We start from the raw sequence: 144,179 nt of genomic DNA on the forward strand, positions 1-144,179 counted from the left end.
CTCCCACTGTCACCTGTAGATCTCTCTCAAGACTCCCAGTAGACCACGTGGATTCTGGGTGTCCCACGTGACCCACCACCACTCTGAAACTCTCTCACTGTCACCTGTAGATCTCTCTCAAGACTCCCAGTAGACCACGTGGATTCTGGGTGTCCCACGTGACCCACCACCACTCTGAAACTCTCTCACTGTCACCTGTAGATCTCTCTCAAGACTCCCAGTAGACCACGTGGATTCTGGGTGTCCCACGTGACCCACCGCCACTCTGAAACTCTCCCAATGTCACCTGTAGATCTCTCTCAAGACTCCCAGTAGACCACGTGGATTCTGGGTGTCCCACGTGACCCACCACCACTCTGAAACTCTCCCACTGTCACCTGTAGATCTCTCTGAATACTCCCAGTAGACCACGTGGATTCTGGGTGTCCCACCTGACCCACCACCACTCTGAAACTCTCCCACTGTCACCTGTAGATCTCTCTGAATACTCCCAGTAGACCACGTGGATTCTGGGTGTCCCACCTGACCCACCACCACTCTGAAACTCTCCCACTGTCACCTGTAGATCTCTCTCAAGACTCCCAGTAGATCACGTGGATTCTGGGTGTCCCACTACCACCACTCTGAAATTGTCCTACTATCATCTGTAGATCTCTCTCAAGACTCCCAGTAGACCACGTGGATTCTGGGTGTCCCACCTGACCCACGGTCACTCTGAAACTCTCCCACTGTCATCTGTAGATCTCTCTCAAGACTCCCAGTAGACCACGTGGATTCTGGATGTCCCACCTGACCCACCACCACTCTGAAACTCTCCCACTGTCACCTGTAGATCTCTTCTCAAGACTCCCAGTAGACCACGTGGATTCTGGGTGACTCACCTGACCCACCACCACTCTGAAACTCTCCCACTGTCACCTGTAGATCTCTCTGAAGACTCCCAGTAGACCACGTGGATTCTGGGTGTTTCACCTGACCCACCACCACTCTGAAACTCTCCCACTGTCACCTGTAGATCTCTCTCAAGACTCCCAGCAGACCACGTGGATTCTGGATGTCCCACCTGACCCACCACCACTCTGAAACTCTCCCACTGTCACCTGTAGATCTCTCTGAAGACTCCCAGTAGACCACGTGGATTCTGGGTGTTTCACCTGACCCACCACCACTCTGAAACTCTCCCACTGTCACCTGTAGATCTCTCTGAAGACTCCCAGTAGACCACGTGGATTCTGGGTGTCCCACCTGACCCACCACCACTCTGAAACTCGCTCACTGTCACCTGTAGATCTCTCTCAAGACTCCCAGTAGACCACGTGGATTCTGGGTGTCCCACCTGACCCACCGCCACTCTGAAACTCTCCCCATGTCACCTGTAGATCTCTCTCAAGACTCCCAGTAGACCACGTGGAGTCTGGGTGTCCCACGTGACCCACCACCACTCTGAAACTCTCCCCATGTCACCTGTAGATCTCTCAAGACTCCCAGTAGACCACGTGGATTATGGGTGTCCCACGTGACCCACCACCACTCTGAAACTCTCTCACTGTCACCTGTAGATCTCTCTCAAGACTCTCAGTAGACCACGTGGATTCTGGGTGTCTCACCTGACCCACCACCACTCTGAAACTCTCCCACTGTCACCTGTAGATCTCTCTCAAGACTCCCAGTAGACCACGTGGATTCTGGGTGTCCCACGTGACCCACCACCACTCTGCAACTCTCCCACTGTCACCTGTAGATCTCTCTCAAGACTCCCAGTAGGCCACGTGGAGTCTGGGTGACTCACCACCACTCTGAAACTCTCCCACTGTCATGTGTAGATCTCTCTCAAGACTCCCAGTAGGCCACGTGGATTCTGGGTGTCCCACGTGACCCACCACCACTCTGCAACTCTCCCACTGTCACCTGTAGATCTCTCTCAAGACTCCCAGTAGACCACGTGGATTCTGGGTGTCCCACGTGACCCACCGCCACTCTGAAACTCTCTCACTGTCACCTGTAGATCTCTCTCAAGACTCCCAGTAGGCCACGTGGATTCTGGATGTCCCACGTGACCCACCACCACTCTGAAACTCTCCGACTCTCTCAGCTGTAGTTCTTCCTCTGCGTTCGTGTAAAAATCCACCCACTCATGAATATTCATGAGGAGGGTGGGCCTCGTGGAGTGATGTCATGCGCAGGACGGACACATTTTTCTGGGTGATTTCAGTAGGTAATGAGTATGGGTCTCTATGGGTCTCTATGAGTATGGGTCTCTATGAGTATGGGTCTTTATGAGTATGGGTCTCTATGGGTCTCTATGAGTATGGGTCTCTGTGGGTCTCTATGAGTATGGGTCTCTGTGGGTCTCTATGAGTATGGGTCTTCTTGGGTCTCTATGAGTATGGGTCTCTGTGGGTCTCTATGAGTATGGGTCTTCTTGGGTCTCTATGAGTATGGGTCTCTATGAGTATGGGTCTCTATGAGTATGGGTCTCTATGTGTATGGGTCTCTATGAGTATGGGTCTCTGTGGGTCTCTATGAGTATGGGTCTCTGTGGGTCTCTATGAGATTGGGTCTCTATGGGTCTCTATGAGTATGGGTCTTCTTGGGTCTCTATGAGTATGGGTCTCTATGAGTATGGGTCTCTATGAGTATGGGTCTCTATGGGTCTCTATGAGTATGGGTCTCTATGGGTCTCTATGAGTATGGGTCTTCTTGGGTCTCTATGAGTATGGGTCTCTATGTGTATGGGTCTCTATGAGTATGGGTCTCTATGGGTCTCTATGAGTATGGGTCTCTGTGGGTCTCTATGAGTATGGGTCTCTATGGGTCTCTATGAGTATGGGTCTTCTTGGGTCTCTATGAGTATGGGTCTCTGTGGGTCTCTATGAGTATGGGTCTCTATGGGTCTCTATGAGTATGGGTCTTCTTGGGTCTCTATGAGTATGGGTCTCTATGTGTATGGGTCTCTATGAGTATGGGTCTCTATGAGTATGGGTCTCTATTAGTATGGGTCTCTATGAGTATGGGTCTCTATGGGTCTCTATGAGTATGGGTCTCTGTTGGTCTCTATGAGCATGGGTCTCCTTGGGTCTCTATGAGTATGGGTCTCTATGTGTATGGGTCTCTGTGGGTCTCTATGAGTATGGGTCTCTATGTGTATGGGTCTCTATGCGTATGGGTCTCTGTGGGTCTCTAGGAGTATGGGTCTCTATGAGTATAGGGATAGTGGGAGAAGCTGCAGGGAGAGTGGGACGGGCTACAGGGAGAGTGGGGGGAGCTACAGGGATAGTGGGAGGAGCTACAGGGATAGTGAGAGGAGCTACATGGAAAGTGGGAGGGGCTACAGGGAGAGTGGGAGGAGCTACAGAGATGGTGGGAGGGGCTACAGGGAGAGTGGGGGGAGCTACAGGGATGGTGGGAGAAGCGAGAGGGAGAGAGTGGGGGGAGCTACAGGGATAGTGGGAGGAGCTACAGGGATAGTGGGAGGAGCTACAGGGATAGTGAGAGGAGCCATAGGGAGAGTGGGTGGCCTACATGGATTTTGGGATAAGCTACAGGGATGGTGAGAGGAGCTTCGGACCCGGTGGGAGGAGCTACGGAGATGATGGGAGGAGCTTCGGACGCGGTGGGAGGAGCTACGGGGATAATGGGAGGAGCTACAGGGATGGTTGGAGGAGCCACGTGGAGTGTGGGAAGAGCGACAGGGAGAGTAGGAGGAGCTACAGGACGAGTAGGAGGAGCTACGGTGATGAGTAGGAGGAGCTACGGTGACAAGTAGGAGCTGCTACGGTAACGAGTAGGAGGAGCTACGGTGAAGGTGGGCGGGGCCTCGTCAACCTCCTCCCCCAGCCCCTCCCCCCTTCCCGTGTTGCTTCTGAATCTCCATTAACTTGGTTGGGGCCTGGCGATCCCTCCTAGTCTGTCTCTCTCTGTGTCTCCCTGTGTCTCTCAGTGTCTCCCTGTGTCTCTCAGTGTCTCTCTGTGTCTCTCAGTGTCTCTCAGTGTCTCTGTGTGTCTCTCAGTGTCTCCCTGTGTCTCCCTGTGTCTCTCAGTGTCTCCCTGTGTCTCCCTGTGTCTCGCTGTGTCTCCCTGTGTCTCTGTGTGTCTCCCTGTGTCTCCCTGTGTCTCTGTGTGTCTCTGTGTGTCTCTCAGTGTCTCTCAGTGTCACCCTGTGTCTCTCAGTGTCTCTCTGTGTCTCTCAGTGTCTCTCAGTGTCTCTGTGTGTCTCTCAGTGTCTCTGTGTGTCTCTCAGTGTCTCCCTGTGTCTCCCTGTGTCTCTCAGTGTCTCCCTGTGTCTCCCTGTGTCTCCCTGTGTCTCTGTGTGTCTCCCTGTGTCTCCCTGTGTCTCTGTGTGTCTCTGTGTGTCTCTCAGTGTCTCTCAGTGTCACCCTGTGTCTCTCAGTGTCTCCCAGTGTCTCCCTGTGTCTCCGTGTGTCTCTCAGTGTCTCTCTCTGTCTCCCTGTGTCTCCCTGTGTCTCTCAGTGTCTCTCTGTCTCCCTGTTTCTCTCTTTGTGTCTCTGTGTGTCTCTGTGTGTCTCCCTGTGTCTCTCAGTGTCTCTCTGTCTCCCTGTGTCTCCCTGTGTCTCTGTGTGTCTCCCTGTGTCTCCCAGTGTCTCTCAGTGTCTCTTAGTGTCTCTCTCTGTCTCCCTGTGTCTCTCTTTGTGTCTCTCTGTGTGTGTCTCCCTGTGTCTCCCTGTGTCTCCCTGTGTCTCTGCGTGTCTCCCTGTGTCTCTGCGTGTCTCCCTGTGTCTCTGCGTGTCTCCCTGTGTCTCTGCGTGTCTCCCTGTGTCTCCCTGTGTCTCTGTGTGTATCTCTGTGTGTCCAAGTGGTCGTATCGCCTGCTGCTACTGTGGTTGATGTTGGTTGTTGTTGTTGATGTTGGTTGTTGTTGTTGTTGGTTGTTGTTGTTGTTGTTTGCGTGACTCTTAAACCATTCACCACCATCACCTCGTCACTTTCCCTGGTGAGGAGGAGGAGAGAGGTGGTGAGGAAGACGACAACGACGAGGTGAGGGGAGTGGTGGTGGTGGTGAGGGAGTGGTGGTGGTGGTGGTGAGGGAGTGGTGGTGGTGGTGGTGGTGAGGGAGTGGTGGTGGTGGTGGTGAGGGAGTGGTGGTGGTGGTGAGGGAGTGGTGGTGGTGGTGGTGAGGGAGTGGTGGTGGTGGTGAGGGAGTGGTGGTGGTGGTGAGGGAGTGGTGGTGGTGGTGGTGAGGGAGTGGTGGTGGTGGTGGTGAGGGAGTGGTGGTGGTGGTGAGGGAGTGGTGGTGGTGGTGGTGAGGGAGTGGTGGTGGTGGTGAGGGAGTGGTGGTGGTGGTGAGGGAGTGGTGGTGGTGAGGGAGTGGTGGTGGTGGTGAGGGAGTGGTGGTGGTGGTGAGGGAGTGGTGGTGGTGGGGGAGTGGTGGTGGTGGTGAGGGAGTGGTGGTGGTGGTGAGGGAGTGGTGGTGGTGGTGAGGGAGTGGTGGTGGTGGTGGTGAGGGAGTGGTGGTGGTGGTGAGGGAGTGGTGGTGGTGGTGAGGGAGTGGTGGTGGTGGTGGTGAGGGAGTGGTGGTGGTGGTGGTGAGGGAGTGGTGGTGGTGGTGGTGAGGGAGTGGTGGTGGTGAGGGAGTGGTGGTGGTGGTGGTGAGGGAGTGGTGGTGGTGGTGGTGAGGGAGTGGTGGTGAGGGAGTGGTGGTGAGGGAGTGGTGGTGAGGGAGTGGTGGTGGTGGTGGTGAGGGAGTGGTGGTGGTGAGGGAGTGGTGGTGGTGGTGAGGGAGTGGTGGTGGTGGTGAGGGAGTGGTGGTGGTGGTGAGGGAGTGGTGGTGAGGGAGTGGTGGTGGTGGTGGTGAGGGAGTGGTGGTGGTGGTGAGGGAGTGGTGGTGGTGGTGGTGAGGGAGTGGTGGTGGTGGTGAGGGAGTGGTGGTGGTGGTGGTGAGGGAGTGGTGGTGGTGGTGAGGGAGTGGTGGTGGTGGTGAGGGAGTGGTGGTGGTGGTGAGGGAGTGGTGGTGGTGGTGGTGAGGGAGTGGTGGTGGTGAGGGAGTGGTGGTGGTGGTGAGGGAGTGGTGGTGGTGGTGAGGGAGTGGTGGTGGTGGTGGTGAGGGAGTGGTGGTGGTGAGGGGGTGGTGGTGGTGGTGGTGAGGGAGTGGTGGTGGTGGTGGTGAGGGAGTGGTGGTGAGGGAGTGGTGGTGGTGGTGAGGGAGTGGTGGTGGTGGTGGTGAGGGAGTGGTGGTGGTGACGGAGTGGTGGTGGTGGTGAGGGAGTGGTGGTGGTGGTGACGGAGTGGTGGTGGTGGTGAGGGAGTGGTGGTGGTGGTGAGGGAGTGGTGGTGGTGGTGAGGGAGTGGTGGTGGTGGTGAGGGAGTGGTGGTGGTGGTGGTGAGGGAGTGGTGGTGGTGGTGAGGGAGTGGTGGTGGTGGTGAGGGAGTGGTGGTGGTGAGGGAGTGGTGGTGGTGGTGAGGGAGTGGTGGTGGTGGTGAGGGAGTGGTGGTGGTGGTGAGGGAGTGGTGGTGGTGGTGAGGGAGTGGTGGTGGTGGTGGTGAGGGAGTGGTGGTGGTGGTGAGGGAGTGGTGGTGGTGGTGGTGAGGGAGTGGTGGTGGTGGTGAGGGAGTGGTGGTGGTGGTGAGGGAGTGGTGGTGGTGGTGAGGGAGTGGTGGTGGTGGTGGTGAGGGAGTGGTGGTGGTGGTGAGGGAGTGGTGGTGGTGGTGGTGGGGGTGGTGGTGGTGGTGGTGAGGGAGTGGTGGTGGTGGTGGTGAGGGAGTGGTGGTGGTGAGGGAGTGGTGGTGGTGGTGAGGGAGTGGTGGTGGTGGTGAGGGAGTGGTGGTGAGGGAGTGGTGGTGGTGGTGGTGAGGGAGTGGTGGTGGTGGTGAGGGAGTGGTGGTGGTGGTGAGGGAGTGGTGGTGGTGGTGAGGGAGTGGTGGTGGTGGTGAGGGAGTGGTGGTGGTGAGGGAGTGGTGTTGGTGGTGAGGGAGTGGTGGTGGTGGTGAGGGAGTGGTGGTGGTGGTGAGGGAGTGGTGGTGGTGGTGGTGAGGGAGTGGTGGTGAGGGAGTGGTGGTGGTGGTGAGGGAGTGGTGGTGAGGGAGTGGTGGTGGTGGTGGTGAGGGAGTGGTGGTGGTGGTGAGGGAGTGGTGGTGGTGGTGGTGAGGGAGTGGTGGTGGTGGTGAGGGAGTGGTGGTGGTGGTGAGGGAGTGGTGGTGGTGAGGGAGTGGTGGTGGTGGTGAGGGAGTGGTGGTGGTGGTGAGGGAGTGGTGGTGGTGGTGAGGGAGTGGTGGTGGTGGTGGTGAGGGAGTGGTGGTGGTGGTGAGGGAGTGGTGGTGGTGGTGAGGGAGTGGTGGTGGTGGTGAGGGAGTGGTGGTGGTGGTGGTGAGGGAGTGGTGGTGGTGGTGAGGGAGTGGTGGTGAGGGAGTGGTGGTGGTGGTGAGGGAGTGGTGGTGGTGGTGAGGGAGTGGTGGTGAGGGAGTGGTGGTGGTGGTGAGGGAGTGGTGGTGGTGGTGGTGAGGGAGTGGTGGTGAGGGAGTGGTGGTGAGGGAGTGGTGGTGGTGGTGGTGAGGGAGTGGTGGTGGTGGTGGTGAGGGAGTGGTGGTGAGGGAGTGGTGGTGGTGGTGAGGGAGTGGTGGTGGTGGTGAGGGAGTGGTGGTGGTGGTGGTGAGGGAGTGGTGGTGGTGAGGGAGTGGTGGTGGTGAGGGAGTGGTGGTGGTGGTGAGGGAGTGGTGTTGGTGAGGGAGTGGTGGTGGTGGTGGTGAGGGAGTGGTGGTGGTGGTGGTGGAGGGAGTGGTGGTGAGTGGTGGTGGTGGTGGTGGTGAGGGAGTGGTGGTGGTGAGGGAGTGGTGGTGAGGGAGTGGTGGTGGTGGTGAGGGAGTGGTGGTGAGGGAGTGGTGGTGGTGGTGGTGAGGGAGTGGTGGTGGTGGTGAGGGAGTGGTGGTGAGGGAGTGGTGGTGGTGGTGAGGGAGTGGTGGTGGTGGTGAGGGAGTGGTGGTGAGGGAGTGGTGGTGGTGGTGAGGGAGTGGTGGTGGTGGTGGTGAGGGAGTGGTGGTGAGGGAGTGGTGGTGAGGGAGTGGTGGTGGTGGTGGTGAGGGAGTGGTGGTGGTGGTGGTGAGGGAGTGGTGGTGAGGAGTGGTGGTGGTGGTGAGGGAGTGGTGGTGGTGGTGAGGGAGTGGTGGTGGTGGTGGTGGTGAGGGAGTGGTGGTGGTGAGGGAGTGGTGGTGGTGAGGGAGTGGTGGTGGTGGTGAGGGAGTGGTGTTGGTGAGGGAGTGGTGGTGGTGGTGGTGAGGGAGTGGTGGTGGTGGTGGTGAGGGAGTGGTGGTGAGTGGTGGTGGTGGTGGTGGTGAGGGAGTGGTGGTGGTGAGGGAGTGGTGGTGAGGGAGTGGTGGTGGTGGTGAGGGAGTGGTGGTGAGGGAGTGGTGGTGGTGAGGGAGTCACTCTGTACTGTCCTGCTGGAGGCTACCTGGGGGAGCTTTGCATCTGTTGTGCTCGCTTACAGCACTTGCCCCTACAGTCTGTGAAGGCTACACGGGGGATCTTTGTGTGTGTGTGTCTGTGCGTGTGTCTGTGTGTGAGTGTGTCTGTGTGTGTCTCTGTGTGTGTGTAAGTGTGTGTGTAAGTGTGTGAGTGAGTGTGTGTGTGTCTGTGTGTGTGTCTGTGTGTGTGAGTGTATAGGTGAGTGAGTGTGTAAGTGAGTGAGTGTGTATGTGTGTGTGAGAGTGAGTGTGTGAGTGTGTGTGAGTGAGTGTGTCAGTGAGTGTTTGTGTAAGTGAGTGTGAGTGAGTGTGTAAGTAAATGTGTGAGTGAGTGAGTGTCTAAGTGAGTGTGTAAGTGAGTGTGTGAGTGTGTAAGTGAGTGTGTAAGTGAGTGTGTAGGTGAGTGTGTGAGTGTGTAAGTGAGTGTGTAAGTGAGTGTTTGTGTAAGTGTGTGTGTAAGTGAGTGTGTAAGTGTGTAAGTGAGTGTGTAAGTGAGTGTGTAAGTGTGTAGGTGAGTGTGTGAGTGTGTAAGTGAGTGTGTAAGTGTGTAGGTGAGTGTGTGAGTGTGTAAGTGAGTGTGTAAGTGAGTGAGTGTGTGAGTGTGTGTGAGTGAGTGTGTAAGTGTGTAAGTGAGTGTGTAAGTCTGTAAGTGAGTGAGTGTGTAAGTGAGTGTGTAAGTGTGTGTGTGTGTAAGTGAGTGTGTAAGTGTGTAAGTGTGTGTGTAAGTGAGTGTGTAAGTGTGTGTGTAAGTGTGTAAGTGAGTGTGTGAGTGTGTGTGTAAGTGAGTGTGTAAGTGTGTGTGTAAGTGAGTGTGTAAGTGTGTAAGTGAGTGAGTGTGTAAGTAAGTGAGTGTGTTAGTGAGTGTGTAAGTGAGTGTGTAAGTGTGTAAGTGAGTGTGTAAGTGTGTGAGTGAGTGTGTAAGTGTGTAAGTGAGTGTGTAAGTGTGTGAGTGAGTGTGTAAGTGAGTGCGTAAGTGAGTGTGTAAGTGTAAGTGAGTGTGTAAGTGTGTAAGTGAGTGTGTAAGTGTGTAAGTGAGTGTGTAAGTGTGTGAGTGAGTGTGTAAGTGTGTAAGTGAGTGTGTAAGTGTGTAAGTGAGTGTGTAAGTGAGTGTGTAAGTGTGTAAGTGAGTGTGTAAGTGTGTAAGTGAGTGTGTAAGTGAGTGTGTGAGTGAGTGTGTAAGTGAGTGTGTGAGTGAGTGTGTAAGTGTGTGAGTGAGTGTGTGAGTGAGTGTGTAAGTGTGTGTAAGTGAGTGTGTAAGTGTGTAAGTGAGTGAGTGTGTAAGTGAGTGAGTGTGTTAGTGAGTGTGTAAGTGAGTGTGTAAGTGTGTGAGTGAGTGTGTAAGTGTGTAAGTGAGTGTGTAAGTGAGTGTGTAAGTGAGTGAGTGTGTAAGTGAGTGTGTAAGTGTGTGAGTGAGTGTGTAAGTGTGTGTGTGTGTAAGTGTGTGTGTAAGTGAGTGTGTAAGTGAGTGAGTGTGTAAGTGAGTGAGTGTGTAAGTGAGTGTGTGAGTGAGTGTGTAAGTGTGTGAGTGAGTGTGTAAGTGTGTAAGTGAGTGTGTAAGTGAGTGTGTAAGTGAGTGAGTGTGTTAGTGAGTGTGTAAGTGTGTAAGTGAGTGTGTAAGTGAGTGTGTAAGTGAGTGTGTAAGTGAGTGAGTGTGTAAGTGAGTGTGTAAGTGTGTAAGTGTGTGAGTGAGTGTGTAAGTGAGTGTGTAAGTGTGTGAGTGAGTGTGTAAGTGTGTAAGTGAGTGTGTAAGTGTGTAAGTGAGTGTGTAAGTGTGTGAGTGAGTGTGTAAGTGAGTGTGTAAGTGTGTAAGTGAGTGTGTAAGTGTGTAAGTGAGTGTGTAAGTGAGTGTGTAAGTGTGTAAGTGAGTGTGTAAGTGAGTGTGTGAGTGTGTAAGTGAGTGTGTAAGTGTGTAAGTGAGTGTGTAAGTGAGTGTGTAAGTGAGTGTGTAAGTGTGTAAGTGAGTGTGTAAGTGTGTAAATGAGTGTGTAAGTGTGTAAGTGAGTGTGTAAGTGTGTAAGTGAGTGTGTAAGTGTGTGAGTGAGTGTGTAAGTGAGTGTGTAAGTGTGTAAGTGAGTGTGTAAGTGTGAGTGGTGATCGGGGCTCTCGCACAGCATCATCAGACGCCACCACTCCTGAGAGAGAGTAAAGGAGGCAGAGTCAGGAATGTTCAACGTGGCCATTCAACACACACACATACACACACTACACATACATACATTCACACACACATTACCACACATATACACACACTACACATGCATACATTCAACACACACACACATTAACACACACACACAGACACTACACATATGCATACAGACACACACATACACTCACACACATACACACAGACACTACACATACATACATTCAACACTCACACACACACATACACACACTACACATACATACACACACATACACACACTACACATACATACATTCACACACACATTAACACACACATACACACACACTACACATACACTACACATACATACATTCACACACACACATACACACATACACTACACATACATACACACATACACACACTACACATACATACATTCACACACACATTAACACACACATACACACACACTACACATGCATACATTCAACACACACACATTAACACACACACACAGACACTACACATATGCATACAGACACATACATACACTCACACACATACACACAGACACTACACATACATACATTCACACACACATTAACACACACATACACACACTACACATACATACATTCACACACACACACATACACACACTACACATACATACATTCACACACACATTACCACACATATACACACACTACACATGCATACATTCAACACACACACACATTAACACACACACACAGACACTACACATATGCATACAGACACATACATACACTCACACACATACACACAGACACTACACATACATACATTCACACACACATTAACACACACATACACACACTACACATACATACATTCACACACACACACATACACACACTACACATACATACATTCACACACACATTAACACACACATACACACACACTACACATGCATACATTCAACACACACACATTAACACACACACACAGACACTACACATATGCATACAGACACATACATACACTCAAACACATACACACAGACACTACACATACATACATTCAACACTCACACACACACATACACACACTACACATACATACATTCACACACACACATACAGACACTACACATACATACATTCAACACACACACACACATACACACACACACTACACATACATACACACATACACACACACTACACATACATACATTCACACAGACACACACACACATACACACTACACATACATACATTCAACACTCACACACACATACACACACTACACATACATATATTCACACACACACATTAACACATACACACACACTACACATACATACATTCACACAGACACACACACATACACACACTACACATACATACATTCAACACACACACATACACACACATACACACTACACATACATACATTCAACACACACACATGCACATACACTACACATACATACATTCAACGCTCACACACACACACATACAGACACTACACATACATACATTCACACAGACACACACACACAGATACACACACTACACATACATACATTCAACACACACATACAGACACTACACATACATACATTCAACACTCACATTAACACACACAGACACTACACATACACGCATACAGACACTACACATACATACATTCACACACACACATTAACACACACAGACACTACACATACACACATACAGACACTACACATACATACATTCAACACTCACACAGACACACACACATACATACACACTACACATACATACACACACACACATTAACACACACACAGACACTACACATACACTACACATACATACATTCACACAGACACACACATACATACACACACAACACACATACACATACACACACTACACATACATACACACATACACATACATACATTCAACACTCACACACACATACACACACACTACACATACATACACACATACACTACACATACATACATTCACACAGACACACACACACACATACACACTACACATACATACATTCAACACTCACACACACATACACACACTACACATACATATATTCACACAGACACACACATTAACACATACACACACACTACACATACATACATTCACACAGACACACACACATACACACACTACACATACATACATTCAACACACACACATACACACACATACACACTACACATACATACATTCAACACACACACATGCACATACACTACACATACATACATTCAACGCTCACACACACACACATACAGACACTACACATACATACATTCACACAGACACACACACACAGATACACACACTACACATACATACATTCAACACACACATACAGACACTACACATACATACATTCAACACTCACATTAACACACACAGACACTACACATACACGCATACAGACACTACACATACATACATTCACACACACACATTAACACACACAGACACTACACATACACACATACAGACACTACACATACATACATTCAACACTCACACAGACACACACACATACATACACACTACACATACATACACACACACACATTAACACACACACAGACACTACACAGACACTACACTACACATACATACATTCACACAGACACACACATACATACACACACAACACACATACACATACACACACACTACACATACATACACACATACACATACATACATTCTACACACACACACTACACATACATTCAACACTCACACACACACAGACACTACACATACATACATTCAACACACACACACAGACACATACACACAGACACTACACATACATTCACACAGACACACACACACATACACACTACACATACATACATTCAACACACACACATACACGCTACACATACATACATTCAACACTCACACACACATACATACACACACACTACACATACATACATTCACACACATACACACAGACACTACACATACACACACACATACAGACACACACATACACTCACACACACACATACACACAGACACTACACATACATACATTCAACACACACACAGACACTCACATTAACACACACAGACACACACATACACACAGACACACACAACACACATACACACACACTACACATACATACATTCAACACACACACAGACACTACACATACACTACACATACATACATTCAACACTCACTCACATTAACACACAGACACTCACACACATACACACAGACACTACACATACATACATTCACACAGACACTACACATACATACATTCAATACTCACACACACACACAGACACTACACATACATACATTCAACACTCACACACAGACACATACACACACAGACACTACACATACATACATTCAACACTCACACACAACACACATACACACACAGACACTACACATACATACATTCAACACTCACAACAACAACCGCCATTCGCCACTAAGTGGCGGTGACGTCACCACGACGCTTGTGCCAGGCTATGTGCACCGTGAGGCCACGTGGAGTGTCGAACGCCCGCTGGCAGGAGGTCACTGGGCAGACCCAGCAGGTGCCACGGGTCGACTGACTGAGATGACTGGCTGATGCACCACCTGTGCCCCCTACTGTGCCAACCTGCTGTGCTTTAGCCACCCGGCGCTCCGCTCGTTGTTGTGAGCGTCGCTCCTCCGCCCTCCGTTGTTGTTGGAGGGCGACTGCCTCCAACTGCCCAGTAGCATCCTTCACGAGCCTCCTCCACAGAGGCCGATCTTGACACCGCTGGCACCGGTCATCGGCAAGTCCACTCAGCTCCACGTCCTCCTGTACCACATCACTCCATCTCTTCTCTAGCCCGTGCCGCGCCCGCTTAGCCCCCTCGATCCGGCCAAACAAAAGCTGTTTCGGCATGCGGTGGCTGGGCATGCGGGCTACATGACCCAGCCATCGCAGCCTTGCCTGCCGGAGAAGCTCACCGATGGGACCTTGCCCATACACACATACAGACACACACACAGACACACACACGGACACACATACACACACACACAGACACACACACAGACACACACATACACACTCACACACACTAACATGCATACACACATACACACACTGCTGTGCCAGGCTAGGTGCATGAGGAGGAGGTCACGGGCACCCTGGTGATGATGGTGACGGTGACGACGATGATGATGATGATGGTGATGATGATGATGGTGACGGTGATGCGATGATGGTGGTGATGGTGATGATGGTGATGCGATGATGGTGATGGTGATGATGATGATGGTGATGATGATGATGACGATGATGACGGTGATGATGATGGTGACGGTGGTGATGGTGACGGTGATGGTGATGATGGTGATGATGATGACGATGATGTTGGTGATGATGATGATGTTGGTGATGATGATGATGACGATGATGTTGGTGATGATGATGATGTTGGTGATGATGATGATGGTGACGGTGGTGATGGTGACGACGATGATGATGATGACGATGGTGATGATGATGGTGACGGTGACGGTGATGGTGATGATGGTGATGATGACGATTATGATGGTGATGATGGTGATGATGATGACGATGATGATGGTGACGGTGACGGTGGTGATGATGGTGACGGTGATGATGATGATGGTGACGGTGACGATGATGATGGTGATGGTGATGATGGTGACGGTGATGATGGTGATGGTGATGATGGTGGTGATGATGATGGTGATGGTGACGGTGATGATGATGGTGACGATGATGACGGTGACGCTGATGATGGTGATGATGGTGACGATGATGACGGTGACGATGATGATGACGGTGGTGATGATGGTGATGATGGTGATGATGATGGTGATGATGGTGACGGTGATGGTGATGATGATGATGACGATGGTGACGGTGATGATGACGATGGTGATGATGATGATGACGGTGACGGTGATGACGGTGATGATGATGATGATTGTGATGAGGAGGGTGATGGTGATGACGATGATGGTGATGACGATGATGGTGATGACGATGATGGTGATGATGGTGATGGTGGTGACGATGATGATGGTGGTGATGGTGGTGACGATGATGATGGTGACGGTGATCGTGCTGTGTCTCCCCCCCTCCCCAGCCGTCTTTGTCTCTCCCAGGTGCCCCCCACTCAGCCCACGGAGCCTCCCAGCTCACCCCACTCCCCCACCCCCCACCCTCCCCATCCCTGTAGGGGTGAGTGTAGGGGTGAGTAGTTGAGTGTACGGGTGAGTGTAGGGGTGAGTGTAGGGGTGAGTAGTTGAGTGTACGGGTGAGTGTAGGGGTGAGTGTAGGGGTGAGTGGGTGAGTGTAGGGGTGAGTGTAGGGGTGAGTGTAGGGGTGAGTGTAGGGGTGAGTTGGGTGGATGAGTGTAGGGGTGGGTAGTTGAGTGGGTGAGTGTGTGATTGTAGGGGTGAGTGTGTGGGTGAGTGTAGGGGTGAGTGGGTGAGTGTAGGGGTGAGTGGGTGAGTGTAGGGGTGAGTGTGTAGGGGTGAGTGTGTGGGTGTAGGTGTGAGTGTAGGGGTGGGTGTAGGTGTGAGTTGGGTGGATGAGTGTAGGGGTGAGTGTGTGAGTGTAGGGGTGAGTAGTTGAGTGTAGGGGTGAGTTGGGTGGATGAGCTTAGGGGTGAGTGGGTGAGTGTAGGGGTGAGTAGTTGAGTGTAGGGGTGAGCGTATGGGGATGGTGAGTGGGTGAGCGAATGAGCGTAGGGGGGGGTGAGTGAGTGGGTGGGTGAGCGAGTGTAGGGGGGGTCAGGCGAGTCGTAGGAGGGGGTGGTGAGCGTGGTGAGCGTGGTGAGCGTGGTGAGCGTGGTGAGCGATGTCCGGGAGTCTCCGGGCCTTGGCGCTCTATGACTTTGAGGGTGAAAACCCCGGGGAGTTGTCCATCCGCGCCGGGGAGCAGCTCACCCTGAGCAGCGCTAACCAGGTGAGCGAGCGTGTGTGTGTGTGTCTGTGTACGTGTGTGTGCGTGTGTGTGTGTCTGTGTGTGTGTGTGTGTCTGTGTGTGTACGTGTGTGTGTGTCTGTGTGTGTGTGTGTCTGTGTGTGTGTGTGGGTGTGACTGTGTGTGTGTGTCACTGTGTGTGTGTGTCTGTGTGTGGTGTGTGTGTCTGTGTCTGTGTGTGTGTACGTGTGTGTGTCTGTGTGTGTGTGTGTATTTGTGTGTCTGTGTGTGTGTGCTTGTATGTGTGTGTGTGTGTCTGTGTGTGTGTGTATTTGTGTGTGTCTGTGTGTGTGTGCTTGTGTGTGTATTTGTGTGTGTCTGTGTGTGTGTGCTTGTGTGTGTCTGTGTGTGTGTGCTTGTGTGTGTCTGTGTGTGTGTGTGTGTGTATGTGCGTGTGTGTGTACGTGCGTGTGTATGTGTGCTTGTGTGTGTGTATGTGTGCTTGTGTGTGTGTGTCTGTGCTTGTGTGTGTGTGTGTCTGTGTGTGTGTGTCTGTGTGTGTGTGTATGTGCGTGTGTGCTTGTGTGTGTCTGTGTGTGTGTGTGTCTGTGTGTGTGTGTATGTGCGTGTGTGTGTGTGTCTGTGTGTGTGTGTGTATCTGTGTGTGTGTATATGTGCTTGTGTGTGTGTGTCTGTGTGTGTGTGTGTGTGCTTGTGTGTGTCTGTGTGTGTGTGCTTGTGTGTGCCGGGAAAGGTCCTGGCAAGGATTATTCAGCATCGCCTTGCCAGGCACGCTGAGGAGAGGCTTGCGGAGCCCCAATGCGGTTTCAGGAAAGGGCGGTCCTGCACAGACGCCATATTTTCTGTCCGTCTGCTACAGCAGAGGTGTAGGGAATTCCAACAAGACCTACATCTCTGCTTTATTGACCTGGTCAAGGCCTATGATACCATCAGTAGGCCTGGGCTCTGGGTCGTTCTTCGTGCTTTTGGAGTACCTGACCCTCTGCTCACGATCATTAAGGACCTTCATGATGGTGAGCGGGGGCCCGGGTAAAACTACGTGGCCGGGAGTCAGAGCCATTCCCTGTACACCTTGGGGTGCGACAGGGATGTCCTCTGGCTCCCACATTATTTAACATCTATTTTGACCACGTAGTTCGTGAAGCCTTCAATAACTGTACCGGGGGAATCTCCATATGGTACAGATATAATGGGAGGCTGATCGATGCCTGGGTGCGGTCAAGGGATGGCTCCCTATTGCTCAACCACATTATGTATGCTGATGATTTGGTAATAGCTGCTCAGTCAGAGGAGGAGTTGGAGACGCTGCTGCTGAGACTGGAGCGTGCCACTAAGAGGTGGGGCCTTACCATCAGCCCCACCAAAACTAAGCACCTGCCTGGGTATTTTGTACCATCGGACACTCCACCCCCACAACTCCCAATCGGTGATGGGGCAGTTGTGGAGAGAGTGGAGAGTTTCCCATACCTGGGCAGTGTGCTTATGACCGGCTCCAGTTTAACAGCAGAGGTCTCACTCCGAATCAGTCGAGCGGCAATATCTTTTCATCGGTTGCGTAACGCTGTGTGGTAGCTACCTGGTCTGTCGCTCCGCACTAAGCTTCAGGTCTTCTCGGCCACGGTCATTCCCTCCCTTCTCTACGCTTGCGAAACGTGGACCCCCCCTAATGGAACATCTTCGCCGGTTAGAAACATTTAGGCTGGCCTGCCTACGATCCATCCTGGGTTTAACCAGACTGGATTGTGTGAGGAGCTCACAAATCCTTGAAAGATCTGGGCAAGGTCCCATCGGTGAGCTCCTCCGGCGGGCAAGGCTGCGATGGCTGGATCATGTAGCCTGCATGCCCAGCCACCGCATGCCGAAACAGCTTTTGTTCGGCCGGATCGAGGGGGCAAAGCGGGCACGGCACGGGCTAGAGAAGAGATGGAGTGACGTGGTACAGGAGGACGTGGAGCTGGGTGGACTTGCCGATGACCGGTACCAGCGGTGTCAAGATCGGCCTCTGTGGAGGAGGCTCGTGAAGGACGCTACTGGGCAGTTGGAGGCAGTCGCCCTCCAACAACAACGGAGGGCGGAGGAGCGACGCTCACAACAACGAGCGGAGCGCCGGGTGGCTAAAGCACAGCAGGTTGGCACAGTAGGGGGCACAGGTGGTGCATCAGCCAGTCATCTCAGTCAGTCGACCCGTGGCACCTGGGTCTGCCCCGTGACCTCCTGCCAGCGGGCGTTCGACACTTCACGTGGCCTCAGGGCGCACATAGCCTGGCACAAGGGTCGTGGTGACGTCACCGCCACTTAGTGGCGAATGGCGGTTGTTGTTGTTGTTGTGTCTGTGTGTGTATGTGGGTTCGATTCCCGCTCACGGCCAACACCGGTGACGATTATCTGAACTGGTCCCGGGCCTCCCCTAGGTCGACTCGGCCTCGCATGAGTCACCTTGGTGTAGCGGTGTGTAAGAACTATCGCCAGCACTGGGGAGACAAAGGCGGCCGGGCGTGGTGCTGGCCACCCACCCAGCACCTCGTGTGCCGTTCCGGCCTTCATAGGTGCCGCTCGCTAACAGCACTTGCCCCTGCAGTCTGTTAAGGCTACACGGGGGATCTCTGTTTGTGTGGTGGTGGTGGTGGTGGTGGTGCAGGTGGATGGCTGGCTGGAGGGGACGAATCCCCAGGGCAAGAGAGGGCTATTTCCAGCGGCCTATGTGGAGATGGCACCACCACACGGAGCTCAGAGGCCCTCAGTGGTGGCTTCACACTACCAGAACATCCCCCACTCCACCGGTACTACACTACACTATACACTACGCTATACACTACACTATATACTACACTACACACTACACTATACAATATACACTACACTATACACTACACTACTATCCACTACACTATACACTGCACTATACACTACACTACACACTACACTATACACTACACTATACACTACACTATACACTACACTACTACACTATACACTACACTATCACTACACTATACACTACACTATACACTACACTACCCCTGGACCCTGACCAATCCGCCACACTATACACTACACTACCCCTGGACCCTGACCAATCCGCCACCCTCACCTCAGTCCGATTGACCCCGCCCCCCGTGACCCCGCCCCCCCGTGACCCCGCCTCCCCCCGTGACCCCGCCTCCCGTGACCCCGCCCCCCTTGGCCCCGCCCACCCCCATGACCCCGCCCCTTCCCCCCGTGGCCCCGCCCCCAGGTAACGGGGGTGGCTACACGGCCATGGAGCCCCAGGCGTTGAACCACCGCCGCCTTGGTGGTCACCACGGCGACGAGGAGGGAGGAGGAGGAGGACGAGGAGGAGGACGAGGAGGAGATGACGACTGGGACGACGACGAGTGGGACGACGATGACGCGGACGACGCCGCCAGTGAGTTGGGGGGGCGTCGACACACTACACTACACTATACACTACACTACTATACACTATACACTACACTACACTATACACTACACTATACACTATACACTACACTACACTATACACTACACTATACACTATACACTACACTATACACTACACTATACACTATACACTACACTATACACTACACTATACACTACACTATACACTATACACTACACCACTATACACTACACTATACACTATACACTACACTACTATTACACTATACACTATACTATACACTATACACTACACTATACACGTATACACTACACTATACACTATACACTACACTATACACTATACACTACACTACATCATACACTACTACACTACTATACACTATACACTATACTATACACTATACACTAATCACTAACACTATACACTACACATACATATACACATACACTACACACTATACACTACACTATACACTACACTATACACTACACTATACACTACACTATACACTACACTATACACTACACTAACACATACACTACACTACACTACACTACACTATACACTACACTACACACTACACTATACACTACACTACACTCTACACTACACTATACACTACACTACTATACACTACACTACACTATACACACACATACACTACACTATACACTATACACTACACGTATACACTACACTATACACATACACTACACTATACACTATACACTACTAGTACACTACACTATACACTACACCTATACACTACACTATACACTATACACTACACTATACACTACACTATACACTACACTATACACTACACATACACTATACACTACACTATACACGTACACTATACACGTACCCTACTATACACTATACACTACACTATACACTACACTATACACTATACACTACACTATACACTACACTATACACGTACACTATACACTACTAACTATACACTATACACTACACTATACACTACACTATACACTACACTATACACTATACACTACACTATACACTACACTATACACTACACTATACACTACACTATACACTACACTATATACACTATACACTACACCATACACTATACACTACACTATACACTACTAACTACACTATACACTACACTATACACTACACTATACACTACTACTCTATACTATACACTATACACTACACTATACACTACACTATACACTATACACTACACTATACACTACACTATACACTACACTATACACTACACTATACACTACACTATACACTACACTACACTATACACTACACTATACACTATACACTACACTATACACTACACATATACACTACTACACACACTATACACTACACTACTACACTACACTATACACTACACTACACTATACACTACACTATACACTACACTATACACTACACTATACATCTACACTACTATACACTATACACTACACTATACACTATACACTACACCATACACTATACACTACACTACTATACACTATACACTACACTATACACACTCTATACACTACACTACTATACACTTAACACTACACTATACACTATACACTACACCATACACTATACACTACACTACTATACACTATACACTACACTATACACTACACTATACACTATACACTACACTATACACTACACTATACACTACACTATACACTATACACTACACTATACACTACACTATACACTATACACTACACTATACACTATCTATACACTATACACTACACTATACACTACACTATACACTATACACTACACTATACCTACTATGCTACACTACATATACACTACACTACTATACACTACACTATACACTACACTATACACTATACACTACACTATACACTACACTATACACTACACTACTATACACTACACTATACACTACACTATACACTATACACTACACTATACACTACACTATACACTACACTATACACTATACACTACACTAATACACTACACTATACACTACACTACTATACACTACACTACACTATACACTACACTATACACTACACTATACACTACACTATACACTACACTACACTACTATACACTACACTATACACTACACTACTATACACTACACTATACACTATACACTACACTATACACTACAATATACACATACACTACACTATACACTACACTACTATACACTACACTATACACTATACCCTACACTATACACTATACACTACACTATACACTATACACTACACTATACACTACACTATACACTACACTATACACTACTACACTACACTATACACTACACTATACACTATACACTACACTATACACTACACTATACACTACACTATACACTACTACACTACACTATACACTACACTATACACTATACACTACACTAACACTACACCATACACTATTACACTACACTATACACTATACACTACACACTACTACACTTATAAACTATACACTACACTATACACACACTATACACTACACTATACACTACACTATACACTACTACACTACACCATACACTATACACTACACTATACACCTACACTATACACTACTACACTACACCATACACTATACACTACACTATACACTATACACTACACTATACACTACACTATACACTACACTAACACTACACTATACACTACACTATACACTACACTATACACTACACTATACACTACACTATACACTACACTACTACACTATACACTACACTATACACTACACTATACACTACTCTATACACAACACTATACACTACACTATACACTACACTATACACTACCTATACACTACACTATACACTATACACTACACTACTATACACTACACTATACACTACCTAACACTACACTACACACTACTACACTATACACTACACTATACACTACACTATACACTATACACTACACTATACACTACACTATACACTAACACTACACTACTATACACTACACTATACACTACACTATACACTACACTACACACTACTACACTATACACTACACTATACACTACACTATACACTACACTATACACTATACACTACACTACACTATACACTACACTATAGCACTATTCACTGACACTATACACTACACTATACACTACACTACACTAGACCAGACACTACCTAACACTACACATACTACACTACACCTAACCCCACAACACTACACTATACACTACATACACACCTACACTATACACTACACACACTATACACTATCCTACACTACACTACACTATACACTACACTATACACTACACTACACTAACTACACTATACACTACACACTACTACACTATACACACTACATATACACTACACTATACACTACACTATCAGCACACTACACTATACACTACACTATACACTACACTATACACTATACACTACACTATTACACTACACTATACACTACACTATACACTACACTATACACTACACATACACACTACACTATACACTACACTATACACTACACTACACTATACACTACACACACTATACACTACACTACACACTATACACTACACATACACTACACACACACTACACACACACTACACTATACACTACACTATACACTACACTAAATACACTATACACTAACACTATACACTACACACATACACTACACTATACACTACACTATACACTACACTATACACTATACACTACACTATACACTACACTATACACTATACACTACACTATACACTATACACTACACTATACACTACACTATACACTACACTATACACTACACTATACACTACACTACTATACACTATACACTACACTATACACTACACTATACACTACACTATACACTACACTATACACTACACTATACACTACACTATACACTACACTATACACTACACTATACACTACACTATACACTACACCATACACTACACCATACACTACACTATACACTACACCATACACTACACCATACACTACACTATACACTACACCATACACTACACTATACACTACTACACACTACACATACACTACACTATACACTACACTATACACTACACTATACACTACACTATACACTACACTATACACTACACTATACACTACACACTACACTACTATACACTACACTATACACTACACTATACACTACACTATACATTACTACACTATACACATCTATACACTACACTACACACTACACTATACACTACTACACTACACTATACACTACACTATTCACTATACACTACACTATACACTACACTACTATACACTACACTATACACTACACTATACACTACACTATACTATACACTACACTATACACTACACTATACACTACACACTACACTATACACTACACTATACACTACACTATACACTACACTATACACTATACACTACACTACTATACACTACTATACACTACACTATACACTACACTATACACTACACTACTATACACTACACTATACACTACACACTACACTATACACTACACTACTATACACTACACTATACACTACTATACACTACACTATACACTACACTATACACTACACTATACACTACTATACACTACACTATACACTACACTATACACTACACTATACACTACACTATACACTACACCATACACTACACTATACACTACACTATACACTACACTATACACTACACTATACACTACACTACACTATACACTACACTATACACTATACACTACACTATACACTACACTATACACTACACTATACACTACACTATACACTATACATTACACTATACACTACACTACTATACACTACACTATACACTACACTATACACTGCACTACACACTACACTACACACTACACTATACACTACACTATACACTACACTATACACTACTATACACTACACTACTATACACTACTACACTATACACTACACTATACACTACACTATACACTATACACTACACTACACACTACACTATACACTACACTATACACTACACTATACACTACACTACTATACACTACACTATACACTACACTATACACTACTATACACTATACACTACACTGTACACTACACATTACACTATACACTACTATACACTACACTACACTATACACTACTATACACTACACTATACACTACACTATACACTACAATACACTACACTATACACTACACTATACACTACACTATACACTACACTACTATACACTACTATACACTACACTACTATACACTACTACACTATACACTACACTACTATACACTACACTATACACTACACTATACACTACACTACTATACACTACACTACTATACACTACACTACTATACACTACTACACTATACACTACACTGCTATACACTACACTATACACTACACTATACACTACACTATACACTACGCTATACACTACGCTATACACTATGCTATACACTACACTATACACTATACTATACACTACACTACTATACACTACACTACTATACACTACACTATACACTACACTATTATACACTACACTATACACTACACTATGCACTACACTATGCACTACACTATGCACTACACTATACACTACACTATACACTACACTATACCATACTATACACTAATATACACTACACTATACCATACTATGCACTACACTATACACTACACTATACCATACTATACACTAATATACACTATAATACACTATACACTACACTACACACTACACTATACACTTCACTACCATACACTACACTATACACTACACTATACACTATACACTACTATACACTACACTATACACTACTATACACTACACTACTATGCACTGCACTACTATGCACTGCACTACTATACACTACACTATGCACTACACTATGCACTACACTATACACTACACTACTATGCACTACACTATACACTACACTATACCATACTATACACTACTATACACTACACTATACACTACACTACTATACACTACACTATACACTACACTATACCATACTATACACTAATATACAGGGTGTTTTAAAAATATGGAACCGATTTGAAATCGCTCTATCTCCGCAACCACGAACCGCCCATGAATGAAACTCTTACCACTTTAAGGGGGTAGGGAGACCGTGAGGGGGGTAGGGAGATCGTGAGGGGGGTAGGGATACTGTGAGGGGGGTAGGGAGACTGTGAGGGGGGTAGGGAAACTGTGAGGGGGGTAGGGAGACCGTGAGGGGGTAGGGAGATCGTGAGGGGGGTAGGGAGACCGTGAGGGGGGTAGGGAGATCGTGAGGGGGGTAGGGAAACCGTGAGGGGGTAGGGAGACCATGAGGGGGGTAGGGAGATCGTTAGGGGGTAGGGAGACCGTGAGGGGGGTAGGGAAACCGTGAGTTGGTAGGGAGATCGTGAGGGGGTAGGGAAACTGTGAGGGGGGTAGGGAGACCGTGAGGGGGTAGGGAGACCGTGAGGGGGGTAGGGAGATCGTGAGGGGGTATTGAGATCGTGAGGGGGGTAGGGAGATCGTGAGGGGGGTAGGGAGACCGTGAGGGGGGTAGGGAAACCGTGAGGGGGTAGGGAGACCATGAGGGGGGTAGGGAGATCGTTAGGGGGTAGGGAGACCGTGAGGGGGGTAGGGAAACCGTGAGTTGGTAGGGAGATCGTGAGGGGGTAGGGAAACTGTGAGGGGGGTAGGGAGACCGTGAGGGGGGTAGGGAGACCGTGAGGGGGGTAGGGAGACCGTGAGGGGGGTAGGGAGATCGTGAGGGGGTATTGAGATCGTGAGGGGGGTAGGGAGATCGTGAGGGGGGTAGGGAGACCGTGAGGGGGGTAGGGAGATCGTGAGGGGGTATTGAGATCGTGAGGGGGGTAGGGAGATCGTGAGGGGGGTAGGGAGACCGTGAGGGGGGTAGGGAGATCGTGAGGGGGTAGGGATACCGTGAGGGGGGTAGGGAGCCCGTGAGGGGGGTAGGGAATCCGTGAAGGGGGTAGGGAGATTGTGAGGGGGGTAGGGAGACCGTGAGGGGGGTAGGGAGATCGTGAGGGGGGTAGAGATACCGTGAGGGGTGTAGGGAAACCGCGAGGGGGTGTAGGGAAATTGTCGCCCATGACTGCCCGAATCCATCCTCTTTGGTTCTTTCGGTGGTCACGTTGGTCGACATGAGTGATGTTTAAGAATGCTTTTTATTACCGTACTCATAGTGGCAGAACCTCACGACGTAGGGGGTTGGGGGGGGGGGGCCCGTGGTGATGTACAGCCGACGTCGGTTGAGCGTGGACAGATCGGACCCAGGCCGGTAGACGACACGCTAAAAAGAACGTTTTAAAACGACTTCACGTAGGATCTAGTATTGTCACCGGTAGGACCTAAGTAACACCAGGTCTTTTTTGGAGAAGTGGGTTAAAATTGATTTGAGGATACAGCGACAGACAGACAGACAGACGGACGGAGCGAGTTATATGAAAGCATGGTCAAGTAAGAGATCACAACGTTTGCTATCGTCGCAACGGAAGGCGAAGACGTGCCGATACTCAAAGAACCAAATATTATCTTAATATACAGTCCCGTACAGCCGTACCGGGGAGAATCTCCTCAGGTGAAGACGTGCCGATACCCAGAGAACCAAATAGTGTCTTAATATACAGTCCCGTACAGCCGTACCGGGGGGAATCTCCTCAGGTGATAGACGTGCCGATACCAAAATAACCAAATAGTGTCTTAATATACAGTCCCGTACAGCCGTACCGGGGAGAATCTCCTCAAGTGATAGACGTTCCGATGCCCAGAGAACCAAATAGTGTCTTAATATACAGTCCCGTACAGCCGTACCGGGGGGAATCTCCTCAGTTGATAGATGTTCTGATACCCAGAGAACCAAATAGTGTCTTAATATACAGTCCCGTACAGCCGTACCGGGGAGAATCTCCTCAGGTGAAGACGTTCCGATACCCAGATAACCAAATAGTGTCTTAATATACAGCCCCGTACAGCCGTACCGGGGGGAATCTCCTCAGGTGAAGACGTTCCGATACCCAGATAACCAAATAGTGTCTTTATATACAGTCCCGTACAGCCGTACCGGGGGGAATCTCCTCAGTTGATAGACGTTCCGATGCCCAGAGAACCAAATAGTGTCTTAATATACAGTCCCGTACAGCCGTACCGGGAGGAATCTCCTCAGGTGAAGACGTTCCGATACCCAGAGAACCAAATAGTGTCTTAATATACAGTCCCGTACAGCCGTACCGGGGGAATCTCCTCAGGTGAAGACGTTCCGATACCCAGAGAACCAAATAGTGTCTTAATATGCAGTCCCGTACAGCCGTACCGGGGGAATCTCCTCAGGTGATAGACGTGCCGATGCCCAGAGAACCAAATAGTGTCTTAATATACAGTCCCGTACAGCCGTACCGGGGGGAATCTCCTCAGGTGATAGACGTTCCGATACCCAGAGAACCAAATAGTGTCTTAATATACAGTCCCGTACAGCCGTACCGGGGGGAATCTCCTCAGGTGAAGACGTTCCGATACCCAGAGAACCAAATAGTGTCTTAATATACAGTCCCGTACAGCCGTACCGGGTTGGAATCTCCTCAGGTGAAGACGTTCCGATACCCAGATAACCAAATAGTGTCTTAATATACAGTCCCGTACAGCCGTACCGGGAGGAATCTCCTCAGGTGAAGACGTTCCGATACCCAGAGAACCAAATAGTGTCTTAATATACAGTCCCGTACAGCCGTACCGGGGGAATCTCCTCAGGTGATAGACGTGCCGATGCCCAGAGAACCAAATAGTGTCTTAATATACAGTCCCGTACAGCCGTACCGGGGGGAATCTCCTCAGGTGATAGACGTTCCGATACCCAGAGAACCAAATAGTGTCTTAATATACAGTCCCGTACAGCCGTACCGGGAGGAATCTCCTCAGGTGAAGACGTGCCGATGCCCAGATAACCAAATAGTGTCTTAATATAGAGTCCCGTACAGCCGTACCGGGGAGAATCTCCTCAGGTGAAGACGTTCCGATACCCAGAGAACCAAAAAGTGCCTTAATATACAGTCCCGTACAGCCGTACCGGGAGGAATCTCCTCAGGTGAAGACGTTCCGATACCCAGATAACCAAATAGTGTCTTAATATACAGTCCCGTACAGCCGTACCGGGGGGAATCTCCTCAGGTGAAGACGTTCCGATACCCAGAGAACCAAATAGTGTCTTAATATACAGTCCCGTACAGCCGTACCGGGGGGAATCTCCTCAGGTGAAGACGTTCCGATACCCAGAGAACCAAATAGTGTCTTAATATACAGTCCCGTACAGCCGTACCGAGGAGAATCTCCTCAGGTGATTGACGTGCCGATACCCAGAGAACCAAAAAGTGCCTTAATATACAGTCCCGTACAGCCGTACCGGGAGGAATCTCCTCAGGTGAAGACGTGCCGATACCCAGAGAACCAAATAGTGTCTTAATATACAGTCCCGTACAGCCGTACCGGGAGGAATCTCCTCAGGTGATAGACGTGCCGATACCCAGAGAACCAAATAGTGTCTTAATATACAGTCCCGTACATCTGCACCGGGGAGAATCTCCTCAGGTGATAGACGTGCCGATGTCCAGAGAACCAAATAGTGTCTTAATATACAGTCCCATACAGCCGTACCGGGGAGAATCTCCTCAGGTGATAGACGTTCCGATGCCCAGATAACCAAATAGTGTCTTAATATACAGTCCCGTACAGCCGTACCGGGGGGAATCTCCTCAGGTGATAGACGTTCCGATACCCAGAGAACCAAATAGTGTCTTAATATACAGTCCCGTACAGCCGTACCGGGGAGAATCTCCTCAGGTGATGGACGTTCCGATACCCAGAGAACCAAATAGTGTCTTAATATACAGTCCCGTACAGCCGTTCCGGGGGGAATCTCCTCAGGTGAAGACGTGCCGATACTCAAAGAACCAAATAGTGTCTTAATATACGGTCCCGTACAGCCGTACCGGGGGGAATCTCCTCAGGTGATAGACGTGCCGATACCCAGAGAACCAAATAGTGTCTTAATATAGAGTCCCGTACAGCCGTACCGGGGGAATCTCCTCAGGTGCTAGACGTGCCGATACTTAAAGAACCAAAGTGTCTTAATATACAGTCCCGTACAGCCGTACCGGGAGAATCTCCTCAGGTGATAGACGTGCCGATACTCAAAGAACCAAAGTGTCTTAATATACAGTCCCGTACAGCCGTACCGGGGGGGAATCTCCTCAGGTGAGGACGTGCCGATGCCCAGAGAACCAAATAGTGTCTTAATATACAGTCCCGTACAGCCGTACCGGGGGGGAATCTCCTCAGGTGAGGACGTGCCGATGCCCAGAGAACCAAATATTATCTTAATATACAGTCCCGTACAGCCATACCGGGGGGAATCTCCTCAGGTGAAGACGTGCCGATACTCAAAGAAGCAAATAGTGTCTTAATATACAGTCCCGTACAGCCGTACCGGGAGGAATCTCCTCAGGTGATAGACGTTCCGATACCCAGAGAACCAAATAGTGTCTTAATATACAGTCCCGTACAGCCGTACCGGGGAGAATCTCCTCAGGTGATAGACGTGCCGATGCCCAGAGAATCAAATAGTGTCTTAATATACAGTCCCGTACAGCCGTACCGGGGAGAATTTCCTCAGGTGATAGACGTGCCGATACCGAAATAGCCAAATAGTGTCTTAATATACAGTCCCGTACAGCCGTACCGGGGGAATCTCCTCAGGTGATAGACGTTCTGATACCCAGAGAACCAAATAGTGTCTTAATATACAGTCCCGTACAGCCGTACCGGGGGGAATCTCCTCAGGTGAAGACGTTCCGATACCCAGAGAACCAAATAGTGTCTTAATATACAGTCCCGTACAGCCGTACCGGGAGGAATCTCCTCAGGTGAGGACGTGCCGATGTCCAGAGAACCAAATAGTGTCTTAATATGCAGTCCCATACAGCCGTACCGGGGTGAATCTCCTCAGGTGATAGACGTGCCGATACACAGATAACCAAATAGTGTGTTAATATACAGTCCCGTACAGCCGTACCGGGGAGAACCTCCTCAGGTGATAGACGTGCCGATACCCAGACAACCAAATAGTGTCTTAATATACAGTCCCGTGCAGCCATACCGGGGGGAATCTCCTCAGGTGATAGACGTGCCGATACCCAGAGAACCAAGTAGTGTCTTAATATACAGTCCCGTACAGCCGTACCGGGGGAATTTCCTCAGGTGATAGACGTGCCGATGCCCAGAGAACCAAATAGTGTCTTAATATACAGTCCCGTACAGCCGTACCGGGGGAATCTCCTCAGGTGATAGACGTTCCGATACCCAGAGAACCAAATAGTGTCTTAATATACAGTCCCGTACAGCCGTACCGGGAGGAATCTCCTCAGGGGAAGACGTGCCGATACTCAAAGAAGCAAATAGTGTCTTAATATACAGTCCCGTACAGCCGTACCGGGGGGAATCTCCTCAGGTGATAGACGTGCCGATGCCCAGAGAACCAAATAGTGTCTTAATATACAGTCCGGTGCAGCCGTACCGGGGGGAATCTCCTCAGGTGATAGACGTTCCGATACCCAGAGAACCAAATAGTGTCTTAATATACAGTCCCGTACAGCCGTACCGGGAGGAATCTCCTCAGGTGAGGACGTGCCGATGTCCAGAGAACCAAATAGTGTCTTAATATGCAGTCCCGTACAGCCGTACCGGGGAGAATCTCCTCAGGTGATAGACGTGCCGATACCGAAATAGCCAAATAGTGTCTTAATATACAGTCCCGTACAGCCGTACCGGGGGAATCTCCTCAGGTGATAGACGTTCTGATACCCAGAGAACCAAATAGTGTCTTAATATACAGTCCCGTACAGCCGTACCGGGGGGAATCCCCTCAGGTGAAGACGTTCCGATACCCAGAGAACCAAATAGTGTCTTAATATACAGTCCCGTACAGCCGTACCGGGAGGAATCTCCTCAGGTGAGGACGTGCCGATGTCCAGAAAACCAAATAGTGTCTTAATATGCAGTCCCGTACAGCCGTACCGGGGTGAATCTCCTCAGGTGATAGACGTGCCGATACACAGATAACCAAATAGTGTGTTAATATACAGTCCCGTACAGCCGTACCGGGGAGAACCTCCTCAGGTGATAGACGTGCCGATACCCAGACAACCAAATAGTGTCTTAACATACAGTCCAGTACAGCCGTACCGGGGGAATCTCCTCAGGTGATAGACGTTCCGATACCCAGAGAACCAAATAGTGTCTTAATATACAGTCCCGTACAGCCGTGCCGGGGGATCTCCTCAGGTGAAGACGTTCCGATACCCAGATAACCAATAGTGTCTTAATATACAGTCCCGTACAGCCGTACCGGGAGGAATCTCCTTCAGGTGAAGACGTTCCGATACCCAGATAACCAAATAGTGTCTTAATATACAGTCCCGTACAGCCGTACCGGGGGGAATCTCCTCAGGTGAAGACGTTCCGATACCCAGAGAACCAAATAGTGTCTTAATATACAGTCCCGTACAGCCGTACCGGGAGAATCTCCTCAGGTGAGGACGTGCCGATGTCCAGAGAACCAAATAGTGTCTTAATATGCAGTCCCGTACAACCGTACCGGGGTGAATCTCCTCAGGTGATAGACGTGACGATGCCCAGATAACCAAATAGTGTCTTAATATACAGTCCCGTACAGCCGTACCGGGGAGAACCTCCTCAGGTGATAGACGTGCCGATACCCAGACAACCAAATAGTGTCTTAACATACAGTCCAGTACAGCCGTACCGGGGGAATCTCCTCAGGTGATAGACGTTCCGATACCCAGAGAACCAAATAGTGTCTTAATATACAGTCCCGTACAGCCGTGCCGGGGGATCTCCTCAGGTGAAGACGTTCCGATACCCAGATAACCAATAGTGTCTTAATATACAGTCCCGTACAGCCGTACCGGGAGGAATCTCCTTCAGGTGAAGACGTTCCGATACCCAGATAACCAAATAGTGTCTTAATATACAGTCCCGTACAGCCGTACCGGGGGGAATCTCCTCAGGTGAAGACGTTCCGATACCCAGAGAACCAAATAGTGTCTTAATATACAGTCCCGTACAGCCGTACCGGGAGAATCTCCTCAGGTGAGGACGTGCCGATGTCCAGAGAACCAAATAGTGTCTTAATATGCAGTCCCGTACAACCGTACCGGGGTGAATCTCCTCAGGTGATAGACGTGACGATGCCCAGATAACCAAATAGTGTCTTAATATACAGTCCCGTACAGCCGTACCGGGGGAATCTCCTCAGGTGAGGACGTGCCGATGCCCAGAGAACCAAATAGTGTCTTAATATACAGTCCCGTGTAGCCGTACCGGGAGGAATCTCCTCATGTGATAGACGTGCCGATACCCAGATAACCAAATAGTGTCTTAATATACAGTCCCGTACAGCCGTACCGGGGGGAATCTCCTCAGGTGATAGACGTTCCGATACCCAGAGAACCAAATAGTGTCTTAATATACAGTCCCGTACAGCCGTACCGGGGAGAATCTCCTCAGGTGATAGACGTGCCGATGCCCAGATAACCAAATAGTGTCTTAATATACAGTCCCGTACAGCCGTACCGGGAGGAATCTCCTTAGGTGAAGATGTGCCGATACTCAAAGAAGCAAATAGTGTCTTAATATACAGTCCCGTACAGCCGTACCGGGGGAATCTCCTCAGGTGAGGACGTGCCGATACCCAGAGAACCAAATAGTGTCTTAATATACAGTCCCGTACAGCCGTACCGGGAGAATCTCCTCGGGTGAAGACGTGCCGATACCCAGAGAACCAAATAGTGTCTTAATATACAGTCCCGTGTAGCCGTACCGGGGGAATCCTCAGGTGATAGACGTTCCGATACCCAGAGAACCAAATAGTGTCTTAATATACAGTCCCGTACAGCCGTACCGGGGAGAATCTCCTCAGGTGATAGACGTGCCGATACCAAAATAACCAAATAGTGTCTTGATATACAGTCCCGTACAGCCGTACCGGGAGGATCTCCTCAGGTGATAGACGTTCCGATACCCAGAGAACCAAATAGTGTCTTAATATACAGTCCCATACAGCCGTACCGGGGAGAATCTCCTCAGGTGATAGACGTGCCGATACCAAAATAACCAAAAAGTGTCTTAATATACAGTCCCGTACAGCCGTACCGGGGGAATCTCCTCAGGTGATAGACGTGCCGATGCCCAGAGAACCAAATAGTGTCTTAATATACAGTCCCGTACAGCCGTACCGGGGGAATCTCCTCAGGTGATAGACGTGCCGATACTCAAAGAACCAAAGTGTCTTAATATACAGTCCCGTACAGCCGTACCGGGAGAATCTCCTCAGGTGAAGACGTGCCGATACTCAAAGAACCAAATATTATCTTAATATACAGTCCCGTACAGCCGTACCGGGAGGAATCTCCTCAGGTGATAGACGTGCCGATACCCAGAGAACCAAATAGTGTCTTAATATACAGTCCCATACAGCCGTACCGGGGGGAATCTCCTCAGGTGAAGACGTGCCTATACCCAGAGAACCAAATAGTGTCTTAATATACGGTCCCGTACAGCCGTACCGGGGGGAATCTCCTCAGGTGATAGACGTGCCGATACCCAGAGAACCAAATAGTGTCTTAATATAGAGTCCCGTACAGCCGTACCGGGGGAATCTCCTCAGGTGCTAGACGTGCCGATACTTAAAGAACCAAAGTGTCTTAATATACAGTCCCGTACAGCCGTACCGGGAGAATCTCCTCAGGTGATAGACGTGCCGATACTCAAAGAACCAAAGTGTCTTAATATACAGTCCCGTACAGCCGTACCGGGGGGGAATCTCCTCAGGTGAGGACGTGCCGATGCCCAGAGAACCAAATAGTGTCTTAATATACAGTCCCGTACAGCCGTACCGGGGGGGAATCTCCTCAGGTGAGGACGTGCCGATGCCCAGAGAACCAAATATTATCTTAATATACAGTCCCGTACAGCCATACCGGGGGGAATCTCCTCAGGTGAAGACGTGCCGATACTCAAAGAAGCAAATAGTGTCTTAATATACAGTCCCGTACAGCCGTACCGGGAGGAATCTCCTCAGGTGATAGACGTTCCGATACCCAGAGAACCAAATAGTGTCTTAATATACAGTCCCGTACAGCCGTACCGGGGAGAATCTCCTCAGGTGATAGACGTGCCGATGCCCAGAGAATCAAATAGTGTCTTAATATACAGTCCCGTACAGCCGTACCGGGGAGAATTTCCTCAGGTGATAGACGTGCCGATACCGAAATAGCCAAATAGTGTCTTAATATACAGTCCCGTACAGCCGTACCGGGGGAATCTCCTCAGGTGATAGACGTTCTGATACCCAGAGAACCAAATAGTGTCTTAATATACAGTCCCGTACAGCCGTACCGGGGGGAATCTCCTCAGGTGAAGACGTTCCGATACCCAGAGAACCAAATAGTGTCTTAATATACAGTCCCGTACAGCCGTACCGGGAGGAATCTCCTCAGGTGAGGACGTGCCGATGTCCAGAGAACCAAATAGTGTCTTAATATGCAGTCCCATACAGCCGTACCGGGGTGAATCTCCTCAGGTGATAGACGTGCCGATACACAGATAACCAAATAGTGTGTTAATATACAGTCCCGTACAGCCGTACCGGGGAGAACCTCCTCAGGTGATAGACGTGCCGATACCCAGACAACCAAATAGTGTCTTAATATACAGTCCCGTGCAGCCATACCGGGGGGAATCTCCTCAGGTGATAGACGTGCCGATACCCAGAGAACCAAGTAGTGTCTTAATATACAGTCCCGTACAGCCGTACCGGGGGAATTTCCTCAGGTGATAGACGTGCCGATGCCCAGAGAACCAAATAGTGTCTTAATATACAGTCCCGTACAGCCGTACCGGGGGAATCTCCTCAGGTGATAGACGTTCCGATACCCAGAGAACCAAATAGTGTCTTAATATACAGTCCCGTACAGCCGTACCGGGAGGAATCTCCTCAGGGGAAGACGTGCCGATACTCAAAGAAGCAAATAGTGTCTTAATATACAGTCCCGTACAGCCGTACCGGGGGGAATCTCCTCAGGTGATAGACGTGCCGATGCCCAGAGAACCAAATAGTGTCTTAATATACAGTCCCGTACAGCCGTACCGGGAGGAATCTCCTCAGGGGAAGACGTGCCGATACTCAAAGAAGCAAATAGTGTCTTAATATACAGTCCCGTACAGCCGTACCGGGGGGAATCTCCTCAGGTGAAGACGTTCCGATACCCAGAGAACCAAATAGTGTCTTAATATACAGTCCCGTACAGCCGTACCGGGAGGAATCTCCTCAGGTGAGGACGTGCCGATGTCCAGAGAACCAAATAGTGTCTTAATATGCAGTCCCGTACAGCCGTACCGGGGAGAATCTCCTCAGGTGATAGACGTGCCGATACCGAAATAGCCAAATAGTGTCTTAATATACAGTCCCGTACAGCCGTACCGGGGGAATCTCCTCAGGTGATAGACGTTCTGATACCCAGAGAACCAAATAGTGTCTTAATATACAGTCCCGTACAGCCGTACCGGGGGGAATCCCCTCAGGTGAAGACGTTCCGATACCCAGAGAACCAAATAGTGTCTTAATATACAGTCCCGTACAGCCGTACCGGGAGGAATCTCCTCAGGTGAGGACGTGCCGATGTCCAGAAAACCAAATAGTGTCTTAATATGCAGTCCCATACAGCCGTACCGGGGTGAATCTCCTCAGGTGATAGACGTGCCGATACACAGATAACCAAATAGTGTGTTAATATACAGTCCCGTACAGCCGTACCGGGGAGAACCTCCTCAGGTGATAGACGTGCCGATACCCAGACAACCAAATAGTGTCTTAACATACAGTCCAGTACAGCCGTACCGGGGGAATCTCCTCAGGTGATAGACGTTCCGATACCCAGAGAACCAAATAGTGTCTTAATATACAGTCCCGTACAGCCGTGCCGGGGGATCTCCTCAGGTGAAGACGTTCCGATACCCAGATAACCAATAGTGTCTTAATATACAGTCCCGTACAGCCGTACCGGGAGGAATCTCCTTCAGGTGAAGACGTTCCGATACCCAGATAACCAAATAGTGTCTTAATATACAGTCCCGTACAGCCGTACCGGGGGGAATCTCCTCAGGTGAAGACGTTCCGATACCCAGAGAACCAAATAGTGTCTTAATATACAGTCCCGTACAGCCGTACCGGGAGAATCTCCTCAGGTGAGGACGTGCCGATGTCCAGAGAACCAAATAGTGTCTTAATATGCAGTCCCGTACAACCGTACCGGGGTGAATCTCCTCAGGTGATAGACGTGACGATGCCCAGATAACCAAATAGTGTCTTAATATACAGTCCCGTACAGCCGTACCGGGGGAATCTCCTCAGGTGAGGACGTGCCGATGCCCAGAGAACCAAATAGTGTCTTAATATACAGTCCCGTGTAGCCGTACCGGGAGGAATCTCCTCATGTGATAGACGTGCCGATACCCAGATAACCAAATAGTGTCTTAATATACAGTCCCGTACAGCCGTACCGGGGGGAATCTCCTCAGGTGATAGACGTTCCGATACCCAGAGAACCAAATAGTGTCTTAATATACAGTCCCGTACAGCCGTACCGGGGAGAATCTCCTCAGGTGATAGACGTGCCGATGCCCAGATAACCAAATAGTGTCTTAATATACAGTCCCGTACAGCCGTACCGGGAGGAATCTCCTTAGGTGAAGACGTGCCGATACTCAAAGAAGCAAATAGTGTCTTAATATACAGTCCCGTACAGCCGTACCGGGGGAATCTCCTCAGGTGAGGACGTGCCGATACCCAGAGAACCAAATAGTGTCTTAATATACAGTCCCGTGTAGCCGTACCGGGGGAATCCTCAGGTGATAGACGTTCCGATACCCAGAGAACCAAATAGTGTCTTAATATACAGTCCCGTACAGCCGTACCGGGGAGAATCTCCTCAGGTGATAGACGTGCCGATACCAAAATAACCAAATAGTGTCTTGATATACAGTCCCGTACAGCCGTACCGGGAGGATCTCCTCAGGTGATAGACGTTCCGATACCCAGAGAACCAAATAGTGTCTTAATATACAGTCCCATACAGCCGTACCGGGGAGAATCTCCTCAGGTGATAGACGTGCCGATACCAAAATAACCAAAAAGTGTCTTAATATACAGTCCCGTACAGCCGTACCGGGGGAATCTCCTCAGGTGATAGACGTGCCGATGCCCAGAGAACCAAATAGTGTCTTAATATACAGTCCCGTACAGCCGTACCGGGGGAATCTCCTCAGGTGATAGACGTGCCGATACTCAAAGAACCAAAGTGTCTTAATATACAGTCCCGTACAGCCGTACCGGGAGAATCTCCTCAGGTGAAGACGTGCCGATACTCAAAGAACCAAATATTATCTTAATATACAGTCCCGTACAGCCGTACCGGGAGGAATCTCCTCAGGTGATAGACGTGCCGATACCCAGAGAACCAAATAGTGTCTTAATATACAGTCCCATACAGCCGTACCGGGGGGAATCTCCTCAGGTGAAGACGTGCCTATACCCAGAGAACCAAATAGTGTCTTAATATACGGTCCCGTACAGCCGTACCGGGGGGAATCTCCTCAGGTGATAGACGTGCCGATACCCAGAGAACCAAATAGTGTCTTAATATAGAGTCCCGTACAGCCGTACCGGGGGAATCTCCTCAGGTGCTAGACGTGCCGATACTTAAAGAACCAAAGTGTCTTAATATACAGTCCCGTACAGCCGTACCGGGAGAATCTCCTCAGGTGATAGACGTGCCGATACTCAAAGAACCAAAGTGTCTTAATATACAGTCCCGTACAGCCGTACCGGGGGGGAATCTCCTCAGGTGAGGACGTGCCGATGCCCAGAGAACCAAATAGTGTCTTAATATACAGTCCCGTACAGCCGTACCGGGGGGGAATCTCCTCAGGTGAGGACGTGCCGATGCCCAGAGAACCAAATAGTGTCTTAATATACAGTCCCGTACAGCCGTACCGGGGAGAATCTCCTCAGGTGATAGACGTGCCGATACCGAAATAGCCAAATAGTGTCTTAATATACAGTCCCGTACAGCCGTACCGGGGGAATCTCCTCAGGTGATAGACGTTCTGATACCCAGAGAACCAAATAGTGTCTTAATATACAGTCCCGTACAGCCGTACCGGGGGGAATCCCCTCAGGTGAAGACGTTCCGATACCCAGAGAACCAAATAGTGTCTTAATATACAGTCCCGTACAGCCGTACCGGGAGGAATCTCCTCAGGTGAGGACGTGCCGATGTCCAGAAAACCAAATAGTGTCTTAATATGCAGTCCCGTACAGCCGTACCGGGGTGAATCTCCTCAGGTGATAGACGTGCCGATACACAGATAACCAAATAGTGTGTTAATATACAGTCCCGTACAGCCGTACCGGGGAGAACCTCCTCAGGTGATAGACGTGCCGATACCCAGACAACCAAATAGTGTCTTAACATACAGTCCAGTACAGCCGTACCGGGGGAATCTCCTCAGGTGATAGACGTTCCGATACCCAGAGAACCAAATAGTGTCTTAATATACAGTCCCGTACAGCCGTGCCGGGGGATCTCCTCAGGTGAAGACGTTCCGATACCCAGATAACCAATAGTGTCTTAATATACAGTCCCGTACAGCCGTACCGGGAGGAATCTCCTTCAGGTGAAGACGTTCCGATACCCAGATAACCAAATAGTGTCTTAATATACAGTCCCGTACAGCCGTACCGGGGGGAATCTCCTCAGGTGAAGACGTTCCGATACCCAGAGAACCAAATAGTGTCTTAATATACAGTCCCGTACAGCCGTACCGGGAGAATCTCCTCAGGTGAGGACGTGCCGATGTCCAGAGAACCAAATAGTGTCTTAATATGCAGTCCCGTACAACCGTACCGGGGTGAATCTCCTCAGGTGATAGACGTGACGATGCCCAGATAACCAAATAGTGTCTTAATATACAGTCCCGTACAGCCGTACCGGGGAGAACCTCCTCAGGTGATAGACGTGCCGATACCCAGACAACCAAATAGTGTCTTAACATACAGTCCAGTACAGCCGTACCGGGGGAATCTCCTCAGGTGATAGACGTTCCGATACCCAGAGAACCAAATAGTGTCTTAATATACAGTCCCGTACAGCCGTGCCGGGGGATCTCCTCAGGTGAAGACGTTCCGATACCCAGATAACCAATAGTGTCTTAATATACAGTCCCGTACAGCCGTACCGGGAGGAATCTCCTTCAGGTGAAGACGTTCCGATACCCAGATAACCAAATAGTGTCTTAATATACAGTCCCGTACAGCCGTACCGGGGGGAATCTCCTCAGGTGAAGACGTTCCGATACCCAGAGAACCAAATAGTGTCTTAATATACAGTCCCGTACAGCCGTACCGGGAGAATCTCCTCAGGTGAGGACGTGCCGATGTCCAGAGAACCAAATAGTGTCTTAATATGCAGTCCCGTACAACCGTACCGGGGTGAATCTCCTCAGGTGATAGACGTGACGATGCCCAGATAACCAAATAGTGTCTTAATATACAGTCCCGTACAGCCGTACCGGGGGAATCTCCTCAGGTGAGGACGTGCCGATGCCCAGAGAACCAAATAGTGTCTTAATATACAGTCCCGTGTAGCCGTACCGGGAGGAATCTCCTCATGTGATAGACGTGCCGATACCCAGATAACCAAATAGTGTCTTAATATACAGTCCCGTACAGCCGTACCGGGGGGAATCTCCTCAGGTGATAGACGTTCCGATACCCAGAGAACCAAATAGTGTCTTAATATACAGTCCCGTACAGCCGTACCGGGGAGAATCTCCTCAGGTGATAGACGTGCCGATGCCCAGATAACCAAATAGTGTCTTAATATACAGTCCCGTACAGCCGTACCGGGAGGAATCTCCTTAGGTGAAGACGTGCCGATACTCAAAGAAGCAAATAGTGTCTTAATATACAGTCCCGTACAGCCGTACCGGGGGAATCTCCTCAGGTGAGGACGTGCCGATACCCAGAGAACCAAATAGTGTCTTAATATACAGTCCCGTACAGCCGTACCGGGAGAATCTCCTCGGGTGAAGACGTGCCGATACCCAGAGAACCAAATAGTGTCTTAATATACAGTCCCGTGTAGCCGTACCGGGGGAATCCTCAGGTGATAGACGTTCCGATACCCAGAGAACCAAATAGTGTCTTAATATACAGTCCCGTACAGCCGTACCGGGGAGAATCTCCTCAGGTGATAGACGTGCCGATACCAAAATAACCAAATAGTGTCTTGATATACAGTCCCGTACAGCCGTACCGGGAGGATCTCCTCAGGTGATAGACGTTCCGATACCCAGAGAACCAAATAGTGTCTTAATATACAGTCCCATACAGCCGTACCGGGGAGAATCTCCTCAGGTGATAGACGTGCCGATACCAAAATAACCAAAAAGTGTCTTAATATACAGTCCCGTACAGCCGTACCGGGGGAATCTCCTCAGGTGATAGACGTGCCGATGCCCAGAGAACCAAATAGTGTCTTAATATACAGTCCCGTACAGCCGTACCGGGGGAATCTCCTCAGGTGATAGACGTGCCGATACTCAAAGAACCAAAGTGTCTTAATATACAGTCCCGTACAGCCGTACCGGGAGAATCTCCTCAGGTGAAGACGTGCCGATACTCAAAGAACCAAATATTATCTTAATATACAGTCCCGTACAGCCGTACCGGGAGGAATCTCCTCAGGTGATAGACGTGCCGATACCCAGAGAACCAAATAGTGTCTTAATATACAGTCCCATACAGCCGTACCGGGGGGAATCTCCTCAGGTGAAGACGTGCCTATACCCAGAGAACCAAATAGTGTCTTAATATACGGTCCCGTACAGCCGTACCGGGGGGAATCTCCTCAGGTGATAGACGTGCCGATACCCAGAGAACCAAATAGTGTCTTAATATAGAGTCCCGTACAGCCGTACCGGGGGAATCTCCTCAGGTGCTAGACGTGCCGATACTTAAAGAACCAAAGTGTCTTAATATACAGTCCCGTACAGCCGTACCGGGAGAATCTCCTCAGGTGATAGACGTGCCGATACTCAAAGAACCAAAGTGTCTTAATATACAGTCCCGTACAGCCGTACCGGGGGGGAATCTCCTCAGGTGAGGACGTGCCGATGCCCAGAGAACCAAATAGTGTCTTAATATACAGTCCCGTACAGCCGTACCGGGGGGGAATCTCCTCAGGTGAGGACGTGCCGATGCCCAGAGAACCAAATATTATCTTAATATACAGTCCCGTACAGCCATACCGGGGGGAATCTCCTCAGGTGAAGACGTGCCGATACTCAAAGAAGCAAATAGTGTCTTAATATACAGTCCCGTACAGCCGTACCGGGAGGAATCTCCTCAGGTGATAGACGTTCCGATACCCAGAGAACCAAATAGTGTCTTAATATACAGTCCCGTACAGCCGTACCGGGGAGAATCTCCTCAGGTGATAGACGTGCCGATGCCCAGAGAATCAAATAGTGTCTTAATATACAGTCCCGTACAGCCGTACCGGGGAGAATTTCCTCAGGTGATAGACGTGCCGATACCGAAATAGCCAAATAGTGTCTTAATATACAGTCCCGTACAGCCGTACCGGGGGAATCTCCTCAGGTGATAGACGTTCTGATACCCAGAGAACCAAATAGTGTCTTAATATACAGTCCCGTACAGCCGTACCGGGGGGAATCTCCTCAGGTGAAGACGTTCCGATACCCAGAGAACCAAATAGTGTCTTAATATACAGTCCCGTACAGCCGTACCGGGAGGAATCTCCTCAGGTGAGGACGTGCCGATGTCCAGAGAACCAAATAGTGTCTTAATATGCAGTCCCATACAGCCGTACCGGGGTGAATCTCCTCAGGTGATAGACGTGCCGATACACAGATAACCAAATAGTGTGTTAATATACAGTCCCGTACAGCCGTACCGGGGAGAACCTCCTCAGGTGATAGACGTGCCGATACCCAGACAACCAAATAGTGTCTTAATATACAGTCCCGTGCAGCCATACCGGGGGGAATCTCCTCAGGTGATAGACGTGCCGATACCCAGAGAACCAAGTAGTGTCTTAATATACAGTCCCGTACAGCCGTACCGGGGGAATTTCCTCAGGTGATAGACGTGCCGATGCCCAGAGAACCAAATAGTGTCTTAATATACAGTCCCGTACAGCCGTACCGGGGGAATCTCCTCAGGTGATAGACGTTCCGATACCCAGAGAACCAAATAGTGTCTTAATATACAGTCCCGTACAGCCGTACCGGGAGGAATCTCCTCAGGGGAAGACGTGCCGATACTCAAAGAAGCAAATAGTGTCTTAATATACAGTCCCGTACAGCCGTACCGGGGGGAATCTCCTCAGGTGATAGACGTGCCGATGCCCAGAGAACCAAATAGTGTCTTAATATACAGTCCACTACAGCCGTACCGGGGGGAATCTCCTCAGGTGAAGACGTTCCGATACCCAGAGAACCAAATAGTGTCTTAATATACAGTCCCGTACAGCCGTACCGGGAGGAATCTCCTCAGGTGAGGACGTGCCGATGTCCAGAGAACCAAATAGTGTCTTAATATGCAGTCCCGTACAGCCGTACCGGGGAGAATCTCCTCAGGTGATAGACGTGCCGATACCGAAATAGCCAAATAGTGTCTTAATATACAGTCCCGTACAGCCGTACCGGGGGAATCTCCTCAGGTGATAGACGTTCTGATACCCAGAGAACCAAATAGTGTCTTAATATACAGTCCCGTACAGCCGTACCGGGGGGAATCCCCTCAGGTGAAGACGTTCCGATACCCAGAGAACCAAATAGTGTCTTAATATACAGTCCCGTACAGCCGTACCGGGAGGAATCTCCTCAGGTGAGGACGTGCCGATGTCCAGAAAACCAAATAGTGTCTTAATATGCAGTCCCGTACAGCCGTACCGGGGTGAATCTCCTCAGGTGATAGACGTGCCGATACACAGATAACCAAATAGTGTGTTAATATACAGTCCCGTACAGCCGTACCGGGGAGAACCTCCTCAGGTGATAGACGTGCCGATACCCAGACAACCAAATAGTGTCTTAACATACAGTCCAGTACAGCCGTACCGGGGGAATCTCCTCAGGTGATAGACGTTCCGATACCCAGAGAACCAAATAGTGTCTTAATATACAGTCCCGTACAGCCGTGCCGGGGGATCTCCTCAGGTGAAGACGTTCCGATACCCAGATAACCAATAGTGTCTTAATATACAGTCCCGTACAGCCGTACCGGGAGGAATCTCCTTCAGGTGAAGACGTTCCGATACCCAGATAACCAAATAGTGTCTTAATATACAGTCCCGTACAGCCGTACCGGGGGGAATCTCCTCAGGTGAAGACGTTCCGATACCCAGAGAACCAAATAGTGTCTTAATATACAGTCCCGTACAGCCGTACCGGGAGAATCTCCTCAGGTGAGGACGTGCCGATGTCCAGAGAACCAAATAGTGTCTTAATATGCAGTCCCGTACAACCGTACCGGGGTGAATCTCCTCAGGTGATAGACGTGACGATGCCCAGATAACCAAATAGTGTCTTAATATACAGTCCCGTACAGCCATACCGGGAGAATCTCCTCAGGTGATAGACGTGCCGATGCCCAGAGAACCAAATAGTGTCTTAATATACAGTCCCGTACAGCCGTACCGGGAGAATCTCCTCAGGTGAGGACGTGTCGATACCCATAGAACCAAATAGTGTCTTAATATACAGTCCCGTACAGCCGTACCGGGGGGAATCTCCTCAGGTGAAGACGTTCCGATACCCAGATAACCAAATAGTGTCTTAATATACAGTCCCGTACAGCCGTACCGGGAGGAATCTCCTCAGGTGATAGACGTGCCGATGCCCAGAGAACCAAATAGTGTCTTAATATACAGTCCCGTACAGCCGTACCGGGAGGAATCTCCTCAGGTGATAGACGTGCCGATGCCCAGATAACCAAATAGTGTCTTAATATACAGTCCCGTACAGAAGGACCGGGAGAATCTCCTCAGGTGATAGACGTGCGATATCCAGAGAACCAAATAGTGTCTTAATATACAGTCCCGTACAGCCGTACCGGGGGGAATCTCCTCAGGTGATAGACGTTCCGATACCCAGAGAACCAAATAGTGTCTTAATATACAGTCCCGTACAGCCGTACCGGGGGAATCTCCTCAGGTAATAGACGTGCCGATGCCCAGAGAACCAAATAGTGTCTTAATATACAGTCCCGTACAGCCGTACCGGGGGGATTCTCCTCAGGTGAAGACGTGCCGATACTCAAAGAAGCAAATAGTGTCTTAATATACAGTCCCGTACAGCCGTACCGGGAGGAATCTCCTCAGGTGAAGACGTGCCGATACCCAGAGAACCAAATAGTGTCTTAATATACAGTCCCGTACAGCCGTACCGGGGAGAATCTCCTCAGGTGATAGACGTGCCGATACCGAAATAGCCAAATAGTGTCTTAATATACAGTCCCGTACAGCCGTACCGGGGGAATCTCCTCAGGTGATAGACGTTCTGATACCCAGAGAACCAAATAGTGTCTTAATATACAGTCCCGTACAGCCGTACCGGGGGGAATCCCCTCAGGTGAAGACGTTCCGATACCCAGAGAACCAAATAGTGTCTTAATATACAGTCCCGTACAGCCGTACCGGGAGGAATCTCCTCAGGTGAGGACGTGCCGATGTCCAGAAAACCAAATAGTGTCTTAATATGCAGTCCCGTACAGCCGTACCGGGGTGAATCTCCTCAGGTGATAGACGTGCCGATACACAGATAACCAAATAGTGTGTTAATATACAGTCCCGTACAGCCGTACCGGGGAGAACCTCCTCAGGTGATAGACGTGCCGATACCCAGACAACCAAATAGTGTCTTAACATACAGTCCAGTACAGCCGTACCGGGGGAATCTCCTCAGGTGATAGACGTTCCGATACCCAGAGAACCAAATAGTGTCTTAATATACAGTCCCGTACAGCCGTGCCGGGGGATCTCCTCAGGTGAAGACGTTCCGATACCCAGATAACCAATAGTGTCTTAATATACAGTCCCGTACAGCCGTACCGGGAGGAATCTCCTTCAGGTGAAGACGTTCCGATACCCAGATAACCAAATAGTGTCTTAATATACAGTCCCGTACAGCCGTACCGGGGGGAATCTCCTCAGGTGAAGACGTTCCGATACCCAGAGAACCAAATAGTGTCTTAATATACAGTCCCGTACAGCCGTACCGGGAGAATCTCCTCAGGTGAGGACGTGCCGATGTCCAGAGAACCAAATAGTGTCTTAATATGCAGTCCCGTACAACCGTACCGGGGTGAATCTCCTCAGGTGATAGACGTGACGATGCCCAGATAACCAAATAGTGTCTTAATATACAGTCCCGTACAGCCATACCGGGAGAATCTCCTCAGGTGATAGACGTGCCGATGCCCAGAGAACCAAATAGTGTCTTAATATACAGTCCCGTACAGCCGTACCGGGAGAATCTCCTCAGGTGAGGACGTGTCGATACCCATAGAACCAAATAGTGTCTTAATATACAGTCCCGTACAGCCGTACCGGGGGGAATCTCCTCAGGTGAAGACGTTCCGATACCCAGATAACCAAATAGTGTCTTAATATACAGTCCCGTACAGCCGTACCGGGAGGAATCTCCTCAGGTGATAGACGTGCCGATGCCCAGAGAACCAAATAGTGTCTTAATATACAGTCCCGTACAGCCGTACCGGGAGGAATCTCCTCAGGTGATAGACGTGCCGATGCCCAGATAACCAAATAGTGTCTTAATATACAGTCCCGTACAGAAGGACCGGGAGAATCTCCTCAGGTGATAGACGTGCGATATCCAGAGAACCAAATAGTGTCTTAATATATAGTCCCGTACAGCCGTACCGGGGGGAATCTCCTCAGGTGATAGACGTTCCGATACCCAGAGAACCAAATAGTGTCTTAATATACAGTCCCGTACAGCCGTACCGGGGGAATCTCCTCAGGTAATAGACGTGCCGATGCCCAGAGAACCAAATAGTGTCTTAATATACAGTCCCGTACAGCCGTACCGGGGGGATTCTCCTCAGGTGAAGACGTGCCGATACTCAAAGAAGCAAATAGTGTCTTAATATACAGTCCCGTACAGCCGTACCGGGAGGAATCTCCTCAGGTGAAGACGTGCCGATACCCAGAGAACCAAATAGTGTCTTAATATACAGTCCCGTACAGCCGTACCGGGGAGAATCTCCTCAGGTGATAGACGTGCCGATACCAAAATAACCAAATAGTGTCTTAATATACAGTCCCGTACAGCCGTACCGGGGGAATCTCCTCAGGTGATAGACGTTCCGATACCCAGAGAACCAAATAGTGTCTTAATATACAGTCCCGTACAGCCGTACCGGGGAGAATCTCCTCAGGTGATAGACGTGCCGATACCAAAATAACCAAAAAGTGTCTTAATATACAGTCCCGTACAGCCGTACCGGGGGAATCTCCTCAGGTGAAGACGTGCCGATACTCAAAGAAGCAAATAGTGTCTTAATATACAGTCCCGTACAGCCGTACCGGGGGGGAATCTCCTCAGGTGAGGACGTGCCGATGCCCAGAGAACCAAATAGTGTCTTAATATACAGTCCCATACAGCCGTACCGGGGAGAATCTCCTCAGGTGAAGACGTGCCTATACCCAGAGAACCAAATAGTGTCTTAATATACAGTCCCGTACTGCCGTACCGGGGAGAATCTCCTCAGGTGATAGACGTGCCGATACCCAGAGAACCAAATAGTGTCTTAATATACAGTCCCGTACAGCCGTACCGGGGGGAATCTCCTCAGGTGATAGACGTGCCGATACCCAGATAACCAAATAGTGTCTTAATATACAGTCCCGTACAGCCGTACCGGGGAGAATCTCCTCAGGTGATAGACGTGCCGATACCCAGAGAACCAAATAGTGTCTTAATATACAGTCCCGTACAGCCGCACCGGGGGGAATCTCCTCAGGTGATAGACGTTCCGATACCCAGATAACCAAATAGTGTCTTAATATACAGTCCCGTACAGCCGTACCGGGGGAATTTCCTCAGGTGATAGACGTGCCGATGCCCAGAGAACCAAATAGTGTCTTAATATACAGTCCCGTACAGCCGTACCGGGGGAATCTCCTCAGGTGATAGACGTGCCGATACCCAGAGAACCAAATAGTGTCTTAATATACAGTCCCGTACAGCCGTACCGGGAGGAATCTCCTCAGGTGAAGACGTTCCGATACCCAGATAACCAAATAGTGTCTTAATATACAGTCCCGTACAGCCGTACCGGGGGAATCTCCTCAGGTGATAGACGTTCCGATACCCAGATAACCAAATAGTGTCTTAATATACAGTCCAGTACAGCCGTACCGGGGGGAATCTCCTCAGGTGATAGACGTTCCGATACCCAGATAACCAAATAGTGTCTTAATATACAGTCCAGTACAGCCGTACCGGGAGGAATCTCCTCAGGTGATAGACGTTCCGATACCCAAAGAACCAAAGTGTCTTAATATAGAGTCCCGTACAGTCCCGTACAGCCGTACCGGGGGGAATCACCTCAGGTGATAGACGTTCCGATACCCAGAGAACCAAATAGTGTCTTAATATACAGTCCCGTACAGCCGTACCGGGGGGAATCTCCTCAGGTGATAGACGTTCCGATACCCAGAGAACCAAATAGTGTCTTAATATACAGTCCCGTACAGCCGTACCGGGGAGAATCTCCTCAGGTGATAGACGTGCCGATGCCCAGAGAACCAAATAGTGTCTTAATATACAGTCCCGTACAGCCGTCCCGGGGGAATCTCCCCAGGTGATAGACGTGCCGATACCCAGAGAACCAAATAGTGTCTTAATATACAGTCCCGTACAGCCGTACCGGGGGGAATCTCCTCAGGTGATAGACGTGCCGATGCCCAAATAACCAAATAGTGTCTTAATATACAGTCCCGTACAGCCGTACCGGGGGAATCTCCTCAGGTGATAGACGTGCCGATACACAGAGAACCAAATAGTGTCTTAATATACAGTCCCGTACAGCCGTACCGGGGAGAATCTCCTCAGGTGATAGACGTGCCGATGCCCAGAGAACCAAATAGTCTCTTAATATACAGTCCTGTACAGCTGTACCGGGGGGAATCTCCTCAGGTGATAGACATGCCGATGCCCAGAGAACCAAATAGTGTCTTAATATACAGTCCCGTACAGCCGTACCGGGGGGAATCTCCTCAGGTGAAGACGTGCCGATACCCAGATAACCAAATAGTGTCTTAATTTACAGTCCCGTACAGCCGTACCGGGGGGAATCTCCTCAGGTGAAGATGTTCCGATACCCAGAGGACCAAATAGTGTCTTAATATACAGTCCCGTACAGCCGTACCGGGGAGAATCTCCTCAGGTGATAGACGTGCCGATACACAGATAACCAAATAGTGTCTTAATATACAGTCCCGTACAGCCGTACCGGGGAGAATCTCCTCAGGTGAAGACGTGCCGATACACAGATAACCAAATAGTGTCTTAATATACAGTCCCGTACAGTCGTACCGGGAGGAATCTCCTCAGGTGATAGACGTGCCGATACCCAGAGAACCAAATATTGTCTTAATATACAGTCCCGTACAGCCATACCGGGAGAATCTCCTCAGGTGATAGACGTGCCGATGCCCAGAGAACCAAATAGTGTCTTAATATACAGTCCCGTACAGCCGTACCGGGAGAATCTCCTCAGGTGAGGACGTGTCGATACCCAGATAACCAAATAGTGTCTTAATATACAGTCCCGTACAGCCGTACCGGGGGGAATCTCCTCAGGTGAAGACGTGTCGATACCCAGATAACCAAATAGTGTCTTAATATACAGTCCCGTACAGCCGTACCGGGAGAATCTCCTCAGGTGAGGACGTGTCGATACCCAGAGAACCAAATAGTGTCTTAATATACAGTCCCGTACAGCCGTACCGGGAGGAATCTCCTCAGGTGATAGACGTGCCGATACCCAGATAACCAAATAGTGTCTTAATATACAGTCCCGTACAGCCGTACCGGGGGGAATCTCCTCAGGTGAAGACGTGCCGATACCCAGATAACCAAATAGTGTCTTAATATACAGTCCCGTACAGCCGTACCGGGAGGAATCTCCTCAGGTGATAGACGTGCCGATGCCCAGAGAACCAAATAGTGTCTTAATATACAGTCCCGTACAGCCGTACCGGGAGGAATCTCCTCAGGTGATAGACGTGCCGATGCCCAGATAACCAAATAGTGTCTTAATATACAGTCCCGTACAGAAGGACCGGGAGAATCTCCTCAGGTGATAGACGTGCGATATCCAGAGAACCAAATAGTGTCTTAATATATAGTCCCGTACAGCCGTACCGGGGGGAATCTCCTCAGGTGATAGACGTTCCGATACCCAGAGAACCAAATAGTGTCTTAATATACAGTCCCGTACAGCCGTACCGGGGGAATCTCCTCAGGTGATAGACGTGCCGATGCCCAGAGAACCAAATAGTGTCTTAATATACAGTCCCGTACAGCCGTACCGGGAGGAATCTCCTCAGGTGAATACGTGCCGATACCCAGAGAACCAAATAGTGTCTTAATATACAGTCCCGTACAGCCGTACCGGGGAGAATCTCCTCAGGTGATAGACGTGCCGATACCAAAATAACCAAATAGTGTCTTAATATACAGTCCCGTACAGCCGTACCGGGGGAATCTCCTCAGGTGATAGACGTTCCGATACCCAGAGAACCAAATAGTGTCTTAATATACAGTCCCGTACAGCCGTACCGGGGAGAATCTCCTCAGGTGATAGACGTGCCGATACCAAAATAACCAATTAGTGTCTTAATATACAGTCCCGTAGAGCCGTACCGGGGGAATCTCCTCTGGTGATAGACGGGCCCATACCCAGATAACCAAATAGTGTCTTAATATACAGTCCAGTACAGCCGTACCGGGGAGAATCTCCTCAGGTGATAGACGTGCCGATGCCCAGAGAACCAAATAGTGTCTTAATATACAGTCCCGTACAGCCATACCGGGGGGAATCTCTTCAGGTGATAGACGTGCCGATGCCGAAATAAACAATTAGTGTCTTAATATACAGTCCCGTAGAGCCGTACCGGGGGAATCTCCTCTGGTGATAGACGGGCCCATACCCAGATAACCAAATAGTGTCTTAATATACAGTCCAGTACAGCCGTACCGGGGAGAATCTCCTCAGGTGATAGACGTTCCGATGCCCAGAGAACCAAATAGTGTCTTAATATACAGTCCCGTACAGCCGTACCGGGAGGAATCTCCTCAGGTGATAGACGTGCCGATGCACAGAGAACCAAATAGTGTCTTATTATACAGTCCCGTACAGCCGTACCGGGAGGAATCTCCTCAGGTGAAGACGTTCCGATACTCAAAGAAGCAAATAGTGTCTTAATATATTCCCGTACAGCCGTACCGGGAGGAATCTCCTCAGGTGATAGACGTGCCGATACCCAGAGAACCAAATAGTGTCTTAATATACAGTCCCGTACAGCTGTACCGGGGGGAATCTCCTCAGGCGATAGACGTTCCGATACCCAGAGAACCAAATATTGGCCTTAATATACAGTCCCGTACAGCCGTACCGGGGGAATCTCCTCAGGTGAAGACGTGCCGATGCCCAGAAAACCAAATAGTGTCTTAATATACAGTCCCGTACAGCCGTACCGGGGGAATCTCCTCAGGTGATAGACGTTCCGATACCCAGAGAACAAAATAGTGTCTTAATATACAGTCCCGTACAGCCGTACCGGGGGGAATCTCCTCAGGTGATAGACGTGCCTATACCCAGAGAACCAAATAGTGTCTTAATATACAGTCCCGTACAGCTGTACCGGGGAGAATCACCTCAGGTGAAGACGTTCCGATACCCAGAGAACCAAATAGTGTCTTAATATACAGTCCCGTAGAGCCGTACCGGGGAGAATCTCCTCAGGTGATAGACGTGCCGATGCCCAGTGAACCAAATAGTGTCTTAATATACAGTCCCGTAGAGCCGTACCGGGGAGAATCTCCTCAGGTGATAGACGTGCCGATGCCCAGTGAACCAAATAGTGTCTTAATATACAGTCCCGTACAGCCGTACCGGGAGGAATCTCCTCAGGTGATAGACGTGCCGATGCCCAGATAACCAAATAGTGTCTTAATATGCAGTCCCGTACAGCCGTACCGGGGGGAATCTCCTCAGGTGATAGACGTGCCGATGCCCAGAGAATCAAATAGTGTCTTAATATACAGTCCCGTACAGCCGTACCGGGGAGAATCTCCTCAGGTGATAGACGTGCCGATACCGAAATAGCCAAATAGTGTCTTAATATACAGTCCCGTACAGCCGTACCGGGAGGAATCTCCTCAGGTGATAGACGTGCCGATACTCAAAGAACCAATTAGTGTCTTAATATACAGTCCCGTACAGCCGTACCGGGGAGAATCTCCTCAGGTGATAGACTTGCCAATGCCCAGAGAACCAAATAGTGTCTTAATATACAGTCCCGTACAGCCGTACCGGGAGGAATCTCCTCAGGTGATAGACGTTCCGATACCCAGAGAACCAAATAGTGTCTTAATATACAGTCCCGTACAGCCATACCGGGGGGAATCTCCTCAGGTGATAGACGTGCCGATGCCGAAATAACCAATTAGTGTCTTAATATACAGTCCCGTAGAGCCGTACCGGGGGAATCTCCTCAGGTGATAGATGTGCCGATACCCAGGGAACCAAATAGTGTCTTAATATAGAGTCCCGTACAGCCGTACCGGGGGAATCTCCTCAGGTGATTGATGTTCTTATACCCAGATAACCAAATAGTGTCTTAATATACAGTCCAGTACAGCCGTACCGGGAGGAATCTCCTCAGGTGATAGACGTGCCGATGCCCAGAGAACCAAATAGTGTCTTAATATACAGTCCCGTACAGGTGTACCGGGAGAATCTCCTCAGGTGATAGACGTGCCGATGCCCAGAGAACCAAATAGTGTCTTAATATACAGTCCCGTACAGCCGTACCGGGGAGAATCTCCTCAGGCGATAGACGTGCCGATACCCAGAGAACCAAATAGTGTCTTAATATAGAGTCCCGTACAGCCGTACCGGGGGGATCTCTTCAGGTGATAGACGTGCCGATGCCCAGAGAACCAAATAGTGTCTTAATATACAGTCCCGTACAGCCGTACCGGGGAGAATCTCCTCAGGTGATAGACGTGCTGATACCGAAAGATACAAATAGTGTCTTAATATACAGTCCCGTACAGCCGTACCGGGGGGAATCTCCTCAGGTGATAGACGTTCCGATACCCAGAGAACCAAATATTGGCCTTAATATACAGTCCCGTACAGCCGTACCGGGAGGAATCTCCTCAGGTGAAGACGTGCCGATGCCCAGATAACCAAATAGTGTCTTAATATAGAGTCCCGTACAGCCGTACCGGGGAGAATCTCCTCAGGTGAAGACGTTCCGATACCCAGAGAACCAAATAGTGTCTTAATGTACAGTCCCGTACAGCCGTACCGGGAGGAATCTCCTCAGGTGATAGACGTGCCGAAACCCAGTGAACCAAATAGTGTCTTAATATACAGTCCCGTACAGCCGTACCGGGAGCAATCTCCTCAGGTGATAGACGTTCCGATACCCAGAGAACCAAATAGTGTCTTAATATACAGTCCCGTACAGCCGTACCGGGGGAATCTCCTCAGGTGATAGACGTGCCGATACCGAAATAGCCAAATAGTGTCTTAATATACAGTCCCGTACAGCCGTACCGGGAGAATCTCCTCAGGTGATAGACGTGCCGATACCCAGAGAACCAAATAGTGTCTTAATATACAGTCCCGTACAGCCGTACCGGGAGAATCTCCTCAGGTGAAGACGTGCCGATGCCCAGAGAACCAAATAGTGTCTTAATATACAGTCCCGTACAGCCGTACCGGGGGAATCTCCTCAGGTGATAGACGTTCCGATGCCCAGATAACCAAATAGTGTCTTAATATACAGTCCCGTACAGCCGTACCGGGGGGAATCTCCTCAGGTGATAGACGTGCCGATACCCATAGAACCAAATAGTGTCTTAATATACAGTCCCGTACAGCCGTACCGGGAGAATCTCCTCAGGTGATAGACGTGCCGATACCCATAGAACCAAATAGTGTCTTAATATACAGTCCCGTACAGCCGTACCGGGAGAATCTCCTCAGGTGATAGACGTGCCGATACCCGTAGAACCAAATAGTGTCTTAATATACAGTCCCGTACAGCCGTACCGGGGAGAATCTCCTCAGGTGAAGACGTGCCGATACCGAAATAGCCAAATAGTGTCTTAATATACAGTCCCGTACAGCCGTACCGGGAGAAATCTCCTCAGGTGATAGACGTTCCGATACCCAGAGAACCAAATAGTGTCTTAATATACGGTCCCGGACAGCCGTACCGGGGGGAATCTCCTCAGGTGATAGACGTTCCGATACCCAGAGAACCAAATAGTGTCTTAATATACAGTCACGTACAGCCGTACCAGGAGAATCTCCTCAGGTGAAGACGTTCCGATGCCCAGGGAACCAAATAGTGTCTTAATATAGAGTCCCGTACAGCCGTACCGGGGGGAATCTCCTCAGGTGATTGATGTTCTTATACCCAGAGAACCAAATAGTGTCTTAATATACAGTCCCGTACAGGTGTACCGGGGGGAATCTCCTCAGGTGATAGACGTTCCGATACCCAGAGAACCAAATAGTGTCTTAATATACAGTCCCGTACAGCCGCACCGGGAGGAATCTCCTCAGGTGATAGACGTGCCGATACGCAGAGAACCAAATAGTGTCTTAATATACAGTCCCATACAGCCGTACCGGGGGGAATCTCCTCAGGTGATAGACGTGCCGATACTCAAAGAACCAAATAGTGTCTTAATATACAGTCCCGTACAGCGGTACCGGGGAGAATCTCCTCAGGTGATAGACGTTCCGATACCCAGAGAACCAAATAGTGTCTTAATATACAGTCCCGTACAGCCGTGCCGGGGGATCTCCTCAGGTGAAGACGTTCCGATACCCAGAGAACCAAATAGTGTCTTAATATACAGTCCCGTACAGCCGTACCGGGAGGAATCTCCTCAGGTGATAGACGTTCCGATACCCAGAGAACCAAATAGTGTCTTAATATACAGTCCCGTACAGCCGTACCGGGGAGAATCTCCTCAGGTGATAGACGTGCCGATGCCCAGAGAATCAAATAGTGTCTTAATATACAGTCCCGTACAGCCGTACCGGGGAGAATCTCCTCAGGTGATAGACGTGCCGATACCGAAATAGCCAAATAGTGTCTTAATATACAGTCCCGTACAGCCGTACCGGGGGAATCTCCTCAGGTGATAGACGTTCTGATACCCAGAGAACCAAATAGTGTCTTAATATACAGTCCCGTACAGCCGTACCGGGAGGAATCTCCTCAGGTGATAGACATGCTGATACCCAGAGAACCAAATAGTGTCTTAATATACAGTCCCGTACAGCCGTACCAGGAGGAATCTCTTCAGGTGATAGACGTGCCGATGCCCAGAGAACCAAATAGTGTCTTAATATACAGTCCTGTACAGCCGTACCGGGGGAATCTCCTCAGGTGAAGACGTGCCTATACCCAGAGAACCAATTAGTGTCTTAATATACAGTCCCGTACAGCCGTACCAGGGGAATCTCCTCAGGTGAAGACGTTCCGATAACCAGAGAACCAAATAGTGTCTTAATATACAGTCCCGTACAGCCGTACCGGGGACAATCTCCTCAGGTGAAGACGTTCCGATAACCAGAGAACCAAATAGTGTTTTATTTTACAGTCCCGTACAGCCGTACCGGGGGAATCTCCTCAGGTGATAGACGTGCCGATACAGAGAACCAAATAGTGTCTTAATATACAGTCCCTTACAGCCGTACCGGGGAGAATCTCCTCAGGTGATAGATGTGCCGATACAGAGAACCAAATAGTGTCTTAATATACAGTCCCGTACAGCCGTACCGGGAGGAATCTCCTCAGGTGATAGACGTTCCGATGCTCAAAGAACCAAATAGTGTCTTAATATACAGTCCTGTGCAGCCGTACCGGGGGGAATCTCCTCAGGTGATAGACGTGCCGATACAGAGAACCAAATAGTGTCTTAATATACAGTCCCGTACAGCCGTACCGGGGAGAATCTCCTCAGGTGATAGACGTTCCGATACTCAAAGAACCAAATAGTGTCTTAATATACAGTCCCGTACAGCCGTACCGGGAGGAATCTCCTCTGGTGATAGACGTTCCGATACCGAAAGAGCCAAATAGTGTCTTAATATACAGTCCCGTACAGCCGTACCGGGAGGAATCTCCTCAGGTGATAGACGTTCCGATACCCAGAGAACCAAATAGTGTCTTAATATACAGTCCCGTATATCCGTACCGGGGGGAATCTCTTCAGGTGAAGACGTGCCGATACTCAAAGAACCAAATATTGTCTTAATATACAGTCCCGTACAGCCGTACCGGGGAGAATCTCCTCAGGTGATGGACGTTCCGATACCCAGAGAACCAAATAGTGTCTTAATATACAGTCCCGTACAGCCGTACCGGGGGAATCTCCTCAGGTGATAGACGTGCCGATGCCCAGAGAACCAAATAGTGTCTTAATATACTGTCCCGTACAGCCGTACCGGGGGGAATCTCCTCAGGTGATAGACGTTCCGATACCCAGAGAACCAAATAGTGTCTTAATATACAGTTCCGTACAGCCGTACCGGGGAGAATCTCCTCAGGTGATAGACGTGCCGATGCCCAGAGAATCAAATAGTGTCTTAATATACAGTCCCGTACAGCCGTACCGGGGAGAATCTCCTCAGGTGATAGACGTGCCGATACCGAAATAGCCAAATAGTGTCTTAATATACAGTCCCGTACAGCCGTACCGGGAGGAATCTCCTCAGGTGATAGACGTGCCGATACTCAAAGAACCAATTAGTGTCTTAATATACAGTCCCGTACAGCCGTACCGGGGAGAATCTCCTCAGGTGATAGACTTGCCAATGCCCAGAGAACCAAATAGTGTCTTAATATACAGTCCCGTACAGCCGTACCGGGAGGAATCTCCTCAGGTGATAGACGTTCCGATACCCAGAGAACCAAATAGTGTCTTAATATACAGTCCCGTACAGCCATACCGGGGGGAATCTCCTCAGGTGATAGACGTGCCGATGCCGAAATAACCAATTAGTGTCTTAATATACAGTCCCGTAGAGCCGTACCGGGGGAATCTCCTCAGGTGATAGATGTGCCGATACCCAGGGAACCAAATAGTGTCTTAATATAGAGTCCCGTACAGCCGTACCGGGGGAATCTCCTCAGGTGATTGATGTTCTTATACCCAGATAACCAAATAGTGTCTTAATATACAGTCCAGTACAGCCGTACCGGGAGGAATCTCCTCAGGTGATAGACGTGCCGATGCCCAGAGAACCAAATAGTGTCTTAATATACAGTCCCGTACAGCCGTACCGGAGGGAAATCTCCTCAGGTGATAGACGTTCCGATACCCAGATAACCAAATAGTGTCTTAATATACAGTCCCGTACAGCCATACCGGGGAGAATCTCCTCAGGTGATAGACGTGCCGATGCCCAGAGAACCAAATAGTGTCTTAATATACAGTCCCGTACAGCCGTACCGGGAGGAATCTCCTCAGGTGATAGACGTGCCGATGCCCAGAGAACCAAATAGTGTCTTAATATACAGTCCCGTGTAGCCGTACCGGGGAGAATCTCCTCAGGTGATAGACGTTCCGATACCCAGAGAACCAAATAGTGTCTTAATATACAGTCCCGTACAGCTGTACCGGGAGGAATCTCCTCAGGTGATAGACGTTCCGATACCCAGAGAACCAAATAGTGTCTTAATATACAGTCCCGTACAGCCGTACCGGGTCGAATCTCCTCAGGTGATAGACGTTCGATACCCAGAGAACCAAATAGTGTCTTAATATACAGTCCCGTACAGCCGTACCGGGGAGAATCTCCTCAGGTGATAGACGTTCCGATACCGAAACAACCAAATAGTGTCTTAATATACAGTCCCGTACAGCTGTATCGGGGAGAATCTCCTCAGGTGATAGACGTGCCGATGCACAGAGAACCAAATAGTGTCTTAATATACAGTCCCGTACAGCCATACCGGGAGGAATCTCCTCAGGTGAAGACGTTCCGATGCCCAGATAACCAAATAGTGTCTTAATATACTGTCCCGTACAGCCGTACCGGGGGGAATCTACTCAGGTGATAGACGTTCCGATACCCAGAAAACCAAATAGTGTCTTAATATACAGTCCCGTACAGCCGTACCGGGGGGAATCTCCTCAGGTGATAGACGTGCCGATGCCCAGAGAACCAAATAGTGTCTTAATATACAGTCCCGTACAGCCGTACCGGGGGAATCTCCTCAGGTGATAGACGTTACGATGCCCAGAGAACCAAATAGTGTCTTAATATACAGTCCCGTACAGCCGTACCGGGAGGAATCTCCTTAGGTGATAGACGTTCCGATACCCAGAGAACCAAATAGTGTCTTAATATACAGTCCCTTACAGCCGTACCGGGAGAATCTCCTCAGGTGATAGACGTGCCGATACCCAGAGAACCAAATAGTGTCTTAATATACAGTCCCGTACAGCCGTCCCGGGGGAATCTCCCCAGGTGATAGACGTGCCAATGCACAGAGAACCAAATAGTGTCTTAATATACAGTCCCGTACAGCCGTACCGGGAGGAATCTCCTCAGGTGATAGACGTGCCGATGCCCAGAGAACCAAATAGTGTCTTGATATACAGTCCCGTACAGCCATACTGGGAGAATCTCCTCAGGTGAAGACGTTCCGATACCCAGAGAACCAAAGTGTCTTAATATACAGTCCCGTACAGCCATACCGGGGGAATCTCCTCAGGTGATAGACGTGCCGATACCCAAAGAACCAAATAGTGTCTTAATATACAGTCCCGTACAGCCGTACCGGGGAGAATCTCCTCAGGTGATAGACGTGCCGATACCGAAACAACCAAATAGTGTCTTAATATACAGTCCCGTACAGCCGTACCGGGGGAATCTCCCCAGGTGATAGACGTGCCGATGCCCAGAGAACCAAATAGTGTCTTAATATACAGTCCCGTACAGCCGTCCCGGGAGGAATCTCCTCAGGTGATAGACGTGTCTATACCCAGAGAACCAAATAGTGTCTTAACATACAGTCCCGTACAGGTGTACCGGGTGGAATCTCCTCAGGTGATAGACGTGCCGATACCGAAACAACCAAATAGTGTCTTAATATACAGTCCCGTACAGCCGTACCGGGGGGAATCTCCTCAGACGATAGACGTGCCGATGCCCAGAGAACCAAATAGTGTCTTAATATACAGTCCCGTACAGCCGTACCGGGGAGAATCTCCTCAGGTGATAGACGTGCCGATAAACAGAGAACCAAATAGTGTCTTAATATACAGTCCCGTACAGCCGTACCGGGAGGCATCTCCTCAGGTGAAGACGTGCCAATGCACAGAGAACCAAATAGTGTCTTAATATACAGTCCCGTACAGCCGTACCGGGGAGAATCTCCTCAGGTGATAGACGTTCCGATACCCAGAGAACCAAATAGTGTCTTAATATACAGTCCCGTACAGCCGTCCCGGGGGAATCTCCCCAGGTGATAGACGTGCCAATGCACAGAGAACCAAATAGTGTCTTAATATACAGTCCTGTACAGCCGTACCGGGGAGAATCTCCTCAGGTGATAGACGTGCCGATGCCCAGAGAACCAAATAGTGTCTTAATATACAGTCCCGTACAGCCGTCCCGGGGGAATCTCCCCAGGTGATAGACGTGCCAATGCACAGAGAACCAAATAGTGTCTTAATATACAGTCCCGTACAGCCGTACCGGGAGGAATCTCCTCAGGTGATAGACGTGCCGATGCCCAGAGAACCAAATAGTGTCTTGATATACAGTCCCGTACAGCCATACTGGGAGAATCTCCTCAGGTGAAGACGTTCCGATACCCAGAGAACCAAAGTGTCTTAATATACAGTCCCGTACAGCCATACCGGGGGAATCTCCTCAGGTGATAGACGTGCCGATACCCAAAGAACCAAATAGTGTCTTAATATACAGTCCCGTACAGCCGTACCGGGGAGAATCTCCTCAGGTGATAGACGTGCCGATACCGAAACAACCAAATAGTGTCTTAATATACAGTCCCGTACAGCCGTACCGGGGGAATCTCCCCAGGTGATAGACGTGCCGATGCCCAGAGAACCAAATAGTGTCTTAATATACAGTCCCGTACAGCCGTCCCGGGAGGAATCTCCTCAGGTGATAGACGTGTCTATACCCAGAGAACCAAATAGTGTCTTAACATACAGTCCCGTACAGGTGTACCGGGTGGAATCTCCTCAGGTGATAGACGTGCCGATACCGAAACAACCAAATAGTGTCTTAATATACAGTCCCGTACAGCCGTACCGGGGGGAATCTCCTCAGACGATAGACGTGCCGATGCCCAGAGAACCAAATAGTGTCTTAATATACAGTCCCGTACAGCCGTACCGGGGAGAATCTCCTCAGGTGATAGACGTGCCGATAAACAGAGAACCAAATAGTGTCTTAATATACAGTCCCGTACAGCCGTACCGGGAGGCATCTCCTCAGGTGAAGACGTGCCAATGCACAGAGAACCAAATAGTGTCTTAATATACAGTCCCGTACAGCCGTACCGGGGAGAATCTCCTCAGGTGATAGACGTTCCGATACCCAGAGAACCAAATAGTGTCTTAATATACAGTCCCGTACAGCCGTCCCGGGGGAATCTCCCCAGGTGATAGACGTGCCAATGCACAGAGAACCAAATAGTGTCTTAATATACAGTCCTGTACAGCCGTACCGGGGAGAATCTCCTCAGGTGATAGACTTGCCAAAGCCCAGAGAACCAAATAGTGTCTTAATATGCAGTCCCGTACAACCGTACCGGGGGAATCTTCTCAGGTGATAGACGTGACGATGCCCAGAGAACCAAATAGTGTCTTAATATACAGTTCTGTACAGCCGTACCGGGGGAATCTTCTCAGGTGATAGACGTTCTGATACCCAGAGAACCAAATAGTGTCTTAATATACAGTCCCGTACAGCCGTACCGGGAGGAATCTCCTCAAGTGATAGACGTTCCGATACCCAGAGAACCAAATAGTGTCTTGATATACAGTCCCGTACAGCCGTACCAGGGGGAATCTCCTCAGGTGAGGATGTGCCGATACTCAAAGAAGCAAATAGTGTCTTAATATACAGTCCCGTACAGCCGTACCGGGGGAATCTCCTCAGGTGATAGACGTTCCGATGCCCAGAGAACCAAATAGTGTCTTAATATACAGTCCCGTACAGCCGTACCGGGGGGAATCTCCTCAGGTGATAGACGTTCTTATACCCAGAGAACCAAATAGTGTCTTAATATACAGTCCCGTACAGCCGTACCGGGGGAACCCTCAGGTGATAGACGTTCCGATACCCAGAGAACCAAATAGTGTCTTAATATACAGTCCCGTACAGCCGTACCGGGGGAACCCTCAGGTGATAGACGTTCCGATACCCAGAGAACCAAATAGTGTCTTAATATACAGTCCCGTACAGCCGTACCGGGAGGAATCTCCTCAGGTGAAGACGTGCCTCTACCCACAGAACCAAATAGTGTCTTAATATACAGTCCCGTACAGCCGTACCGGGGAGAATCTCCTCAGGTGATAGACGTGCCGATACCCAGTGAACCAAATAGTGTCTTAATATACAGTCCCGTACAGCCGTACCGGGGGAATCTCCTCAGGTGAAGACGTGCCGATGCCCAGAGAACCAAATAGTGTCTTAATATACTGTCCCGTACAGCCGTACCGGGGGAATCTCCTCAGGTGAAGACGTGCCTATACCCCTAGAACCAAATAGTGTCTTAATATACAGTCCCGTACAGCCGTACCGGGAGGAATCTCCTCAGGTGAGGACGTGCCGATGTCCAGAGAACCAAATAGTGTCTTAATATACAGTCCTGTACAGCCGTACCGGGGGGAATCTCCTCAGGTGATAGACGTTCCGATACCCAGAGAAACAAATAGTGTCTTAATATACAGTCCAGTACAGGCGTACCGGGGGGAATCTCCTCAGGTGATAGACGTTCCGATACCCAGAGAAACAAATAGTGTCTTAATATACAGTCCAGTACACCCGTACCGGGGGGAATCTCCTCAGGTGATAGACGTGCCGATACTCATTGAAGCAAATAGTGTCTTAATATACAGTCCCGTACAGCCGTACCGGGGAGAATCTCAGGTGATAGACGTGCCGATGCCCAGAGAACCAAATAGTGTCTTAATATACAGTCCCGTACAGCCGTACCGGGAGGAATCTCCTCAGGTGAAGACGTGCCGATACTCATTGAAGCAAATAGTGTCTTAATATACAGTCCCGTACAGCCGTACCGGGGAGAATCTCAGGTGATAGACGTGCCGATGCCCAGAGAACCAAATAGTGTCTTAATATACAGTCCCGTACAGCCGTACCGGGAGGAATCTCCTCAGGTGATAGACGTTCCGATACCCAGAGAACCAATTAGTGTCTTAATATACAGTCCCGTACAGCCGTACCGGGGGAATCTCCTCAGGTGATAGACGTGCCGATGCCCAGAGAACCAAATAGTGTCTTAATATACAGTCCCGTACAGCCGTGCCGGGGGGAATCTCCTCAGGTGATAGACGTGCCGATGCCCAGAGAACCAAATAGTGTCTTAATATACAGTCCCGTATAGCCATACCTGGGGAATTTCCTCAGGTGATAGACGTGCCCATACCCAGAGAACCAAATAGTGTCTTAATATACAGTCCCGTACAGCCGTACCGGGGAGAATCTCCTCAGGTGATAGACGTTCCGATACCCAGAGAACCAAATAGTCTCTTAATATACAGTCCCGTACAGCCGTACCGGGAGGAATCTCCTCAGGCGAAGACGTGCCGATGCCCAGAGAACCAAATAGTGTCTTAATATACAGTCCCGTACAGCCGTACCGGGAGGAATCTCCTCAGGTGAAGACGTGCCGATACCAAAATAACCAAATAGTGTCTTAATATACAGTCCCGTACAGCCGTCCCGGGGGAATCTCCCCAGGTGATAGACGTGCCAATGCACAGAGAACCAAATAGTGTCTTAATATACAGTCCTGTACAGCCGTACCGGGGAGAATCTCCTCAGGTGATAGACTTGCCAAAGCCCAGAGAACCAAATAGTGTCTTAATATGCAGTCCCGTACAACCGTACCGGGGGAATCTTCTCAGGTGATAGACGTGACGATGCCCAGAGAACCAAATAGTGTCTTAATATACAGTTCTGTACAGCCGTACCGGGGGAATCTTCTCAGGTGATAGACGTTCTGATACCCAGAGAACCAAATAGTGTCTTAATATACAGTCCCGTACAGCCGTACCGGGAGGAATCTCCTCAAGTGATAGACGTTCCGATACCCAGAGAACCAAATAGTGTCTTGATATACAGTCCCGTACAGCCGTACCAGGGGGAATCTCCTCAGGTGAGGATGTGCCGATACTCAAAGAAGCAAATAGTGTCTTAATATACAGTCCCGTACAGCCGTACCGGGGGAATCTCCTCAGGTGATAGACGTTCCGATGCCCAGAGAACCAAATAGTGTCTTAATATACAGTCCCGTACAGCCGTACCGGGGGGAATCTCCTCAGGTGATAGACGTTCTTATACCCAGAGAACCAAATAGTGTCTTAATATACAGTCCCGTACAGCCGTACCTGGGGAACCCTCAGGTGATAGACGTTCCGATACCCAGAGAACCAAATAGTGTCTTAATATACAGTCCCGTACAGCCGTACCGGGGGAACCCTCAGGTGATAGACGTTCCGATACCCAGAGAACCAAATAGTGTCTTAATATACAGTCCCGTACAGCCGTACCGGGAGGAATCTCCTCAGGTGAAGACGTGCCTCTACCCACAGAACCAAATAGTGTCTTAATATACAGTCCCGTACAGCCGTACCGGGGAGAATCTCCTCAGGTGAAGACGTGCCGATACTCAAAGAAGCAAATAGTGTCTTAATATACAGTCCCGTACAGCCGTACCGGGGAGAATCTCCTCAGGTGATAGACGTGCCGATGCCCAGTGAACCAAATAGTGTCTTAATATACAGTCCCGTACAGCCGTACCGGGAGAATCTCCTCAGGTGAAGACGTGCCGATACCCAGATAACCAAATAGTGTCTTAATATACAGTCCCGTACAGCCGTACCGGGGGAATCTCCTCAGGTGAAGATGTTCCGATGCCCAGAGAACCAAATAGTGTCTTAATATACAGTCCCGTACAGCCGTACCGGGGAGAATCTCCTCAGGTGATAGACGTGCCGATGCCCAGAGAATCAAATAGTGTCTTAATATGCAGTCCCGTACAGCCGTACCGGGGAGAATCTCCTCAGGTGATAGACGTGCCGATACCGAAATAGCCAAATAGTGTCTTAATATACAGTCCCGTACAGCCGTACCGGGGGAATCTCCTCAGGTGATAGACGTTCTGATACCCAGAGAACCAAATAGTGTCTTAATATACAGTCCCGTACAGCCGTACCGGGGGGAATCTCCTCAGGTGAAGACGTTCCGATACCCAGAGAACCAAATAGTGTCTTAATATACAGTCCAGTACAGCCGTACCGGGGAGAATCTCCTCAGGTGATAGACGTGCCGATACCCAGGGAACCAAATAGTGTCTTAATATAGAGTCCCGTACAGCCGTACCGGGGGGAATCTCCTCAGGTGATTGATGTTCTTATACCCAGAGAACCAAATAGTGTCTTAATATACAGTCCCGTACAGCCGTACCGGGAGGAATCTCCTCAGGTGATAGACGTGCCGATACGCAGAGAACCAAATAGTGTCTTAATATACAGTCCCGTACAGCCGTATCGGGGGAATCTCCTCAGGTGAAGACGTGCCGATACCCAGAGAACCAAATAGTGTCTTAATATACAGTCCAGTACAGCCGTATCGGGGGAATCTCCTCAGGTGAAGACGTGCCGATACCCAGAGAACCAAATAATGTCTTAATATACAGTCCAGTACAGGCGTACCGGGGGGAATCTCCTCAGGTGATAGACGTTCCGATACCCAGAGAACCAAATAGTGTCTTAATATACAGTCCCGTACAGCCGTACCGGGGGGAATCTCCTCAGGTGAAGACGTGCCGATACCCAGAGAACCAAATAGTGTCTTAATATACAGTCCCGTACAGCCGTATCGGGGGAATCTCCTCAGGTGAAGACGTGCCGATACCCAGAGAACCAAATAGTGTCTTAATATATAGTCCCGTACAGCCGTACCGGGGAGAATCTCCTCAGGTGATAGACGTGCCGATACCCAGAGAACCAAATAGTGTCTTAATATACAGTCCCGTACAGCCGTACCGGGAGGAATCTCCTCAGGTGATAGACGTGCCGATACCCAGAGAACCAAATAGTGTCTTAATATACAGTCCCGTACAGCCGTACCGGGGAGAATCTCCTCAGGTGATAGACGTGCCGATACCCAGAGAACCAAATAGTGTCTTAATATACAGTCCCGTACAGCCGTACTGGGAGGAATCTCCTCAGGTGAAGACGTGCCGATACCCAGAGAACCAAATAGTGTCTTAATACACAGTCCCGTACCTGGTGTACCGGAGGAATCTCCTCAGGTGAGGACGTGCCGATACTCAAAGAAGCAAATAGTGTCTTAATATACAGTCCCGTACAGCCGTACCGGGAGGAATCTCCTCAGGTGATAGACGTTCCGATACCCAGAGAAGCAAATAGTGTCTTAATATACAGTCCCGTACAGCCGTACCGGGGGGAATCTCCATCTGGTACGGATGCAGTGGGGGGAGGCTGATGGATGCCCGGCGTGCCGTCGAGGGACGGCTCCCTATCGGGTCTCCACCGTGTAGCCCTCCATCACTTCCCTCCCCTCACACCGCCTCGTCTCCCCCTCCCCCGCCCCGCCTTGTTCCCCCGCCAAGACGAGCGGGCCCTCCGCCCGCCGTTCCCCGGATCCTCGCCCCTCCCGGGCCCTCCCCGGGGTTCCGGCGGCGGTGTCGGCGGTGGTACCGCCCTCCCCCTCGGCCTCCGGGGACTCGCATCCTCGGCCTCTTCGGCCTCCTCCTTCACTCGCCCGGGCTGCTCCGGCCTCTCCCGCTCGGCCTCTGTGGGCGCGCCCGCCTCAGGCGGCGGCTCCTCCTCGGCCTCCGCCGGAACCGCTGCCGCGGCCGCGGCCTCCTCCTCCTCGTCCTCCTCCTCCTCGGTCCGCCGCCCCGGCACCGTCGGCAAGAGCTTCAACCGCTTCTCGACGTTCGTCAAGTCGGGCGGCGAGGCCTTCGTCCTGGGCCAGGCGTGCGCTCCCGTCCGCGCCGGCGAGCGCGTCCGCGTCGAGCTCCTGGACCCGCCCCTCCTGCCGCCCGCCCCGGCGTCGTCTCCGCCCCCCGCCGCCTCCGCCTCCGCCGCCTCCACCGCCTCCTCCGCCGCCTCCGCCGCCTCCGCCGCCTCCTCCGCCGCCTCCACCGCCTCCTCCTCCTCCCCTCACCCTCCGCCTCAGCAGCCTCCGGCGCCCTCGCCCGGCGCCATCCGCGTGCGCTGGGCGCCGAGCGCGTCGCCCTACGGCTGCGCGGTGGAGCAGCCGAAGCGCGAGACCAAGTTCAAGGGCATGAAGAGCTTCACGTCGTACCGGCTGTCGCCCTCGTGGGCGGGGGCGGCGGCCGTGGGCCGCCGCTACAAGCACTTCGACTGGCTGCACGCGCGTCTCCTGCACAAGTACCCCGTGATCTCGGTGCCGCAGCTGCCCGAGAAGCAGGCGACGGGGCGCTTCGACGGCGGCTTCATCGAGAAGCGCCAGCGGGGCCTGGCGCTGTGGCTGGGCCACACGGCCGGGCACCCGGTGCTCGCCGGCTGCGACGCCCTTCGGCACTTCCTGACCAGCGCCGACGAGCGCGAGTGGAAGGCCGGCAAGCGGCGGGCGGAGCGCGACGAGCTGGTGGGAGCGAACTTCTTCCTCACGCTCGAGGTGCCGCCGGTGACGCTGGAGCTGGTGCAGGTGGAGGCGCAGGTGGGTGGTGGTGGGGTGGGGAGGGTGGGGGGGGGTGGTGGTGGGGGTGGGGGGGGGTGGGTGGGGGTGGGGTGGGGGGTGGTGGTGGGGGTGGTGGTGTTGGTGGTAGGGGTGGTAGGGGTGGTGGTGGTGGTGGTAGGGGGGGTGGTGGTGGTGGTGCTGGTGGTGGTGGGGGGGGTGGTGGTGGTGGTGGTGGTAGGGGGGGTGGTGGTGTGGGTGGTGGTGGTGGTGGTGTGGGTGGTGGTGGTGGTGTTGGTGGTGGTGGTGGTGGTGTTGGTGGTGGTGGTGGTGGTGGTAGGGGGGTGGTGGTGTGGGTGGTGGTGGTGGTGGCGGTGTTGGCGGTGTTGGCGGTGTTGGTGGTGGTGGTGACGCCGTTGAGAACCAACCGTTATCATTCCACAACTGGAATGATAACAATTGTGTCGTTATCGTTATGATCCTCATTGTTAATAGCGTATAATCAACATCATCATGATTATACGCTGCCACCCACCACTTCCCCCCCCCCCCACCGCTACCCCACGTGGCCCAGGTGGATGCCTTCAAGGTCTTCCTGCGGCGCATGGAGGAGAGTGTCTCTCAGCTCGCCTCCACCGCCATGGAGCTGTGCCGAAAGCACGCGGGAGGATTCCGTCGCGAGTTCCACAAAGCTGGCAACGCCTTCCGTGCCCTCAGCCTCGCCTTCGACAGCGACCCTGACCGGTAGGCCACTCTAACTAGTTCATAACTAACTAGTTCGTAACTAACTAGTATAACTAACTAGTATATAACTAACTAGTATATGACCACCGTAACGAGTTCCTCAAACAAAAACCGGCAAACGCCTTCCGTGCCCCTCGGCCTCGCCTTCGACGGCGACCCTGACCGGTAGGCCACTCTAACTACTTCATAACTAACTAGTTTATAACTAACTAGTTTAACTAACTAGTATGTGACCACCGTAACGAGTTCCACAAACAAAACCGGCAAACGCCTTCTGTGCCCCTCGGCCTCGCCTTGGACGGCGACCCTTACCGGTAGGCCACTCTAACTACTTCAGAACTAACTAGTTCGTAACTAACTAGTATAACTAACTAGTATAACGAACTAGTATATGACCACCGTAACGAGTTCCACAAACAAAGCTGGCAAACGCCTTCCGTGCCCTCAGGAGATTGAATCTCTACCCTCGGGGCTCCTCCAGAAACAACAAAAAGCCGCTTCGTGTGGCCACGTGGAATGTTCGAACTCTCACTGCGGAGGAGAGGCTGCCACTCCTCTGTCGGGAGCTGGACCGGTACCGCCTGGATCTCTGCGGCATTCAGGAGGTCCGGTGGACCGGTTCTGGCTCCTGCCACCATGAGGGGTGGACAGTCCTCTACTCGGGGCAGCAGACTGCCAAACAACGGGGTGTGGCTCTTCTTCTGAACAAAACAATGAAGGGGGCGTGGGAGCGTGGCGGTGAGGTGTGGGAAGCTGTAAGCCCCAGGCTACTTTGGGCTCGCCTTCCCATCAACCGGAGGCGAGGAATGGTGGTCGTGGTTACTTATGCCCCCACCGAAGACGAACATCCGTGGAGGGATGCAGGCAACGCCGATGAATCAGATGCCTTCTAAGACCTCCTGTCACAGGTGCTGGCTAAAGTGGCCCCTCGGGATAGAGTCATCATGTTGGGTGACTTTAATGCCCGAGTGGGTCATGATGCTGGCACCTGGTCTGGAGTGATTGGAAGGCATGGGCCAGATCAGCTCAATAACAACGGTAGGAGGCTGCTAGATTTTTGTGCAGCCCATGGGCTTGTAATTACCAACACACTGTTCCGGCATCGGCGCATCCTCACAACATCATGGATGCATGCCGGGTCCAAGCAAGAACATCTGCTGGAATACATAGTGATGGACCAGCGGATGCGAGCCCATGTCCTTGACACCAGGACCTACCGTGGAGCTGATCTGCCCTCTGACCATCGACTAGTCATCTGAAAGATGCGCCTGCCATTCTTCCACTCCGGTGGTGAGTGTACCCCCAGGACCCCATTCCCACCGCAAGGTGGCCTGGTCTCAGCTATCTGATGACAGTTGCAAGCGAGAATTTCTTCGTTGCTTGCGGCTGGGGTTGGCATCGTCCCCGACTCCTCCTGATGTCGAGGGTAAATGGGCGAGGTTTAGGACTGTGACTCATGCAGCTTCATTGGCTGCTTTGGATACGCGGTCCAGACCTCCCCAGAGACGCTGGGTGACAGAGGAGGTGTTCAGGATGGTTGAGAAAAAGCGACAGGCCCACTGCCATCGGCTACAGAATCCCACGTCAGAAAATGAGGAGGCTTACCGCAGCCTTCACTCGGAGGTTCGGAGAGCCGTGAGGCGCTGCAAGGATGGGTGGTGGTCGCGGGTTGCTGAGGAGATGGAGTCTGCCTCAATGGCCCGCGATCACAAATCCCTATTTAACTTAATCAAAAAGTAACCTGCAGCGCCACACCTATTACCGTCATTAGGGGAAAGAACGGTGATCCAATCTCTGACCCCCAGGAACAGGTTTGCAGATTTGCTGAGCATTTTTGTGAGGTCCTGGGGGAGGGGGAATCCCTCAGCCTGGAAAACATCATGGGACAAAGTGGGGATGACCCTGCTGAGGCTGCGGTGCCTCAAATATTGGAGGAGGGAGTCACCCCCTGTGAGTGGCTGGCTGAGGTGTCATCTGTTGAGGAAGTACTGAAGGCAATCCGGAGTCTGAGACCAGGAAAGGCACCGGTAGGCCACTCTCGCTAGTGATGATCTCCCAAGCGAAATTCTAAGGGAGGGTGGTGTTTGTGCTCAGACTGCCCTCTATGACATCATAACAACAGTCTGGGCCACTGGACGGGTTCCGCAGGATTGGAAGGATGCCCTGGTGGTCCCCCTTTTTAAGAAGGGGGACCGCACTGACTGTAACAACTACAGGGGCATCTCACTCCTCAGTATGCCGGGAAAGGTCCTGGCAAGGATTATTCAACATCGCCTTGCTAGGCACACTGAGGAGAGGCTTGCGGAGCCCCAATGCGGTTTCAGGAAAAGGTGGTCCTGCACAGATGCCATATTTTCTGTCCGTCTGCTACAGCAGAGGTGTAGAGAATTCCAGCAAGACCTACGTCTCTGCTTCATTGACCTGGTCAAGGCCTATGATACCATCAGTAGGCCTGGGCTCTGGGTTGTTCTTCGTGCTTTCGGAGTACCTGACCCTCTGCTCACGATCATTAAGGAACTTCATGATGGTGAGCTGGCCCGGGTAAAACTACGTGGCCGGAAGTCAGAGCCATTCCCTGTAAACCTTGGGGTGCGACAGGGATGTCCTCTGGCTCCAACATTATTTAACATCTATTTTGACCGCGTAGTTCGTGAAGCCTTCAGTAGCTTTACCGGAGGAATTTCCATCTGGTACAGGTACAATGGGAGGCTGATCGATGCCCGGGTGCGGTCAAGGGATGGCTCCCTATCGCTCAACCACGTTATGTATGCCGATGATTTGGTAATTGCCGCTTACTCAGAGGAGGAGTTGGAGGCGCTGCTGCTGAGACTGGAGCGTGCCACTAAGAGGTGGGCCTTACCATCAGCCCCACCAAAACTAAGCACCTGCCTGGGTATTTTGTACCATCGGACACTCCACCCCCACAACTCCCAATCGGTGATGGTGCAGTTGTGGAGAGAGTGGAGAGTTTCCCATACCTGGGCAGTGTGCTTATGACCGGCTCCAGTTTAACAGCAGAGGTCTCACTCCGAATCAGTCGAGCGGCAATATATTTTCATCGGTTGCGTAACGCTGTGTGGAAGCTACCTGATCTGTCGCTCCGCACGAAGCTTTGGGTCTTCTCTGCCACAGTCATTCCCTCCCTTCTCTACGCTTGCAAAACATGGACCCCCCTAATGGAACATCTTCGCCGGTTGGAAACATTTAAGCTGGCCTGCCTATGATCAATCCTGAGTTTAACAAGGCTGGATTGTGTGAGCAGCTCACAAATCCTTGAAAGATCTGGGCAAGGTCCCATCGGTAAGCTCCTCCGGCAGGCAAGGCTGCGTTGGCTGGGTCATGTAGCCCACATGCCCAGCCACCACATGCCTAAACAGCTTTTGTTCGGCCGGATCGAGGGGGCTAAACGGGCGTGGCACGGGCTAGAGAAGAGATGGAGTGATGTGGTACAGGAGGACGTGGAGCTGAGTGGACTTGCCGATGACTGGTACCAGCGGTGTCAAGATCGGCCTCTGTGGAGGAGGCTCGTGAAGGACGCTACTGGGCAGTTGGAGGCAGTCGCCCTCCAACAACAACGGAGGGCGGAGGAGCGACGCTCACAACAACGAGGGAGCGCCGGGCGGCTAAAGCACAGCAGGTTGGCACAGTAGGGGGCACAGGTGGTGCATCAGCCAGTCATCTCAGTCAGTCGACCCGTGGCACCTGGGTCTGCCCCGTGACCTCCTGCCAGCGGGCGTTCGACACTTCACGTGGCCTCAGGGTGCACATGGCCTGGCACAAGCGTCGTGGTGACGTCACCACCACTTAGTGGCGAATGGCGGTTGTTGTTGTCGTGTGTCTGTGTGTGTGTGTGTCTGTGTGTGTGTCTGTGTGTGTGTCTGTGTGTATGTGTGTCTCTGTGTGTGTCTGTGTGTCTCTGTGTCTTTGTGTTTGTCTCACTGTGTGTGTCTCTGTGTGTGTCTCTGTGTCTGTATGTGTGTCTGTGTGTCTCCTAGGGGTACCGATCCACTGAACTACGCTCTAAGTCACACGGGAGACACCTACGTAGCTATAGGGGATCTGAGTGTGTCTCACTGTGTGTGTGTGTCTCTGTGTGTGTCTCTGTGTGTCTCTGTGTGTCTCTGTGTGTCTCTGTGTTTGTTTGTGTGTGTCTCCTAGGGGTACCGATCCACTGAACTACGCTCTAAGTCACACGGGAGACACCTACGTAGCTATAGGGGATCTGTGTGTGTCTCACTGTGTGTGTGTCTCTGTGTGTGTCTCTGTGTGTGTCTCTGTGTCTCTGTGTGTCTCTGTGTGTGTTTGTGTGTGTCTCCTAGGGGTACCGATCCACTGAACTATGCTCTAAGTCACACGGGAGACACCTACGTAGCTGTAGGGGATCTGAGTGTGTCTCACTGTGTGTGTGTCTCTGTGTGTGTCTCTGTGTGTGTCTCTGTGTCTCTGTGTGTATCTGTGTGTGTCTCCTAGGGGTACCGATCCACTGAACTACGCTCTAAGTCACACGGGAGACACCTACGTAGCTATAGGGGATCTGAGTGTGTCTCACTGTGTGTGTGTCTCTGTGTGTGTCTCTGTGTGTGTCTCTGTGTCTCTGTGTGTGTCTGTGTGTCTCCTAGGTGTACCGATCCACTGAACTACGCTCTAAGTCACACGGGAGACACCTACGTAGCTATAGGGGATCTGTGTGTGTCTCACTGTGTGTGTGTCTCTGTGTGTGTCTCTGTGTGTCTCTGTGTCTCTGTGTGTCTCTATGTGTCTCTCTGTGTGTCTCCTAGGGGTACCGATCCACTGAACTACGCTCTAAGTCACACGGGAGACACCTACGTCGCTATAGGGGATCTGAGTGTGTCTCACTGTGTGTGTGTCTCTGTGTGTGTCTCTGTGTCTGTGTCTTTGTGTGTCTCTCTGTGCGTCTCCTAGGGGTACCGATCCACTGAACTACGCTCTAAGTCACACGGGAGACACTTACGTAGCTATAGGGGATCTGTGTGTGTCTCACTGTGTGTGTGTCTCTGTGTGTGTCTCTGTGTGTCTCTGTGTCTCTGTGTGTCTCTGGTGTGTTTGTGTGTGTCTCCTAGGGGTACCGATCCACTGAACTACGCTCTAAGTCACACGGGAGACATGTACGTCGCTATAGGGGATCTGAGTGTGTCTCACTGTGTGTGTGTCTCTGTGTGTGTCTCTGTGTCTGTGTCTCTGTGTGTCTCTCTGTGTGTCTCCTAGGGGTACCGATCCACTGAACTACGCTCTAAGTCACACGGGAGACACCTACGTAGCTATAGGGGATCTGAGTGTGTCTCACTGTGTGTGTGTCTCTGTGTGTGTCTCTGTGTGTGTGTCTGTGCGTCTCCTAGGGGTACCGATCCACTGAACTACGCTCTAAGTCACACGGGAGACATGTACGTCGCTATAGGGGATCTGAGTGTGTCTCACTGTGTGTGTGTCTCTCTGTGTGTCTCTGTGTGTCTGTGTCTCTGTGTGTCTCTGTGTGTGTCTCCTAGGGGTACCGATCCACTGAACTACGCTCTAAGTCACACGGGAGACACCTACGTAGCTATAGGGGATCTGTTCTCGGAGCAGCCGGCCTACGATCTGCAGCCCATGCTGGATGTGCTTGGCCTCTACCAGGGCCTGCTGGCCAACTTCCCGGACATCATCCACGTGATGAAGGGTACGGGAGACACGGGGGGGAGAGAGAGACACGGGGAGAGATAGAGAGACACGGAGAGAGAGAGAGAGACATGGGGAGAGAGAGAGAGACACGGAGAGAGAGAGAGAGACACGGGGAGAGAGAGAGAGAGACACGGGGGGGAGAGACACGGGGGGAGAGACACGGGGGGGAGAGAGACACGGGGAGAGAGAGACGCGGGGGGGGAGACACGGGGAGAGAGACACGGGGGGAGAGAGACACGGGGGGAGAGACATGGGGGAGAGACACGGGGGGAGATACACGGGGGGGGAGACACGGGGGGAGAGAGACACGGGGGGGGAGACACGGGGGGAGAGACACGGGGGGGAGAGACACGGGGGGGTGGAGACACGGGGGGGAGAGACACGGGGAGAGAGACACGGGGGGGGGGGAGACACGGGGGGAGAGACACGGGGGGGGGGAGACACGGGGGGAGAGACACGGGGGAGAAACACGGGGGGAGAGACACGGGGGGGAGAGACACGAGGGGAGAGACACGGGGAGAGAGAGACACGGGGGGAGAGACACGGGGGGAGAGAGACACGGGGGGAGAGACACGGGGGAGACACGGGGGGGGTGGAGACACGGGGGGGAGACACGGGGGGAGAGACACGGGGGAGAGAGACACGGGGGGAGAGACACGGGGGAGACACGGGGGGAGAGACACGGGGGGAGAGACACGGGGGGAGAGAGACACGGGGGGAGAGACACGGGGGGAGAGAGACACGGGGGGAGAGAGACACGGGGGGAGAGAGACACGGGGGGGGAGAGACACGGGGGGAGAGAGACACGGGGGGAGAGACACGGGTGGTGGGTGTTAGTCTCCGCTTCCAACCCCCCGTCATGATCACCCTTTCCTCTCCCCACCACCCACCGACCCACCACCCACCCACCACCATCCACCCACTCACCCATCACCACCATGCACACACTCACCCACCACCACCCACCACCATCACCACCCACCACCACCCATCACCATCACCACCCACCACCACCCATCACCATCACCACCACCCACCACCACCCACCACCACCCATCACCATCACCACCACCCACCACCACCACCCACCACCACCGACCCACCTACCACCACCATGCACACACTCACCCACCACCCATCACCATCACTACCACCACCCACCACCACCCATCACCATCACCACCCATCCACCACCCACCACCACCCACCACCCACCACCCACCACCACCACCACCATGCACACACTCACCCACCACCCACCACCACCCACCCATCACCACCACCACCACCCACCACCGACCCACCACCACCCACCCACCACCACCCACCAATGACCCACCCACCACCACCACCCACCCACCACCACCCACCCACCACCACCACCACCACCCATCACCACCACCACCATCACCCACCACCACCACCCACCACCCACCATCACCACCCATCACCACCACCCATCACCACCACCATCACCATTAACACCACCACCACCACCCACCACCACCAAACACCACCCACCCACCCACCACCACCCATCACCACCACCACCACCACCATGCACACACTCATCCATCACCACCACCACCACCATGCACACACTCATCCATCACCATTACCACCACCACCCACCACCACCACCCATCACCACCACCACCATGCACACACTCATCCATCACCACCACCACCACCATGCACACACTCATCCATCACCATCATCACCACCACCACCACCACCACCCACCACCACCCACCCACCCACCACCACCCACCACCACCCATCACCATCACCACCACCCACCACCACCCACCACCACCCATCACCATCACCACCACCCACCACCCACCACCACCGACCCACCTACCACCACCATGCACACACTCACCCACCACCCATCACCATCACTACCACCACCCACCACCACCACCACCCATCACCACCACCATTACCACCACCACCACCACCCACCACCACCCACCATCACCCACCCACCCACCACCACCCATCACCACCACCATGCACACACTCATCCATCACCACCACCACCATGCACACACTCATCCATCACCACCACCACCACCACCATGCACACACTCATCCATCACCACCACCACCACCATGCACACACTCACCCACCACCCACCACCACCCACCCTTCACCACCACCACCACCCATCACCACCACCCACCACCACCACCCACCCACCCACCACCACCCATCACCACCACCATGCACACACTCATCCATCACCACCACCACCACCATGCACACACTCATCCATCACCACCACCACCACCATGCACACACTCATCCACCACCACCACCACCACCATGCACACACTCATCCATCACCACCACCACCACCACCATGCACACACTCATCCATCACCACCACCACCACCACCATGCACACACTCACCCATCACCACCACCACCACCACCATGCACACACTCATCCATCACCACCACCACCACCATGCACACACTCATCCATCACCACCACCACCACCACCATGCACACACTCACCCACCACCCACCACCACCCACCCTTCACCACCACCACCACCCATCACCACCACCCACCACCACCCACCACCACCCACCCACCCACCACCACCCATCACCACCACCATGCACACACTCATCCATCACCACCACCACCACCACCATGCACACACTCATCCATCACCACCACCACCACCACCATGCACACACTCACCCACCACCCACCACCACCCACCCTTCACCACCACCACCACCCATCACCACCACCCACCACCACCACCCACCCACCCACCACCACCCATCACCACCACCATGCACACACTCATCCACCACCACCACCACCCCCCGCCCGTCCCTTCACAGGAGCCCTCACCAAAGTGCGTGAGTCGCAGCGTCTGTGCGACGAGGGCAAGCTGGAGCCGAGCGAGGTGAGCGAGGTTCGCCACCGCTGCAACATCATCGCCTACGCCACGCTGGCCGAGGTGAACCACCTGCACGAGGCTCGCCTCCGGGACGTCAGGCGCATGGTGCGAGCCTACCTGCAGCAGCAGATTTCCTTCTACCAGCGTGTTGGGCGCAAGCTGGAAGACACCCTGCGCATGTACGACGCGGAGTGACGGGGGCACGCCGGTGGGTGGGTGGGTGGTGGTGGTGGTGGTGGTGGTGGAGGTGGTGGTGGTGGTGGAGATGGAGGACATTGAGCATCCATCACACCGAGTGAGCAGAAGTGGTGGTGGAGGAGGTGGAGATGGAGGAGGAGGAGGTGGGGATGGAGGAGGAGGTGGAGGAGGAGGTGGAGGAGGAGGAGGAGGTGGAGGAGGAGGTGGAGGAGGAGGTGGAGGAGGAGGTGGAGGAGGAGGTGGAGGTGGAGGAGGTGGGGATGGAGGACACTGAGCATCCATCACACCGAGTGAGCAGAGGTGGAGGAGGTGGAGATGGAGGAGGAGGTGGATGGTGGTGGTGGTATAGGTGGAGATGGAGGTGGTGGTGGTGGTGGTGGTGGAGGTGGATGGTGGTGGTGGTGGTGGAGATGGAGGACACTGAGCATCCATCACACCGAGTGAGCAGAGGTGGTGGTGGAGGAGGTGGAGGAGGAGGTGGTGGAGATGGAGGTGGAGGAGGTGGGGATGGAGGACACTGAGCATCCATCACACCGAGTGAGCAGAGGTGGAGGAGGTGGAGATGGAGGTGGTGGAGATGGAGGTGGAGGTGGTGGATGGTGGTGGAGATGGAGGACATTGAGCATCCATGACACCGAGTGAGCAGAGGTGGAGGAGGTGGAGATGGAGGAGGTGGATGGTGGTGGAGATGGAGGACACTGAACATCCATCACACCAAGTGAGCAGAGGTGGAGGAGGTGGAGATGGAGGAGGTGGAGATGGAGGAGGTGGATGGTGGTGGAGATGGAGGACACTGAACATCCATCACACCGAGTGAGCAGAGATGGAGGACGTGGAGGAGGAGGTGGAGGAGGAGGTGGAGATGGAGGTGGTGGAGATGGAGGTGGAGGTGGTGGATGGTGGTGGAGATGGAGAACACTGAACATCCATCTCACCGAGTGAGCAGAGGTGGAGGAGATGGAGGAGGAGATGGAGGAGGAGATGGAGGAGGAGGTGGAGGAGGAGGTGGAGGAGGAGGTGGTGGAGATGTGTGGAATGGGTTGGATGGAGGTGGAGATGGAGGACACTGAACATCCATCACCCTGAGTGAGCAGAGGTGGTGGAGGTGGAGATTGAGGAGGTGGAGATGGAGGAGGTGGTGGGGGAGGAGGTGGAGATGGAGGTGGTGGAGATGGAGGTGGTGGATGGTGGTGGAGATGGAGGACATTGAGCATCCATCACACCGAGTGAGCAGAGGTGGAGGAGGTGGAGGAGGAGATGGAGGAGGTGGAGATGGAGGAGGTGGAGATGGAGGTGGTAGATGATGGTGGAGTTGGAGGTGGAGGTGGTGGATGGTGGTGGAGATGGAGGAGGAGGTGGAGGAGGTGGAGATGGAGATGGAGGAGGAGGTGGTGGATGGTGGTGGAGATGGAGGACACTGAACACCCATCACACCGAGTGAGCAGAGGTGGTGGAGATGGAGGTGAAGGAGGACACCCTGGACATCTACGGAACTGAGAGGTGATGGAGGTGGAGGTGGTGGAGGAGGTGGATGCCCTGAACATTTACAGCACTGAGTGAGAGATGTTGATGGAGGAGGAGGTTGAGGAGTTGGTGGAGGAGGTGGAGGAGTTGGTGGAGGAGTTGGTGGAGTTGATGGTGGAGGTGGAGGAGTTGGTGATGGAGGTGGAGGTGGTGGTGGTGGAGGTGGTGGTGGAGGTGTGGGGGTGGTGGTGGTGGAGAGGGTGAGTGAGTGACTGACTAATCTCTTCACACGAGTGACAGCATCACACCTCCTGGACCTCCTCAAGACCTCCGACACCTCCTGGACCTCCTCAAGATCTCCTTAAGACCCCCTCAAGACCTCTTGGCAAGATCCTCCTCCGTCTAAGGTGCTGCTCAGAGGCCTACTCGGGAGGACCCGATCTCCGATCTCGTTCTCCTTCTCAAGATCCTCTCTCTCACCGTTGATCTCCGAACATCTGCAGGAACCAGTTCGTGATCCACAGGGAGTCCTCTGGGAGCCTCAGTTGGGACCGAGTGATCTCCTAAGATGGATCTCAGTCTCCTTTAAGATCCTCTCTCTCGCCGTTGATCTCCGAACATCTCCAGGAACCAGTTTGTGATCCACAGGGAGTCCTCTGGGAGCCTCAGTTGAGACCGAGAGATCTTCTAAGATGGATCTCAGTCTCCTTTAAGATCCTCTCTCTCGCCGTTGATCTCCGGACATCTGCAGGAACCAGTTCGTGATCCACAGGGAGTCCTCTGGGAGCCTCAGTTGAGACCGAGAGATCTCCTAAGATGGATCTCAGTCTCCTTTAAGATCCTCTCTCTCGCCGTTGATCTCCGAACATCTGCAGGAACCAGTTCGTGATCCACAGGGAGTCCTCTGGGAGCCTCAGTTGAGACCGAGTGATCTCCTAAGATGGATCTCAGTCTCCTTCTCAAGATCCTCTCTCTTGCCGTTGATCTCCGAACATCTCCAGGAACCAGTTCGTGATCCACAGGGAGTCCTCTGGGAGCCTCAGTTGAGACCGAGTGATCTCCTAAGATGGATCTCAGTCTCCTTTAAGATCCTCTCTCTCGCCGTTGATCTCCGAACATCTCCAGGAATCAGTTCGTGATCCACAGGGAGTCCTCTGGGAGCCTCAGTTGAGACCGAGTGATCTCCTAAGATGGATCTCAGTCTCCTTTAAGATCCTCTCTCTCGCCGTTGATCTCCGAACATCTCCAGGAACCAGTTTGTGATCCACAGGGAGTCCTCTGGGAGCCTCAGTTGAGACCGAGAGATCTCCTAAGATGGATCTCAGTCTCCTTTAAGATCCTCTCTCTCGCCGTTGATCTCCGAACATCTGCAGGAACCAGTTTGTGATCCACCGGGAGTCCTCTGGGAGCCTCAGTTGGAACCGAGTGATCTTCCTCCTCCTTCTAAGATGGATCTCAGTCTCCTTTAAGATCCTCTCTCTCGCCGTTGATCTCCGAACATCTGCAGGAACCAGTTCGTGATCCACAGGGAGTCCTCTGGGAGCCTCAGTTGAGACCGAGTGATCTCCTAAGATGGATCTCAGTCTCCTGCTCAAGATCCTCTCTCTCGCCGTTGATCTGCAGACATCTGCAGGAACCAGTTCAAGATCCTTTCTCTCTTGCCCACACTCCCCCCCCTCCTCGGTGATGGGGGACAACGTCTCTGAGATTGTTGTGATAATCTGTGATGGGACTTTGGTGGTGGTGGTGGTGGTGATGATGATGATGGTGGTGATGGTGGTGGTGGTGATGATGGTGGTGATGGTAAAGGTGGTGATGGTGGTGATGATGGTGATAGTGAAGGTGGTGATGGTGGTGGTGATGAAGGTGATGTTGGTGGTGGTAGTGGTGGTGATGGTGGTGATGGTGAAGGTGGTGATGATGGTCATGGTGGTGATGGTGGTGATGGTGAAGGTGGTGATGATGGTGAAGGTGGTGATGATGGTGGTGGTGGTGGTCACGGTGGTGGTGGTGATGATGGTCATTGGGGTGAAGGTGGTGATGATGATGGTGGTGGTGGTCACGGTGGGATCTTTATGGTATTTTTGATGGGATCTTGGGAGGGTCTTGATGGGGGGTGGGGGAGGGTCTTGATGGTTTATTTTTGGTATCTTAACGGGAGTTTTGACGGTATGTTGATATCCTGATGGGATTTTGATGGTATGTTGATGGTATATTGACGGTATGTTGATATCCTGATGGTATGTTGATGGTATATTGATGGTATGTTGATGGTATGTTGATATCCTGATGGGATTTTGATGGTATGTTGATGGTATGTTGATATCCTGATGGTATGTTGATGGTATGTTGATGGTATGTTGATATCCTGATGGGATTTTGATGGTATGTTGATGGTGTATTGATGGTATGTTGATGGTATATTGATGGTATGTTGATGGTATGTTGATATCCTGATGGGATTTTGATGGTATGTTGATGGTATATTGATGGTATGTTGATGGTATATTGATGGTATGTTGATGGTATGTTGATGGTATGTTGGCATTCTCTCAAACCTCCACAACTCACATGGAGACAGCTACATCATCATCAGCTACATCATCATCAGCTACATCATCATCATCAGCTACATCATCATCGGCTACATCATCAGCATCATCATCATCAGCTACATCATCATCAGCTACATCATCATCAGCTACATCATCATCAGCTACATCATCATCATCAGCTACATCATCGGCTACATCATCATCATCAGCTACATCATCATCAGCTACATCATCATCATCAGCTACATCATCATCAGCAGCTACATCATCATCAGCAGCTACATCATCATCAGCAGCTACATCATCATCAGCAGCTACATCATCATCAGCAGCTACATCATCAGCTACATCATCATCAGCTACATCATCATCTGCAGCTACATCATCATCAGCAGCTACATCATCATCATCAGCTACATCATCATCATCAGCTACATCATCATCATCAGCTACATCATCATCAGCTACATCATCATCAGCAGCTACATCATCATCAGCAGCTACATCATCAGCTACATCATCATCATCAGCTACATCATCATCAGCTACATCATCATCAGCAGCTACATCATCATCAGCTACATCATCATCATCAGCTACATCATCATCAGCTACATCATCATCATCAGCTACATGATCATCATCAGCTACATCATCATCAGCTACATCATCATCAGCTACATCATCATCATCAGCTACATCATCATCATCAGCTACATCATCATCAGCTACATCATCATCATCAGCTACATCATCATCATCAGCTACATCATCATCATCAGCTACATCATCATCATCAGCTACATCATTATCATCAGCTACATCATCAGCTACATCATCATCATCATCAGCTACATCATCATCAGCTACATCATCATCAGTATCTTCAATAGCAGCAGCATCATCAGCTACATCATCATCAGCTACATCATCATCATCAGCTACATCATCAGCTACATCATCATCATCATCAGCTACATCATCATCAGCATCATCATCATCAGCTACATCATCATCATCAGCATCATCATTAGCAGCAGTATCATCATCAGCATCATCATTGCAGTATCATCATTAGTAACAGCTTCATCAGCTTCATCAGCAGTAACAGCATCATCAGCAGTAACAGCATCATCATCAGCTGCAGTAACAGCATCACCAGCATCATAATCAGCAGTAACAGCTTCATCATCATCAGCAGTAACAGCATCATCATCATCAGCAGTAACAGCTTCATCATCATCATCAGCAGTAACAGCTTCATCATCATCAGCATCATCAGCAGTAACAGCTTCATCATCATCAGCATCATCAGCAGTAACAGCTTCATCATCATCAGCATCATCAGCAGCAGCAGTAACAGCTTCATCAGCAGTAACAGCTTCATCATCAGTAGTAACAGCATCATCAGCTACATCATCATCATCAGCTACATCATCATCAGCTGCATAATCATCATCAGCAGTAACAGCTTCTTCATCATCAGCAGTATCAGCATCAGCAGTAACAGCATCATCAGCAGTAACAGCTTCATCATCATCAGCAGTAACAGCATCATCAGCAGTAACAGCTTCATCATCATCAGCAGTAACAGCATCATCAGCAGCAGCAGTAACAGCTTCATCATCAGCAGCAGTAACAGCATCATCATCAGCATCATCAGCAGTAACAGCATCATCATCAGCAGTAACAGCATCATCATCAGCAGTAACAGCTTCATCATCATCAGCATCATCAGCAGTAACAGCATCATCATCATCAGCATCATCAGCAGCAGCAGTAACAGCTTCATCAGCAGTAACAGCTTCATCATCATCAGCAGTAACAGCTTCATCATCAGCAGCAGTATCAGCATCAGCAGTAACAGCATCATCAGCAGTAACAGCTTCATCATCATCAGCATCATCAGCAGTAACAGCTTCATCATCATCAGCAGTAACAGCTTCATCAGCAGTAACATCATCATCAGCAGTAACAGCATCATCATCAGTAGTAACAGCATCATCATCAGCTACATCATCAGCTACATCATCATCAGCTACATCATCATCAGCTGCATCATCATCAGCAGTAACAGCTTCTTCATCATCAGCAGTATCAGCATCAGCAGTAACAGCATCATCAGCAGTAACAGCTTCATCATCATCAGCATCATCAGCAGTAACAGCTTCATCAGCAGTAACAGCATCATCAGCAGCAGCAGTAACAGCTTCATCATCATCAGCAGTAACAGCATCATCAGCAGTAACAGCTTCATCATCATCAGCATCATCAGCAGTAACAGCTTCATCAGCAGTAACAGCATCATCAGCAGCAGCAGTAACAGCTTCATCATCATCAGCAGTAACAGCATCATCAGCAGTAACATCAGCATCATCATCAGCAGTAACAGCATCATCAGCAGTAACAGCATCATCATCATCAGCAGTAACAGCATCATCAGCAGTAACAGCTTCATCATCATCATCAGCATCATCAGCAGTAACATAATCATCATCAGCATCATCATCAGCAGTAACAGCATCATCAGCAGTAACAGCTTCATCATCAGCAGCAGTAACAGCATCATCAGCAGCAGTATCAGCATCATCAGCAGTAACAGCTTCATCATCATCAGCAGTAACAGCATCATCATCATCAGCTTCATCATCATCAGCAGTAACAGCTTCATCATCAGCAGCAGTAACAGCATCATCAGCAGTAACAGCATCATCAGCAGTAACAGCATCATCAGCAGTAACAGCTTCATCATCATCAGCATCATCATCAGCAGTGAATCAAAGAGAGGACGAATCCACGTGGGTTATCTTGTACAGGCAGTGGTGGGGGGCAGTGGTGGGGGGCAGTGGTGGGGGGCAGTGGTGGGGGGCAGTGGGAATGTGGTCCACCACCACCATCACCACCACCTGTGATGTACACACAGACAAAGCTCCCCCAGGTAGCCTCCAGCAGGGCTGTAGGGGCAAGTGCAATGTTAGTAGCGAGTTAGCAGCACCGCCTATGATGTACAGAGTTAAACAGAGACACACACAGTTACACATGGAGACACAGAGAGACACAGAGAGAGACAGAGACACACAGAGACATACAGAGACATACAGAGACACACAGAGACATACAGAGACACACAGAGACATACAGACACACAGAGAGACACAGAGACACACAGAGACACAGAGACATACAGAGAGACACAGTGACACACACAGAGAGACAAGAGACAGAGACACACACAGACATACAGAGACATACAGAGACACACAGAGACACACAGAGACATACAGACACACAGAGAGACACAGACACACAGAGACATACAGAGAGACACAGTGACACACAGAGAGAGACAAGAGACAGAGACACACACAGACATACAGAGACATACAGAGACATACAGAGACACACAGAGACATACAGAGACACACAGAGACATACAGACACACAGAGAGACACAGAGACACACAGAGACATACAGAGAGACACAGTGACACACAGAGAGAGACAAGAGACACAGAGACACACACAGACATACAGAGACACACAGAGAGACAGAGACACAGAGACATACAGAGACAAGAGATACAGAGAGACACAGAGACACACAGAGAGACAAGAGACAGAGACACAGAGAGACACAGTGAGACACAGATTTACACACCGAGACACACAGAGAGACACACAGAGAGAGACACACAGAGAGACACAGAGACACACAGAGACACACAGAGAGACACAGAGACACACAGAGTTACACACCGAGACACCGAGACACACAGAGACACACAGAGACACACAGAGAGACACAGAGAGACACAGAGACACACAGACACATGGAGACACAGTTACATAGAGGAACCTTTACTGACATCACTGAGACTAAACTACAGCTGTGTGTACAGCAGGTGACACTACTACAGCTAACACTACTACAGCTGTAGTGACACTACTACAGCTGTAGTTAACACTACTACAGCTGTAGTTAACACTACTACAGCAGTTGACACTACTACAGCTGTAGTGACACTACTACAGCTGTAGTGACACTACTACAGCAGTAGTGACACTACTACAGCTGTAGTGACACTACTACAGCTGTAGTTAACACTACTACAGCTGTAGTGACACTACTACAGCAGGTGACACTAATACAGCTGTAGTTAACACTACTACAGCTGTAGTGACACTACTACAGCTGTAGTGACACTACTACAGCAGGTGACACTACTACAGATGTAGTGACACTACTACAGCTGTTGTAGTGACACTACTACAGCTGTAGTGACACTACTACAGCTGTAGTGACACTACTACAGCAGGTGACACTAATACAGCTGTAGTTAACACTACTACAGCAGGTGACACTACTACAGCTGTAGTGACACTACTACAGCAGGTGACACTACTACAGCTGTAGTGACACTACTACAGCTGTAGTGAACACTACTACAGCTGTAGTGACACTACTACAGCTGTAGTGAACACTACTACAACAGGTGACACTACTACAGCTGTAGTGAACACTACTACAGCTGTAGTGACACTACTACAGCTGTAGTAGTGACACTACTACAGCTGTAGTGACACTACTACAGCTGTAGTTAACACTACTACAGCTGTAGTAGTGACACTACTACAGCTGTAGTTAACACTACTACAGCTGTAGTGACACTACTACAGCTGTAGTGACACTACTACAGCTGTAGTTAACACTACTACAGCAGGTGACACTACTACAGCTGTAGTGAACACGACTACAGCTGTAGTGACACTACTACAGCAGGTGACACTACTACAGCTGTAGTGACACTACTACAGCAGGTGACACTACTACAGCTGTAGTAGTGACACTACTACAGCTGTAGTGACACTACTACAGCTGTAGTAGTGACACTACTACAGCAGGTGACACTACTACAGCTGTAGTGACACTACTACAGCTGTAGTGTCACTACTACAGCTGTAGTGACACTAATACAGCTGTAGTTAACACTACTACAGCTGTATTAGTGTCACTACTACAGCTGTAGTGACACTAATACAGCTGTAGTTAACACTACTACAGCTGTATTAGTGTCACTACTACAGCTGTAGTGACACTACTACAGCAGGTGACACTAATACAGCTGTAGTTAACACTACTACAGCAGGTGACACTACTACAGCTGTAGTTAACACTACTACAGCTGTAGTGACACTACTACAGCTGTAGTGACACTACTACAGCAGGTGACACTACTACAGCTGTAGTGACACTACTACAGCAGGTGACACTATTACAGCTGTAGTGACACTACTACAGCTGTAGTGACACTACTACAGCTGTAGTGAACACTACTACAGCTGTAGTGACACTACTACAGCTGTAGTAGTGACACTACTACAGCAGGTGACACTACTACAGCTGTAGTGACACTACTACAGCTGTAGTAGTGTCACTACTACAGCTGTAGTGACACTAATACAGCTGTAGTTAACACTACTACAGCTGTATTAGTGTCACTACTACAGCTGTAGTGACACTAATACAGCTGTAGTTAACACTACTACAGCTGTATTAGTGTCACTACTACAGCTGTAGTGACACTACTACAGCAGGTGACACTAATACAGCTGTAGTTAACACTACTACAGCTGTAGTGAACACTACTACAGCTGTAGTGACACTACTACAACAGGTGACACTACTACAGCTGTAGTGAACACTATTACAGCTGTAGTGAACACTACTACAGCTGTAGTGACACTACTACAGCTGTAGTTAACACTACTACAGCTGTAGTGAACACTACTACAGCTGTAGTGACACTACTACAACAGGTGACACTACTACAGCTGTAGTGAACACTACTACAGCTGTAGTGAACACTACTACAGCTGTAGTGACACTACTACAGCTGTAGTTAACACTACTACAGCTGTAGTGACACTACTACAGCTGTAGTAGTGACACTACTACAGCTGTAGTGAACACTACTACAGCTGTAGTGACACTACTACAGCTGTAGTAGTGACACTACTACAGCTGTAGTGACACTACTAAAGCTGTAGTAGTGACACTGCTACAGCTGTAGTGACACTACTACAGCTGTAGTGACACTACTACAGCAGGTGACACTACTACAGCTGTAGTGACACTACTACAGATGTAGTTAACACTACTACAGCTGTAGTAAACACTACTACAGCTGTAGTGACACTACTACAGCAGGTGACACTACTACAGCTGTAGTGAACACTACTACAGCTGTAGTGACACTACTACAGCTGTAGTAGTGACACTACTACAGCAGGTGACACTACTACAGCTGTAGTGACACTACTACAGCTGTAGTGACACTACTACAGCAGGTGACACTATTACAGCTGTAGTGACACTACTACAGCAGGTGACACTACTACAGCTGTAGTGACACTACTACAGCTGTAGTGACACTACTACAGCAGGTGACACTATTACAGCTGTAGTGACACTACTACAGCTGTAGTGACACTACTACAGCTGTAGTGAACACTACTACAGCTGTAGTGACACTACTACAGCTGTAGTAGTGACACTACTACAGCAGGTGACACTACTACAGCTGTAGTGACACTACTACAGCTGTAGTGTCACTACTACAGCTGTAGTGACACTAATACAGCTGTAGTTAACACTACTACAGCTGTAGTGACACTACTACAGCAGGTGACACTAATACAGCTGTAGTTAACACTACTACAGCAGGTGACACTACTACAGCTGTAGTGACACTACTACAGCAGGTGACACTACTACAGCAGGTGACACTACTACAGCTGTAGTGACACTACTACAGCTGTAGTGAACACTACTACAGCTGTAGTGACACTACTACAACAGGTGACACTACTACAGATGTAGTTAACACTACTACAGCTGTAGTGAACACTACTACAGCTGTAGTGACACTACTACAACAGGTGACACTACTACAGCTGTAGTGAACACTACTACAGCTGTAGTGAACACTACTACAGCTGTAGTGACACTACTACAGCTGTAGTTAACACTACTACAGCTGTAGTGAACACTACTACAGCTGTAGTGACACTACTACAACAGGTGACACTACTACAGCTGTAGTGAACACTACTACAGCTGTAGTGAACACTACTACAGCTGTAGTGACACTACTACAGCTGTAGTGAACACTACTACAGCTGTAGTAGTGACACTACTACAGCAGGTGACACTACTACAGCAGGTGACACTACTACAGCTGTAGTGAACACTACTACAGCTGTAGTGAACACTACTACAGCTGTAGTGACACTACTACAGCTGTAGTTAACACTACTACAGCTGTAGTGAACACTACTACAGCTGTAGTGAACACTACTACAGCTGTAGTGAACACTACTACAGCTGTAGTGACACTACTACAACAGGTGACACTACTACAGCTGTAGTGAACACTACTACAGCTGTAGTGACACTACTACAACAGGTGACACTACTACAGATGTAGTTAACACTACTACAGCTGTAGTGAACACTACTACAGCTGTAGTGACACTACTACAACAGGTGACACTACTACAGCTGTAGTGAACACTACTACAGCTGTAGTGAACACTACTACAGCTGTAGTGACACTACTACAGCTGTAGTTAACACTACTACAGCTGTAGTGAACACTACTACAGCTGTAGTGACACTACTACAACAGGTGACACTACTACAGCTGTAGTGAACACTACTACAGCTGTAGTGAACACTACTACAGCTGTAGTGACACTACTACAGCTGTAGTTAACACTACTACAGCTGTAGTGACACTACTACAGCTGTAGTAGTGACACTACTACAGCTGTAGTGAACACTACTACAGCTGTAGTGACACTACTACAGCTGTAGTGACACTACTAAAGCTGTAGTAGTGACACTACTACAGCTGTAGTGACACTACTACAGCAGGTGACACTACTACAGCTGTAGTGACACTACTACAGCTGTAGTTAACACTACTACAGCTGTAGTGACACTACTACAGCTGTAGTGACACTACTACAGCTGTAGTGACACTACTACAGCTGTAGTGACACTACTACAGCTGGTGACACTACTACAGCAGGTGACACTACTACAGCTGTAGTGACACTACTACAGCTGTAGTGACACTACTACAGCTGTAGTTAACACTACTACAGCTGTAGTGACACTACTACAGCTGTAGTGACACTACTACAGCTGTAGTAGTGACACTACTACAGCTGTAGTAGTGACACTACTACAGCTGTAGTGACACTACTACAGCTGTAGTGAACACTACTACAGCTGTAGTAGTGACACTACTACAGCAGGTGACACTACTACAGCAGGTGACACTACTACAGCTGTAGTGTCACTACTACAGCAGGTGACACTACTACAGCAGGTGACACTACTACAGCTGTAGTGACACTACTACAGCTGTAGTGACACTACTACAGCAGGTGACACTACTACAGCAGGTGACACTAATACAGCTGTAGTGAACACTATTACAGCTGTAGTGAACACTACTACAGCTGTAGTGACACTACTACAGCTGTAGTGACACTACTACAGCAGGTGACACTATTACAACTGTAGTGACACTACTACAGCAGGTGACACTACTACAGCAGGTGACACTACTACAGCTGTAGTGACACTACTACAGCTGTAGTAAACACTACTACAGCTGTAGTAGCGACACTACTACAGCTGTTGTAGTGACACTACAACAGCTGTAGTGACACTACTACAGCTGTAGTGACACTACTACAGCAGGTGACACTACTACAGCTGTAGTAGTGACACTACTACAGCAGGTGACACTACTACAGCTGTAGTGAACACTACTACAGCTGTAGTGACACTACTACAGCAGGTGACACTACTACAGCTGTAGTGACACTACTACAGCAGGTGACACTACTACAGATGTAGTGAACACTACTACAGCTGTAGTGACACTACTACAACAGGTGACACTACTACAGCTGTAGTGAACACTACTACAGCTGTAGTGACACTACTACAGCTGTAGTGAACACTACTACAACAGGTGACACTACTACAGCTGTAGTGACACTACTACAGCTGTAGTGACACTACTACAGCTGTAGTTAACACTACTACAGCAGGTGACACTACTACAGCTGTAGTGACACTACTACAGCTGTAGTTAACACTACTACAGCTGTAGTGACACTACTACAGCTGTAGTGTCACTACTACAGCTGTAGTTAACACTACTACAGCTGTAGTTAACACTACTACAGCTGTAGTGACACTACTACAGCAGGTGACACTACTACAGCTGTAGTGACACTACTACAGCAGGTGACACTACTACAGATGTAGTTAACACTACTACAGCTGTAGTGAACACTGCTACAGCTGTAGTGACACTACTACAGCTGTAGTGACACTACTACAACAGGTGACACTACTACAGCTGTAGTGAACACTACTACAGCTGTAGTGACACTACTACAGCTGTAGTGAACACTACTACAACAGGTGACACTACTACAGCTGTAGTGAACACTACTACAGCTGTAGTGACACTACTACAGCTGTAGTTAACACTACTACAGCTGTAGTAGTGACACTACTACAGCTGTAGTAGTGACACTACTACAGCTGTAGTGAACACTACTACAGCTGTAGTGAACACTACTACAGCTGTAGTGAACACTACTACAGATGTAGTTAACACTACTACAGCTGTAGTTAACACTACTACAGCTGTAGTGAACACTACTACAACAGGTGACACTACTACAGCTGTAGTGACACTACTACAGCAGGTGACACTACTACAGCAGGTGACACTACTACAGCTGTAGTAACACTACTACAGCTGTAGTAGTGACACTACTACAGCAGGTGACACTACTACAGCTGTAGTTAACACTACTACAGCTGTAGTGACACTACTACAGCTGTAGTGAACACTACTACAGCTGTAGTGAACACTACTACAGCAGGTGACACTACTACAGATGTAGTGACACTACTACAGCTGTAGTGACACTACTACAGCTGTAGTGACACTACTACAGATGTAGTGACACTACTACAGCTGTAGTAGTGACACTACTACAGCTGTAGTGACACTACTACAGCTGTAGTGACACTACTACAGCAAGTGACACTACTACAGCAGGTGACACTACTACAGCTGTAGTGACACTACTACAGCTGTAGTGACACTACTACAGCAGGTGACACTACTACAGCTGTAGTAGTGACACTACTACAGCTGTAGTAGTTAACACTACTACAGCTGTAGTGAACACTACTACAGCTGTAGTAGTGACACTACTACAGCTGTAGTTAACACTACTACAGCTGTAGTGACACTACTACAGCTGTAGTGACACTACTACAGCTGTAGTGACACTACTACAGCTGGTGACACTACTACAGCTGTAGTGACACTACTACAGCTGTAGTGAACACTACTACAGCTGTAGTAGTGACACTACTACAGCTGTAGTGACACTACTACAGCTGTAGTAGTGTCACTACAGCTGTAATAGTGACACTACTACAGCAGGTGACACTACTACAGCTGTAGTGACACTACTACAGCTGTAGTGAACACTACTACAGCTGTAGTAGTGACACTACTACAGCTGTAGTGACACTATTACAGCAGGTGACACTACTACAGCTGTAGTGACACTACTACAGCTGTAGTGAACACTACTACAGCAGGTGACACTACTACAGATGTAGTTAACACTACTACAGCTGTAGTTAACACTACTACAGCTGTAGTGACACTACTACAGCTGTAGTGACACTACTACAGCTGTAGTGACACTACTACAGCTGTAGTGACACTGCTACAGCTGTAGTGAACACTACTACAGCTGTAGTGACACTACTACAGCTGTAGTGACACTACTACAGCAGGTGACACTACTACAGCTGTAGTGACACTACTACAGCAGGTGACACTACTACAGCTGTAGTGACACTACTACAACAGGTGACACTACTACAGCTGTAGTGACACTACTACAGCAGGTGACACTACTACAGCTGTAGTAGTGAACACTACTACAGCTGTAGTGACACTATTACAGCTGTAGTGACACTACTACAGCTGTAATAGTGACACTACTACAGCTGTAGTGACACTACTACAACAGGTGACACTACTACAGCTGTAGTGACACTACTACAGCAGGTGACACTACTACAGCAGGTGACACTACTACAGTTGTAGTGACACTACTACAGCTGTAGTGACACTACTACAGCTGTAGTGACACTACTACAGCAGGTGACACTACTACAGCTGTAGTGACACTACTACAGCTGTAGTGACACTACTACAGCTGTAGTGACACTACTACAGCTGTAGTGACACTACTACAGCAGGTGACACTACTACAGCAGGTGACACTACTACAGCTGTAGTGACACTACTACAGCTGTAGTGACACTACTACAGCTGTAGTGACACTACTACAGCAGGTGACACTACTACAGATGTAGTGACACTACTACAGCTGTAGTGACACTACTACAGCTGTAGTGACACTACTACAGCTGTAGTGACACTACTACAGCTGTAGTGACACTACTACAGCAGGTGACACTACTACAGCTGTAGTGAACACTACTACAGCTGTAGTGACACTACTACAGCTGTAGTGACACTACTACAGCTGTAGTGACACTACTACAGCTGTAGTGAACACTATTACAGCTGTAGTGAACACTACTACAGCAGGTGACACTACTACAGCTGTAGTAGTTAACACTACTACAGCTGTAGTAGTGACACTACTACAGCTGTAGTGACACTATTACAGCTGTAGTGACACTACTACAGCAGGTGACACTACTACAGCAGGTGACACTACTACAGCTGTAGTGACACTACTACAGCAGGTGACACTACTACAGCAGGTGACACTACTACAGCTGTAGTGACACTACTACAGCTGTAGTGAACACTACTACAGCTGTAGTGAACACTACTACAGCTGTAGTGAACACTACTACAGCAGGTTTCACTACTACAGCTGTAGTGAACACGACTACAGCTGTAGTGTCACTACTACAGCTGTAGTTAACACTACTACAGCTGTAGTGAACACTACTACAGCTGTAGTGACACTACTACAGCTGTAGTAAACACTACTACAGCTGTAGTAGTGACACTACTACAGCAGGTGACACTACTACAGCTGTAGTGACACTACTACAGCTGTAGTGAACACTATTACAGCTGTAGTGAACACTACTACAGCAGGTGACACTACTACAGCTGTAGTAGTTAACACTACTACAGCTGTTGTAGTGACACTACTACAGCTGTAGTGACACTATTACAGCTGTAGTGACACTACTACAGCAGGTGACACTACTACAGCTGTAGTGAACACTACTACAGCTGTAGTGACACTACTACAGCAGGTGACACTACTACAGCTGTAGTGACACTACTACAGCAGGTGACACTACTACAGCAGGTGACACTACTACAGCTGTAGTGACACTACTACAGCTGTAGTGAACACTACTACAGCTGTAGTGAACACTACTACAGCTGTAGTGAACACTACTACAGCAGGTTTCACTACTACAGCTGTAGTGAACACGACTACAGCTGTAGTGTCACTACTACAGCTGTAGTTAACACTACTACAGCTGTAGTGAACACTACTACAGCTGTAGTGACACTACTACAGCTGTAGTAAACACTACTACAGCTGTAGTAGTGACACTACTACAGCAGGTGACACTACTACAGCTGTAGTGACACTACTACAGCTGTAGTGAACACTATTACAGCTGTAGTGAACACTACTACAGCAGGTGACACTACTACAGCTGTAGTAGTTAACACTACTACAGCTGTTGTAGTGACACTACTACAGCTGTAGTGACACTATTACAGCTGTAGTGACACTACTACAGCTGTAATAGTGACACTACTACAGCAGGTGACACTACAACAGCTGTAGTGACACTACTACAGCTGTAATAGTGACACTACTACAGCAGGTGACACTACAACAGCTGTAGTGACACTACTACAGCAGGTGACACTACACCAGCTGTGTGTACAGCTGGTGGTGATGATGTTAGTGATGATGATTGTGATGATGGTGGTGGTGATGGTGATGATGGTGGTGATGGTGGTGATGGTGGTGATGGTGGTGATGGTGATGATGATGGTGATGATGATGATGATGTTGGTGATGATGGTGGTGATGATGATGGTGGTGATGATGTTGATGGTGGTGATGATGATGGTGATGATGTTGATGACTTATATGCAACTTGTATTTTTGTACGTTTTGTAACCAATAAAATGCTGTAAACTCCACTGTCTGGTGTCGAAACTTGGAGACCCATAGACTCCACTCATAGAGACCCATAGACTCCACTCATAGAGACCCATAGACTCCACTCACTCACAGAGACCCATAGACTCCACTCATAGAGACCCATAGACTCCACTCACTCACAGAGACCCATAGACTCCACTCACTCATAGAGACCCATAGACTCCACTCATAGAGACACATAGACTCCACTCATAGAGACCCATAGACTCCACTCACTCATAGAGACCCATAGACTCCACTCACTCATAGCGACACATAGACTCCACTCATAGAGACCCATAGACTCCACTTATAGAGACCTATAGACTCCACTCATAGAGACCCATAGACTCCACTCAGTCATAGAGACCCATAGACACCACTCAGTCATAGAGACCCATAGACTCCACTCATAGAGACCCATAGACTCCACTCATAGAGACCCATAGACTCCACTCATAGAGACCCATAGACTCCACTCACTCACAGAGACCCATAGACTTCACTCGTAGAGACCCATAGACTCCACTCACTCACAGAGACCCATAGACTCCACTCCACTCACAGAGACCCATAGACTCCACTCACAGACCCATAGACTCCACTCACTCACAGAGACCCATAGACTCCACTCCACTCACAGAGACCCATAGACTCCACTCACAGAGACCCATAGACTCCACTCACAGAGACCCATAGACTCCACTCACAGAGACCCATAGACTCCACTCCACTCACAGAGACCCATAGACTCCACTCACAGAGACCCTTAGACTCCACTCACAGAGACCCATAGACTCCACTCATAGAGACCCATAGACTTCACTCACTCACAGAGACCCATAGACTCCACTCACTCATAGAGACCCATAGACTCCACTCACTCACAGAGACCCATAGACTCCACTCCACTCACAGAGACCCATAGACTCCACTCCACTCACAGAGACCCATAGACTCCACTCCACTCACAGAGACCCATAGACTCCACTCCACTCACAGAGACCCATAGACTCCACTCCACTCACAGAGACCCATAGACTCCACTCAATCACAGAGACCCATAGACTCCACTCACTCACAGAGACCCATAGACTCCACTCATAGAAACCCATAGACTCCACTCATAGAGACCCATAGACTTCACTCACTCACAGAGACCCATAGACTCCACTCACTCACAGAGACCCATAGACTCCACTCACTCACAGAGACCCATAGACTCCACTCATAGAGACCCATAGACTCCACTCACAGAGACCCATAGACTCCACTCACTCACAGAGACCCATAGACTCCACTCATAGAGACCCATAGACTTCACTCACAGAGACCCATAGACTCCACTCACAGAGACCCATAGACTCCACTCACAGAGACCCATAGACTCCACTCACTCACAGAGACCCATAGACTCCACTCATAGAGACCCATAGACTTCACTCACAGAGACCCATAGACTCCACTCACTCACAGAGACCCATAGACTCCACTCATAGAGACCCATAGACTTCACTCACTCATAGAGACCCATAGACTTCACTCACCCATAGAGACCCATAGACTCCACTCATAGAGACCCATAGACTCCACTCACAGAGATCCATAGACTCCACTCATAGAGACCCATAGACTCCACTCACTCACAGAGACCCATAGACTCCACTCCACTCACAGAGACCCATAGACTCCACTCACAGAGACCCATAGACTCCACTCCACTCACAGAGACCCATAGACGCCACTCACTCATAGAGACTCATAGACTTCACTCACAAAGACCCATAGACTCCACTCCCTCACAGAGACCCATAGACTTCACTCGTAGAAACCCATAGACTCCACTCCACTCACAGAGACCCATAGACTCCACTCCACTCACAGAGACCCATAGACTCCACTCCACTCACAGAGACCCATAGACTCCACTCCACTCACAGAGACCCATAGACCCACTCATAGAGACCCATAGACTTCACTCATTCACAGAGACCCATAGACTCCACTCACTCACAGAGACCCATAGACTCCACTCACAGAGACCCATAGACTCCACTCCACTCACAGAGACCCATAGACTCCACTCACTCACAGAGACCCATAGACTTCACTCGTAGAGACCCATAGACTCCACTCACTCACAGAGACCCATAGACTCCACTCCACTCACAGAGACCCATAGACTCCACTCACAGACCCATAGACTCCACTCCACTCACAGAGACCCATAGACTCCACTCACAGAGACCCATAGACTCCACTCACAGAGACCCATAGACTCCACTCACAGAGACCCATAGACTCCACTCCACTCACAGAGACCCATAGACTCCACTCACAGAGACCCTTAGACTCCACTCACAGAGACCCATAGACTCCTCATAGAGACCCATAGACTTCACTCACTCACAGAGACCCATAGACTCCACTCACTCATAGAGACCCATAGACTCCACTCACTCACAGAGACCCATAGACTCCACTCCACTCACAGAGACCCATAGACTCCACTCCACTCACAGAGACCCATAGACTCCACTCCACTCACAGAGACCCATAGACTCCACTCCACTCACAGAGACCCATAGACTCCACTCCACTCACAGAGACCCATAGACTCCACTCCACTCACAGAGACCCATAGACTCCACTCAATCACAGAGACCCATAGACTCCACTCACAGAGACCCATAGACTCCGCTCACAGAGACCCATAGACTTCACTCACTCACAGAGACCCATAGACTCCACTCACAGAGACCCATAGACTCCACTCCACTCACAGAGACCCATAGACTCCACTCCACTCACAGAGACCCATAGACTCCACTCAATCACAGAGACCCATAGACTCCACTCCACTCACAGAGACCCATAGACTCCGCTCACAGAGACCCATAGACTTCACTCACTCACAGAGACCCATATACTCCACTCACAGAGACCCATAGACTCCACTCCACTCACAGAGACCCATAGACTCCACTCAATCACAGAGACCCATAGACTCCACTCCACTCACAGAGACCCATAGACTCCACTCATAGAGACCCATAGACTTCACTCACTCACAGAGACCCATAGACTCCACTCACTCACAGAGACCCATAGACTCCACTCCACTCACAGAGACCCATAGACTCCACTCCACTCACAGAGACCCATAGACTCCACTCCACTCACAGAGACCCATAGACTCCGCTCACAGAGACCCATAGACTTCACTCACTCACAGAGACCCATAGACTCCACTCATAGAGACCCATAGACTTCACTCACTCACAGAGACCCATATACTCCACTCACAGAGACCCATAGACTCCACTCCACTCACAGAGACCCATAGACTCCACTCCACTCACAGAGACCCATAGACTCCGCTCACAGAGACCCATAGACTTCACTCACTCACAGAGACCCATAGACTCCACTCACAGAGACCCATAGACTTCACTCACTCACAGAGACCCATATACTCCACTCACAGAGACCCATAGACTCCACTCCACTCACAGAGACCCATAGACTCCACTCCACTCACAGAGACCCATAGACTCCACTCATAGAGACCCATAGACTTCACTCACTCACAGAGACCCATAGACTCCACTCACTCACAGAGACCCATAGACTCCACTCCACTCACAGAGACCCATAGACTCCACTCCACTCACAGAGACCCATAGACTCCACTCCACTCACAGAGACCCATAGACTCCGCTCACAGAGACCCATAGACTTCACTCACTCACAGAGACCCATATACTCCACTCACAGAGACCCATAGACTCCACTCCACTCACAGAGACCCATAGACTCCACTCCACTCACAGAGACCCATAGACTCCACTCCACTCACAGAGACCCATAGACTCCACTCATAGAGACCCATAGACTTCACTCACTCACAGAGACCCATATACTCCACTCACAGAGACCCATAGACTCCACTCCACTCACAGAGACCCATAGACTCCACTCCACTCACAGAGACCCATAGACTCCACTCCACTCACAGAGACCCATAGACTCCACTCAATCACAGAGACCCATAGACTCCACTCACTCACAGAGACCCATAGACTCCACTCATAGAAACCCATAGACTCCACTCATAGAGACCCATAGACTTCACTCACTCACAGAGACCCATAGACTCCACTCACTCACAGAGACCCATAGACTCCACTCACTCACAGAGACCCATAGACTCCACTCATAGAGACCCATAGACTCCACTCACAGAGACCCATAGACTCCACTCACTCACAGAGACCCATAGACTCCACTCATAGAGACCCATAGACTTCACTCACAGAGACCCATAGACTCCACTCACAGAGACCCATAGACTCCACTCACAGAGACCCATAGACTCCACTCACTCACAGAGACCCATAGACTCCACTCATAGAGACCCATAGACTTCACTCACAGAGACCCATAGACTCCACTCACTCACAGAGACCCATAGACTCCACTCCACTCACAGAGACCCATAGACTCCACTCCACTCACAGAGACCCATAGACTCCACTCCACTCACAGAGACCCATAGACTCCGCTCACAGAGACCCATAGACTTCACTCACTCACAGAGACCCATAGACTCCACTCATAGAGACCCATAGACTTCACTCACTCACAGAGACCCATATACTCCACTCACAGAGACCCATAGACTCCACTCCACTCACAGAGACCCATAGACTCCACTCCACTCACAGAGACCCATAGACTCCGCTCACAGAGACCCATAGACTTCACTCACTCACAGAGACCCATAGACTCCACTCACAGAGACCCATAGACTTCACTCACTCACAGAGACCCATATACTCCACTCACAGAGACCCATAGACTCCACTCCACTCACAGAGACCCATAGACTCCACTCCACTCACAGAGACCCATAGACTCCACTCATAGAGACCCATAGACTTCACTCACTCACAGAGACCCATAGACTCCACTCACTCACAGAGACCCATAGACTCCACTCCACTCACAGAGACCCATAGACTCCACTCCACTCACAGAGACCCATAGACTCCACTCCACTCACAGAGACCCATAGACTCCGCTCACAGAGACCCATAGACTTCACTCACTCACAGAGACCCATAGACTCCACTCACTCATAGAGACCCATAGACTCCACTCACTCACAGAGACCCATAGACTCCACTCCACTCACAGAGACCCATAGACTCCACTCCACTCACAGAGACCCATAGACTCCACTCATAGAGACCCATAGACTTCACTCACTCACAGAGACCCATATACTCCACTCACAGAGACCCATAGACTCCACTCCACTCACAGAGACCCATAGACTCCACTCCACTCACAGAGACCCATAGACTCCACTCCACTCACAGAGACCCATAGACTCCACTCCACTCACAGAGACCCATAGACTCCACTCAATCACAGAGACCCATAGACTCCACTCACTCACAGAGACCCATAGACTCCACTCATAGAAACCCATAGACTCCACTCATAGAGACCCATAGACTTCACTCACTCACAGAGACCCATAGACTCCACTCACTCACAGAGACCCATAGACTCCACTCACTCACAGAGACCCATAGACTCCACTCATAGAGACCCATAGACTCCACTCACAGAGACCCATAGACTCCACTCACTCACAGAGACCCATAGACTCCACTCATAGAGACCCATAGACTTCACTCACAGAGACCCATAGACTCCACTCACAGAGACCCATAGACTCCACTCACAGAGACCCATAGACTCCACTCACTCACAGAGACCCATAGACTCCACTCATAGAGACCCATAGACTTCACTCACAGAGACCCATAGACTCCACTCACTCACAGAGACCCATAGACTCCACTCATAGAGACCCATAGACTTCACTCACTCATAGAGACCCATAGACTTCACTCACCCATAGAGACCCATAGACTCCACTCATAGAGACCCATAGACTCCACTCACAGAGATCCATAGACTCCACTCATAGAGACCCATAGACTCCACTCACTCACAGAGACCCATAGACTCCACTCCACTCACAGAGACCCATAGACTCCACTCACAGAGACCCATAGACTCCACTCCACTCACAGAGACCCATAGACGCCACTCACTCATAGAGACTCATAGACTTCACTCACAAAGACCCATAGACTCCACTCCCTCACAGAGACCCATAGACTTCACTCGTAGAAACCCATAGACTCCACTCCACTCACAGAGACCCATAGACTCCACTCCACTCACAGAGACCCATAGACTCCACTCCACTCACAGAGACCCATAGACTCCACTCCACTCACAGAGACCCATAGACCCACTCATAGAGACCCATAGACTTCACTCATTCACAGAGACCCATAGACTCCACTCACTCACAGAGACCCATAGACTCCACTCACAGAGACCCATAGACTCCACTCCACTCACAGAGACCCATAGACTCCACTCACTCACAGAGACCCATAGACTTCACTCGTAGAGACCCATAGACTCCACTCACTCACAGAGACCCATAGACTCCACTCCACTCACAGAGACCCATAGACTCCACTCACAGACCCATAGACTCCACTCACTCACAGAGACCCATAGACTCCACTCCACTCACAGAGACCCATAGACTCCACTCACAGAGACCCATAGACTCCACTCACAGAGACCCATAGACTCCACTCACAGAGACCCATAGACTCCACTCCACTCACAGAGACCCATAGACTCCACTCACAGAGACCCTTAGACTCCACTCACAGAGACCCATAGACTCCTCATAGAGACCCATAGACTTCACTCACTCACAGAGACCCATAGACTCCACTCACTCATAGAGACCCATAGACTCCACTCACTCACAGAGACCCATAGACTCCACTCCACTCACAGAGACCCATAGACTCCACTCCACTCACAGAGACCCATAGACTCCACTCCACTCACAGAGACCCATAGACTCCACTCCACTCACAGAGACCCATAGACTCCACTCCACTCACAGAGACCCATAGACTCCACTCCACTCACAGAGACCCATAGACTCCACTCAATCACAGAGACCCATAGACTCCACTCACAGAGACCCATAGACTCCGCTCACAGAGACCCATAGACTTCACTCACTCACAGAGACCCATAGACTCCACTCACAGAGACCCATAGACTCCACTCCACTCACAGAGACCCATAGACTCCACTCCACTCACAGAGACCCATAGACTCCACTCCACTCACAGAGACCCATAGACTCCGCTCACAGAGACCCATAGACTTCACTCACTCACAGAGACCCATAGACTCCGCTCACAGAGACCCATAGACTTCACTCACTCACAGAGACCCATATACTCCACTCACAGAGACCCATAGACTCCACTCCACTCACAGAGACCCATAGACTCCACTCAATCACAGAGACCCATAGACTCCACTCCACTCACAGAGACCCATAGACTCCACTCATAGAGACCCATAGACTTCACTCACTCACAGAGACCCATAGACTCCACTCACTCACAGAGACCCATAGACTCCACTCCACTCACAGAGACCCATAGACTCCACTCCACTCACAGAGACCCATAGACTCCACTCCACTCACAGAGACCCATAGACTCCGCTCACAGAGACCCATAGACTTCACTCACTCACAGAGACCCATAGACTCCACTCATAGAGACCCATAGACTTCACTCACTCACAGAGACCCATATACTCCACTCACAGAGACCCATAGACTCCACTCCACTCACAGAGACCCATAGACTCCACTCCACTCACAGAGACCCATAGACTCCGCTCACAGAGACCCATAGACTTCACTCACTCACAGAGACCCATAGACTCCACTCACAGAGACCCATAGACTTCACTCACTCACAGAGACCCATATACTCCACTCACAGAGACCCATAGACTCCACTCCACTCACAGAGACCCATAGACTCCACTCCACTCACAGAGACCCATAGACTCCACTCATAGAGACCCATAGACTTCACTCACTCACAGAGACCCATAGACTCCACTCACTCACAGAGACCCATAGACTCCACTCCACTCACAGAGACCCATAGACTCCACTCCACTCACAGAGACCCATAGACTCCACTCCACTCACAGAGACCCATAGACTCCGCTCACAGAGACCCATAGACTTCACTCACTCACAGAGACCCATATACTCCACTCACAGAGACCCATAGACTCCACTCCACTCACAGAGACCCATAGACTCCACTCCACTCACAGAGACCCATAGACTCCACTCCACTCACAGAGACCCATAGACTCCACTCATAGAGACCCATAGACTTCACTCACTCACAGAGACCCATATACTCCACTCACAGAGACCCATAGACTCCACTCCACTCACAGAGACCCATAGACTCCACTCGTAGAGACCCTTGGCTTGACCACAGCTGCAGCTGTGGGTGATCACGATCTAGTTTTCTCCAATATCACCAAAGTGCTCTACAAACCTATCGGTTATCATCAGAGATTTGTCCACGAGGCCATGCAGTATTTACAAACACAGACGCAACTGCAATTGAGGGGATGGTTTCAAATTTGAGCGACACCCTGCAGTATAACTAAAGGGGTTTTACCCGCGTGTGTGAGGTCCACAACCACCACTCCCTGAAACACCCTGCAGTATAACTAAAGGGGTTTTACCCGCATGTGTTTGAGGTTCACCATCGCTCCCTGAAACACCCTGCAGTATAACTAAAGGGGTTTTACCCGCGTGTGTTTGAGGTCCACCATCACCCCCTGAAGCACCCTGCAGTATAACTAAAGGGGTTTTACCCGCATGTGTTTGAGGTTCACCATCACACCCTGAAACACCCTGCAGTATAACTAAAGGGGTTTTACCCGCGTGTGTTTGAGGTCCACCATCACCCCCTGAAACACCCTGCAGTATAACTAAAGGGGTTTTACCCGCGTGTGTTTGAGGTTCACCATCACACCCTGAAACACCCTGCAGTATAACTAAAGGGGTTTTACCCGCATGTGTTTGAGGTTCACCATCACTCCCTGAATCACCCTGCAGTATAACTAAAGGGGTTTTACCCGCATGTGTTTGAGGTCCACCACCATCACCCCCTGAAACACCCTGCAGTATAACTAAAGGGGTTTTACCCGCATGTGTTTGAGGTCCACCACCATCACCCCCTGAAACACCCTGCAGTATAACTAAAGGGGTTTTACCCGCATGTGTTTGAGGTTCACCATCGCTCCCTGAAGCACCCTGCAGTATAACTAAAGGGGTTTTACCCGCGTGTGTTTGAGGTCCATCATCACCCCCTGAAGCACCCTGCAGTATAACTAAAGGGGTTTTACCCGCATGTGTTTGAGGTCCACCACCACCACCACTCCCTGAAACACCCTGCAGTATAACTAAAGGGGTTTTACCCGCGTGTGTTTGAGGTTCACCATCACACCCTGAAACACCCTGCAGTATAACTAAAGGGGTTTTACCCGCATGTGTTTGAGGTTCACCATCACTCCCTGAATCACCCTGCAGTATAACTAAAGGGGTTTTACCCGCATGTGTTTGAGGTCCACCACCATCACCCCCTGAAACACCCTGCAGTATAACTAAAGGGGTTTTACCCGCATGTGTTTGAGGTCCACCACCATCACCCCCTGAAACACCCTGCAGTATAACTAAAGGGGTTTTACCCGCATGTGTTTGAGGTTCACCATCGCTCCCTGAAACACCCTGCAGTATAACTAAAGGGGTTTTACCCGCATGTGTTTGAGGTCCACCACCACCACCACTCCCTGAAACACCCTGCAGTATAACTAAAGGGGTTTTACCCGCATGTGTTTGAGGTCCATCATCACTCCCTGAAACACCCTGCAGTATAACTAAAGGGGTTTTACCCGCATGTGTTTGAGGATCACCATCACTCCCTGAAGCACCCTGCAGTATAACTAAAGGGGTTTTACCCGCATGTGTTTGAGGTCCACCACCATCACCACCCCCTGAAACACCCTGCAGTATAACTAAAGGGGTTTTACCCGCATGTGTTTGAGGTCCATCACCACTCCCTGAAACACCCTGCAGTATAACTAAAGGGGTTTTATCCGCGTGTGTTTGAGGTCCATCATCACCCCCTGAAACACCCTGCAGTTTAACTAAAGGGGTTTTACCCGCATGTCTTTGAGGTCCACCACCACCACTCCCTGAAACACCCTGCAGTATAACTAAAGGGGTTTTACCGGCGTGTGTCTGAGGTCCACCATCACTCCCTGAACCACCCTGCAGTATAACTAAAGGGGTTTTACCCGCATGTGTTTGAGGTCCACCACCACCACCACCCCCTGAAACACCCTGCAGTATAACTAAAGGGGTTTTACCCGCATGTGTTTGAGGTTCACCATCACCACCTGAAACACCCTGCAGTATAACTAAAGGGGTTTTACCCGCATGTGTCTGAGGTCCACCATCACTCCCTGAAGCACCCTGCAGTATAATTAAAGGGGTTTTATTAACCCAGCCCTCCCACCTAACCACGCCCCCTTTCTGGCTCCTCCCCCCTCCTTAACCTATATATATAAACCCGAACGTCCCAGTCCAGTTCAGTTTATTTATTTTGGGTATAGCCCCGTGAGCCATTCGGCTCTTGAATCGGGGTGAAACCTCAACAAACACAAACACAAAAACACGAACATGAAAAACATCTTAGAGTGACTGCGTGTTACATTTTTATTTAAAGCTTTCGTGACTGCAGTAATTCATATTCTCAGCTCTTTCGGTAAAGTCACCACCACGTTGAAGGGAAACAATAAAATAATAACATATATAAGTCACGTTGAAGGGAAGCAATAAAATAATGAAATATATATAAAATAATAAAAATTCTCACGACGTTTCGACCATAACACAAACGGTCATCATCAGGTGTGGGGGAGGAGTCTATGCGTGGGGGAGGAGTCTAACTGGTGTGGGATGTAGTCTCACTGGTGGGGGAGGAGTCTACGGGTGGGGGAGGAGTCTACGGGTGGGGGAGAAGTCTACGGGTGGGGGAGGAGTCTACGCGTGGAGGAGGAGTCTACGCGTGGGGGAGGAGTCTCACTGGTGGGGGAGGAGGAGTCTACTGGTGGGGGAGGAGTCTACACGTGGGGGAGGAGTCTACACGTGGGGGAGGAGTCTACGGGTGGGGGAGGAGTCTCACTGGTGGGGGAGGAGTCTACGTGTGGGGGAGGAGTCTAACTGGTGTGGGATGTAGTCTCACTGGTGGGGGAGGAGTCTACGGGTGGGGGAGAAGTCTACGGGTGGGGGAGGAGTCTACGTGTGGGGGAGGAGTCTACGCGTGGAGGAGGAGTCTACGCGTGGGGGAGGAGTCTCACTGGTGGGGGAGGAGTCTACGGGTGGGGGAGGAGTCTACACGTGGGGGAGGAGTCTACGTGTGGGGGAGAAGTCTACGGGTAGGGGAGGAGTCTAACTGGTGTGGGAGTAGTCTCACTGGTGGGGGAGGAGTCTACGGGTGGGGGAGGAGTCTATGGGTGGGGGAGGAGTCTACTGGTGGGGGAGGAGTCTACGTGTGGGGGAGGAGTCTAACTGGTGTGAGAGTAGTCTCACTGGTGGGGAAGGAGTCTACGGGTGGGGGAGGAGTCTACACGTGGGGGAGGAGTCTACGTGTGGGGGAGAAGTCTACGGGTGGGGGAGGAGTCTACTGGTGGGGGAGGAGTCTACGTGTGGGGGAGGAGTCTACGCGTGGGGGAGGAGTCTAACTGGTGTGGGAGTAGTCTCACTGGTGGGGGAGGAGTCTACGGGTGGGGGAGGAGTCTACACGTGGGGGAGGAGTCTACGTGTGGGGGAGGAGTCTACGCGTGGGGGAGGAGTCTAACTGGTGTGGGAGTAGTCTCACTGGTGGGGGAGGAGGAGTCTACTGGTGGGGGAGGAGTCTAAGGGTGGGGGAGGAGTCTACTGGTGGAGGCGGAGTCAACGTAGACTCCTCCCCCACACCTGATGACGACCGTTTGTGTTACGGTCGAAATGTCGTGAGAATTTTTATTGTTTTTATATACTTTATTATTTTATTGTTTCCCTTCAACGTGGTGGTGACTTTACCGAAAGAGCTAAGAATATGACTGCGTGTTGACTGTGCAAAACATAAAATCCATGGTGAAAAAATAACAGCAAAAAATATTCCTGAATTTAAAAAAATCAAGCACCTCGTTACACCACCACAGCTGCGTGCAAAAAACAAAAATATCTCCAGTGGGATGCAAAGTCAAACAACAACAACAACACCAACAACAACAACTTAAATTTAGAGTTGATATTGCGCTTGACACAGATATTCTGCGTTGACTGGTTCCACCTGAAGACGGACGCTTGTGTTGCCCGCCGAAACGTCGTGCTTTAACGTAGTTTCAGTTTTACCCGCGTGGCTTTAACCGGTTAAAAACCAAGGAGTGTGAACTCCCCGTTCACCCCCTGCAGGAAGGAAAGCCTTCAAATCGAGCGTTGACGTCACCACGCCGGAAGCGCGCGGCCACGTCACAAAGCCCGGAAGCGCGCGGCGACATCACCACGCCGGAAGCGCGAGTTGACGTCACCACGCAGGAAGCGCGCGTCGACGTCACAAAGCCCGGAAGCGCGCGGCGACATCACCACGCCAGAAGCGCGAGTTGACGTCACCACGCCGGAAGCGCGCGTCGACGTCACAAAACGCCGGAAGCGCGGCGACGTCACCACGCCGGAAGCGTGAGTTGACGTCACCACACCGGAAGCGCGCGGCGACGTCACCATGCCGGAAGCGCGAGGTGACGTCACCACGCCGGAAGCGCGCGTTGACGTCACCACACCAGAAGCGCGCGGTGACGTCACCACGCCGGAAGCGCGCGTTCGACGTCACCACGCCCGGCGCGCGCGTCGACGTCACCACGCCCTCTACACACGCGTCGACGTCACCACGCCGGAAGCGCGCCGACGTCACTTCCTCCTCCTTCACCACCACCACCACCACACCAGCAGGTCGCCATTTCACCGCCTCGCTCGCCCCTCGTGGCCATCTCCTCCTCCACCTCCTCCTCCTTCACCTCCTCTCCGCCGCAGCCATGCGGATCGAGACTTGCTACTTCTGCTCGGCGCCCGTCTACCCGGGACACGGCATCCAGTTCGTGCGTAACGACTGCAAGGTGAGGAGCAGGGGGAGGGAGACACGTGGGGACGCGATCCTTAGGGTTCTGGTAACACGAGGTCTCTCAGCTGTTCACTCACACACACGCAGTGTTCACTCACACACACACTCACACACGCAGTGTTCACTCACACACACACGGTGTTCACTCACACACACTCACGGTGTTCACTCACTCACACACACACGGTGTTCACACACACACACACAGTGTTCACTCACACACACACAGTGTTCACTCACTCACACACACACGGTGTTCACACACACACACACAGTGTTCACACACACACACACAGTGTTCACTCACACACACACTCACACACGCAGTGTTCACTCACACTCACACGCAGTGTTCACTCACTCACTCACACGGGGTGTTCACACACACACACTCACACGGGGTGTTCACACACTCATACGGGGTGTTCACACACACACACTCACACACACACACGGTGTTCACTCACACACACACACGCAGTGTTCACACACACACACGGTGTTCACACACACCACACAGTGTTCACACACTCACACACACACACACGGTGTTCACACACACACACGGTGTTCACACACACACACGGTGTTCACACACACACACACACGGTGTTCACACACACACTGTGTTCACACACTCACACACGGTGTTCACACACACACTCACACACGGTGTTCACACACACACACACACGGTGTTCACACACACACGGTGTTCACACACACACGGTGTTCACACACACACGGTGTTCACACACACACGGTGTTCACACACACACGGTGTTCACACACACACGGTGTTCACACACACACGGTGTTCACACACACACGGTGTTCACACACACACGGTGTTCACACACACACACGGTGTTCACACACACACACGGTGTTCACACACACACACGGTGTTCACACTCACACACACACACGGTGTTCACACTCACACACACACGGTGTTCACACTCACACACACACGGTGTTCACACACACACACGGTGTTCACACACACACACGGTGTTCACACACACACACGGTGTTCACACACACTCACACGGTGTTCACACACACTCACACGGTGTTCACACACACTCACACGGTGTTCACACACACACGGTGTTCACACACACACGGTGTTCACACACACACGGTGTTCACACACACACGGTGTTCACACACACACGGTGTTCACACACACACGGTGTTCACACACACACGGTGTTCACACACACACGGTGTTCACACACACACACACTCACACACACACACACTCACACACACACACACTCACACACACACACACTCACACACACACACACTCACACACACACACGGTGTTCACACACACGGTGTTCACACACACGGTGTTCACACACACGGTGTTCACACACACGGTGTTCACACACACGGTGTTCACACACACACGGTGTTCACACACACACTCACACACAGTGTTCGCACACACGGTGTTCACACACACGGTGTTCACACACACACACGGTGTTCACACACACACACGGTGTTCACACACACACACAGTGTTCACACACACACACAGTGTTCACACACACACACAGTGTTCACACACACACACAGTGTTCACACACACACACAGTGTTCACACACACACACACGGTGTTCACACACACACACACGGTGTTCACACACACACACGGTGTTCACACACACACACGGTGTTCACACACACACACGGTGTTCACACACACACACGGTGTTCACACACACACACGGTGTTCACACACACACACGGTGTTCACACACACACGGTGTTCACACACACACACGGTGTTCACACACACACACACGGTGTTCACACACACACACACGGTGTTCACACACACTCACACACGGTGTTCACACACACACATGGTGTTCACTCACACACACGGTGTTCACACACACACACGGTGTTCACACTCACACACGGTGTTCACACACACACACGGTGTTCACACACACACACACGGTGTTCACACACACACACACGGTGTTCACACACACACACACGGTGTTCACACACACACTCACGGTGTTCACACACACACACAGGGTGTTCACACACACACGGTGTTCACACACACACGGTGTTCACACACACACGGTGTTCACACACACACGGTGTTCACACACACACGGTGTTCACACACACACACACAAGGTGTTCACTCACACACACACACAGTGTTCACACACACAGTGTTCACACACACACAGTGTTCACACACACACAGTGTTCACACACACACAGTGTTCACACACACACAAGGTGTTCACGCACACACACACGGTGTTCACACACACACACGGTGTTCACACACACACACGGTGTTCACACACACACAGTGTTCACACACACACACGGTGTTCACACACACACACGGTGTTCACACACACACACGGTGTTCACACACACACACTGTGTTCACACACACACACACGGTGTTCACACACACACACACACACGGTGTTCACACACACACACAGTGTTCACACACACACACGGTGTTCACACACACACGGTGTTCACACACACAGTGTTCACACACACAGTGTTCACACACACACACACGGTGTTCACACACACACACACGGTGTTCACTCACACACACGGTGTTCACACACACACTCACACGGTGTTCACACACACACACACGGTGTTCACACACACACGCACACGGTGTTCACACACACACACACGGTGTTCACACACACACACTCACACGGTGTTCACACACACACACAAGGTGTTCACACACACACACGGTGTTCACACACACACTCACACGGTGTTCACACACACACTCACACGGTGTTCACACACACTCACACGGTGTTCACACACACTCACACGGTGTTCACACACACTCACACGGTGTTCACACACACTCACACGGTGTTCACACACACACACACACGGTGTTCACACACACACACACGGTGTTCACACACACACACACACGTGTTCACACACACACACACACGGTGTTCACACACACGGTGTTCACACACACACGGTGTTCACACACACACGGTGTTCACACACACACACGGTGTTCACACACACACACGGTGTTCACACACACACACGGTGTTCACACACACACGGTGTTCACACACACACACACGGTGTTCACACACACGGTGTTCACACACACACACGGTGTTCACACACACACGGTGTTCACACACACACACGGTGTTCACACACACACTCACACACGGTGTTCACACACACACAGTGTTCACACACACGGTGTTCACACACACACACGGTGTTCACACACACACACTCACACACGGTGTTCACACACACACAGTGTTCACACACAGTGTTCACACACACACACGGTGTTCACTCACACACACACACAAGGTGTTCACACACACACACACACGGTGTTCACACACACACACGGTGTTCACACACACACACACGGTGTTCACACACACACACAGTGTTCACACACACACGGTGTTCACACACACACACGGTGTTCACTCACACACACACACACGGTGTTCACTCACACACACACACACGGTGTTCACACACACACACACGGTGTTCACACACACACACACGGTGTTCACACACACACGGTGTTCACACACACACACACGGTGTTCACACACACACACACGGTGTTCACACACACACACACGGTGTTCACACACACACACACGGTGTTCACACACACACACACGGTGTTCACTCACACACACACGGTGTTCACACACACACAAGGTGTTCACACACACACACTCACACACGGTGTTCACACACACACAGTGTTCACACACACGGTGTTCACTCACACACACACACGGTGTTCACACACACACGGTGTTCACACACACACACTGTTCACACACACACACGGTGTTCACACACACACTCACGGTGTTCACACTCACACGGTGTTCAAAGAGATCCCCCCCATATAGCCTTAACAGACTGTAGGGGCAAGTGGTGTTAGCGAGCACCTATGAAAGGCCGGAACGGTACACGAGGGGGTGGGTGGCCAGCACCACGCCCGACCGCCTTTGTCTCCCAAGTGGCAATGTTTACACACCGCACCAGGTACTCATTTGAGGCTGAGTCGACCTAGGGGAGGCCCGGGACCGGTTAAAATAATCGTCACTGGTGGTGTTGGCCGTGAGCGGGAATCGAACCCGGGTCGCCAGGTTCATAGCGCAGCGTAGCGCTAACCGCTACACTATCACTCCCCACACACACACACACTACCACACACACACACTACCACACACACACACTCACACGGTGTTCACACACACACACACGGTGTTCACACACACACACGGTGTTCACTCACACACTCACACGGTGTTCACTCACACACACACACAGTGTTCACACACACACACACGGTGTTCACACACACACACTCACACACGGTGTTCACACACACACACAGTGTTCACACACAGTGTTCACACACACACACACACGGTGTTCACTCACACACACACACACACGGTGTTCACACACACACAAGGTGTTCACACACACACACTCACACACGGTGTTCACACACACACACACACAGTGTTCACACACAGTGTTCACACACACACACGGTGTTCACACACACACACACACGGTGTTCACACACACACACGGTGTTCACACACACACACACACGGTGTTCACACACACACACGGTGTTCACACACACACACACGGTGTTCACACACACACGGTGTTCACTGACACACACACACACAGTGTTCGCACACACGGTGTTCACACACACACACGGTGTTCACACACACACACAGTGTTCACACACACACACAGTGTTCACACACACACACAGTGTTCACACACACACACACGGTGTTCACACACACACACGGTGTTCACACACACACACGGTGTTCACACACACACACGGTGTTCACACACACACACGGTGTTCACACACACACACGGTGTTCACACACACACACGGTGTTCACACACACACACGGTGTTCACACACACACACGGTGTTCACACACACACACACGGTGTTCACACACACACACACGGTGTTCACACACACTCACACACGGTGTTCACACACACACATGGTGTTCACTCACACACACGGTGTTCACACACACACACGGTGTTCACACTCACACACGGTGTTCACACACACACACGGTGTTCACACACACACACACGGTGTTCACACACACACACACGGTGTTCACACACACACACACGGTGTTCACACACACACTCACGGTGTTCACACACACACACAGGGTGTTCACACACACACAGGGTGTTCACACACACACGGTGTTCACACACACACGGTGTTCACACACACACGGTGTTCACACACACACGGTGTTCACACACACACGGTGTTCACACACACACGGTGTTCACACACACACACACAAAGTGTTCACTCACACACACACACAGTGTTCACACACACAGTGTTCACACACACACAGTGTTCACACACACACAGTGTTCACACACACACAGTGTTCACACACACACAAGGTGTTCACGCACACACACACGGTGTTCACACACACACACGGTGTTCACACACACACACGGTGTTCACACACACACAGTGTTCACACACACACACGGTGTTCACACACACACACGGTGTTCACACACACACACGGTGTTCACACACACACACTGTGTTCACACACACACACACGGTGTTCACACACACACACACACACGGTGTTCACACACACACACAGTGTTCACACACACACACGGTGTTCACACACACACGGTGTTCACACACACAGTGTTCACACACACAGTGTTCACACACACACACACGGTGTTCACACACACACACACGGTGTTCACTCACACACACGGTGTTCACACACACACTCACACGGTGTTCACACACACACACACGGTGTTCACACACACACGCACACGGTGTTCACACACACACACACGGTGTTCACACACACACACTCACACGGTGTTCACACACACACACAAGGTGTTCACACACACACACGGTGTTCACACACACACTCACACGGTGTTCACACACACACTCACACGGTGTTCACACACACTCACACGGTGTTCACACACACTCACACGGTGTTCACACACACTCACACGGTGTTCACACACACTCACACGGTGTTCACACACACACACACACGGTGTTCACACACACACACACGGTGTTCACACACACACACACACGGTGTTCACACACACACACACACGGTGTTCACACACACGGTGTTCACACACACTCACACACGGTGTTCACACACACACGGTGTTCACACACACACACGGTGTTCACACACACACACACGGTGTTCACACACACACACGGTGTTCACACACACACGGTGTTCACACACACACACACGGTGTTCACACACACGGTGTTCACACACACACACGGTGTTCACACACACACGGTGTTCACACACACACACGGTGTTCACACACACACTCACACACGGTGTTCACACACACACAGTGTTCACACACACGGTGTTCACACACACACACGGTGTTCACACACACACACTCACACACGGTGTTCACACACACACACACAGTGTTCACACACAGTGTTCACACACACACACGGTGTTCACTCACACACACACACAAGGTGTTCACACACACACACACACGGTGTTCACACACACACACGGTGTTCACACACACACACACGGTGTTCACACACACACGGTGTTCACACACACACACAGTGTTCACTCACACACACACACACGGTGTTCACTCACACACACACACACGGTGTTCACACACACACACACGGTGTTCACACACACACACACGGTGTTCACACACACACGGTGTTCACACACACACACACACGGTGTTCACACACACACACACGGTGTTCACACACACACACACGGTGTTCACACACACACACACGGTGTTCACACACACACACACGGTGTTCACTCACACACACACGGTGTTCACACACACACAAGGTGTTCACACACACACACTCACACACGGTGTTCACACACACACAGTGTTCACACACACGGTGTTCACTCACACACACACACGGTGTTCACACACACACGGTGTTCACACACACACACTGTTCACACACACACACGGTGTTCACACACACACTCACGGTGTTCACACTCACACGGTGTTCAAAGAGATCCCCCCCATATAGCCTTAACAGACTGTAGGGGCAAGTGGTGTTAGCGAGCACCTATGAAAGGCCGGAACGGTACACGAGGGGGTGGGTGGCCAGCACCACGCCCGACCGCCTTTGTCTCCCAAGTGGCAATGTTTACACACCGCACCAGGTACTCATTTGAGGCTGAGTCGACCTAGGGGAGGCCCGGGACCGGTTAAAATAATCGTCACTGGTGGTGTTGGCCGTGAGCGGGAATCGAACCCGGGTCGCCAGGTTCATAGCGCAGCGTAGCGCTAACCGCTACACTATCACTCCCCACACACACACACACTACCACACACACACACTACCACACACACACACTCACACGGTGTTCACACACACACACACGGTGTTCACACACACACACGGTGTTCACTCACACACTCACACGGTGTTCACTCACACACACACACAGTGTTCACACACACACACACGGTGTTCACACACACACACTCACACACGGTGTTCACACACACACACAGTGTTCACACACAGTGTTCACACACACACACACACGGTGTTCACTCACACACACACACACACACGGTGTTCACACACACACAAGGTGTTCACACACACACACTCACACACGGTGTTCACACACACACACACACAGTGTTCACACACAGTGTTCACACACACACACGGTGTTCACACACACACACACACGGTGTTCACACACACACACGGTGTTCACACACACACACACACGGTGTTCACACACACACACGGTGTTCACACACACACACACGGTGTTCACACACACACGGTGTTCACTGACACACACACACACGGTGTTCACACACACACACTCACACACACACTCACTCACACGGTGTTCACTCACACACACACACGGTGTTCACACACACGGTGTTCACACACACACTCACACACACACGGTGTTCACACACACACACACTCGCACACACACACTCACGGTGTTCACACTCACACGGTGTTCACACACTCACACACACACGGTGTTCACACACACACACAGTGTTCACACACACACACACAGTGTTCACACACACACACTCACACACGGTGTTCACACACACACACTCACACACAGTGTTCACACACACACACAGTGTTCACACACACACACACAGTGTTCACACACACACACTCACACACGGTGTTCACACACACACACTCACACACGGTGTTCACACACACACACGGTGTTCACTCGGTTCACTCGCTCCCACGCGGTGTTGAGGTTGCGTGTTGCTGGTTGCGTGTTGCTGGTTGCGTGAAGGTGTTCAGGTTGTGTACTAGTTGCTAGTTGCGTGTTGCTGGTTGCTGGTTGCGTGTTGCTAGTTGCTGGTTGCGTGTTGCTGGTTGCTAGTTGCTGGTTGCGTGTTGCTAGTTGCGTGTTGCTGGTTGCGTGTTGCTGGTTGCGTGTTGCTGGTTGCGTGTTGCTGGTTGCGTGTTGCTAGTTGCTGGTTGCGTGTTGCTGGTTGCGTGTTGCTGGTTGCGTGTTGCTAGTTGCGTGTTGCTGGTTGCGTGTTGCTGGTTGCTAGTTGCTGGTTGCGTGTTGCTGGTTGCGTGTTGCTGGTTGCTAGTTGCGTGTTGCTGGTTGCGTGTTGCTGATTGCGTGTTGCTGGTTGCGTGTTGCTAGTTGCGTGTTGCTGGTTGCGTGTTGCTGGTTGCGTGTTGCTAGTTGCGTGTTGCTAGTTGCGTGTTACTGGTTGCTGGTTGCGTGTTGCTGGTTGCTAGTTGCGTGTTGCTAGTTGCGTGTTGCTAGTTGCGTGTTGCTGGTTGCGTGTTGCTGGTTGCTGGTTGCTGGTTGCTAGTTGCGTGTTGCTGGTTGCGTGTTGCTGGTTGCTAGTTGCGTGTTGCTGGTTGCGTGTTGCTAGTTGCGTGTTGCTAGTTGCGTGTTGCGTGTTGCTGGTTGCTAGTTGCGTGTTGCTGGTTGCGTGTTGCTGGTTGCGTGTTGCTGGTTGCTAGTTGCGTGTTGCTGGTTGCGTGTTGCTGGTTGCTGGTTGCGTGTTGCTGGTTGCGTGTTGCTGGTTGCGTGTTGCTAGTTGCGTGTTGCTGGTTGCGTGTTGCTGGTTGCGTGTTGCTGGTTGCGTGTTGCTGGTTGCGTGTTGCTAGTTGCGTGTTGCTGGTTGCGTGTTGCTGGTTGCGTGTTGCTGGTTGCGTGTTGCTGGTTGCGTGTTGCTAGTTGCTGGTTGCGTGTTGCTGGTTGCGTGTTGCTGGTTGCGTGTTGCTGGTTGCGTGTTGCTGGTTGCGTGTTGCTGGTTGCGTGTTGCTGGTTGCGTGTTGCTGGTTGCGTGTTGCTAGTTGCGTGTTGCTGGTTGCGTGTTGCTGGTTGCGTGTTGCTGGTTGCGTGTTGCTGGTTGCGTGTTGCTGGTTGCGTGAAGGTGTTCAGGTTGTGTACTAGTTGTTGTGTACTAGTTGCTGGTTGCGTGTTGCTGGTTGCGTGAAGGTGTTCAGGTTGTGTACTAGTTGTTGTGTACTAGTTGCTAGTTGCTGGTTACATGTTGCTGGTTGCGTGAAGGTGTTCAGGTTGTGTACTAGTTGCTAGTTGTTGTGTACTAGTTGTTGTGTACTAGTTGTTGTGTACTAGTTGTTGTGTACTGGTTGCTGGTTGCGTGAAGGTGTTCAGGTTGTGTACTAGTTGTTGTGTACTAGTTGTTGTGTATTAGTTGTTGTGTACTAGTTGCTGGTTGCGTGAAGGTGTTCAGGTTGTGTACTAGTTGTGTATTAGTTGTGTACTAGTTGCTGGCTGTGTACTAGTTGTTGTGTACTAGTTGCTAGTTGCTGGTTGCGTGTTGCTGGTTGCGTGAAGGTGTTCAGGTTTTGCCGCTCCAAGTGCCACAAGGGCTTCAAGAGGAAGCGAAATCCCCGCCGGGTGCGTTGGACCAAGTCGTTCAGGCGAGCTGCCGGCAAGGAGCTCACCCTGGTAACCCACACGCAACTCACACGCAACCCACACGCAACTCACACGCAACCCACACGCAACCCACACGCAACCCACACGCAACCCACACGCAACCCACACGCAACCCACACGCAACCCACACGCAACCCACACGCAACTCACACGCAACTCACACGCAACTCACACGCAACTCACACGCAACTCACACGCAACCCACACGCAACCCACACGCAACCCACTCGCAACCCACTCGCAACCCACACGCAACCCACACGCAACTCACACGCAACTCACACGCAACTCACACGCAACCCACACGCAACTCACACGCAACTCACACGCAACCCACACGCAACCCACACGCAACTCACACGCAACTCACACGCAACTCACACGCAACTCACACGCAACTCACACGCAACCCACACGCAACCCACACGCAACCCACACGCAACTCACACGCAACTCACGCAACTCACACGCAACTCACACGCAACCCACACGCAACTCACACGCAACTCACACGCAACTCACACGCAACTCACACGCAACTCACACGCAACTCACACGCAACCCGCACGCAACTCACGCAACCCGCACGCAACCCACACGCAACCCACACGCAACTCACACGCAACTCACACGCAACTCACACGCAACTCACACGCAACTCACAAGCAACTCACACGCAACTCACACGCAACTCACACGCAACCCACACGCAACTCACACGCAACCCACACGCAACCCACACGCAACTCACACACGCAACTCACACACGCAACTCGCACGCAACTCGCACGCAACCCGCACGCAACCCGCACGCAACCCGCACGCAACTCACACGCAACTCACACGCAACCCACACGCAACTCACACGCAACCCACACGCAACCCACACGCAACTCACACGCAACTCACACGCAACTCACACGCAACCCACACGCAACTCACACGCAACCCACACGCAACTCACACGCAACCCACACGCAACTCACACACGCAACCCACACGCAACTCGCACGCAACTCGCACGCAACCCGCACGCAACTCGCACGCAACCCACACGCAACCCACACACGCAACCCACACGCAACTCACACGCAACTCACACGGAACTCACACACGCAACTCACACGCAACTCACACGCAACTCACACGCAACTCACACGCAACCCACACGCAACCCACACGCAACTCACACGCAACTCACACGCAACCCACACGCAACCCACACGCAACCCACACGCAACTCACACACGCAACTCACACGCAACTCACACGCAACCCACACGCAACCCACACGCAACTCACACGCAACTCACACGCAACTCGCACGCAACTCGCACGCAACTCGCACGCAACTCGCACGCAACCCGCACGCAACCCACACGCAACTCACACGCAACCCACACGCAACCCACACGCAACTCACACGCAACTCACACGCAACTCACACGCAACCCACACGCAACCCACACGCAACTCACACACGCAACTCGCACGCAACCCGCACGCAACCCGCACGCAACTCGCACGCAACTCGCACGCAACCCACACGCAACCCACACGCAACCCACACGCAACCCACACGCAACCCACACGCAACCCACACGCAACTCACACGCAACCCACACGCAACCCACACGCAACTCACACGCAACCCACACGCAACTCACACACGCAACCCACACGCAACCCACACGCAACCCACACGCAACCCACACGCAACCCACACGCAACTCACACGCAACTCACACGCAACTCACACGCAACTCACACGCAACTCGCACGCAACTCGCACGCAACCCGCACGCAACCCACACACGCAACCCGCACGCAACTCGCACGCAACTCGCACGCAACTCGCACGCAACTCGCACGCAACTCGCACGCAACTCACACGCAACTCACACGCAACTGCACCACCACCACTACACCACCACTACACCACCACCACCACTACACCACCACCACTACACCACCACCACTACACCACACCACCACCACTACACCACACCACCACCACTACACCACTACCACCACCACCACTACACCACCACCACTACACCACTACACCACCACTACACCACCACCACCACTACACCACCACCACTACACCACCACCACTACACCACACCACCACCACCACTACCACCACCACCACTACACCACCACCACTACACCACTACACCACCACTACTACACCACCACCACTACACCACCACCACTACACCACCACCACTACACCACCACTACACCACCACCACTACACCACCACCACTACACCACCACCACTACACCACCACTACACCACCACCACTACACCACCACCACTACACCACCACCACTACACCACCACTACACCACCACCACTACACCCCACCACTACACCACCACCACTACACCACCACCACTACACCACCACCACTACACCACCACTACACCACCACCACTACACCACCACCACTACACCACCACCACTACACCACCACTACACCACCACCACTACACCACCACCACTACACCACCACCACTACACCACCACTACTACACCACCACCACTACTACACCACCACCACTACACCACCACTACACCACCACCACTACACCACCACCACCACTTACCACCACCACTACACCACCACCACCACTACACCACCACCACCACTACACCACCACCACCACTACACCACCACTACTACACCACCACTACTACACCACCACCACTACACCACCACCACCACTACACCACCACCACTACACCACCACCACTACACCACCACCATTACACCACCACCACTACACCACCACCACTACACCACCACCACTACACCACCACCACTACACCACCACTACACCACCACCACTACACCACCACCACTACACCACCACCACTACACCACCACCACCACTACACCACCACTACACCACCACCACCACTACACCACCACCACTACACCACCACCACTACACCACCACTACTACACCACCACCACTACACCACCACCACTACACCACCACCACTACACCACCACCACTACACCACCACCACTACACCACCACAACTATAGCATTGATTTTGTCGTTGATGTTAATGATGTTGTTGATGTTAATGTTGTTGTTGATGTTGTTGTTAGTAATGATGATGTTGTTGTTGTTCAGGACAATTGCTTTGAGTTTGAGAAGCGCAGGAACGTTCCAGTCAAGTATGACCGGGAACTCTGGGAGAAGACAGGTTAGTGGTGCCACAACAACCACCACATTAACAACATTCAAAACATTCACATTAACAACATTCACAACAACCACCACATTAACATTAACAACATTCACATTAACAACCACAACATTCACATTAACAACCACAACATTCACAACAACATTCACAACAACATTCACAACAATCACAACAACCATCACAACAACCATCACAACAACCACAACATTCACAGCAACATTCACAACAACATTCACAACAACCACAACATTCACAACAACATTCACAACATTCACAACAACCATCACAACAACCACAACATTCACAACAACATTCACAACATTCACAACAACCACAACATTCACAACAACATTCACAACCATCACAACAACATTCACAACAACCATCACAACAACCACAACATTCACAACCATCACAACAACATTCACAACAACCACAACATTCACAACAACATTCACAACAACCATCACAACAACATTCACAACAACATTCACAACCATCACATTAACAACCACAACATTCACAACAACATTCACAACAACCATCACAACAACCACAACATTCACAACCACAACAACATGAACAACCACAACATTCACAACAACCATCACAACAACCACCACATTCACAACAACATTCACAACCACCACATTCACAACCACCACCACATTCACAACCACCACATTCACAACCACCACCACATTCACAACCACCACAACATTCACAACCACCACAACATTCACAACCACCACAACATTCACAACCACCACAACATTCACAACCACCACAACATTCACAACCACCACATTCACAACCACCACCACATTCACAACCACCATATTAACAACCACCACATTCACAACCACCACATTCACAACCACCACATTCACAACCACCACATTCATAACCACAACCACCACATTCACAACCACCACATTCACAACCACATTCACAACATTCACCACCACCCCCATCAACACCGCCACCATCACCACCACCCCCACCATCACCACCACCACCCCTACCATCAACAACACCACCGCCACCATCACCACCCCCATCATCACCACCACCACTACCCCCATCACCACCATCACCACCATCACCCCCATCACCACCATCATCACGTGTGCTGTGCTGTGTTGCAGTTGAGGCGATGAAACGCGTTGTGGAGATCAAGAGCAGGCGACAGGCACAGTTCATCAAGAACCGGTAACTACCGCCACCACTACCACCACAAATACCGTCACCATTACTACCACCACTACCACCACAAATACCACCACCACAACTACCACCACCACAAATACCGTCACCATTACTACCACCACAACTACCACCACCACCACTACCGCCACAACTACCACCACCACCACAAATACCGTCACCATTACTACCACCACAACTACCACCACCACCACTACCGCCACAACTACCACCACCACCACAAATACCGTCACCATTACTACCACCACAAATACCACCACCACAACTACCACCACCACAAATACCGTCACCATTACTACCACAACTACCACCACCACAACTACCGCCACAACTAACACCACCACATACCGTCACCATTACTACCACTACAACTACCGCCACAACTACCACCACAACTACCACCACTACTATGGGCAGTGTTGAGTCTATGGGCAGTGTTGAGTCTGGGCAGTGTTGAGTCTATGGTGCAGTGCTGAGTCTATGGTGTAGTGTTGAGTCTATGGTGTAGTGTTGAGTCTATGGTGCAGTGCTGAGTCTATGGTGTAGTGTTGAGTCTATGGTGCAGTGTTGAGTCTATGGTGCAGTGTTGAGTCTATGGGCAGTGTTGATTCTATAGGCAGTGTTGAGTCTATGTGCAGTGTTGAGTCTATGGGCAGTGTTGAGTCTATGGGCAGTGGTGAGTCTATGGTGCAGTGTTGAGTCTATGGTGCAGTGTTGAGTCTATGGTGCAGTGCTGAGTCTATGGGCAGTGCTGAGTCTATGGTGCAGTGTTGAGTCTATGGGCAGTGTTGAGTCTATGGGCAGTGTTGAGTCTATGGGCAGTGTTGAGTCTATGGGCAGTGTTGATTCTATAGGCAGTGTTGAGTCTATGTGCAGTGTTGAGTCTATGGGCAGTGCTGAGTCTATGGGCAGTGTTGAGTCTATGGGCAGTGTTGAGTCTATGGTGTAGTGTTGAGTCTATGGTGCAGTGCTGAGTCTATGGGCAGTGCTGAGTCTATGGTGCAGTGTTGAGTCTATGGTGCAGTGTTGAGTCTAAGGTGCAGTGCTGAGTCTATGGGCAGTGTTGAGTCTATGGTGCAGTGTTGAGTCTATGGTGCAGTGTTGAGTCTATGGTGCAGTGTTGAGTCTATGGTGCAGTGTTGAGTCTATGGGCAGTGTTGATTCTATAGGCAGTGTTGAGTCTAAGTGCAGTGTTGAGTCTATGGGCAGTGCTGAGTCTATGGGCAGTGTTGAGTCTATGGGCAGTGTTGAGTCTATGGTGCAGTGTTGAGTCTATGGTGCAGTGTTGAGTCTATTGTGCAGTGTTGAGTCTATGGTGCAGTGTTGAGTCTATGATGCAGTGTTGAGTCTATGTGCAGTGGTGAGTCTATGGTGCAGTGTTGAGTCTATGGGCAGTGTTGAGTCTATGGGTAGTGATGAGTCTATGGGCAGTGTTGAGTCTATGGGCAGTGTTGAGTCTATGGTGCAGTGTTGAGTCTATGGTGCAGTGTTGAGTCTATGATGCAGTGTTGAGTCTATGTGCAGTGTTGAGTCTATAGTGTAGTGTTGAGTCTATGGGCAGTGTTGAGTCTATGGTGCAGTGTTGAGTCTATGGGCTGTGTTGAGTCTATGGTGCAGTGTTGAGTCTATGGGTAGTGCTGTGTCTATGGTGTAGTGTTGAGTCTATGGTGTAGTGTTGAGTCTATGGTGCAGTGTTGAGTCTATGGTGCAGTGTTGAGTCTATGGTGCAGTGCTGAGTCTATGGTGCAGTGTTGAGTCTATGGGTAGTGTTGAGTCTATGGGTAGTGTTGAGTCTATGGTGCAGTGTTGAGTCTATGGTGCAGTGTTGAGTCTATGGTGCAGTGTTGAGTCTATGGTGCAGTGTTGAGTCTATGGGTAGTGCTGTGTCTATGGTGTAGTGTTGAGTCTATGGTGTAGTGTTGAGTCTATGGTGCAGTGTTGAGTCTATGGTGCAGTGTTGAGTCTATGGTGCAGTGCTGAGTCTATGGTGCAGTGTTGAGTCTATGGGTAGTGTTGAGTCTATGGGTAGTGTTGAGTCTATGGTGCAGTGTTGAGTCTATGGTGCAGTGTTGAGTCTATGGTGCAGTGTTGAGTCTATGGTGCAGTGTTGAGTCTATGGGTAGTGCTGTGTCTATGGTGTAGTGTTGAGTCTATGGTGTAGTGTTGAGTCTATGGGCTGTTGTTGATGGTGGTGGTTGTTGTTGATGGTGGTTGTTGTTGATTGTGGTTGTTGTTGTTGATGGTTGTTGTGGTTGTTGTTGATGGTGGTTGTTGTTGATTGTGGTTGTTGTTGTTGTTGATGGTGGTTGTTGATGCTGGTGGCTGTTGTTATTGTTGTTGATGGTTGTTGTTAATGTTGTTGATGGTGGCTGTTATTGTTGATGGTTGTTGTTGTTGATGGTGGCTGTTGTTATTGTTGTTGATGGTGGCTGTTGTTGTTGTTGATGGTTGTTGTTGTTGTTGATGTCCAGGCTCTCGAAGGGCAAGGAACTGCGGGCCAAGGATGATCTTCGTCTGGTCCAGAAAGACATCCATCTCATTCAAGCACCTCACGCAGGTAGAGTCACCCACAGGGATAGTCACCCAAAGGGGTAGTCACCCACAGGTAGAGTCACCTACAGGGGTAGTCACCCACAGGTAGAGTCACCCACAGGGGTAGTCACCCACAGGTAGAGTCACCCACAGGTAGAGTCACCCACAGGTAGAGTCACCCACAGGTAGAGTCACCCACAGGGGTAGTCACCCACAGGTAGAGTCACCCACAGGGGTAGTCACCCACAGGGGTAGTCACCCACAGGTAGAGTCACCCACAGGTAGAGTCACCCACAGGTAGTCACCCACAGGGGTAGTCACCCACAGGTAGTCACCCACAGGTAGAGTCACCCACAGGTAGAGTCACCCACAGGGGTAGTCAACCACAGGTAGAGTCACCCACAGGGGTAGTCACCCACAGGTAGAGTCACCCACAGGTAGAGTCACCCACAGGTAGAGTCACCCACAGGTAGAGTCACCCACAGGTAGAGTCACCCACAGGGGTAGTCACCCACAGGTAGAGTCACCCACAGGGTTAGTCACCCACAGGTAGAGTCACCCACAGGTAGAGTCACCCACAGGTAGAGTCACCCACAGTCCTCAACAAAATTAACCCCCGTGTCTCTCCCCCCGTGTCTCTCTCCCCGTGTCTCTCCCCCCCGTGTCTCTCACCCCGTGTCTCTCTCCCCGTGTCTCTCCCCCCGTGTCTCTCCCCCCGTGTCTCTCCCCCCGTGTCTCTCCCCCCGTGTCTCTCCCCCCGTGTCTCTCCCCCCGTGTCTCTCCCCCCGTGTCTCTCCCCCCGTGTCTCTCTCCCCGTGTCTCTCCCCCGTGTCTCTCCCCCCGTGTCTCTCCCCCCGTGTCTTTCCCCCCGTGTCTCTCTCCCCGTGTCTCTCTCCCCGTGTCTCTCTCCCCGTGTCTCTCTCCCCCGTGTCTCTCTCCCCCCGTGTCTCTCTCCCCCCGTGTCTCTCTCCCCGTGTCTCTCTCCCGTGTCTCTCCCCCGTGTCTCCTCCCCCCGTGTCTCTCCCCCCGTGTCTCTCCCCCCGTGTCTCTCCCCCCGTGTCTCTCCCCCCGTGTCTCTCCCCCCGTGTCTCTCCCCCCGTGTCTCTCCCCCCGTGTCTCTCCCCCCGTGTCTCTCTCCCCGTGTCTCTCCCCCCGTGTCTCTCCCCCCGTGTCTCTCTCCCCGTGTCTCTCCCCCCGTGTCTCTCTCCCCGTGTCTCTCTCCCCGTGTCTCTCTCCCCCGTGTCTCTCTCCCCCGTGTCTCTCTCCCCCGTGTCTCTCTCCCCGTGTCTCTCTCCCCGTGTCTCTCCCCCCGTGTCTCTCCCCCCGTGTCTCTCCCCCCGTGTCTCTCCCCCCGTGTCTCTCCCCCCGTGTCTCTCCCCCCGTGTCTCTCCCCCCGTGTCTCTCCCCCCGTGTCTCTCCCCCCGTGTCTCTCCCCCCGTGTCTCTCCCCCCGTGTCTCTCCCCCCGTGTCTCTCCCCCCGTGTCTCTCCCCCCGTGTCTCTCCCCCCGTGTCTCTCCCCCCGTGTCTCTCCCCCCGTGTCTCTCCCCCCGTGTCTCTCCCCCCGTGTCTCTCCCCCGTGTCTCTCCCCCCGTGTCTCTCCCCCCGTGTCTCTCCCCCCGTGTCTCTCCCCCCGTGTCTCTCCCCCCGTGTCTCTCCCCCCGTGTCTCTCCCCCCGTGTCTCTCCCCCCCGTGTCTCTCCCCCGTGTGTCTCCCCCCGTGTCTCTCCCCCCGTGTCTCTCCCCCCGTGTCTCTCCCCCCGTGTCTCTCCCCCCGTGTCTCTCCCCCCGTGTCTCTCCCCCCGTGTCTCTCTCCCCCCGTGTCTCTCCCCCCATGTCTCTCCCCCCGTGTCTCTCACCCCGTGTCTCTCTCCCCGTGTCTCTCCCCCCGTGTCTCTCCCCCCGTGTCTCTCCCCCCCGTGTCTCTCCCCCCGTGTCTCTCTCCCCGTGTCTCTCTTCCAGTGTCTCTCTCTCCCGTGTCTCTCCCCCCGTGTCTCTCTCCCCCGTGTCTCTCTCCCCCCGTGTCTCTCCCCCCGTGTCTCTCTCCCGTGTCTCTCCCCCGTGTCTCCCTACACACAGAGAAAGAGCTGCAGCTGGAGGCGAAATTGGAGGTTGCTGTTCGTGTGGCAGACACTCCGGTGGCAATGGAGGAGAACGGAGAGTGACCACCACAACAACAACAACCACAACAACAAATACCACAACAACAAATACCACAACAACAACCACTACAACTACCACAACAACAACTACCACAACAACAAATACCACAACAACAACAACTACCACAACAACCACCACAACAACAAATACCACAACAACAACCACTACAACTACCACAACAACTACCACAACAACAACAACCACCACAACTACCACAACAACAAATACCACAACCACAACAACTACCACAACAACTACCACAACAACTACCACTACAACCACCACTACAACCACCACTACAACCACCACTACAACTACCACAACAACAACCACAACAACAAATACCACAACAACAATACCACAACAAAAACTACCACAACAACAACCACCACAACAACTACAACAACCACTACAACTACCACAACAACAACAACCTTAATAACTACCACAACAACTACCACAACAACCACAACAACAACAACCACAATAACTACCACACACACACAGCACTACACACAACACCACACACACCACATACACCACCACCACACACACCAACACACACACCACCACCACACACACGTAACGCCACACCACACACATACACCACTCACACGTATCACCACACACGCACCCCACACACACACACACCCCATACACCACACACACACCCACACACACCACACACACCACACACACCACACACCCCACACACACCCCACACACCCCACACACACACTCACACACACCCCACACACACCCCACACACACACACACCCCACACACCCCACACACACACACCCCACACACCCCACACACACACACCCACACACCCCCACACACACACTCACACACACCCCCACACACAATCCACACACACACACACCCCACACACACACTCACACACACCCCACACACACACCCCACACACACACACACCCCACACACACACACACACTCACACACACCCACACACACCCCACACACACACACACCCCACACACACACACACACTCACACACACCCCACACACACCCCACACACACACTCACACACACCCCACACACCCCACACACACACACACCCCACACACACACACCCACACACCCCACACACACACTCACACACACCCCACACACACACTCACACACACCCCACACACACTCCACACACCCCACACACCCCACACACACACACACACACACCCCACACACCCCACACACACACACCCCACACACCCCACACACACACTCACACACACCCCACACACACCCCACACACACACCACACACACTCACACACACCCCACACACACCCCACACACACCCCACACACACACACCCCACACACCCCACACACCCACTCACACACACCCCACACACACACACCCCACACACACACACACACTCACACACACCCCACACACACTCCACACACCCCACACACCCCACACACACACTCACACACACCCCACACACACACACACACACACTCACACACACCCCACACACCCCACACACACACACCCCACACACACACTCACACACACCCCACACACACTCCACACACCCCACACACCCCACACACACACTCACACACACCCCACACACACCCCACACACACACTCACACACACCCCACACACACTCCACACACCCCACACACACACACACACTCACACACACCCCACACACACTCCACACACCCCACACACCCCCACACACACACTCACACACACCCCACACACTCCACACACACACACACACCACACACACACTCACACACACCCCACACACACCCCACACACACACACCCCACACACACCCCACACACACACCACACACACCACACACACCACACACACACACCACACACACACACCACACACACTCACACACACCCCACACACACCCCACACACACACACCCCACACACACCCCACACACACACCACACACACCACACACACCACACACACACACCACACACACACCACACACACCACACACACCACACACACACACCACACACACCACACACACCACACACACACACCACACACACTCACACACACCCCACACACACACCCCACACACACCCCACACACACCCCACACACACACACCCCACACACACTCCACACACACACACCCCACACACACACACACACCCCACACACCCCACACACACACTCACACACACCCCACACACACACTCACACACACCACACACACACCCCACACACCCCACACACTCACACACACCCCACACACACACAGCTCCACCCCGCTCACTCTTGTGTCTGTGTGTGTGCGTGAGTCCATGGCTCGCCCACTCTATGGAGGAAGTTGTTTTAGCTTGTCCTGACGAATAAACACAGAGCACTGTGTGTGTCTGTGTGTGTGTGTCTGTGTGTGTGTGCCTGTGTGTGTGCCTGTGTGTGTGCCTGTGTGTGTGTCTGTGTGTGTGTGTCTGTGTGTGTGTGCCTGTGTGTGTGTGTCTGTGTGTGTGTGTGTCTGGTGCTCGCTAACAGCACTTGCCCCTACAGTCTGTTAAGGCTATACGGGGGATCTTTGTGTGTCTGTGTGTGTGTGGTGGTCCCCCTCTTGAAGAAGGGGACCGCACAGACTGTAACAACAACAGGGGCATCTCACTCCTCAGTGTGCCGGGAAAGGTCCTGGCAAGGATTATTCAACATCGCCTTGCCAGGCACGCTGAGGAGAGGCTTGCGGAGCCCCAATGCGGTTTCAGGAAAGGGCGGTCCTGCACAGATGCCATATTTTCTGTCCGTCTGCTACAGCAGAGGTGTAGGGAATTCCAGCAAGACCTACATCTCTGCTTTATTAACCTGGTCAAGGCCTATGATACCATCAGTAGGCCCTGGGCTCTGGGTTGTTCTAAGTGCTTTTGGAGTACCTGACCCTCTGCTCACGATCATTAAGGACCTTCATGATGGTGAGCGGGCCCGGGTAAAACTACGTGGCCGGGAGTCAGAGCCATTCCCTGTACACCTTGGGGTGCGACAGGGATGTCCTCTGGCTCCCACATTATTTAACATCTATTTTGACCACGTAGTTCGTGAAGCCTTCAATAGCTGTACCGGGGGAATCTCCATATGGTACAGATATAATGGGAGGCTGATCGATGCCCGGGTGCGGTCAAGGGATGGCTCCCTATTGGTCAACCACGTTGTGTATGCTGATGATTTGGTAATAGCTGCTCAGTCAGAGGAGGAGTTGGAGACGCTGCTGCTGAGACTGGAGCGTGCCACTAAGAGGTGGGGCCCTTACCATCAGCCCCACCAAAACTAAGCACCTGCCTGGGTATTTTGTACCATCGGACACTCCACCCCCACATCTCCCAATCGGTGATGGAGCAGTTGTGGAGAGAGTGGAGAGTTTCCCATACCTGGGCAGTGTGATTATGACCGGCTCCGGTTTAACAGCAGAGGTCTCACTCAGAATCAGTCGAGTGGCAATATCTTTTCATCGGTTGCGTAACGCTGTGTGGAAGCTACCTGGTCTGTCGCTCCGCACTAAACTTCAGGTCTTCTCGGCCACGGTCATTCCCTCCCTTCTCTACGCTTGCGAAACGTGGACTCCCCTAATGGAACATCTTTGCCGGTTAGAAACATTTAGGCTGGCCTGCCTACGATCCATCCTGGGTTTAACCAGACTGGATTGTGTGAGGAGCTCACAAATCCTTGAAAGATCTGGGCAAGGTCCCATCGGTGAGGTCCGGCGGGCAAGGCTGCGATGGCTGGGTCATGTAGCCCGCATGCCCAGCCAACACATGCCGAAACAGCTTTTGTTCGGCCGGATCGAGGGGGCTAAGCGGGCGCGGCACGGGCTAGAGAAGAGATGGAGTGATGTGGTACAGGAGGACGTGGAGCTGAGTGGACTTGCCGATGACTGGTACCAGCGGTGTCAAGATCGGCCTCTGTGGAGGAGGCTCGTGAAGGATGCTACTGGGCAGTTGGAGGCAGTCGCCCTCCAACAACAACGGAGGGCGGAGGAGCGACGCTCACAACAACGAGCGGAGCGCCGGGTGGCTAAAGCACAGCGGGTTGGCACAGTAGGGGGCACAGGTGGTGCATCAGCCAGTCATCTCAGTCAGTCGACCCATGGCACCTGGGTCTGCCCCGTGACCTGCCAGCGGGCGTTCCACACTCCACGTGGCCTCAGGGTGCACATAGCCTGGCACAAGCGTCGTGGTGACGTCACCGCCACTTAGTGGCGAATGGCGGTTGTTGTCTGTGTGGGGTGTGTAGTCTGTGTGTGTGTGGGTATCTGTATGGGGTGTGTGTGTGTGTGTCTGTGTGGGGTGTGTAGTCTGTGTGTCTGGGTGTCTGTGTGGGGTGTGTGTGAGTCTGTGGTTGTGTGTCTGTGTGCGTGTGGGGTGTGTATGTGTCTGTGTGGGGTGTGTGAGTCTGTGTGTGTATGTCTGTGTGGGGTGTGTGTGTGTGTCTTGTGTGTGTATGTGTGTATCTGTGTGTATGTGTCTGTGTGGGGTGTGTGAGTCTGTGTGTGTATGTCTGTGTGTGTATCTGTGTGTATCTGTGTGTATGTGTCTGTGTGGGGTGTGTGAGTCTATGTGTGTATGTGTGTGTGTATCTGTGTGTATGTGTCTGTGTGGGGTGTGTATGTCTGTGTGTATGTGTGTGTGTCTGACTGTGTCTGTGTGTGTGTAGTGGTAGTGTAGTAGTAGCGGGTCAGCGCTACGCCGCGCTACGAACCCGGACGCCCCGGTTTTCGATTCCCCCGCTCACGGCCAACACCACCGGTGACGATTATCTGAACCGGTCCCGGGCCTCCCCTAGGTCGACTCGGCCTCAAATGCGTACCCGTTGTCGTGGTGATGCGGTGCAGTGATCATCGCTAGCACCGGGGGAGAGACAAAGGCGGCCGGGCGTGGTGCTGACCCCCAGCAGAGTCGGCTGAGGCTACACGGGGGACATTCTTGCTCTCTGTGTGTGTCCCTTGCCCAAGCTGCTTCTCTTTGGACCTGGTAGGGGTGGGTGAACAGGCAATCCACAGGCTGTAGAGAAGTGATGAACCCGTGGGTGGGTGAGTGAGTGGGTGAGTGAGTGGGTGGGTGAGAGGGTGAGTGGGTGGGTGGGTGAGTGGGTGGGTGGGTGAGTGGGTGGGTGAGTGGGTGGGTGAGTGGGTGGGTGGGTGAGTGAGTGGGTGGGTGAGTGGGTGGGTGAGTGGGTGGGTGGGTGAGTGGGTGGGTGGGTGAGTGGGTGAGTGGGTGGGTGAGTGGGTGGGTGGGTGAGTGAGTGGGTGGGTGGGTGAGTGAGTGGGTGGGTGAGTGAGTGAGTGGGTGGGTGAGTGAGTGAGTGGGTGGGTGAGTGGGTGGGTGGGTGGGTGAGTGAGTGGGTGGGTGGGTGAGTGAGTGAGTGGGTGAGTGGGTGGGTGGGTGAGTGGGTGAGTGGGTGGGTGGGTGAGTGAGTGGGTGGGTGGGTGAGTGAGTGAGTGGGTGGGGTGGGGTGGGTGGGTGGGTGGGGTGGGTGGGTGAGTGTATGGTTGGTTGAGTGGATGAGTGGATGGGTGAGTAAGTGAGTGGATGGTTGGGTGATTGGTTGGTTGAATGAGTGGATGAGTGGAAGGGTGAGTGTGGTTGGATGAGTGGATGGGTGAGTGTGTGATTGGTTGAGTGGATGGGTGGACGGGTGAGTAAATGAGTGGATGGGTGGGTGATTGGATGGGTGAGTAAGTGAGTGGATGGGTGAGTGAGTGGTTGGTTTAGTGGGTGAGTGGATGGGCGAGTGTGTGAGTGTGGTTGAGTGGATGAGTGAATGGGTGGATGGGTGAGTGAGTGGATGGGTGAGTGGATGGGTGAGTAAGTGAGTAGATGGGTGAGTGAGTGGATGGGTGAGTAAGTGAGTGGTTGGCTTCGTGGATGAGTGGGTGAGTGGATGGGTGAGTAAGTGATTGGATGGGTGAGTGAGTGGATGGGTGAGTGAGTGGTTGGTTTAGTGGATGAGTGGATGGGCGAGTGTGTGAGTGTGGTTGAGTGGATGAGTGAATGGGTGGATGAGTGGATGGGTGAGTGAGTGGATGGGTGAGTAAGTGAGTGGATGGGTGAGTAAGTGAGTGGATGGGTGGGTGAGTGAGTGGTTGCTTAGTGGATGAGTGGGTGAGTGGATGGGCGAGTGTGTGAGTGTGGTTGAGTGGATGAGTGAATGGGTGGATGAGTGGATGGGTGAGTAAGTGAGTGGATGGGTGAGTGAGTGGATGGGTGAGTGAGTGGTTGGTTTAGTGGATGAGTGGATGGGCGAGTGTGTGAGTGTGATGGGTTGCAGCTGAATGTGATTCAGGAGGATGTGGAGCTGAGTGGACTTGCCGATGAGCGGTACCAGCAAGGTCGGAGGAGTCTCGTGAAGGATGCTTCTGGGCAGTGCCAGGCTAGGTGCACTCTGTGGCTACTGGAGGCAGTCGCTCAGCGGAGGGCAGAGAGGAGTGATGCCCACAACAACGAGCGGAGCGCCCGGCGTGTAAAGAGTTGGCACTTGTACGGGTAACAGGCGGTGCCTCATGCACCTAGCCTGGCACAGCAGTCAACCCATGGCACCTGCTACGTCTGTCACGTGACCTCATGCACCTAGCCTGGCACAGCAGTCAACCCATGGCACCTGCAGGGTCTGTCACGTGACCTCATGCACCTAGCCTGGCACAGCAGTACAAGCCATGGCACCTGCTGGGTCTGCCATGTGACCTCCTCATGCACCTAGCCTGGCACCTGCAGAGTGTGTCACGTGACCTCATGCACCTAGCCTGGCACAGCAGTACAAGCCATGGCACCTGCTGGGTCTGTCACGTGACCTCCTCATGCACCTAGCCTGGCACAGCAGCACAACCCATGGCACCTGCAGGGTCTGTCACGTGACCACCTCATGCACCTAGCCTGGCACCTGCTGGGTCTGTCACGTGACCTCATGCACCTAGCCTGGCACAGCAGTCGACCCATGGCACCTGCAGGGTCTGCCACGTGACCTCATGCACCTAGCCTGGCACAGCAGTCAACCCATGGCACCTGCAGGGTCTGCCACGTGACCACCTCCTCATGCACCTAGCCTGGCACAGCAGTCGACCCATGGCACCTGCTGGGTCTGTCACGTGACATGCACCTAGCCTGGCACAGCAGCACAACCCATGGCACCTGCTGGGTCTGCCACGTGACCACCTCATGCACCTAGCCTGGCACAGCAGCACAACCCATGGCACCTGCAGGGTCTGTCACGTGACCTCATGCACCTAGCCTGGCACCTACAGAGTCTGTCACGTGACCACCACCTCATGCACCTAGCCTGGCACAGCAGTCGACCCATGGCACCTGCTGGCTTGAGGCTATGGGGCAGTCCCGGGGCTGCGATATATCAATTAAGATATATCGTAAATAAATAACGATATATCGGCGTGGCAGCGATATATCGTCAATCGCGATATATCGTCAATTGCGATATATCGTAATTGACGATATATCGTCAATTACGATATATCGTCGTGGCAGCGATATATCGTCAATTACGATATAGCGTGAATTGCGATATATCGTCAATTGCGATATATCGGCATGGCTGCGATATATCGTCAATTGCGATATATCGTCAATTGCGATATATCGTCAATGCCGCTATATCGTCAATTACGATATATCGCCGGTGCAGCGATATATCGTCAGTTGCGATATATCGTCAATGCCGATATAATGTCAATTACGATATATCGCCGGTGCAGCGATATATCGTCAGTTGCGATATATCGTCAATGCCGATATAATGTCAATTACGATATATCGCCGGTGCAGCGATATATCGTCAGTTGCGATATATCGTCAGTTGCGATATATCGTCAATTGCGATATATCGTCAGTTGCGATATATCGTCAATTACGATATATCGTCAATTGCGATATATCGTCAATGCCGATATATCGTCAAAAACGATATATAGTAAATAACGATATATCGTCAATTACGATATATCGTCGGTGCACCGATATATCGTCAATTGCGATATATCGTCAATTGCGATATATCGTAAATAACGATATATCGTCGTGGCCGCGATATATCGTCAATTGTGATATATCGTCAATTAGGATATATCGTTAATTACGATATATCGTCGTGGCTGCGATATATCGTCAAAGCCGATATATCGTCAATGCCGATATATCGTCGTGGCAGCGATATATCGCGATGCCCCCCAACGTTAACCCACCTCAATTAGAATTCCGACAGCGCTTAAGTGGCAGCGCCTGCCCCTGATTGGTTGCGGAGCGCGAGCGCGCGGCGGAGGCGTGGCGGCGGTAAAAAAAATGCCCCGCCCACCCTTCCTCAACCAATAGGACGGCGAGAAAGAAGGGGGCGGAGCGACATCGGCGTATCCGTGCTAGGAATTACAAAGCGGAGGCCTGGAGGTGAGAGGCTTCTCCTAGGCCGCTTAACGAATTATTAAAAAGTTTAACAATTTTAAAACGTAACTGTCCGAGTTGTGTTTTTGCTGTTGGTCGTTGTTGTTAAATGTTACGTTAACGTCGAGGCACGGGCGAGCGTTAAACAGTTTGTAATTGAATCTTGTGTGTAGTTTACTGTACGTGAGGTCACAGACTCAGGTGAGTGAGTGAATGACTGGGTGGGTGAGTGAGTGGGTGGGTGAGTGAGTGAGAGGGTGAGTGAGTGAGTGACTGGGTGAGTGGGTGAGTGAGTGAGTGACTGGGTGAGTGGGTGAGTGAGTGAGTGGGTGAGTGAGTGAGTGGGTGAGTGAGTGAGTGATTGGGTGAGTGACTGGGTGAGTGAGTGAGTGAATGGGTGGGTGAGTGAGTGGGTGAGTGAGTGAGTGGGTGAGTGAGTGGGTGAGTGACTGGGTGAGTGAGTGAGTGGGTGACTGGGTGAGTGAGTGAGTGGGCGAGTGACTGGGGAGTGATGAGTGAGTGGGTTGGGTGAGTGCGTGGGTGAGTGAGTGAGTTGGTGGGTGAGTGAGTGGGTGAGTGAGTTGGTGAGTGAGTGGGTGGGTGAGTGAGTGGGTGGGTGGGTGAGTGAGTGGGTGAGTGAGTGAGTGGGTGAGTGAGTGAGTGAGTGGTGAGTGAGTGAGTGGGTGAGTGAGTGAGTGGGTGAGTGAGTGAGTGGTTGTGTGAGTGAGTGAGTGGTTGTGTGAGTGAGTGGTTGTGTGAGTGAGTGGGTGAGTGAGTGAGTGGGTGAGTGAGTGGGTAAGTGAGTGAGTGGGTGAGTGAGTGGTGAGTGAGTGAGTGGGTGAGTGAGTGAGTGGGTGAGTGAGTGAGTGGTTGTGTGAGTGAGTGAGTGGTTGTGTGAGTGAGTGGGTGAGTGAGTGGGTGAGTGAGTGAGTGGGTGAGCGAATGAGTGTGTTGGTGAGTGGTGAGTGAGTGAGTGACACGTGATCTCTGTGTGTGTAGTCGCGATGCTTGCGAGGAGGGCTGCAACAGCAGCAGCTGGAGGAGGCTCGAGGCGACTTTGCTCGCACTCTGCGGGAGTTCGAGTGAGGTTCGCCCCTAGTCCGACAGGTAACTCACTCACCCACTCACCCACTCACTCACTCACTCACCCACTCACCACTCACCCACTCACCCACTCACTCACCCACTCACTCACTCACCCACTCACTCACTCACCCACTCACCCACTCACCCACTCACTCACCCACTCATTCACTCACCCACCTACCCCTCACCTACCCACCCACTCACCCACTCACCCACTCACACCCACCCACTCACCACTCACTCACTCACCCACCCACCCACCCACTCACCCCCTCACTCACTCACTCACCACTCACCCACCCACTCACCCACTCACTCACCCACTCACTCACTCACCCACCTACCCCTCACCTACCCACCCACTCACCCACTCACTCACCCACTCACCCACTCACTCACCCACCCACCCACCCACTCACCCACTCACCACTCACTCACTCACTCACCCACCCACTCACTCACCTACTCACCCACCCACTCACTCACTCACTCACCCACTCACCTACCCACTCACCCACCCACCCACCCACTCACTCACTCACCCACCCACTCACTCACTCACCCACTCACTCACTCACCCACTCACCTACCCACTCACCCACCCACCCACCCACTCACTCACTCACCCACTCATTCACCCACTCACTCACTCACCACTCACCACCCACTCACCCACTCACTCACTCACACACCCACTCACTCACTCACCCACTCACTCACTCACTCACCCACTCACTCACCCACTCACTCACCCACTCACCCACTCACCACTCACTCACTCACTCACCCACTCACTCACCCACTCACCACTCACTCACTCACCCACTCACCCACTCACTCACCCACCCACCCACCCACTCACCCACTCACCACTCACTCACTCACTCACCCACTCACCCACTCACTCACCCACCCACCCACCCACTCACCCACTCACCACTCACTCACTCACTCACCCACTCACTCACTCACTCACCTACTCACCCACCCACTCACTCACTCACTCACCCACTCACCTACCCACTCACTCACCCACTCACCCACTCACTCACTCACCTACCCAGTCACTCACCCACTCACCCACTCACTCACTCACTCACCTACCCAGTCACTCACCCACTCACCCACTCACCCACTCACTCACCCACTCACCCACCCACTCACTCACTCACTCACCCACTCATTCACCCACTCACTCACTCACCACCCACTCACTCACTCACTCACCCACTCACTCACCACTCACTCACTCACCCACCCACCCACTCACTCACTCACTCACCCACCCACCCACTCACCCACCCACCCACTCACCCACCCACCCCCTCACTCACTCACCCACTCACCCACTCACTCACCCACCCACCCACTCACTCACTCACTCACCCACTCACCCACTCACTCACTCACTCACCTACCCCTCACCCACCCCTCACCACCCTCACCACCCAGGCTTCCTGCACCTTGGGGGGCTCCGCACGGCCCTCTACAACTTCCTGTTTGCTCGAGCCCACTCACCACTCACTCACTCACCCACTCACTCACCCACTCACCCACCCACCCACTCACCCACCCACTCACCCACCCACTCACCCACCCACTCACCACTCACTCACTCACCCACCCACTCACTCACCCACTCACCCACCCACCCACTCACCCACCCACTCACCCACCCACTCACCCACCCACCCACTCACCCACTCACTCACTCACTCACCACTCACTCACTCACCCACTCACTCACCCACCCACTCACTCTCCCACCCACTCACTCACCCACTCACTCACTCTCCCACCCACTCACTCACCACTCACCCACTCACTCCACTCACCCACTCACCCACTCACCCACCCACTCACTCACCCACTCACTCACCCACACACTCACTCACCCACTCACTCATCCACTCACTCACCCACTCACCCACTCACCCACTCACCCACTCACTCACCCACTCACCCACCCACTCACTCACTCACTCACCCACTCATTCACCCACTCACTCACTCACCACCCACCCACTCACTCTCCCACCCACCCACTCACTCACCCACTCACTCACTCACCCACTCACTCACTCACCCACCCACCCACCCACTCACCCACCCACTCACCCACCCACTCACCCACCCACCCACTCACCCACTCACTCACTCACTCACCCACTCACTCACTCACCCACTCACTCACCCACCCACTCACCACCCTCACCACCCTCACCACCCAGGCTTCCTGCACCTTGGGGGGCTCCGCACGGCCCTCTACAACTTCCTGTTTGCTCGAGCCCACTCACCACTCACTCACTCACCCACTCACTCACCCACCCACTCACTCTCCCACCCACTCACTCACCCACTCACTCACTCTCCCACCCACTCACTCACCACTCACCCACTCACTCATCCACTCACTCACCCACTCACCCACTCACCCACCCACTCACTCACCCACTCACTCACCCACACACTCACTCACCCACTCACTCATCCACTCACTCACCCACTCACCCACTCACCCACTCACTCACCCACTCACCCACCCACTCACTCACTCACTCACCCACTCATTCACCCACTCACTCACTCACCACCCACCCACTCACTCTCCCACCCACCCACTCACTCACCCACTCACTCACTCACCCACTCACTCACCCACTCACCCACTCACTCACCCACCCACTCACCCACCTACCCACTCACCCACTCACTCACCCACTCACCCACTCACTCACCCACTCACTCACCCACCCACTCACTCACTCACCCACTCACTCACCCACTCACCCCCTCACCCACTCACCCACTCACCACACTCACCACTCACCACCCAGGCTTCCTGCACCTTGGGGGGCTCCGCACGGCCCTCTATAACTTCCTGTTTGCTCGAGCCCACTCACCACTCACCCACTCACTCACTCACCCACTCACTCACCCACTCACTCACTCACCCACTCACTCACCACTCACCACCCAGGCTCCCTGCACCTTGGGGGGCTCCGCACGGCCCTCTATAACTTCCTGTTTGCTCGAGCCCACTCACCACTCACTCACTCACTCACCACTCACTCACTCACCCACTCACTCACTCACCCACTCACCACCCTCACCACCCAGGCTTCCTGCACCTTGGGGGGCTCCGCACGGCCCTCTATAACTTCCTGTTTGCTCGAGCCCACTCACCACTCACTCACCACTCACTCACCACTCACTCACTCACCACTCACCCACTCACTCACTCACCCACTCACTCACCACTCACTCACTCACCACCCTCACCACCCAGGCTTCCTGCACCTTGGGGGGCTCCGCACGGCCCTCTATAACTTCCTGTTTGCTCGAGCCCACTCACCACTCACTCACTCACCCACTCACTCACCCACCCACTCACTCTCCCACCCACTCACCCACCTACCCACTCACCCACTCACCCACCCACTCACCACCCACTCACCACCCTCACCACCCTCACCACCCAGGCTCCCTGCACCTTGGGGGGCTCCGCACGGCCCTCTATAACTTCCTGTTTGCTCGAGCCCACTCACCACTCACTCACTCACCCACTCACTCACCCACCCACTCACTCTCCCACCCACTCACCCACCTACCCACTCACCCACTCACCCACCCACTCACCACCCACTCACCACCCACTCACCACCCTCACCACCCAGGCTTCCTGCACCTTGGGGGCTCCGCACGGCCCTCTACAACTTCCTGTTTGCTCGAGCCCACTCACCACTCACTCACTCACCCACTCACTCACCACTCACTCACTCACTCACCCACTCACCACCCTCACCACCCTCACCACCCACTCACCACTCACCACCCAGGCTTCCTGCACCTTGGGGGGCTCCGCACGGCCCTCTACAACTTCCTGTTTGCTCGAGCCCACTCACCACTCACCCACTCACCCACCCACTCACCCACTCACTCACTCACCCACTCACCCACCCACCCACCCACTCACTCACCACTCACTCACCACCCTCACCACCCAGGCTTCCTGCACCTTGGGGGGCTCCGCACGGCCCTCTATAACTTCCTGTTTGCTCGAGCCCACTCACCACTCACTCACCACTCACTCACCCACCACCCTCACCACCCTCACCACCCTCACCACCCAGGCTTCCTGCACCTTGGGGGGCTCCGCACGGCCCTCTATAACTTCCTGTTTGCTCGAGCCCACTCACCACTCACCCACTCACCACTCACCCACTCACTCACCACTCACCACCCTCACCACCCTCACCACCCTCACCACCCTCACCACCCTCACCACCCTCACCACTCACTCACCACCCTCACCACCCTCACCACCCTCACCACCCTCACCACCCTCACCACCCTCACCACCCACTCACCACCCTCACCACCCAGGCTTCCTGCACCTTGGGGGGCTCCGCACGGCCCTCTATAACTTCCTGTTTGCTCGAGCCCACCGCGGGAGCTTCGTCCTGCGCCTGGAGGACACCGACAGCGGCCGCACGCTACCCATGGCGGAGCAGCAGCTGGAGGATCTCCTGGAGTGGGCCGGTGGGTGGGGTGGGTGGGGGTGGGTGGGGTGGGGTGGGGTGGGGTGGGTGGGGTGGGTGGGTGGGGTTCACGATGTCCGTGTGGGTGGGTGTGGTTCACTGTGACCGTGTGGGTGGGTGGGGTGGGTAGGTGGGGTGGGGTAGGTGGGGTGGGTGGGGTGGGTGGGGTGGGTGGGGTAGGTGGGGTGGGTGGGTGGGTGGGGTTCACGGTGACCGTGTGGGTGGGTGGGGTGGGTAGGTGGGTGGGGTGGGTGGGTGGGTGGGGTGGGTGGGTGGGTGGGGTTCACGGTGACCATGTGGGTGGGTGGGGTGGGTGGGGTTCACGGTGAGACAGAGACACTGAGACACACAGTGCGACAGACACAGTGAGACACAGACACACACAGAGACACACAGTGACACAGTGAGACACAGAGACACAGTGAGACACAGAGACACAGTGAGACACACACACAGACACACACAGAGACACACACAGAGACACACAGTGACACAGTGAGACACAGAGACACAGTGAGACACACACAGAGACACACACAGAGACACACACAGAGACACACAGTGAGACACACAGTGAGACACACACAGTGAGACACAGAGACACAGTGAGACACACACAGAGACACACAGTGAGACACACACAGAGACACACACAGTGAGACACACACAGAGACACACACAGTGAGACACAGTGAGACACACACAGTGAGACACACAGAGACACACAGTGAGACACAGACACACACAGAGACACACAGTGAGACACACAGACACACAGAGACACACACAGACACACACAGTGAGACACACACAGAGACACACACAGTGAGACACACACAGACACACACAGTGAGACACACACAGACACACACAGTGAGACACACACAGACACACACAGTGAGACACACACAGACACACACAGTGAGACACACACAGAGACACAGTGAGACACACACAGACACACACAGTGAGACACACACAGAGACACAGTGAGACACACACAGAGACACACACAGTGAGACACACACAGACACACACAGTGAGACACACACAGACACACACAGTGAGACACACACAGACACACACAGTGAGACACACACAGACACACACAGTGAGACACACACAGAGACACAGTGAGACACACACAGACACACACAGTGAGACACACACAGAGACACAGTGAGACACACACAGACACACACAGTGAGACACACACAGAGACACAGTGAGACACACACAGACACACACAGTGAGACACACACAGAGACACAGTGAGACACACACAGACACACACAGTGAGACACACACAGAGACACAGTGAGACACACACAGACACACACAGTGAGACACACACAGAGACACAGTGAGACACACACAGACACACACAGTGAGACACACACAGAGACACAGTGAGACACACACAGACACACACAGTGAGACACACACAGAGACACAGTGAGACACACACAGACACACACAGTGAGACACACACAGAGACACAGTGAGACACACACAGACACACAGTGAGACAGACACAGTGAGACACAGACACACAGTGAGACACACACAGACACACACAGTGAGACACACACAGACACACACAGTGACACACAGTGAGACACACAGTGAGACAGACACAGTGAGACACAGACACACAGTGAGACACACACAGACACACACAGTGAGACACACACAGACACACACAGTGACACACAGTGAGACACACAGTGAGACAGACACAGTGAGACACAGACACACAGTGAGACACACACAGTGAGACACACAGTGAGACACACACAGTGAGACACAGTGACACAGTGAGACACACACAGTGAGACACACACAGTGAGACACACACACACAGTGAGACACACACAGTGAGACACACACAGACACACACAGTGAGACACACAGTGAGACACACACAGTGAGACACACACAGTGAGACACACACAGACACACACAGTGAGACACACAGTGAGACACACACAGTGAGACACACACAGTGAGACACACACAGACACACACAGTGAGACACACAGTGAGACACACACAGTGAGACACACACAGTGAGACACACACAGACACACACAGTGAGACACACAGTGAGACACACACAGTGAGACACACACAGTGAGACACACACAGACACACACAGTGAGACACACAGTGAGACACACACAGTGAGACACACACAGTGAGACACACACAGACACACACAGTGAGACACACACAGTGAGACACACACAGACACACACAGTGAGACACACACAGACACACACAGTGAGACACACACAGACACACACAGTGAGACACGGCGTGAGTGACACCACCACCACCCACCCCCCTACCCCCCCCAGGCATCCCCCCCGACGAGTCCCCCCGCCGTGGTGGTCCCCACGGCCCCTACCGGCAGTCTGAGCGTCTGGAGCGCTACCGCGAGGCGGCCGCGGCCCTGCTGGCCGGGGGCCAGGCCCAGGCTCAGGGCCAGGCTCAGGCCCAGGCTCAGGGCCAGGCCCAGGCCCAGGGCCAGGGCCAGGCCCAGGGCCAGGCTCAGGGCCAGGGCCAGGCCCCAGGCTCAGGGCCAGGCCCAGGCTCAGGGCCAGGCCCAGGCTCAGGGCCAGGCTCAGGGCCAGGCCCAGGGCCAGGCCCAGGCTCAGGGCCAGGCCCAGGCTCAGGGCCAGGCCCAGGCTCAGGGCCAGGCCCAGGCTCAGGCCCAGGCCCAGGCCCAGGCTCAGGCCCAGGCCCAGGCCTACCGCTGCTTCTGCTCGCCGGCCCGCCTCGCTCTGCTACGTCACGAAGCCCTGCGGCAGGGCCTCACACCCAGGTGACGTGGGGGAGGGGCCTGGGGGAGGGGCCCTGGGGAGGGCCCTGGGGGAGGGGCCTGGGGGAGGGGGAGGGGCCCTGGGGGAGGGGGAGGGGCCTGGGTGAGGGGCCCCGGGAGGGGAGGGGCTGGGGGGGAGGGGGGGGAGGGGCCTGGGGGAGGGGGAGGGGCCTGGGGGAGGGGCCTGGGGGAGGGGGAGGGGTAGGGGCCTGGGGGAGGGGCCTGGGGGAGGGGGCGGGGCCCTGGGGGAGGGGTAGGGCCCTGGGGGAGGGCCCCTGGGGGAGGGGGCGGGGCCCTGGGGGCGGGGCCTGGGGGAGGGCCCTGGGGGAGGGGCCTGGGGAGGGGGCGGGGCCCTGGGGGCGGGGCCTGGGGGAGTGGCCTGGGGGAGGGGCCTGGGGGAGGGGCCTGGGGGAGGAGGCTCACACACACTCTGGTGAGTGAGTGGTTGAGTGAGTGAGTGTGTGAGTGAGTGGGTGAGTGAGTGAGCGAGTGAGTGAGTGGGTGAGTGAGTGAGTGGGTGAGTGAGTGGGTGAGTGGGTGAGTGAGTGGGTGGGTGAGTGGGTGGGTGAGTGAGTGGGTGGG

The 144,179-nt window shown here is 51.4% G+C and overlaps 3 protein-coding genes and 1 long non-coding RNA gene across 54 annotated transcripts in view; all 4 read left to right on the plus strand.

Moving 5' to 3' along the window:
• The first annotated feature begins 3,408 nt into the window (after positions 1 to 3,408).
• Positions 3,409 to 76,930, plus strand: LOC142923960 (sorting nexin-33-like). 2 transcript variants are annotated; one of them, XM_076064989.1, is made up of 7 exons: positions 3,409 to 4,995; positions 15,706 to 16,529; positions 19,146 to 19,287; positions 19,743 to 19,913; positions 66,325 to 67,403; positions 67,936 to 68,105; positions 72,101 to 73,538. In XM_076064989.1, exons 2-7 carry the CDS (start codon positions 16,422 to 16,424, stop codon positions 72,261 to 72,263), a joined length of 1,833 nt encoding a protein of 610 aa, XP_075921104.1. In that variant the 5' UTR covers positions 3,409 to 4,995; positions 15,706 to 16,421; the 3' UTR covers positions 72,264 to 73,538. The 2 variants fall into 2 exon arrangements, with proteins under 2 accessions (XP_075921104.1, XP_075921103.1); XM_076064988.1 differs by lacking the exons at positions 3,409 to 4,995; positions 72,101 to 73,538 and adding exons at positions 73,610 to 73,779; positions 76,653 to 76,930 and having other exon boundaries at positions 16,329 to 16,529.
• Positions 76,931 to 83,774: 6,844 nt separating this feature from the next.
• On the plus strand, positions 83,775 to 94,271 carry LOC142923961 (uncharacterized). 50 transcript variants are annotated; one of them, XR_012941068.1, is made up of 7 exons: positions 83,775 to 86,334; positions 86,604 to 86,868; positions 87,653 to 88,884; positions 89,325 to 90,477; positions 90,806 to 90,966; positions 91,086 to 93,191; positions 93,394 to 94,271. It is a non-coding gene; the product is annotated as an uncharacterized LOC142923961 (long non-coding RNA). The 50 variants fall into 50 exon arrangements; XR_012941071.1 differs by having other exon boundaries at positions 91,086 to 93,131; positions 93,356 to 94,271; XR_012941056.1 differs by having other exon boundaries at positions 91,086 to 93,111; positions 93,297 to 94,271.
• A 12,956-nt stretch (positions 94,272 to 107,227) lies between these two features.
• On the plus strand, positions 107,228 to 126,985 carry LOC116937165 (putative ribosome biogenesis protein RLP24). The gene is made up of 6 exons (XM_076064985.1): positions 107,228 to 107,442; positions 117,480 to 117,593; positions 120,738 to 120,810; positions 121,962 to 122,025; positions 124,512 to 124,597; positions 126,648 to 126,985. The coding sequence occupies exons 1-6, from the start codon at positions 107,362 to 107,364 to the stop codon at positions 126,731 to 126,733; spliced, it is 504 nt and encodes a 167-aa protein (XP_075921100.1). The 5' UTR covers positions 107,228 to 107,361; the 3' UTR covers positions 126,734 to 126,985.
• Positions 126,986 to 134,845: 7,860 nt separating this feature from the next.
• The window catches only part of LOC142923958 (uncharacterized), a 12,170-nt gene continuing 2,836 nt past the window's right edge, over positions 134,846 to 144,179 (plus strand). The window contains exons 1-5 of the mRNA XM_076064987.1: positions 134,846 to 135,152; positions 135,320 to 135,347; positions 136,146 to 136,253; positions 140,619 to 140,774; positions 143,134 to 143,605. Of these exons, the coding sequence (XP_075921102.1) occupies positions 136,151 to 136,253; positions 140,619 to 140,774; positions 143,134 to 143,605 (731 nt within the window). The 5' untranslated portion in view covers positions 134,846 to 135,152; positions 135,320 to 135,347; positions 136,146 to 136,150. The remainder of the gene's footprint in view (positions 135,153 to 135,319; positions 135,348 to 136,145; positions 136,254 to 140,618; positions 140,775 to 143,133; positions 143,606 to 144,179) is intronic.

Source organism: Petromyzon marinus, unplaced genomic scaffold (genome assembly GCF_048934315.1).
Source record: "Petromyzon marinus isolate PM22_M1 ecotype Great Lakes invasive population unplaced genomic scaffold, UKy_Petmar_22M1.pri1.0 PM_Scaffold_96, whole genome shotgun sequence".
NCBI lineage: Eukaryota > Metazoa > Chordata > Hyperoartia > Petromyzontiformes > Petromyzontidae > Petromyzon > Petromyzon marinus.

Coding starts and splice junctions, on each gene's coding strand:
- LOC116937165 (XM_076064985.1), top strand. CDS start 107,362: ATGCGGATCGAGACTTGCTACTTCTGCTCGGCGCCCGTCTACCCGGGA. Junction 107,443..117,479: donor TCGTGCGTAACGACTGCAAG/GTGAGGAGCAGG, acceptor GGTTGCGTGAAG/GTGTTCAGGTTTTGCCGCTC. Junction 122,026..124,511: donor GCACAGTTCATCAAGAACCG/GTAACTACCGCC, acceptor GTTGATGTCCAG/GCTCTCGAAGGGCAAGGAAC.
- LOC142923960 (XM_076064988.1), top strand. CDS start 16,422: ATGTCCGGGAGTCTCCGGGCCTTGGCGCTCTATGACTTTGAGGGTGAA. Junction 16,530..19,145: donor CCCTGAGCAGCGCTAACCAG/GTGAGCGAGCGT, acceptor GTGGTGGTGCAG/GTGGATGGCTGGCTGGAGGG. Junction 19,914..66,324: donor TGACGCGGACGACGCCGCCA/GTGAGTTGGGGG, acceptor TCCCCCGCCAAG/ACGAGCGGGCCCTCCGCCCG.